Source organism: Mobula hypostoma, chromosome 6 (assembly GCF_963921235.1).
Source record: "Mobula hypostoma chromosome 6, sMobHyp1.1, whole genome shotgun sequence".
NCBI classification, from domain to species: domain Eukaryota; kingdom Metazoa; phylum Chordata; class Chondrichthyes; order Myliobatiformes; family Myliobatidae; genus Mobula; species Mobula hypostoma.
Window position 1 is genome coordinate 115305556 of NC_086102.1, and position 118380 is coordinate 115423935.

Here is a 118380-nt window from a genome sequence, read left to right on the forward strand (position 1 = left end):
TTTAGAAAATAAGGAGGAGAAGATGGTGACACGACACAGCTCCCAGCGGCCACTCCGGTGGTGATGTCTGTTATTTGTCAAGTAGGGTGCCGTGCACAATCCTGATTTGATGGAGACAGACGTGAGAGCACAGAGGAACATCTGGAGAAACTTCTGAAATGCCTTTTTCGCTGCCGCTGCTACTGTGTGGTCTAGAATCTCCAGAGGGGAAGGCCCCGAGTCCTCGGCTTTGCTTGTTGCTCAGCGGCTGGGGCAGGGTCGAAGCGCTCAGCAGAGGATGGTGCTCAGAGAGGTTGTGTCGGAGGGGCTGGTCGGAGGCTCAAAGTTTTCGGATGGACTCGGAGTCCGCTGCGGTCGGGTGCTTCCAGTGGTGCTGCATCAGCAAGTTGGCGGCGCTTGAAGGTTCATGGCAGGGAGAGTTTCTCCCTTCTACCACCTGCATGAGATGATGAGGCTATCGGGACTTTTTTTACCGTGCCCATGGTCTGCTCTTTATCAAATGATGGTATTGCTTTGCACTGTTGTAAGTATATGTTATAATTATGTGGTTTTGTCAGTTTCAGATTTGGTTTGTCCTGTGTTTTCTTGTGATATCATTCTGGAGGAACGTTGTATCATTTTTTAATGCATGCATTTCTAAATGACAATAAACGAGGACTGTGTGTCCTCATAATCTAATCTAATGTCTTGATTTCTTCTACCAAAGTGCATGACCACACATTTCCCTCCATTGCATTCCATCTGCTACTTCTTTACCCATTCCACACCCCCCCCCCAATCTGTCGAAGTCCTTCTGCAGACTTCCTGCTTCCTCAACATTACCTGCCCCTTTACCTATCTCTACATCATTCTCAAACTTGGCCACAAAGCCATTAATTTCATCATCTAAATCATTGACATATAACGTGAAAAGAAGTGGTCCCAACAGCGACGCCTATGGACAGCAACTAGAATAGACCCCTTTTATTCTCACTCTTTGCCTCCTTCTATCCATGCTACTATCTTTCTTGTGATGTCATGAGTTCTTAACCATCTAGCAGCCTCATGTGCTGCACCTTGTCAAAGGCCTTTTCAGAATCCAAGTTAACATAAAAAGGAGAGTCAATGAATGTTGTTATGTCCTCAAAGAATTCTAACAATTGTCAGGTAAGTTTTGCCCCTTGAGAAAACCATGCTGACTTTGGCCTACTTCATGATGTGCCTTCAAGAACCCTGAAATCTCATCCTTAATAATGGACTCCAACTTCTTCCCAACCACTGAATTCAGGCTAACTGGCCTATAATTTTCTTTTTGCCTTCCTCCCTTCTTAAAGGGTGGAGTGACATTTGCAAGTTTCCAGTCCTCCAAAATCATTCCAGAATCTAGTGACGCTTTAAAGATCATTAATAATGCCTCCACATTCTCTTCAGCTACCTTTCAGAATTGTGAGGAGTAGTCTATCTGGACCAGGTGACTTATCTACTTTCAGACCTTTTATCTTTGCAAGCACCCTCTCCTTAGTAATAGCAAATACACTCACTTTTGTCCATCACATTCTTGAATTTCTGGCAAACTGCTGGTATCTTCCACAGTGATGCCAAATAGTTATTGAATTCATCTGCCATTTCTTTGTTCCCAATTACTACCTCTCCAGCATCATTTTCCAGGAGTCCAATAAACTTTTGGTATCCTCTTTTATATTACTGGCTGACTTACGTTCATATTTCATCTTTTCTCTCCTTATGATGTTTTGGTTGCCTTCTGATGTTTTATAAAAGCTTCACAATCCTCTAACTTCCCACTGTTTTTTGCTGTATTATGTTCCCTCTCTTTTGCTTTTAAGCTGTTTTTGACTTTGTCATCACAGTTGCTTCATCCTCCCTTTAGAATATTACCTTTTCTTTGAGATGAATCTATCCTGTACCTTCCAAATTGCTCCCAAAACCTCCAACTATGGCTGTTCTCCCGTCATCTCTTCTGGTGACCATTTCCAACTAATTTTGGTCATTTCCTTTCTCATGCCTCTGTAATCCCCTTTGCTCCATATAATACTGATACATCTGATTTTAGCTTCACTCTCTATCAATCTGCAGGGTGAATTCTGTCACATTATGATCACTAGCCCCTTAGGGTTCCTTTACCTTAAGCTCCCTAATCAAATCCAGTTCATTACTTAATACCCAATCCAGTGAGCAATTAGCTCTTTAGTTTTAGCAACATTGAGGAAGAGGTTGTTGTGACTCCGCTCAACCAGGTGTCCTGGATCTGCTGGCTCATCACAGGCCGTGATTTGAGGAGGAAACGTTGTTGCCAATCCTCACTGGGATCTGCTGATCAGGAAGTCAAGTAACCAACTGCAGAAGGTGGTACCGAAGCCCAGATCTTCAAGCTTGACAATGAGTTCGGAGGAGATAGTTGTGTTGAACGCTGGCCTGAAAGTCACAGGAACCCACACACCAAAAGTTCAGGAACTCTGAACCAAATTTTACCATGGCCGTTGCCAGGAAGCAAAACTTCCAAGAGCTGCTTAGATTAAGTCTGACATCTGAGTCAGGCTTTCTTCCCAGCATGATATCATGAATTAACAGACCACCCAAGTCTTCCTCAGTGATAAATAATTATTAGTTCACCCAACATATGTAGCAAGGAATAAAAAATAAACTTAACCAAAAAAAAATCCACCATTCCAGTAGGACATCCCATTATGAGGGTGAAGCAACCTGGAACCTTTGGGAATCAGATTCAGTTGCAATGACTCAACCAATCAAACCCTTCACAGAGACACAAGAGACAGCAGGCACTGCAATATGGAGAAATAAAGAGAACAAACCACAGGAGGAACTGATGGGTCAGACTCTGTGGAGGGGAAGAAATGGTTAATGTTTTGGTTGGGACTGGAGGAATAGAGGAGTTAGAATAAAGAGAGGAGTAGATGACAGCTGAGATGGGAGATGATGGGCTGCTGCACTAGTTGCTCCTGAGGAAGACTTCCTTACATTGGTGAGAGACCACGGATAGACCAAGTGTGAAAATATTGCAGAGCGCCTTCTCTGCCCATAATGACCATCCTGAGCTTCCATGACTTTTCAGTTCACCCCCACCCCTTGTCCACACTGATTTGTCTGCACTTGCTGCCAGAGTGAAATGGTGAGGCCAAATATAAAATAGATGAAAAACACATCATATTCCATTTTTGTAGCCTGCAACCCAATAGCATGACCACTGAATTTTCCAATTTCATGTCCCCCACTCCTGCTGTTTTCCTTTTCCCAATCCCACCAGTCCAGCAAAGGTCTCTCTCCATTCCTCCCCCACTACCTTCCCATCACCCACTCACACCAATTCTCCCGCTCACCTATCCCACCTGGCTCTATCTGACCTCATCTGTTTCCACCTATCATCTTCCAAGCCTTCTCTCTACCTCTGCCCCTTGGGCTCAATCTGCCTGTGACCTCCTTTCTCACCTGGTTCCAGCTATCATCAGCCTGCCCCAGCCTCACCCTTCCTTCTCAACGCTTTATAGTGCCCATTCCCCCCACCACACACTCAGCCCTGGTGACCATCCCCTTCTCTCCACAGATGCTGCTCAAGTCTCCGCGGGTTTTGTACATAGCAGGTTGCATCTCGACTGAAGAAATAAAGTTCCACCCACAAGACGTCTTCCCCATTACTAATCACGCAGGAAAATGAGCTCAGCAAGCTCTCCGTGCCTCACTATATTCTACGCTTCTTACCCATATTTCTTGTGCTAATTAACTTGAATGATCAGTATTAGCCTAATTCTGCAAAGCTGCATGTGATGGTGTAGAAAACTATCTGACACGGCCTAACATCAATCTCCACATCCCCAGCTTACTGAGGGATGTTGTGTAGGCCTGACTCACATTGCTGATGATCACAGTAAGTGAGGAGGCTGGTTTCAGAATCACAGTTCGATTTGACGAACACTCAGCGCTCTTCATTAACACAAATATTTCAGCGAAGACACAACTGTGCTTGGTCTTCTTCAATCCAAATCTTGCTCACCCCTGCCCCCCCACCACCTCTGCATTGTGTAACAACATTTAGACATGGGTCAGAAGGAAGGTCTCACAGTACAGCATTCTCAAATAAAGAAACTTCTGGCAAATGGCCACCTCTACAATACTGCGACATAATTCTTCTCTCTGTCCAAAGCTGGCAGTTAAATATTGATAAGTAATGAGTTCTCATCCGATTTATTTGTTGATCATTTCAGAGATAGGAGCATCTTCCTGCAAGAAGCTTGGCCTCGAAGTTAGCTGGTCTTAGAGAAGCAGATCTATCAATACAATCAGGAATTGAGTGTGGATGTATGTGGTAGAGGTTACTGCACATGAACTGCATCTTAAATGTGCAACTTTCTTGGGAGGAATCAGCTCAAAGTTTTGCTGGATAATAGAGATAACAATGGACCAGTCTGAGCACGAAGCAATGGATTGCCCAGTTTCATCTTAACTCAGAGGACAAGGGGTATAAATTGTTAACAAAAATGTATTTTAGTTTAATTAATTTATCACAGTACATTACAGTTATTGAGCTGAACATTTGGTTCCATTGTGCAATCTCTACCAGTATAAACCTTAATTGATAAAACTAATGGATTATACTGTTAGATGGACCTCAATGTCTTTGTTTTGTTCCACTTAATAACATTTAGATCTTGACGTGAATTCCAAGTAGACAAGGAAATAAAATGGTGGAACCAACACACTGTTTGATTAGACTCCATGTGCAAATACGTGATTGGTACAAATACTCATAGAAGTCAGCTCATCACAAACTCTATCAATCATGTCTTCTTGCTCGAGGAATTTCATTTTCATCCCTTCCTCTGGAACAGCTGTCCATTTGCTGTGGAGAGAATTGGAAAAAGAAAAGGGTCTTAAGCAATAAACAGATTGGAGAAGAGTCAAAGGATGTCCTGGTATTATATTAATATCAATTGTGTTTCTTCATCCGCTAGAACACCTAACAATGCAGTCAACACTGAACTGATTCCACAACCTGTGGACTTACTTTCCAGGACTCTATAACTCATGCTCTCAGTATTATTTATTTATTATTATTATTTTTAAAATTTGCACAGTTTGTCTTCTTTTGCAAATTGTTTACTTGTCAGTCTCTGTGTGTGTAGATTTTTATCAATACTATTGTATTCCTTTGTTCTACTGTGAATGCGCCAGCAAGTAAATGAATCTCAGAGTAGTATATGGTGACATTACATACGCTGTTAAAAAAATTCACTTTGAATTTTGAATATAGTATCATCAAGATTCAAGACCATCCACTTTTGGCATTAATGCAGTGGGGAAGTAGATATATTTGATCCCTCCAGGGCTCCAGGGAGGAGCAGGGAGGTACTACTGCAGTTGTACAAGGCCTTGGTGAGACCACACCTGGAGTATTGTGTGCAGTTTTGGTCCCCTAATCTGAGGAAAGACATCTTTGCCATAGAGGGAGTACAAAGAAGGTTCACCAGATTGATTCCTGGGATGGCAGGTCTTTCATATGAAGAAAGACTGGATGAACTGGGCTTGTACTCGTTGGAATTTAGAAGATTGAGGGGGGATCTGATTGAAACGTATAAGATCCTAAAGGGATTGGACAGGCTAGATGCGGGAAGATTGTTCCCGATGTTGGGGAGGTCAGAACGAGGGGTCACAGTTTGAGGATAGAGGGGAAGCCTTTTAGGACCGAGATTAGGAAAAACTTCTTCACACAGAGAGTGGTGAATCTGTGGAATTCTCTGCCACAGCAAACTGTTGAGGCCAGTTCATTAGCTATGTTTAAAAGGAAGTTAGATATGGCCCTTGTGGCTACAGGGGTCAGGGGGTATGGAGGGAAGGCTGGGTTCTGAGTTGGATGATCAGCCATGATCATAATAAATGGCGGTGCAGGCTCGAAGGGCCGAATGGCCTACTCCTGCACCTATTTTCTATGTTTCTATGTTTCCAGTAGTCAGTTCCTATTCCCTTTGAATAGTTATGTTCTCAAACTACTGAATCTGTAACACTGACACACCGTAATCTATAGACTAAACAGGGTACGTGTCCTCAATTTATAAATGAATCTTGACTGCTAGTTCTGTTCTCTCGCTGTGGGTGACTTTAGCAATATCTGAAACACTTAGTAACACTTGTACCCTCAGAGGTCCAGACTGCTAATCTCAGCAGAGCCAGGGTAAGTTCTTGCAAAGCGTCCCAGAGTCCATATGGGGAAGATATTTCTGTAGGAGGTATAACTGATTGCGCAGGTCTTATTGAAAACACCGGCAATGTTCTCCTGTGGGAAAATAAAGAACACAAAAACAGGAGAGTCAAAGGGTAAGTTAGTCTCCAAGTCAGAAAATAATTATTTGAAAGGCATGCACCGTCTTATAAATCTGCAGCAAGAATGAAAAACCAACAGGACATATAATTGCAGAGAGGTTTCTGACAAAAATACTGATAATGGGATCTTAATATTCACATATACTTGAGAAAGCAGACAGCTCGAGTTCCAGGACAGCTAGCTGAAGTGTAAATATATCCTGACTGGAAACATCGTGGTCTGATGTGGCAATTGGAATGACAAAGAAGCCGCAGAGAGAGTAGTGGATTCAGCCCAATTCTTCATGGGCACACACTGCACCACCCCACTGTTGGTAGTATCTACCTCATGAAGGTAACATCTATCAAAGACCACCACCACATGGGCAATGCACCTTTTCACAGCTACCACCAGGCAGGAGGTGCAGAAGCCTGAAGTCCCACACCACCAGGTTCAAGAACAGTTACCTCTCTTCAGCCATTCAGCTCTTGAACCGACCTGCACAACCCCAAGCACTACATCAGAATAGCAACACTATCATCCTTCTGATCACCTTGCACTAAAATAGACTTCTTTTAAGAACAAGATCTTCTTTGCAAAGGTTATTTATAGTTTATGCGTGATTTACAATTTCTTGTGAAAGCTGCTTATATGATGCTATGTGCCTGTGGTGCTGCAGCAAATAAGTTACCCATTGCCCCTGTGCATACACGTACTGTACATGTGCGTAGGATAATAAACTTGACTTTGACTTTACACATCTGGACAAACGTGTCTTTGAACCAGAAGAAGTTAAATAGATTAAATAATGAGTAGCGAGCCTGGACTATTTCAACAAGCCAACAGTCAGGGGAACCTAATTAGCAGCGACCATAATAGGACCACAGATAAGCCTCTGGATGGAAGCAAAAATTTACATCAATAAGTGCCTGCACAAAACCTGGATTGGGTGTCAGACTCGAAACAAAAGCTCAGAATATTTTCTGAAAGCTTACTACTGTGGACAAGCAGAAAAATCATTAAGTGGTCATCTTCCCTCAAGTGCCAGAATACCAAGCGGTGAGAGGTAGGTTACTACTCTGCAGAGCTGTATTTAGATCGCCTTGAACCTCAAATTGCCCATCACCTGAAATATCTCTGTCTCACTGCCTCTCTGACCTATTGGTCTGTGACCTTCTGTCCTGTCACACCATCTCGAGGAACAGCATTGCATTTGCCATCTGGGTATCTTGCTGACTGTTGAAAGTTTAATTCTACAACTTCAGGTAACTTGGGTTCACAGTCTGCATTGGTAATCTAACTGTGAAATTACTCAGCTTGTTTGTTTACTCTTTCACAAAGAAGGCAGCGGCAGCGCCCGTACTTTCTTAGAAGTTTGTGCAGATTTGGCACGCCATCTAAAACTTTGACAAATTTCTATAGACGCACAGTGGAGAGTATCCTAACTGGTTGCGTCAGAGCCTGATATGGAAACTCCAATGCTCAGGAACAGAAAGGTCTACAGAAAGTGGGGAGCACAGCCCAGAGCATCACAGGAAAAACTCCCCACCAATGAGCACATTTTCATGGAGCACTGTCGCAAAAAATTAGCATCCATCATCAAGTGCAGCCACCAACTAGGCCAGGCCATCAGAGAACAAAGAACACTACAGCACAAGAACACTTCAGCCCACAAAGTTGGGTTGAACCAATTAAATTAGTAATCAAATGGCCAACTGAACTAATCCTTTCTGCCTACATAATGTCCATTTCCTTCCATTTACCTCACATTCATCTGCCTAGCTAAACACCTCTTAAAAGTCCCCAATGTATCTGCCTCTACCACCAACCCAGACAGCACGTTCCTGGCACCCAGCACTCTGTGTAAAAATACATACACGCCCTCTGCTACTTGACATTTCAACTCTGGGTAAAAACAGACTATCTGCTCTATCCACGCCTCTCATAATTTTATAAACCTCTATCAGATCTCCCCTTAGTCTCCAATGCTCCAAAGAAAGCAACCCAATTGTCCAACCTCTTGTTATACCACATGCCCTCTAATCCAGGGAGCTTCCTGGTAAACCTCTTCTGCACCCTCTCCAAAACCCTGACGTCCTTCCTATAAGGAGGTGACCAGAACTGTCTGCAATACTACAGATGCTGCCTAACTCGAGTTTAATAAAGCTGCAACAGAATTTCTTGACTTTTAAACTCGATGCCTCGACTAATAAAGGCGAGCATGCCATATGCCTTCTTCACCACCCTATCAACCTGTGTAGCCACTTTCAGGGAGGTATGAACTTGGACCCCCAGATCCCTCTGCTCATCAACACTGTTAAGGGTCTTGGCTGTAACAGTGTACTGAATCTTCACATCTGACCTGTGCTGAGCAACAGGCTGGAACGTTCACTGAGATCTCTCACCTCTCACTTTGGCAGTCTGAAGTCCCCATCTGCTTCAAGCAGGCTTCAATTATACTGCTACCCAAGGAGAACATAGTAAGCTGCCTCAGTGACTACAGTCCAGTAGCATTTACATCCACTGTGATGAATTGTTTTGAGAAGTTGGTGATGTAATGTATGAACTCCTGCCTGAGGAGCGACTTGGATCTGCTGCCATTTGCCGACCAGAGCAACAAGTCCACAGCAGATGCCATCTCAGTGGCTCTTCACCCAACCCTGGAACATCTGGACAGCAAAGATGCACACATCAGGATGCTCTTTATCGACTGCCGCTCAGCATTTAACACCATCATCACCTCAAAACTAATCAGTAAGCTCCACAACCATGGCTTCAATACCTCCTTGTGCAACTAGATTCTTGATTTCCTCATTTACAGACCCCAGTCAGTTCAGATTGACAACAGCATCTCCTTCATGGTCTCCATCAGCACAGGTGCGCCACCAGGCCGTGTGCTCAGCTTCCTGCTCTACTTTGCGCTTATGACCGTGAGGCTAAGCACAGCCCCAATGCTATATTCAGTTTTGCATAACAACACCACTTTCGTAGGCCTAATCAAAGGTGGTGATGAATCAGCATATCAGAGAGAGATTGAAAATCTTGCTGAGTGGTGTAATAACAACAACCTCTTACACAATGTCAACAAGACCAAGGAGCTGATTATTGACTTCAGGAAGAGGAAACTAGAGGTCCATGGGCCAGTCCTCATCAGAGAATTGCAGATGGAGAGGGTCAGCAACTTTAAATTCTTTGGTGTTACTATTTCGCAGGACCCGTCCTGGGCCTGGTACGCAAGTGTAATTACGAAGAAAGCACGGCAGTGCCTCTACTTCCTCAGGAGTTTGCGTAGATTTGGCATGACATCTAAAACTTTGCACATGTTCCTGGATTCTGGTTCCTCTTTTTCTCCGGCTTTTGAGCAGTTTGATTCGAGTGACTGACGCGGACTTTAGCGCTTCGGTGAAGGACGGTCCTGCAGCCAACACTGGCTAGCGGTGCGGTACTGAACTAAACTGAACTGAACACTACTCGTTTGATGTTTAATATTGTATATGTTGTTCACTCACTTTTTGCTGCTGTGCAAGTTGTTCTTTATTTTCATTCATTGGTTATTTGATGTTTTCTTTAACTGGTTCCATGGTGTTTCATGACTTCCTGTGGGCTCAGGCTTGTATTCAGTAGATATAGCTTGAAAATAATGTACTTTGAATCTTTGAACTTCTACAGATGTGTAGTGGAGAGTGTATTGACTGGCTGTATCACAGCCTGGTATGGAAACGCCAATGCCTTTGAACGAAAAATCCTACAAAAAGTAGTGGATACAGCCCAGTTCACCACGGGTAAAGCCCTCTCCACTGTGAGGACAACTACATGAAATGTTGTCGCAGGAAAGCAGCATCCATCATCAGGGACCCCCACCACCCAGGAGATGCTCTCTTCTCGTTGCTAACATCAGGAAGAAGGTACAGGAGCCTCAGGACTCACACCACCAGATTCAGGAATAGTTATTACCCCTCAACCATCAGGCTCTTGAACGAAAGGGGATAACTTCACTCGCCCCCATTACTGAACTGTTCTCACAACCTATGGACTCACTTTCAAGGAATCTTTATCTCACGTTCTTGATATTTATTGCTTATTTATTTATTGTTATTACTTCTAACTACTTATTAATTTATTTTAAAGATTGCAGTTTGTCTTCCTTTGCACATTGGTTGTTTCAGTCTTCGTGTGCAGGTTTTCATTGATTTTTACTGTATTTCTTTGTGCTACTGTCCATGCCTGTAAGAAAATGAACCTTAGGATAGAATGTGATGACATATACTTACTTTGAAGCTCATCTTCTTCCCCCCATTTTACCCCATCTCCACTGTACCTGCATTATTCCAACTTCTGATGTGGTCTTTGACCCTGTTTCTCTTCCCACAAATGCTGCCTGACCTGCTGAGTACTTCCAGCATTTTCTGTCAGATTACCAGGATCTGCAGTTATTTTTAAATTTTCCCTTAAGGATGGGCAATAGATATTCATCTTGCCAATGGCATTCAGATCCTGAGCAATAAATATAATGAAAAATGAAATGCGGACTGCTTCCCATATCGCGGCAGAAAGCGATGACAACATTCACGTGCCGGTACGCTCTGGATGAACTGTGAAATGCTGATTGTCCTCAGGTGCCCTCTGACCTGCTGAATTCCTCAAGCAGCTCGTGTGTTGCCACCATCTTGTGCAACCTTTGAAGATCAAGCCCTGAAACTTAACACAAAGCTCAGCTTAGCCAGAGTAGGGGCCTATAGCAGTCATCTCAAAGCAGTAGTGAGACACAAACGTCTCAGCAAATCTTCCCGAATTCACTGTTTGTCTAAGTAAACCAAGATCAGTGTTGTCCGTCAGGCCGACCCCTGCACCGCTTTCCTTTCACTCCGTTAGTTCAGATTGGCAGGTCAAGTCATCCATAGGCCCATCTCTGCTCAAAGTGTAGGTGCACCTGGTGGCTCTGAGAACTTTGAAACATAGACCATTTTCTTCGTTCGAACAACTGTCAACTAAATATAGTTTACCAAAAACCCATTTTTTTTCGGTACTTACAAATCAGAGATTTTCTACAATCTCAATTATATACATTTCCTAATAGTCCTGATAAGAACGTATTAGATAAAATTCTTAATATGAAATCATTTTATATTGGTTCAATATCCAATACTTATGATATGTTGTTGTTGCTGTCTCATTCTGCCCTGCAGAGTTGATGTATGATTAGAATGACAATAAAGTTTTTTGAATCTTTGAATCTTGAATGAGAAATGATTCTTTAGGCAAAATCAAAAATCTTTGGGAACAAGATTTACAGACTTCAATTTCTGAAGAAACTTGGAATGAGATTTTTAAATTGGTTAATACTTCACTGTTATGTGCTCGTCATTCCCTCCTACAATTTAAAGTGGTTCATAGGGCTTATATGACCAACGATAAGTTATCTCGTTTTTATAGGGATATATCTCCCTACTGTGATAGGTGTAACAATGGAGAAGCTTCATTTATTCATATGTTTTGGACGTGCCCAAGTCTTGGAAAATACTGGAAGGAAGTATTCCAGACTTTTTCCGTACTCTTTAAAGTAAATTTTAAGCCTAATCCTTTGACTGCCCTATTTGGTATTGTTGGAAGGAAAGATATCATTTTGAAGACATCTGATCTGCACATTCTGGCCTTTTTCTCTCTTATGGCTAGGAGGGCGCTTTTGTTTAAATGGAAGGATGCTGTTCCGCCTACTCATGCTCAGTGGTTACGGGATGTTACCGCATGCCTAAATTTAGAAAAGATTCGTTGTTCAATTTCTGAATCTAACCAAGATTTTCAAAATTTGTGGGGACCGTTTTTAAATTATTTTCATAATCTTTGACTTCTCGTTAAAGTACAGAAGTTCATTAATAGCATATTTTATTATCTGATAAGGTTTTTTTCCCTCTTTTTTCCGCAAACAGCTTCAACTTTGGTAGTGGGTATAGACTCTTTTTTTATAAAATTGTTTATATTCTAATATACAAATTAATCTAATTTATATGACTATAGAGTAAGGAGTTCATTAATGTGATTCAATATACTGTATCTGGTATTATTATAATTTTTCTTTTGTTTTATAATATGTATTCTCTTGGACTCTATTCTTCTTTATAGAAATCAATAAAAATATTGAAAAAGAGAAAAAAAGGAACGTAGACCATGAGACATTGGATCAGAGTTGGGCCATCCAGCCCATTGAGTCCGCTCCACCATCCTATAACTGCTGATCTATTTTCCCTCTCAACCCCATTCTCCTGCCTTCCCCCCGTAACCTTTGACACCCTGACCAGGAACCCGTCAACCTGCGTTTTAAATAAACCCAATGACTTGGCCTCTACAGCCATCTGTGACAATGAATTCCACAGATTCACCACTCTCTGGCTAAAGAAATTCCTCCTCACCTCTGTTCTAAAGGAACATCCTTCTATTCTGAGGCTGTGTCCTCTGATTCTGGACTCTCTCACTATCGGAAACATCCACTCCATGGCCACTCTACCTCAGTCTCTCAATATTGGGTAGATTTCAAGGAGATCCCCTTTCGTTCCCCTATGCTCCAATGAATAATGTACCATCCTGCTCAACCTGTTAACATGCTCAGTCCCTTCAGCCACAACATCCTCATAAACCCCCACTGCATCCTTTCCAGATTTAAAACACTTTCTACTATTCTGGCTAAAAGATGAGCAATTGCAGAGCCATGAGCCTTACAACAGTAGTAGGGAAGATATTGGAAACATAACTTTGAGGGATCAGATTAATGAGAGCTACAAAAAGCAGGGACTAGTGGGATCTTGCCAGCTTAGCTTTGCCAAGGGAAGATCCTGTGTGACCAATCTGGCCGATTTTTTTGGGTTTATTTAGTACTCAGGACTTCAACTCAACTCACATGGAGATCAGTAAGGCCTTTGACAAGGCCCCACGTGGGAGACCATTCCCAAAGGTTAGCGTAGATTAGAAAAGTATGTGGATCATAAATGTTTAGAGGAATATGGGGCAAACAGGGGCAAAAGGGAATAGCCTGAGTGGGCACCTAGTCCAGTCCCAATAATCCATATGGATTAGTTTGGCCGGAAGGCCTGTTTCTGGGCTGTATCACTCCAAGACTTGATATCTTGGGAAAAAACAGACGCATTCCGAAAATAAGAAATCTCTAAAGAAAATGGGCCAACTTTGTGGGGGGAGAGACTGGGTGGATGTGGGTGCAGCTTGGTACCGTAGCAGATAACACAACGCCTTACAGCACCAAGTGACCCGGGTTAAATTCCCACCCCCACCGTCTGTAAGGGGTTTGTGTGTTCTCCCCGTGACTGTGTAAGTTTCCTCCGGGCGCTCTGGTTTCTTCCCACTTTCCTAAGACACGTGGGTTCGTAGGTCACGTGGGTGTAATTGGGCGGCACGGGCTCGTCGGGCCAGAAGGGCCTGTCACTCTGCTGTGTCCCTAACTAATCTCCGGCAAAGATTTCTGCTTGTTTAAGTGAAGATATAAATAGCAGAGATGTGAAACACGGAGTTAAATGACACGTGACTGGACATACACCCGAAAAAATAAATACATTGTCCCAACTGAAAGTACCTCACCTGAGGCCAATCGCCATTTGGCAACTGTTTCTCCATCAGCAGCTTAACCCCTCGTTCTATTGCTCGTGTGCCGGGGTACCTAGGCAGAGTTGCAGAGGGAAAGTGATCATCAGGAGTCAGCGGGTGATGAAGAGGAGAGAGGAAAACAAAGTTAATGTGGTTACCTCAGAGCCAGAAAGACACAGCCCACACACAAAATCAGAGACTGTACAGCAGCCCTCCAAAAGGCTCATTGTAATTTGTTTTTTTTTGTGTTTCATTGTACTGTTGAGATAAGACAACACAATTCACAACATTTTAGTGAAATTAAACCTGATTCTGATTCTGCACTGCTGTGGTTCTGGTAATGCAATGGGAAACCACTGCACATGCCACAGGAAAAAATCTTGATGCAGTAATTAAAATAACTTCAAAGCAAAATCAGTCTATTCTTAAAGTATATATATTTTCTTTTGAATTGAATTTTTGAAGGGCTAATCATAAACAACTGACAGCCAACCTCTGCCCCTCTGCCCCTCAACACAGGTGCTCTTCAGGGCTGTGTACTAAGCCCCCTCCTTTACTCTCTGTATACCCATGACCATGTCGCCACCCACAGCTCCAAACTGCTAATTAAATTTGCTGACAATACTACACTGATTGGTCTAATCTCAAATAATAATGAGGCAGCCTACAGAGAAGAAGTCATCACCCTGACACAGTGGTGTCAAGAAAGCAACCTCTCCCTCAATGTCACAAGAACAAAGGAGCTGGTTGTGGACTACAGGACGAATGGAGACCGGTTCACCCCTATTGACATCTATGGATCTGGGTTTGAGAGGGTGAGCAGCTTTAAGATCCTCGGCATGAACATCACCAAGGATCTCACGTGGTCTGTGTGGTGAAAAAAGCACAACAGTGCCTCTTTCACCTCAGACGGTTGAAGAAGTTTGGTATGGGCCCCCAAATCCTAAGAACTTCCTATAGGGGCACAATTGAGAACATCTTGACTGGCTGCATCACTGCCTGGTATGGGAACTGTACCTCCCTCAATCACAGGACTCTGCAGAGAGTGGTGCGGACAGCCTGGCACATCCGTAGATGTGAACTTCTCATGATTCAAGACATTTACAAAGACAGGTGTGCAAGAAGGGCCCGAAGGATCATTGGGGACCAAGTCACCCCAACCACAAACTGTTCCAGCTGCTACCATCCGGGAAATGGTACCACAGCATAAAAGCCAGGACCAACAGGCTCCGGTACAGCTTCTTCCAGCAGACCATCGGACTGATTAATTCATGCTGACACAACTGTATTTCTATGTTATATTGACTATCCTGTTGTACGTAATATTTATTATAAATTGCTATAAATTGCACATTTAGACAGATGTAATGAAGATTTTTACTCATGTATATGAAGGATGTAAGTAATAAAGTCAATTCAATTCAATGTTCAAAAGACAAATTGTACAAAAACAATAAATAATAACTTAAATAGCTACTGATAAATGTGGTCACACATAATATTAGGGGCACTTAAGAAACTCTTAGATAGGCGTATGGATGATAGAAATAATGGGAGGGTTACTTAGGAGGGAAGGGTTGGACTGATTTTAGAGTAAGTTAAAAGATAAGCAAAATATTGTGGGCCGAATAGCCTGTAGTGTAATGTACTGTTCTGCATTCTATATAATAAATACAAAGATCAGAGTATTTAACAAGATACATATCTTAAATGTGCAGGTCATCTGAATTTGAACTCAAGTCCTAAGAGACTTTGAGCAAAGACTCTGCAATCGCACTGCAACAGGACTGCGATCTCACCAGCATTTCAAAACTAGTGGCCATTACACCCACTGCTTCGCTGAGTGGCTGCACAGGCCATTCATACTTAAGCAATCCATCAGCTGGTCTGCAAGAGCTCATGGTCCTTCTCATTGTAAATGGTTTTGTAATAAATAATGTGAAACTAAAAATATGACATACAAATGGAGACACGAGAGATTGCGGATGTTGGAAATCTGGGGAAACGGAAAAACAGCCAGAGGAGTTCAGCAGGTTACGACAGCATCTTGTGGAGGGAAATGGTCGGTTAACGTCTCAGGTTGAGACTTTTCTGCTGGACAGGAAAGGGAGGGTAGATAGCCCGTATAGGAACGACGGCTGGAGATGGGAAAGGGGGGATGGGAACGACGGCTGGAGCTAGGAGAGGGGGGTGGGAACGACGGCTGGAGCTGGGAGAGGGGGGTGGGAACGACGGCTGGAGCTGGGAGAGGGGGGTGGGAATGACGGCTGGAGCTGGGGGGGGTGGGAACAACGGCTGGATCTGGGAGAGGGGGGTGGGAACAATGACTGGAGCTGGGAGACTGGGGTGGGAACGACAGCTGGAGCTGGGAGAGGGGGGTGGGGACGACGGCTGGAGGGTGGGGTGGGGACTGGGAGGGGGTGTGGGAACGACGGCTGGAGCTGGGAGGGGGGGTGGGGACGGCAGGAGATGGGAGAGGGCGTGTGGGAACGACGGCAGGAGCTGGGAGAGGGGGGTGGGGACGACGGCTGGAGGGTGGGGTGGGGACTGGGAGGGGGTGTGGGAACGACGGCTGGAGCTGGGAGGGGGGGTGGGGACGGCAGGAGATGGGAGAGGGCGTGTGGGAACGACCGCAGGAGCTGGGAGAGGGTGAGTGGGAACAACAGAGGGATGATGATGATGGAGCTGCTTTAAATGTATTTTATTTCAAGCCACAACTTCTGATGGAGAGAACAAGCTCAGCTGGGCTTTCCTACTTTCAAAGTAATTCATTTCATAATTAAAAAGCCATTGCTCAGAATGTTCGACATTTCGAGAAAATAAAACTTAACAGTAAGAACTGTGACATTGGACCCCGTCTCACCTGGCTGCCATCAGACCTAACACGGCCCAACAGGTGTTATGGACTTGCGACCTCGCGCTCTGCATGTACTTTCTTTGCTCGCAGGACTCAAAGTCTTCACCCCAGCCCCCGTCCTCCATCTGCTTGGACAGAAGGAATTCACAGGCTCGGGTCACAGCTCTACAGGCGGCCCTTGGTCAGAAAGGAAACACAAAGTAAGGAATACCCTACAGGATTGGAAGCAGGGTCACATGGGACAGCACCTCAACGATATGGATTCAAAGGTTAAAATCACAGACCTACAAAACTCACAATACCACATTTTGTTCATAAAATATTCTCCTACTTATCCAGCAAAGCCATAGGTACACCAAATGTCTCTCTCTTTATGAGTGTAGCCAAGATTCAGTCAATAAATATTTCTTAGTCTACAGGACATACATACATACATACATACATACATACATACATACATACATACATACATACATACATACATACATACATACATACATACATACATACATTTATTTAGTTAGTTAGTTAGTTAGTTAGTTAGTTAGTTAGTTAGTTAGTTAGTTAGTTAGTAAGTAAGTAATTCAACACAAAAAAACTCTGGTTAGACCACAGTTGGAATATTGTGTTCGGTTCTGGTCACCTCATTATAAGAATCATGCGGAAGCTAAAGAGAGGGCACAGAGGAGAATTACCAGGATGCTGCCTGACGAGGAGGCATGTCTAATGAAGATACAGTAGGTTGAGTGAGCTAGGGCTTTTCTCTTTGGAGGAGAGGATGAGATGTGACTCGACAGAGGTGAACAAGCTGATAAGAGGCACAGATAGAGTGAATAGCCTGACTTTATCCCAGGACAAAAATGGCTAATACAAGGGGGATAAAGTTAAGGTGACCGGAGGATCATGTAGGGGGACGTCACAGGGAAGTTCCTTGCACAGAGAGTGGTGGGTGCATAGAACACCCTGCCAGGGTGGTGGTACAAGTAGATATATTGGGGTGGTTAAGAAACTCTTAGATGGGCACAAGGATGATCTAAAAATGGAGGGCTATGTAGCAGGGACGGGTTAGGTTGATCTTCGAGTAGGTTAAATGTTGGACCAACATCGTGGGCCTTAAGTTCAAATTAAAGTAAATTTATTATCGAAGTACATATATACTACCCTGAGAATCATCTTGTAGGAATCACAGCGAATACTGAGAAACAAACAGAATCAATGAAAAGCTGCTCACAAACTCCGACAGACACTGTACAAAAGACAACAAATTGTGTAAATACAAAATAGAAAAAAGAATAAATAAATAACCTACTTTCAGGGACTCTATAACCCATATTCTCAATGAGAATGTGAGTTATAGTGTCGTTAAAACCAGTTATTTATGTATTATTTATTCGTTTTTGTGTTTGCACAATTGGTTGTCTTTTACACATTGTCCATCTTTGTGTATCTATATTGAGAACATGAGTTTTAGAGTTCTTAAAAGTGAGTCCATAGGTTGTGGAATCAATTGGGTGTTGAAGTGAGTGAAGTTATCCACACTGGTTTAGGAACCTGATTGTTGAAGGACAATAACTGTTCCTGAATCTGACAGCATGGGACCCGAGGCTCCTGTACCTCCTTCCCAACAGCAGCAGTGAGAAGAGAGCATGGCCTTAATGGTGGGGATCCTTGACTCAGATTCTAACAAGAAAAATCAACTCACCCTTTCTGGTACGTGTAACCCATGCAGGCAAAGGCCTCCAGGGCAAACCATGTCCCATAGGTGAAGCACACTCCCCAGCTCCTGTGGAAAGAAAGGCAGGTTTTATTTCTGCAGCACATGAGAACTTTCAGGAGGCCCTAAAGCAGTCGACAGCCATCTTCGCACTTGTGGAGTCCCAGCCAATGAAGAAAACTCTAGCTGCCAGTAAGGCCCCTCGTGCAACAATGAAAGAAACAAACAGATTCAGAAAGTGAACATATTTACTCCCTCCCCCTCCTGTCTTCTCCTATCATTTTAGATCTCCCCCTTCCCCCCCCCACTTCAAATCTCTTACTAACTCTTCCTTCAGTTAGTCCTGACGAAGGGTCTTGGCCCGAAACGTCGACTGTACCTCCTCCTAGAGATGTTGCCTGGCCTGCTGCGTTCACCAGCAACTTTGATGTGTGTTGCTTGAATTTCCAGCATCTGCAGAATTCCTGTCGTTTGCATGTTTAGAAACTGTAAGTTTGTCATGACAATCTCTGACAATTCCTCCGTTCTCAGGGTAGACAGGATCTCATTTAAAGTCTCAGCTGAAACATGTCCACAGTGCAAATCTCACCTTATCTAAGGAAGAATGTTCTGGCACTGGATAAGGTCCAGGGAAGTTTCACGATAACCATCCCGGGAATGGAAAGGTTAACATATCAGGTGTGTTTGATGGCGCTGGAGCTGTACTTGGTGGAGTTTAGAAAAATAAGGGGGATCTCATTGAATGGTCTAAATAGAGTGGATGCGGGGAGGACGTTTCCTCTCTTGGGGGATTTTGGAGCATGGAGTCAGCCTCAATAGATGAGCAGGAATTTCTTTAGCCAGAGGGTGGTGAATCTCTGAAATCCATTGCCTCAGATGGCGTGAAGGCCAAGTCATTCGATATATTTAAGGTGGAGGTTGATAGGTTCTTGATTAGCAAGGGTGTCAAAGGTTACGGGGAGAAGACAGGAGATTGGGGTTGAGAGGGACAATAAATCAGCTATAACAGAATGGCAGAGCAGACCCAATGGGCTGAAACGCCTAATTCTGCTCCTATGTCTAATGCTGCACTGCTGGGTAAAATTCGGGACAGATAACACCCACCATTTTGGTGCTGCCAGTGCTATTTTGACAGATGTGAAACCACCTGCAATGATATTTTTTCACCATAAGCATTGCCAGAGTTTAAGCCAAATTATACCGGTTCTGGACAGCACGTGACATGCAGGAACACCTCACTGCATTCACAATATTCATTTCCCATCAGTGAGAGGTGGTTTGCTTGACAACCAGTCTGAGCATTTTACCCTTGCATCCAGCCTACAGCGTGCAATGGCACTGCAGGATTTCAGCACAGCTTCGGTATCAGTCTACCCCTTCAGCACCTGACAACACGTCAGGCTGCAACAATCAACCGTGCAAAGGACAAGCAGGAGCCAGCTATTTGTTCCCTTGTGCCCGCTCTGCCATTCAACGAGGTTATGTTTGAATTATTTACCTCAGCCTCACTTGTCCTGCACTAATTTCATATCCTTTGATTTCCTTCCCATCCAAAAATCTGACAACCTGCGTGTGGAAATTACCCAGGCTCCTCTTGGAAGACTCACTTCCCGCTGGGGGTGGGGGTGGGGAAGATCTCTTTATCAGCAGAAGTGCTGGATGCGAGTTCAGGGTGACATTTAAGAGAGGTTTGGATAGGTACATGAATGAGAGATCATCCTCGAAGGGAGGCTGTGGTCCAGATGGGACCGGCAGGCTAGCACGGACCAGATGGGCCAAGGGCCTGTTTTAGTGCCGCAGTACTCACCCTTCCCATGATCCATCTGTGTTCTGCATTCTCCGACAGTACTCAAGACCCCTTTCCAGCGTGTCTCTGGAAGGAGAAGATTAATCCATTCAGTCTCATTGCTGCACTTTGTAAAAGATCTGTGATGCAGGGGGCCATCTTGTGATTGCTGGTGTCTAATATACTCACTGGATTTCACTTGCTCGGTGGTGTGGAAACTTCTTTTGGAAATGATTTAGTGCCTGCATTACTGCAGATGTGCATTCAACATAGGTGTAGTCAATCATTATATCTCCTGCAGAGAGGAAAATGAATACTGAGTCATGGAGACCGTCACTTTTGGGCAGCAAAAGCCACGATTAGGTCAGGCACTTAAGGTGAGACGGAAAAGATTTATTAGGAACCCGTGGGGCAACTTTTTTTGTACCCAGAGAGCAGTCAGTGTATCAAATGAGCTGCCAGAGGAAGTGGTTGAGGCAGATAAATTAACAACGTTTCAAAGATACACGGACAAAAGTATGGATAGGAAAGGTTCAGAGGGATATGGACCAAACACAGGCAAATGGGATGAGCTCAGATGAGAATTTTGGTTAGCATGGATCAGATTGGCCGAAGGGCCAGTTTCTGAGCTGCATTATTATGTCTGACTTCAAAGAACAAATTTATTTCAAAAAATAAATCTCTATTTATTACGACACAAACTTGAGATAATCAACAAGTTATCAAGCAAGTGCAAAGTTTGAACCCACCACTAAGCTCGATGAGAACCTTGACGTAATGGGAAATCAACAGCAAAGAACAGCTAGCAACATCAGGACTTTGCGCTCAACTTGGCCTCCTCTACACTAGGAAGCCAAACACAAGACACCTCAATTGTGAAACACACACCAAGTGCTGGAGGAACTCTGCAGGTCAGGCAGCATCTACAGAGAGGAATACAGTCAACATTTCGGGCCGAGACCTTTCCTCAGGACACCTCAATTGTGGAAAACGTCTATCTAATCTCCAGGGTGACCCTGAGCATCGAGCTGCCCATGTCAGAGTTTAAAGTAAATTTATTATCAAAGTACATTTATGTCACCATAGACAACCCTAAGATTCATTTTCTTGCGGGCATACTCAATAAATCCAATAATAGAATCAATGAAGCACTGCACCAACGTGGGCGTTCAACTATTGTGCAAAAGACAACAAACTGTGAAAATACAAACAGAAATAAATAACGATAATAAATAAGAAATAAATAAAGAGAATGAGATGAAGGGTCCTTGAAAGTGAGTCCGTAAGTTATGAGAACATTTTTTACTGATGGGGCAAGTGAAGTTGAGTGAAGTTACCCCTTTTGGTTCAGGAGCCTGATGGTTGAGGGGTAATAATTGTTCCTGAACCTGGTGGTGCGAGTCCTGAGGCTCCGGTACCTTTGTTCTGATGGCAGCAGTGAGAAGAGACCATGTCCTGGGTGGTGGGGATCTCTGATGATGGATGCTGCTTTCCTATGAGAGTGCTCCATGTAGATGTGCTCAATGGTGGGGAGGGCTTTACCTGTGACAGGCTGTATCCTCTACTTATCTACATCTCAGACTGGCTCTGACTGGACTTCTAGTTTCCTCCTCCTGAAGTCAATAACCAGCTCCTTGGCCTTGCTGACATTGAGTAAGAGGTTGTTGTTATGGCACCACTCAGCTAGATTTTCAGTCTCCCTCCTATATGCTGGTTCATCACCACCTTTTATTCGGCCCATGACAGTGGTGTCATCAGAAAACTTGAATATGGCATTGGAGCTGTGCTTAGCCACACAGTCATAAGTGTAAGGCGAGTAGAACAGAGGGCTATGCTTTGTGGTGAACCTGTACTGATGCAGATTGTGAAGGAACATTTTTGCTAATCCAAACTGACTGGGATATCAAGTGAGGATATCAAGGATCCAATTCCTCGTGAGAATATTGAGGCCAAGCTTATAGATGAGTTCTGAGGGGTTGATGGTATTGAATGTCCAGCTGTAGTTGATAAAGAGCATCCTGATATATGAGTCTTTGCTGTCCAGATGTTCCAGGGTTGAGTGAAGACCCAGTGAGATGGTGTCTGCTGTGGACCTGTTGCTCCGGTCGGCAAATTGGAGCAGATCCAAGTCACTTCTCAGGCAGGAGTTGATATGTTTCATCACCAACCTCTCAAATCACTTCACCATTGTGGGTGTAAGTGCTACTGGACGATAGTCATTGTGGCAGGTTACCACGTTCTTCTTTGGCACCGGTTTAATTGAAGTCCTCACAACCCAGCTGTTTCCTTGTTCATCTCACCACCAATCACCTTGCTCCAATAAAACACAAGGGGTTCTGTGATGATAACCTCGCACTATGGCTTCCGCTGTTTAATCATCATTTCAGAAAACCTTCCAGAAGAACACAAGAAACAGGAGCAGAATTCAGGACCGAAGATGGTTTATTGTCATTCTTCGGTACACAAGTGTGAAGGAGAATGAAATGATTGTTACTCCGAATCCAATGCAGCATTAAAAACATAAGCATAAAGAACACAATAAAAAAAGATTTTAAAAAACACAATAAATAACATGATTAAAGTCTCCTGCAATTATGAAGAGATTGTCTGGTGCTTGGTTTGTAGAAGCTGATGATGTTGTAAAGTTCAACCAGTGTGTCCCTGGTGTTAGGTCTGGGGTGGGGTGGGGATGTAGTTAGCGGTGATGAACACAGAAGTAAATTCCCTAAGCAGGCAATGTGGCCGGCATTCAACTGCACGCTGTCCCACTGCCACACAACAGAGACTGCCCAGAACAGAAAAATGTAAATCTTGTTGATGAACCAATAACCGTTTACAGAATAGTAATTCTGACAGGTTCCACCAGCCATCCAGTCTCGATTGAGAAGTGTCCTGTAAATAAACAGGTAGAACTGTACAAATTACCTGCTAAAAGTTTAACGATCAAAGTTCATCTGGAAATTTCACAGAAGGCTACCGCTGTTTCTGCATTACCTCACCCAAACATTTGATAATCACACACAGCTGGAATGTGGTAGATGTGGAAGGACATGCTGGAAGAAAGTAGATCTCCTGAGTTTACTGTTTTATCTGCTGCTTAGGGAATGGTACAATACTGAGCAGTAGATCAGCCTGACAGTCCCCCCAGAGTCAGGGCATCTCCACTTTCATTGTAAAGGCATAAAACATCAGGTTAAATGCATTTACACTGAGGACATCAAAAGATTCATTAAAGTAAGTAAAGGCATGCGTTAGTCTTGAGAGACCATGGATCTACGCCTGGAAAGTCTTCACTCTCCAGGCCACCGGCCTGGGCAAGGTTGTATGGAAGACCAGCAGTTGCCCATGCTGCAAGTCTCCCCTCTCCACGACACCAGTGTTGTGCAAGGGAAGGGCATTAGGACCCACACAGCTTGGCACCAGTGTCGTCGCACAGCACTGTGTGATTAAGTGCCTTGCTCAAGGACACAACACGTTGCCTCGACTGGGGCTCGAACTCACGACCTTCAGAGGGCTTAACCACTTGGCCACGTGCCCACACATAAAAGATTCATTACCCTTGGACAGTAACATAATTGGGAGAAATGTACATAATTCACAATCACCAACGCTGAGTTGGGGTTTCGCTGGTCTCATTTGATGACGTTGTTACATAAGAGTTCTTAACACACTTCGGTATTTATGTTTTAGGTTTTGGAGTTCAATAAAATGTGTTACTGGTTTCATTAAACATAAAACGGCTCACTTCGTTTTATTTGCAAAAACCTACATTGGTGATCCTGATGCTCTAGAATGATTCCAGAGTTACTGAACATGTTGGCCAACGCAGTTGCTTTGAAACTGCCAGAACTTTGGGAGCAAAATGCCGTCGCTTGGTTCGTACAAGCTGAGGCCCAGTTGGCTCTGCGAGAAACCACCATCGACAACATCAAATTCAGCATTTCCACGGCTGCCAGAGTGGTGAGTCTGTCTGAACACGATAAATACTGATCGCTAAAAGCTCACCTTTCGCAGACTTTTGGACTATCAGAGTCTGAGCGCGCCAAACAGTTGTTCTCCTTGCCTGGTCTCAGAGGTGCTAAGCCATCGGAGCTAATGGGCTACATGCTGTCTCTCCTGGGAAATCACCATCCTTGTTTTATTTAAAGAACTCCTCATGTAGCAAATGCCTGATCAAGTTCGCATAGACCTCACTAATGCACCATGAAGGACTATAGGGAACTTGCCAATATGGCCGACAGTCTGCACTCAGCCAGGCAGTGATGCATCATTCCTCCTCCTTTCTCTTCTTCAATGAGCCTGGTCAGCAAGGCCCCCAACATAAGGACACCCGTGGCTGCAAAACAGACAATGCCAGGTCTGCCTTTTTACTACAGTGGCTCTGGTAGGAATGCAAAGAATTGCTGACCGCCTTGCAGCTTTGACAGTGCCAGCACATCAGAACATCAGAGGTCTGTGAATACCATGGGTCGTCTACAGTTCATTACGGACACCCTTTCAGGGCGATGCTTCCCGTGTGACACGGGTGTTCAAGTGAGTGTGCTGCCAGCATCGCCTGTCGATGAGAGGGCACAGCGACGAAACCTCGCCGGGGGCCCCCAGCGGCAGCAGGACCCAGACCTACGGGACATGACAGGTCACACTCCGCTTCAGTGGGCGACATTACACACGGGACTTCATCCTGGCCAAAGTGGCTAGACCTCTGCTCAGTGAAGATTTCCTGTGTGCCCAAGGCCTGTTAGTTGATCTTAAGAACTGCTGACTTGTGGATGTTAAGGACGTTGGATTGTTACCCTGCTCCCTTGGTATGTTCCCCGACTGCTGGGCCAATTTCCAGACCTCACCAAGCCCACGCTCTCCACTACAGTCCAAAATATGGTGTCGAGCACCACATTTCTACAACTGGCCCGCCAGTCCACGCCCACGCATGTAGACTGGACCCAGAGCTGGCAATCACGAAGGCTATTTGCCAACATGGAAAGACTCAGCATTGTACGCCAGTCGAATAGCCCTGGGTTCACCCTTCATATGGTCCCTAAGTGTGATGTTGGTTACTGCTCATGTGGTGATTACTGACGCCTTAACGAGGCCACCACCCCAGCACCACACATTCAAGACATTTCTGCACGTTTGGCCGGAAAGTTAATTTTTTTCCCCCAAAGTTGATCTAGTTAGGGGCTACCATCAGGTGCCTGTGTGCTCGAAGGACATTCCCAAAACAGCTGTAATAACTCTGCTCCACCTCTGAGTCTCAGCACATGCCGTTTGGACCGAAAAATGCAGCACAGACTTTCCAATGGCTGATGGACTTCGTATTAAAAGACCTAAGATTTTCTCTTTGTTTACCTGAATGACATACTTGTCGCTAGCGCTCCCAGATCTGAAGACATATCTCATCTCCGCACACTTTTCAAGTACTTGAGCCGACATGGTCAACCCTGCTAAATGCCAGTTTGGGTTGTCAACCATTGACTTTCTCAGCCATCACAGGTGTGAAACGCCTCCCATCAAAAGTAGCCACGATTATGGATTTCCCACCACCCCGCACTATGAAAAACTACAGGAGTTTTTAGGTATGGTACATTTCTATCACCCCTTCATTCCACGAGCTGCTGAACTATGCTCCCCCTGTCTAAAGGCAATACCCCTAATCAAGTACTTGACTGGTCAGCTGACATGGTGGTACCAAACGAGCTCTTTCTAATGCGACCCTACTGGTCCCAACACACCTACAGCCATTACTACTGACGTCTCAGAGTACGCTAGGTGCTGTGCATGAGGTGCATGAGGTGCGTGGCAGCCGCTGGCCTTCTTTGGCCAGAAGCTCCGCCCCCTGAAAGGAAGTACGGCACATTTGGCCATGACCTTCTTGTTCTCTATCTGGCTGTCCGCTATTTTCGTTTTCTTCCAGAGGGTTGTTGCCATTTCTCAGCGTTCATTGACCACAAACCCCTCACGCACAAGATGGCCAAAATATCAGACCCTTGGCCTGCACGGCAGCAACACCCCTAGCCTACATATCTGAGTTCACAACGGGTATACAACCTATCAAGGGAAAAATTAATGCCGTGGCTGATTGCCTCTCATAACAGCCATTGAGGCCATACACAAGATACTGACCCAGAGGTCCAGGCTTACCGAACAGCAGCCACAGGCCTGCAGTTGGCTGACATTAAGTTCGGGGAAGCTTAGGTTTCTCTCCTGCGCAATGTCTCAATCGGTTGCCCTTTCCCATTGTGCCCGCAGACTGAAGACAGACTGTTTTTGACTCCATACATTGCTGTCGCATCCAGGCCAAAAGGCCTCACAGAAGCTGGTTGTGCTAAAGTTTGTGTGGCAAGGTCTCAGAAAAGACGTGCTCGATTGGACTGCAGCCTGCAAGGAGCGCCAGCAGGAAAAAATTAACTGTCACGTTCAGGTGCCAGTGACACCTTTTGAAGTCCCTGAGTGATGATTTGACCATGTCAATGTGACCATGTGGGTCCTCTTCCCCCCCTCCCTCCACTGTTTCACATACCTCCTTACTAAAGATTTAAAAAACAAAGGAGAGCCAGAAGGGGCCATAAGAAGGCCTTGGCAAGTAGGATTAAAGAAAACCCCAAGGTATTCGACAAGTATGTGAAGAACGAGAAGATAAGACATGAGCGAATAGGACCAATCAAGTGTGACAGTGGAAAAGTGTGTATGGAACCAGAGGAGATAGCAGAGGTAGTTAATGAATACTTTGCTTTACTACGGAAAAGGACCTTGGCGATTGTAGGGATGACTTACAGCAGACTGAAAAGCTTCAGCATATAGACATTAAGAAAGAGGATGTACTGGAGCTTTTGGAAAGCATCAAGTTGGATAAGTCACCGGGATCGGACAAGATGTACCCCAGGCTACTGTGGGAAGTGAGGGAGGAGATTGCTGAGCCTCTGGCAATGATCTTTGCATCATCAATGAGGACGAGAGAGGTTCCGGAGGATTGGAGGGCTGCAGATGTTGTTCCTTTATTCAAGAAAGGGAGTAGAGATAGCCCAGGAAATTATAGACCAGTGAGTCTTACCTCAGTGGTTGGTAAAGATCCTGAGAGGCAGGATTTATGAACATTTGGAGAGGAATAATATAATTAGGAATAGTTAGCATGTCTTTGTCAAAGGCAGGTCGTGCCCTACGAGCCTGATTGAATTTTTTGAGGATGTGACTAAACACATTGATGAAGGTAGAGCAGTAGATTTAGTGTACAGGAATTTCAGCAAAGCATTTGATAAGGTACCCCATGCAAGGCTTATTGAGAAAGTAAGGAGGCATGGGATCCATGGGTACCTTGCTTTGTGGATCCAGAACTGGCTTGCCCACAGGAGGCAAACAGTGGTTGTAGATGGGTCATATATGCACAGAGGTAGGTGATCAGTGGTGTGCCTCCGGGATCTGTTCTGGGACACCTACTCTTCGTGATTTTTATAAGTGACCTAGATGAGGAAGTGGAGGGATGGGTTAGGAAGTTTGCTGATGCAACAAAGGTTGGGGGTGTTGTGGATGGTGTGTAGGGCTGTCAGAGGTTACAGCGGGACACTGATAGGATGCAAAAATGGGCTGAGAAGTGGCAAATGGAGTTCAACCCAGATAAGTGTGAGGTGGTTCATTTTGGAAGGTCAAATATGATGATAGAATATAATATTAATGGTAAGACTCTTGGCAGTGTGGAGGATCAGAGGGATCTTAGGGTCCAAGTCCATAGGACACTCAAAGCTGCTGTGCAGGTTGAATCTGTGGTTAAGAAGGCATATTGTGCATTGGCCTTCATCAACTGTGGGATTGAGTTTAAAGCCCAGAGATAATGTTATAGCTTTATAGGACCTTGGTCAGATCCCACTTGGAGTACTGTGCTCCTTTCTGGTCACCTCATTACAGGAAGGATGTGGAAACTATAGAAAGGGTGCAGAGGAGATTTACAAGGATGCTGGCTGGAATGGGGAGCATGCCTTTTGAGAATTGGTTGAGTGAACTCAGCCTTTTCTCCTTGGAGTGCCGGAGAATGAGAGGTGACCTGATAGAGGTGTACAAGATGATGAGAGGCATTGATTGTGTGGATAGTCAGAGGCTTTTTCCCCAGGGCTGAAATAGCTAACACAAGAGGGCACAGTTTTAAGGTGCTTGGAAGTAGGTACAGAGATGTCAGGGGTAAGTTTTTTATGCAGGGAGTGGTGAGTGCGTGGAATGGGCTGCCGGTGACGGTGGCGGAGGCGGAGGCGGATACGATAGGGTCTTTTAAGAGACTCCTGGATAGGTACATGGAGCTCAGAAAAATAGAGGGCTATGGGTAACCCTAGGTAATTTCTAAAGGAAGTACATGTTCGACACAGCATCGTGGGCCAAAGGGCCTGTATTGTGCTGTAGGGTTTCTGTGTTGCTATGTTTCAGTCTGATTAGCGATTGTCAGCATGGCTGTGTGAGGGACAGGTCTTCCTTAACGAGCCTGAAGAACAAATTGAAGGTCAAGCAGCAGATGTGGTGGATATGGATTTTAGGAAGGAGTTTGACAAGGTTCCCCATGGTAGGCTCATTCAGACAGTCAAGAGGCATGAGATCCAGGGAAACGTGGCTGCATGGATTCAGAACTTGCTTGTCCACAGAAGGAAGAGGGTAGTAGTAGATGGAGTGTATTCTGTTTGGAGGCTAGTGACCAGTGGTGTTCCATGGGGATCTCTTGTGGGACCCCTGTAAGTTAGTACAGAGTAGTAGGTGTGTGGAATGTTCTGTCAATCATAGTGGCAGTTATAGAGGCATACAGGTTAGGGATATTTAAAAGACTCTTAAGATAGACACATGGATGAAAGAAAAATGGAGGATGGGTATGTGAGAGGGAAGGGTTAAACTGAATTTAGAATAGGTTAAAAAGTTCAAAAAACAACCTAACAAATCATACCAAATAACACATAAAACCGAAAATAAGTAACACTAACATATAGAAAAAGCAGGTCACCCGGTTACCTTTGTCCTAGACCTTGGGTGTAACTACCTCCCTGCATCGTCTGTCGGTCAGCCCCTCAGCATCATGAATAATCCGGAGTTCATTGGTTCCACTTCTAGCACGGTCTGTAAGAAGCTGAAGCTGGATGCACCTAGTCCAGGTGAAGTTGTCGGGAGGTCTACCTGCTTTCCCACATCCAACAAAAGGCTCTACCCTGCCTGGCATCCCCCAGTATGCACTAATGCACTATGAAAGAAAGAAAGAAAAAAATCTACCCACAGCTTCCGCACCCGCCCTCCCCACCGCCGAAGCCTCCACGAGCCAAAGACTGAACTCCCTGCTCCAACATTGGCCCACTCACACAATGACCACTCCGATTACACCTAACTTTTGTTTGGTCTTTACCAGGTACCTAATCATGCACACTCCACTGTCCTAATGATGTGGTGCACAGAGCTTCTTAAATTTCCCTGATGTATCTGCCTCTACCATCAATCCTGACAGGCTATTCCATGGATCCACTGCTATCTCTGTAAAGAACTGAGCTCTGTCATCCTCCCTATACTTTCCTCCATTTAGCTTGCCTGCGCTTGCCTCGTATTGTCCAAACCTTTCCTATCCATGTGACTTTAATTGTTACTGTTGTACCAGGCTCAACTACTTGATTTCCATAATCTAACCTGTGCAGGTTTAAGATCCTGACCCAGTCACATGCAGATGCAATGATTTTATTCAAGTCAGATTCTGCAGAGGTTGGGGATCAACAGTAACACACACAAAATGCTGGAGAAACTCAGCAGGTGATGAAGGTCTCAGCCCGAAACGTCGACCGTTTATTCCTCTCCATAGATGCTGATTTCCTCCAGCATTTAGTGTGTGTTGTAATGATTATATTTGTTCTGCTGTGAATCAGTGTTAAACCTGATAAGTGGAAAGTGAGCCAGTTGGAACACCGGAATATCACGTGGGTGATTCAGTCTAGTGACCCGTCACCAAGGTGACTGAGTGACATAACCTCCGTGTTAAGAATTTTCAGTTAATTGTTATTTAGTCCAATTGCAATCTTCACTCATTGGCCACCATATTAGGTACCTCTTGTACTTAATAAAGTGGCCACTGAGTGCATGCTCATGGTCTTCTACTACTGTAGCCCATCCACTTCAAGATTCAAAGTGTTGTGTGTTCAGAGATGCTCTTTTGAACACCACTGCTATAACGCACAGTTATTTGAATTACTCTCGCCTTCCTGTTAACTTGAATCGCTGCTCACTAGATGTTTTTTGTGTGCAACACCATTCTCTGCAAACTCTAGAGAAAGTTGTGCATGAAAATCCCAGGAGATCAACAGTTCCTCAAACCACCCAGTCTGGCACCAACGTTCATTCCATGATCAGTCACTTAGATCACATTTCTTCCCCATTCTGATGTTTGGGCTGAACAACAACTGAATAACTAGAACATGTCTGCATGCTTTTATGCATTGAGTTGCTGCCACGTAATTGGCTGATTAGATTAACCAGCAAGAGTACAGGTGTACTTAATAAAGTGGCCACTGAGAGTAGTTGTGGAAACACACAGCATAGAATTTAGGAAAGTGACATGTTTTGCTATCGTTGTTGTTGCTTGTGTTGCTCTGCTAAACATTGTGTGCTCTCTATATTGGTCCTGGGATGTGTAGCAACATTTGCGGGCTGCCCCCAGCACAACCTTTTGTGTGTTGGTAGTTATTACAGCAATACATTTCACTACAGGTTTCGAGCTGTACGTGATAACTGAATCTGAATCTGAAAGCACATGGGCTGGTGGTTTCACTGGTTGCAGTAAATTCACCCTGAAGGTAGGGCTGCGTAGTACAATCTGGAGTCAGTTCATGGGGATGTGGGAAATTGAATAGGATCACTGGAGGTGAGTTTATGTTGGTCATAAAGTTATAGAGTAAGAACAGTGGCGAGGTCCTGCGAAGTGAGTTCAGGGAATTAGGTGCTAAGTTAAATGACAGAAACTCCGGGGTTGTGATCTCAGGATTTCTATCTGTGCCACATGCTAGTGAGGCCAGAAATAGGAGGATAATACAGTTTAACACATGGCAAAGGAGACTAATACCTTTGCAGTAGGATTTGCTCGTGCTGCACAAGCAAAGGAGTGGGGGGGGGGGTTAAACTAGAGTTGCAGGGGGGTTGGGATCCTAACAACAGGAGCAGATAGTGGAGTAGTTGTGAGGAAAGTTGTTGTTAAGTCAGGAATCAAAAGATTGAGCATGGTGGGACTAATGTTCTGAGCTGTGTATATTTCATTGCAAGTATTATAGGAAAGGTGGGTAAACCTAGGGCATGGATCAGCATATGGAACTATGACGTTGCAGCCATAAGTGAGATTTGGTTGTGGGGGAGCAGGACTGGCAGCTCAATGTTACAGGGTTCCATTGTTTTAGACATGAGAGAGTGGGAGGGGTGGTGTTACTAGTCAAGGAAATTGTCATGGCAGTGCTGAAACAGGATGACTGGAGGCTCCTCCACTGAGGCTATATGGAATTAGAAAGGGATGACCATGTTAATGGGATTATATTAAACTACCAATAGTCTGTGGGATTTAGAGAAGCAAATTTGTAGATAGATTGCAGACTGCTGTAAGATACACAAGGTTGTGATAGTAGATGATTCTAAATTTCCATATATTGAGTGGGACTCCCATACTGTAAAAGGACTAGATGGGATAGAGTTTGTCAAATGTGTTCAGTAAGGTTTCTTTATCCAATACTGGACTGGATCTCCGATTAGGGAATGAGACAGGGAAAGGTGACAGAAGTTTGTGTAGTGATCATCTAGTGATCATAATGTCTTTAGTTTCAAGGCGATTTATGGAAAACAATAGGTCTGTTCCTTGGGTTGAAATCCTAAAACAGAGAAAGGCCAGACTTGTTGGTATCAGAAATGATCTGGCAGGTGTGGATTGGGACAGGTTGTTTTCCGGCAAAGTTGTACTTGGATGCCTTCAAAAGTGAAATTTTGTGAGTGCAGAGTTTGTATGTTCCTGTCAGAGTAAACGGTGGCAAGAGTAACAGGTTTAGGTTTAAGTCCTGACGAAGGGTCTCGGCCTGAAACGTCGACTGCGCCTCTTCCTATAGATGCTGCCTGGCCTGCTGCGTTCACCAGCAACTTTGATGTATGTTGCTTGAATTTCCAGCATCTGCAGAATTCCTGTTGTTTAGGTTTAGGGACTCTTGGTTTTTCAGAGATATTGAACCCTTGTTAAGAAGAAGAAGGAGCTGCACAGAAAGTACAGGCAGGAAGGAACAAATGAAGTACTTGAAGAGTATAAGAAATGCAAGGGAACACCAAATAAAGAAATCAGGAGGGCTAAAAGGTTGCATGAGGTTGCTCTAGCAGACCAGGTGAAGGAGAATACCAAGGGCTTCTACAGATATATTAAGAGCAAAAGGATAGCAAGGGACAAAATTGGTCCTCTGAAAGATCAGAGCGGTAATCCATACATGGAGCCAAGAGACTCGGGAGATGGACGTAGAGTCTGTATAAGTGAGACAAAGCAGCCATGAGATCATGGACTGTACACAGATTACAGAGGAGGTGGTGTTTGCTGCCTTTAAGCTAATTTACCCACCCTAATTTGGGTGGATAAAACCCCAGGGCTTGACGAGGTGTACCCTCAGACCTAGTGGGAGGCAAGCGCAGAAATTGCCGGGGCCCTTGCAGAGATATTTAAATCCTTAGAAACAGGTGTGATACCGTAGGATTGAAGGATAGCTAAAGTTGTTCCGTTGTTTAAGAAAGGATTTAAAAATGAGCCAGGAAATTACAGGCCCATTACTCAGACATCAGTAATGGACAAGCTTTTGGAAGGTATTCTAAGGGACCGGATATATAAGTATTTGGATAGACAGGGTCTGATTAGGGGTAGTCAATATGACTTTGTGCATACACAAAATACTCTGCAGATGCTGGGGTCAAAGCAACACTCACAACACACTGGAGGAACTCAGCAGGTCAGGCAGCATCCGTGGAAACGATCAGTCAACGTTTCGGGCCGGAACTCTTCGTCAGGACGAAGAAGGAAGGGGCAGAGGCCCTATAAAGAAGGTGGGGGAGGGTGGGAAGGAGAAGGCTGGTAGGTTCCAGGTGAAAAACCAGTAAGGGGAAAGATAAAGGGGTGGGGGAGGGGAATCAGGGAGGGGATAGGCAGGAAAGGTGAAGAAGGAATAGGGGAAAACACAATGCGTAGTAGAAGGAGGCGGAACCATGAGGGAGGTGATAGGCAGCTGGGGGAGGGGGCAGAGTGAAATAGGGATAGGGAAAGGGAGAGGGAGGGAATTACCGGAAGTTGGAGAATTCTATGTTCATACCAAGGGGCTGGAGACTACCCAGACGGTATATGAGGTGTTGCTCCTCCAACCTGGTACCTACCAGCCTTCTCCTTCCCACCCTCCCCCCACCTTCTTTATAGGGCCTCTGTCCCTTCCCTCTTCAGTCCTGACGAAGGATTCCGGCCCAAAATGTTGACTGACCATTTCCATGGATGCTGCCTGACCTGCTGAGTTCCTCCAGCGTGTTGTGACTTTGTGCATAGTAGGTTGTGTCTAACAAATCTTAAGAGTTTTTCAAGGAAGTTACCAGGAAAGCTGATGAATGCAAGGGAGCGGATACTGTCTATGAGGTCTTTGACAAGGCTCAGCATAGGAGGTTGGCCAGGCAGGTTCAGTTACTTGGCATTCAGGATGAGGTAGTAAACCGGATTAAGCAATGGCTTTGCGGGAGAAGCCAGGGAGCAGTAGCAGACGGTTAGATCTCTGACTGGAGGCCTGTGACTAGCGGTGTGCCGCGGGGATCGGAGCCGGGTCTGTCATTGTTTGTCATCTATATCAACGCAATGGGTAGTAATGTGGTTAACTGGATCAGCAATTTGCGGATGACACCAAGATTGGGAGGTATAGTGTACGGCAAGGAAGACTATCAAAGCTTGCAGCTTGATCTGGATCAGCTGGAAAAATGGGTGGAAAAATGGGCTGAAAAATGGCAGATAGAATTTAATGCAGATAAGCGTGAGGTGTTGCACTTTGTTATGACAAACCAGGGTTAAGCCTGACAAAGTGATCATAGGATACTGAGGAGTGCAGTAGAACACAGGGATCTGGGAATACAGATCCACAATTCTTTGAAAATGATGTCACAAGTAGAAAGGGCTGTAAAGAGAGCTTTTGGCACATTGGCCTTCATAAATCAAAGTATTGAGTACAGAAGTTGGAATGTTACACTGAAGTTGTAGAAGACTTTGGTGGGGCATAATTTGGAATATCGTGTGCAGTTCTGGTCACCTATCTACAAGATATCAATCAGACTGAAGTTCAAAAAAAATTTTGAAATGATCAGTCAACGTTACCTCTACTGTAAAGATGAAGCCACACTCCACACTCAGGTTGGAGGAACAACACCTTATATTCCATCTGGGTAGCCTCCAACCTGATGGCATGAACATCGACTTCTCTAACTTCCGCTAATGCCCCACCTCCCCCTCGTACCCCATCCGTTATTTATGTACACATATTCTTTCTCTCACTCTCCTTTTTCTCCTTCTGTCCCTCTCACTATACCCCTTGCCCATACTCTGGGCTTTTCCCTCCCTCCCCCTTTTCTTTCTTTCTCCCTGGGCCTCCAGTCCCATGATCCTCTCATATCCCTTTTGCCTATCACCTGTCCAGCTCTTGGCTCCATCCCTCCCCCTCCTGTCTTCTCCTATCATTTTGGATCTCCCCCTCCCCCTCCCACTTTCAAATCTCTTACTAGCTCTTTCTTCAGTTAGTCTTGATGAAGGGTCTCGGCCTGAAACGTTGACTGTACCTCTTCCTAGAGTTGCTGCCTGGCCTGCTGCGTTCACCAGCAACTTTGATGCGTGTTGCTTGAATTTCCAGCATCTGCAGAATTCCTCGTGTTTGCATTCAAAAAAATTTACAGGGATTTGGCTGGGACTTGAGAGCCTGAGTTACAGGGAAAGGCTGAATAGGTTAGGATTTTATTCCCTGGACCGTAGGAGAACGAGGGGAGATTTGATAGAGGTATACAAATTATGAGCGGTATAGATAGGGTAAATGCAAGCTGGCTTTTTCCACTGAGGTTGGGTAACACTAGAAATACAGGCCATGCGTTAGGAGAGAAAAGGGAAATGTTTAAGGGAAACATGAGGGGGAGTTTCCTCACACAGAGTATGGTGAGAGTGTGGAATGGGCTGCCAGTGGAAGAGGAGGATGCAGGTTTGATTGCAACATTTAAGAGAAGTTTGGGTAAGCACACGGATGGAAGGGGTATGTAGGGCTATGACTGAAGTGTTGGTCAATGGGATTAGGTAGAATAATAGTTTGGGCTGAAGGGCCTGTTTCTGTGCTGTAAGGCTGTAGGACTCTGTTTAAGAGGGCTCTGAGGAGGTGGTTGATACAGATACATTAGCAATATATGGACTAGTACGTAGACAGGAAAGGTTCAGAGGGGCATAGACAAAGTGCTAGAGGAACTCAGCAGGTCAGGCAGCAGCTACGGAGGGAAAATAACAGCCGACGTTTTGGGGGGAGACCCACCATCAGGTTTAGAGGCACATGTGCTAAACATGGGCAAACGGACTCTTAGATTGGCATCTTGGTTAACGTGGGTCAGATGGGCTGAAGGGTGATTTAAAGCTTAAACCGTAGAACTCCAGCAAGATTTACATCTTTAATCTGAAGGCTTTTTGAAGAGAATAAGCTTTATTTTACATACACAATTTCTAATAAATAGTTTTGGCCTAAAATGTTGACTCCTTTTTCTTCTCCACAGATGCTGTATTGCTCCAGGATTTTGTGTGTGTTACTCGTCTGTTCTTTCTCTGTGGTGCAATGGCCAGGGTGAAAATGAAGAAATACCATTTGTAGTAGAAAGCAGAAGCCCAAAGAAAAGCTTACCGAAAACCTCTGATGGGTTCAGGAGCTCCAGGAGTCGTCCTCCGCGCTTCCTCTCGTAGGTGGCGAACCCTCCATCCGGGTTTCTCATGCTGAGTAGCTGCAACGGGACGGGAGGGTTCAGGTGACACACAAGGAACTGCAGACACTGGAGAGACTCAGCAGATCAGACAGCATGTGCAGAGGGAAGCGGGCAGCTGGCATTTCAGGTCACGCCACCTCGCTCAAGTCAAGGTGAACGCCCATTTTCTTCCAGAACCAGGACTGCTCCCGAACCCGCTGAGTTCCTTCTCCATCTTCTTTACTGAATTCGGTTTATTCTGGGTCCTTTTGGGCCACTGGCAGAAGCAGCAAGGTAGGATGTGAAACAATACCATCCAGAAAGTGTCTGGTCTGGTATTCGGGGGGGGGGTGGGGGGGGCGTGCGCTACTGCACAGGGTCGAAAGAAGCTGCAGAAGGTTGTAAATCTAGTCAGCTCCATCTTGGGCACTCGCCTACAAAGTACCCAGGACATCTTTAGGGAGTGGTCTCAGAAAGACAGTGCCCGTTATTAAGGACCTCTAGCACCCAGGGCATGCCCTTTTCTCACTGTTACCATCAGGTAGGAGGTACAGAAGCCTGAAGGCACACACTCAGTGATACAGGAACAGCCTCTTCCCCTCTGTCATCTGATTCCTAAATGGACATTGAACCCTTGAATACTACTACTGCACTTTTTAAATATATCTGATTTCTATTTTTGCATGATTTTTAATCTATTCAATATACATATACTGACTTACTGATGTAATTGATTGATCGATTTTTTTCTCTTCTTCTATATTATGTATTGCACTGATCTGCTGCTGTTAAGTTAACAAATTTCATGACAGATGCCGGTGATAATAAACCTGATTCTGATAATCAGAGAGGCTTGCGAAAATAAATCCAATCATTTCTTCCAACGAGGAAGCTGGACTGATAGTCGACGGACTGAAGTTGCAAGGGCTGATGGGAAGCAACTGCAGAACAAAGTGGACCAGCTTGGCAGACAGAGACATGGACCCAGTGAGCCGAGCCGAGCCAAGCCGAGCAGTCTCTTTCTATTCAGTGGAGCTCTACGATTCTCTGACTGGGTGTCATCCGCAGCTTACCACATTGACAGCGTCAAACAGTCGCTCCTCAGAGATATGCTCCGTTATGAAGGGGCACTGTTCCTGCAGCAGCATTATTGACTTCAAGCCTTCCGCCGTGCAGTCGGCCACGATCCAGCCACAGTCGCGGGTACTGAACGAGAAGCCACCCTGCAACGTATAGCACAGGTAAAGTTACAGTGAGGGAGGACTGCCCAACGCAAAGAGCAGACAGGAGAGGGAAGAGGGAGGGTGAGGCTGAGCTGAACTGCCACAGGAAGAAATCCACTCCAGTGACCAGGGATATTAATCCATTTGTTTTATCCTCCCAATCAGAAAACAGACCCTTGTCCCTTGACCTTTGCTCCCACTTGTCAACAAATTGGAAGGGGGCATCATAATGTTTCCTCTAAGTGTTTCATCATCATCAGGTGCCGTGCCCAGTTTGAGCTTTGACTGCCATGGCCCACACACTCCTGTTTTGGGTCAAGTGGATCAATTCATTGGTATTCATTTCCAGTTCTCTGGCTGCTGTCTCCATCATCATTTGTCTTTGTCTTCCTCTTGCTTTCTTCCCTTCAATCTTTCCCATAATTACCGTGCATTCTAACTCCTCTTTCCTAATCACATGTCCAATGAAGTTATGATCTCATACATTATTTCTCTTTTTGTGTTTGCTCTGTTCATGACATCCTGATTAGATATTCATTTTGTCCATGATATTCTTTCCATCCTCCTCAAAAACCACATCTCTGCTGCTTCAATTCATTTCCTCATGTTACTAGATATTGTCCAACATTCTGAGCCATATAACATAACTGGATAAACGTAACATTTCAGTACTCTGAGGCGGGTTGTCATGCCTACTTTAGTATTGGTCAGTATACTCTTCATTCTAGTAAAGATGTCTTTTGCCATTCCTATTCTTCTTTTGATGTCCATGTCACACCTGCCATCTGATGTCACCCAGCTTCCCAAGTAGCAAAAGTTCTGTACTTGTTTTATGTCTTCCCTGTTCATTCTCAGCCTGCAGATAGGATTCTCCTTTTTTTTGGATATCACCATACATTCTGTCTTTTTGCAATTGTTTACCCTTACTTTTGCTGGTAATCTCTTCTGAAATGGACATGTACATAGATATTGCTCCATCCCTACTAGTTTTGGTATGTGTTCACGGTGGAGGCGGACACAGTAGGGTAGCAGTTGGCATAATGGTTTACAGTGCCAGTGAAACAGGTTCATTTCCCACCAGTGCCTGTAAGGAGTTTGTATGTCCTTCCCGTGACTGCCTGGGTGCTCCAGTTTCCTTGCACGTTCCAAAGACGTACGGGGTTAATAGGTCACATGGCTGGAATTGGACGGTGCGGGGTTAATAGGTCACATGGCTGGAAATGGACGGCACAGGGTTAATAGGTCACATGGCTGGAATTGGACAGCGCGGGGTTAATAGGTCACATGGCTGTAATTGGACGGCACGGGCTTGCTGGGCCGGAAGGGCCAGTTACTATGCTGTAAATGTCTAAATGTAATGCGGATTCCAAAGTCTGTCCAAGCTACCTTCTTCAGTCCAAGCTCCTGTTCCCAAAGCCCTTTGACATCTTCTCCAGCACCCTGGGGCAACAGCCCCTTGCTCTTTGGCTGCAGATATGCTATCTGGCCAGACTACCTAAAATCTGCTCCAAGCATCACAACTAACATTTCCCTCTGTAAATCCTCAGTATTCGTTATTCTGGAATCCGTCATAATTCCACTTTGCTCAATCTGAGCACTCCTCTCCTGCTGACATCCGAGTTCTATGATAGATCAGTAGAGTGCAGGAACATGAGCTTTGACCGACCACGTCTGTAACGAACACGGTACCAAAATACACTAAATCTCTTCTGCCTGGCTGTGATTCGTGCCCTCTATTTCATGCGTATTCAATGGGCCCTCTTGAACAACACAATCGTAAGATCTGCTTCCACCACCACTACCCCTGGCAGTTTGTTCCAGACACTATCTCTCTCCCCGTGTTAAAGCGAAAACTAGCTCTGCGCGTTTCCTTTCAACTTTCCCCCTCGCCCCTGAAATATACATCCTTTCATTTTAGACATTTCTACCTTGGGGAAAATTTTAACTGCCTCTCATAATTTAGTTTAAAAACTTCCCTCAGCCTATGCCACTCCAGAAAAAAAACAATCAAAACTTGTCCAATCTCTCCTTAACTCACACCCTCTACACTAGACAGCATCCTGGTAAACCCCATTGGCTGCATCTCCGTAGCCACCACATCCTTCCTGACGATAGAAACTAATGAACCTCTGCTTCCAGAGTTCAGCTTGCTGTATCCCCTCACATCTCCTACAGAGAACCATCACGTCATTTCACATTCCCAGCAGACCCAGCGGCATCCCCTCATATCTCCTACAGAGAACCATCACGTCATTTCGCATTCCCAGCAGACCCAGCGGCATCCCCTCACATCTCCTAGAGAACCATCACATTATTTCACATTCCCAGCAGACCCAGCTGTATCCCCTCACATCTCCTACAGAGAACCATCACATTATTTCACATTCCCAGCAGACCCAGCTGTATCCCCTCACATCTCCTACAGAGAACCATCACGTCATTTCACATTCCCAGCAGACCCAGTGGCATCCCCTCATATCTCCTACAGAGAACCATCACGTCATTTCACATTCCCAGCAGACCCAGCGGCATCCCCTCACATCTCCTACAGAGAACCATCACATTATTTCACATTCCCAGCAGACCCAGCTGTATCCCCCACATCTCCTACAGAGAACCATCACATTATTTCACATTCCCAGCAGACCCAGCTGTATCCCCTCACATCTCCTACAGAGAACCATCATGTTATTTCACATTCCCAGCAGATCCAGCTGTATCCCCTCACATCTCCTACAGAGAACCATCATGTTATTTCACATTTCCAGCAGACCCAGCTGTATCCCCTCACATCTCCTACAGAGAACCATCACGTCATTGCACATTCCCAGCAGACCCAGCTGTATCCCCTCACATCTCCTACAGAGAACCATCACATTATTTCACATTTCCAGCAGACCCGGCTGTATCCCCTCACATCTCCTACAGAGAACCATCACATTATTTCACATTCCCAGCAGACCCAGCTGTATCCCCTCACATCTCCTACAGAGAACCATCACATTATTTCACATTTCCAGCAGACCCAGCTGTATCCCCTCACATCTCCTACAGAGGACCATCATGTTATTTCACATTTCCAGCAGACCCAGCTGTATCCCCTCACATCTCCTACAGAGATCCATCACATCATTTCACATTCCCAGCAGACCCAGCTGTATCCCCTCACATCTCCTACAGCGAACCATCACGTCATTTCACATTCCCAGCAGACCCAGCTGTATCCCCCACATCTCCTACAGCGAACCATCACATTATTTCACACTCCCAGCAGACCCAGCTGTATCCCCTCACATCTCCTACAGAGAACCATCACGTCATTTCACATTCCCAGCAGACCCAGCTGTATCCCCTCACATCTCCTACAGAGAACTACCACGTTCTTTCACATTCCCAGCAGGTCTCAGTACCTTCCTGGATGAGATCTCACCAACCACACGACACCCTCTCCTCAGCTCCACATCTCACGATGTGGTCAGCCCTTTCTTCACACTGCACTCTTAAAATATTAACCTTTTCCTTAAAGACTCATGTTCTGGCTATCCCCCATCATTTTGGACGTAGGCTGCAGCTTGATGGCTTCACCATTCTTCACAAAGACAGTGCAGCTCAGTCTTTTCAAGGCAGAGCTGGACTGTGCTTTATAATTAACTCATCGTGGTTCACAGACCTGGCTGTTGTGTCTCAGTCCTGCTCACCCGACCAGGGACATTTTGCAGTCAAATGTCATCTTTTTATCCGCTGAGGGAGTCTTTGGCCGTCATCCCGGTAGTGGTGTACATCCACCTCAGGCCAGTATCAAGCAGGCATTGGAGGAGCTGAACAACGTAATCAGCAAGCCACCCCACTGCCACACTTTGGAAAGTCCAATCACTTGGCTGTACTTCTACTTCCAGCCTACAGGCAGAGACCAAGGAACACAGCACCAGTGGTGAAGACAAAGAAGGTACGGCCAAGAGAGGCAGAGGAGCACTTACCGGGCTGCTTTGAGTGGGTGGACTGGACAATATTCAGAGATTCATCTTTGAGTCTGAATGACTATTCCAGCTGTCACCAACTTCATCAAAACCTGTGTGCATGAGTGTGTAACTTCAAGAACAAAACCAAATCAAAAGCCACTGACGAACCAGGAGATTCTAAGTCTGCTGAGGGCTAGATCTGGTAATCCAGAACTACACAAGAAGTCCAGGTATGACCTACAGAATGCTATCTTAACAGCAGAAAAAAAGCCCAATTCTGATTGAGGTCAGAGATGCACGTCAACTCTGGCAGGGTTTGCAGGTTGTTACTTCCTACAAAGCAACGGCTAACATCATGAACGGCTGTGATGTTTCACTCCCACATAAGCTCGATGCCTTTTATGTACACTTTGAAAGGGAGAATAAAACTATATCTCTGCAAATCCCTGCAGCATCTGGTGATCTTGTGATTTCTGTCTCAGAGGCTGACGTCAGAACATCTCCCAATAGGGTGAACCCTCTCAGGGCATTAGGCTTGGTGGTGTTCGGAAAACCTGTGCCAACCTACCGGCAGGATTCACATTGTTCAATCTCTCACTGCTGCAGCCGGAGGTTCCCACCTGCTTCAAGAGGGTGACAGTCATACCAGTGCCCAAGAAGAACAGGGCGAGATGCCTCAATGACTATTGCCCAATGGCACTCACATCTACTGTGATGAAGTGCTTTGAGAGGTTGGTCATGGCCAGAATCAACTCCAGCCTAAGCAAGGACCTGGATCTGCTGCAATTTGCCGATCACCACAGTAGGTTTACAGTGGATGCAATCTCACTGGCTCTCCACCTGGCCTTGGATCACCTGGACAATAGTAACACTTACCATTGATAGCATCATCATACCCTGAGTTCTCATCAAGCTCCAAAACCTGGACCTCTGTATCTCCCTCTCCAGTTGGATCCTCAACTTCTTCACCAGGAGACAACAATCTGTGTGAATTGGATATAACATCTCCACCTCCCTGATAATCAACACTGGCGCACCTCGAACACTGCTCTCCTCTCTACACCCACGGCTGTGTGGCGAGGCACAGTTCAAGTGCCATCTATAAATTTGCCAATGACACAACTGTTATTGGCAGAATTTCAGATGGTGACGAGGAGGCGTACAGGGGCAAAATGGATTGGCTGGTTGATGTCACCAGTAAGACCAAGGAATTGATTATGGACTTCAGGGAAGGTAAGTCGAAGGAATACATACCAGTCCTCATCGAGGGATCAGAAGTGGAAAGAGTGAGCAGTTTCAAGTTCCTGGACATCAACAGCTCTGAGGATCTATACTGGGCCCAACATATTGATGCAACTATAAAGAAGGCACAACAGCGGCTATATTTCATTAGGAGTTTGAAGAGACTTGGTGTGACACCACAGACTCTTAAATTTCTACAGATGTAGAGTGGAGAGCATTCTAACTGGTTGCTTCACCGTCTGGAATGGAGGGGCCACTGCACTGGATGGGGAAAAAGCTGCAGAATACTGTAAACTCAGTCAGCTCTGTCGCGGTGTCCCAGCGTCCAGGACACCTCCAAAAGGCAATGTCTCACAAAGATGGCACCTCCTTCGCTCAGGTCATGCCCTCTCATTTCTCCCATCAAGGTGGTACAGGAGCCTAGAGAGACAAACTCAATTCTTCCTCAGTATTTTCTTCCTCTCTTTTTGCACAATTTATTTAATCTTCTTACATATACTTCTTGTAATTTATAGTTTTAATTATTATGTATCGCAAGGAGCCAAACCACAGATCTAAATACTAATTTCTCTTCACTCCTTGCCTGACTCTACGATGCCTTCAGCCAGTACTCTGACAGCCTTATCCACCAGCACTGACTGGCACACAGTTCTACACCACTTGATATGCCTTTGGGCCGATACATCCTATGTCCCACTGAACGCTTCCTACAGTGTGGCAACCAGAACGGCAAACATGATTTCAAATTGTGACTTAAATAGAGTTTTGTACAACTTCCCAGTTTTTTTTTTATATACTTAATGCCCTGACTGATGAAGGTAAGCTTACTGCACACCTATCCGCTTATCTGGCCACTTTCAGGGAGCAAGGGACGTGCACTGGAAGACCCGTCTGTGCATTAGGGTACTTAAGAGTCCTGTCTTGGATTGAATACTTTCATCAACCAGGTGACCTCAATATGCAACACCTCCTCACATTTGTCTGGATTAAGCTCCATCTGCCATTTCCCTTTCTACATTTCCAACAGGTCTAGAATAGTACCATTCAGGAACAGGTCCGTTGGCCCACACTGTTGTGCCAAAGCAGATAAATTAGTAATCAAATGGCCAATTCAATAGGCAAGTGTTTGGCTCGCTGCTCACGAGGTTTACTCGTCTCTACACTGAACTGAGGCTGTGGCCTGCAACTAACGGGCTCCTGGACCAGCTGCAGTGATAAACTGGCTTCGGACTCACTTTCGTGAACTTGAGTTCTGAATGTTACTTGCTTACTTTTATTGTTTGCACGATTTGTCTTTTTCCCCCCTGCACATTGGGTCTTTTTTATTGGGTTCTATTGGTTTTCTTTGTTTTGCTGGGGGCTAAGAGGATGCAGGGCGACTTGGATAGGTTAGGTGAGTGGGCAAATTCATGGCAGATGCAATTTAATGTGGATAAATGTGAAGTTATCCACTTTGGTGGCAAAAACAGGTAAACAGATTATTATCTGAATGGTGGCCGATTAGGAAAAGGGGAGGTGCAACGAGACCTGGGTGTCATTATACACCAGTCATTGAAAGTGGGCATGCAGGTACAGCAGGCGGTGAAAAAGGCGAATGGTATGCTGGCATTTATAGCGAGAGGATTCGAGTACAGGAGCAGGGAGGTACTACTGCAGTTGTACAAGGCCTTGGTGAAACCACACCTGGAGTATTGTGTGCAGTTTTGGTCCCCTAATCTGAGGAAAGACATCCTTGCCATAGAGGGAGTACAAAGAAGGTTCACCAGATTGATTCCTGGGATGGCAGGACTTTCATATGATGAAAGACTGGATGAACTAGGCTTATACTCGTTGGAATTTAGAAGATGGAGGGGGGGATCTGATTGAAACGTATAAAATCCTAAAGGGATTGGACAGGCTAGATGCAGGAAGATTGTTCCCAATGTTGGGAAAGTCCAGAACAAGGGGTCACAGTTTGAGGATAAAGGGGAAGCCTTTTAGGACCAAGATTAGGAAAAACTTCTTCACACAGAGAGTGGTGAATCTGTGGAATTCTCTGCCACAGGAAACAGTTGAGGCCAGTTCATTGGCTATATTTAAGAGGGAGTTAGATATGGCCCTTGTGGCTAAAGGGATCAGGAGGTATGGAGGGAAGGCGGTACAGGGTTCTGAGTTGGATGATCAGCCATGATCATACTGAATGGTGGTGCAGGCTCGAAGGGCCGAATGGCCTACTCCTGCACCTATTTTCTATGTTTCTATGTTTTGTGACTACCTGCGAAGAGGTGAATCTCAGGGTTGTATATGTAGTATACATACTTTGATAATAAATGTACTCTGAACTTTGAAATAGCCAACTAAATTAACCCCTCTGCCTCCACAATGTCCATATCCCTCACATGCATGTGCCTATCTAAATGTCTTTTAAAAGTCTCTAAAGCACCAGCCTCTACCACCATCCCAGGCAGTGCATTCCAGACACCCCCAATCTCCCTCACATCTCCTTTAAAATTACTTCCTCTCACCTTAATGCATGCCCTCCAGGAGACAGGATCTATATCCAGTCGCATCCTTTGACAACCTTCCTCACTCCCCACAACTCCAGCAATTCTCATGTCATCTGCAAACTTCCTCTTAATTCCCATTCAAAAATCACAAGGACGAACGGAGACGTAAGGAAGGTGCAGGTGCTGGGACCGGAGCAGCAACCAATCTGCTGGAGGAACGCAGCACTTTGAGTAGCATCGTACGTTCTCCCTGTGAGATTCCTTTGGCTTCTCCGGTTTCCCCTATGTTCCAAAGGCGTTCAGTTGGGGTTAGAGAGTTGCTGGAGCCGGAAGTGTGGAGACAACTGCAGACCGCCCCCAGCACAATCCTCGGACTGTGTTGGCTGTACATTTCGATGTACACGTGACAAATAAAGCTCATCTTTTTCCTTTTCTTTTTTCTTTATCTCTATACCCGTCCAAATGAAACTGTACCCACGTCTACCACTTCCTCTGGCAGCTAATTCTATATACAAAGTTAACAAATTTCATGACATATGCCAGTGACATTAAACCTGATTCTGATTCCCACCACCTACATGAGGGGAAAAATTGTCCTTTTAAATCTCTGCCCTCTAGTGTCGGACTCCTATCCTGAGAAAAAGACTGATGATCCCCCTGAACTACAGCCCTGATTGATTGTACAAACCTCTGCAAGTTCACTAATTCCTCAAGAATCTTGCCCAGTAAGGGAAGACTTGATATAGGCCCGTAGTTATCCAGTACTATCACGGTTTAGCTTTTTAAGTAGGCGTTTGACAACCACAATTTTGAAAGCATCTGGAAAAACGCCAACTTCAAAGGGAGAGTTAATCATTTTTCTAGCAGAATTGAAAATGCTATTATAACAGTTCTTACAAAGTGTCATAGCGATAGGGATGAAATTGCAAGTAGATGGTTTACCTTTTGTTACAATCTTACAGAGTTCTGAATCAGAAATACTTGTTAAATTTGAAATAGTTGCTGTCTTTTTACTAAGTTGGCTGTAGAGGTTACCAATATCTGTAGCTAAACTCTCCTTAATGGAAGTAATTTTCTTAATAAGAAATACTGCGAATGGTTGGGGCACATTCAACAGTCGGTTTATAGTTGAGAACAATATTCTCGAATCATCGCTATTCTCTGTAATAATCTTGGGAAAATGGGCTCTTTTTGCCGAGCATATAGCAGCATGAAAGGAGGCAACTTCTTCCTCAGACATATTATAGTGTCCGAGTCTACTAAGCAAGTGGTGCTGCTGGAGCTGACAGTCCCACGGGATGATAGCTTGGAACAGGCCTTTGAAAGGAAGCTCTCCAAGTGCGCAGGACTGGTCAGCAACTGTCAGCAGGCTGGATGGAGAGCGAGGTGTCTCCCAGTGGAGGTTGGTCGTAGGGGATTCGTAGCCCGTTCCTTAGTTAGAGCATTCAGCAATTTGGGCATCCAGGGAGAGAGGAAGAGGAGAGCCATCCGCAGTACCACCGATGCGGCAGAGAGGGCCTCAAGATGGCTGTGGCTCAAAAGAGGGGAGCCATGGATTCATAAGTAGCTAGCCATCTGGACACAAGCTGGGGTCTGATCAGCCCCGGCTGGGTCACCTGGAGGAGGTTGTATGATGTTGAAAGACCCGAAACACTCGATGATTCCAGGAACATCACTGAAGATGCGTCCAGAAGCATCAAAAGATGTATGTACACAGCAGTGGTTGATTTCTAGCCCAGTTTTCCCTCCATTTTCTCTCTGCTACTCTGCACAATCTCTTGACCTCTCGGACAGAATTGTTTAACCATGGCAACGAGTTACCAATTGATTTCTTTTTAACCATAAGTGAGGCCGCTGTGTCAAATTATTGTTGAAAGAATAAATCATTTCATTTACTGAGCAGTTTAGGTCACATGGGCCAGATAAACTAGCCAGCTCAGAGAATTTTAAATTGCGTGGGAGCATTAAAAAATGCTTTTTAAACTATAATTTCTTTTGTGGTCTTGGTAACAGGCAGGAGGACATCAAACTGTACAGAAAAATGATCAGAGATGGTGTTATCAGACAGAGAGTCATTGATAATATTTAACCCTTTTGCCATTACTAAGTCAATGAATTGCAAGTCAATGGGTGGGTTCAGTGACCTGCTTGGTATGTAGACTGCCTAGTAAGATCATGAATTCAATTGCCCGAGTTCACATTTCAGCGATCATTAATAAGAAAATTGAAACCACCAGCAATGACAATCCTGTCACCGTTCAATATAATGGAATCATTATCTGCAATATAATGGAGATGAAGAATTCTGAGAATCCCGAGGGAAAGCAGACATTGGATTAGGGTGATAAGCAATAACATCAAGCACAGGGTCCATCCCACTGATTTTAAACACGTGTAACTCAGAACTTTAATAATTGTTAATAGACAGTAGATTGCCCCTGAAGTGCTTTTTTTGAACACAGTGGCAAGCCTGCCGCCTCAGTAACTGGGCCTTGGCACAGTCACAGTCCCTGTGAATCTTCTCTGCACCCTCTGTGGAAGCTGCAGTAAGTTAAGGGTTAATGTGATGTCCAGGGGAGGATAGTTTAGCAATGGTGTGCAGACAACCCAGGGGAGAGAGGCCTCTGAAGTGAGACTTTGATGAAGGTGGCTTCCATTCTGCACAGCAGGAGACTGGAGCCACTGGGCTTACTGAGATAAGATAAGGTTTGAAGGAACACACACCAACAAGGGAACAAGTATCATTGGTTGCTTGCAGTTTCTACTGACTTTCAACACTTGCATTGCAAGGTAGATCTTGCAAGTAAGGAATTTGAACATACCAGTTGTTCAATATTCGTAACTGCTGGTCAGTTTTGTATGAAAATAGTATTTTTCTGTTCTGACTTCAGGACAGAGTGGTGACAGGGCCTGTGCTCTTCTCCTTGTAAATAAGGTGTGTTTGAGGAACGAGGGTGAGTTTTCAGAGTCCAGTTAATTGGTGACGGCCCCTCTAGCATAATCACATCTTTCCTATATTACAGTGACCAGAAATGCTCACACACTCCAGGTGAAGTCTTCCCAACATCTTGTACCACTGTTACATAACATCCCAATTTGTACTCAGCCACCTGAGCAATGACAGAGGGGAAATTTTGTTTCTGGCTCTGTCCCCACGCTGTGACTTGGCCGACTTCCCCAAACTACTGCACGGGCCACTGCTTCACTCCCCACTCACACTTGTGCCTTCCCCTCCCATCTCTGCACAGCTCTGCCTCCGTCATCTGCCTGTGTGGGTTCAAGCCGTGGATAAATGGATGATCCTGTAAGCTCACGGTCAGGTCCAAAGATAGTGCTTGGGCTCTTGATCAACCCTCAGTTAGCAGAGCTCTGCTGCTAACTCCAGCAAGCCCTCAAACCTCCCGCCCCCCGTCAGTCTCCAGCTCTCCTCAACAAAAGCATTTGGACAATTCCTTACACAAACGTCTGGCACAATTCAAGTTGTTCCCTGCCTCTGGTACTCTGCCTGCTAAGAGAGAAAGTGTACAATACTCTGAAGGCAAAGGAGAATGCAACAATGCAATACAGGCCATTCAGCCCACAATGTTGTGCTGACCTTTTAACCTAGTCTGAGATCAATCTAACCTTTTCCTCCTATATAACCCTCTGTTTTTCCATCAGTCACATGCCTGTCTCAATACCTCCAGTGTATCAGCCCCTGCCACCAGTCTGGGCAGGGCATTCCACGCTCCCACCACTCTCTGTATAAAAAAGCATAACTTTGAAGGCAAACTACGAGGGGTGATTGATAAGTTCGTGGCCTAGGGTAGAAGGAGTCAATTTTAGAAAACTTAGCGCATTTATTTTTCAATGTAGTCCCCTTCTACATTTACACACTTAGTCCAGCGGTCGTGGAGCATACGGATCTTGGACCTGCAGAAAGTGTCCACAGCAGGGGTGATTGATAAATTTGTGGTCTAAAGTAGAAGGAGATGAGTTATTAACTTCAAACTTTCTGCAAAATCACTCAAAGTGTTGAATTGCATGTGCATGTAACAAGAGCCATATAACTCATCTCCTTCTACCCTAGGCCACGAACTTATCAATCACCCCTGCTGCGGACTCTTTCTGCAGGTCCAGGATCCGTATGCTCCATGACCGCTGGACTAAGTGTGTAAATGTAGGAGGGGACTATATTGAAAAATAAACGTGCTAGGTTTTCTAAAATTGACGCCTTCTACTTTAGGCCATGAACTTATCAATCACCCCTTGTAATATAAGCCACAAGACATAGAAGCAGAATTCAGCCATTTGGCCCATGGAATTTGCTCTTCCATTTCATCACGACTGATTTATCATCCTGCTCAACCCCACTCTTCTGCTTTCTCCCTGTAACTTTTGATGCCCTGACTGATCAAGAATATCAACCTTGGCTTTAAATATACCCAATGACTTGGCCTCCAAAGTTGTGTGTGGCAATGAATTCCACCCTCTGGCTAAAGAAACCCCACATCATATTTGTTCTGAAGGGACTTCCTTGTATTCTGAGGCTGTGCCCTCTGGTCCTAGCTCCCTCACTATAGGAATCATCCTCTCCACGTCCACTCTATCTGTTATTCATGGCAACTTTACAGCACGAGGGGTACTGGGAGAAGAAGGAACACATGCACTGGGAAGTGGAGGCAAGTTACCTTGTTCATCTGACGGTAATACTTGTCATAATCAGGAGGATTGTCTCGGACCTGAAAAGATTAGAACAGTAAATTTAGACTTCTTAAAAAGGAAGAATCAACTCAGAAACTCACAATTCACATTTTCATTTCTACGCAGCCAGATAAGGCAGGACAGCAGGAGGGAAGGAATCCTGGAAATTTATCCCAGAGGTGGAAGGGATCAAGTGATCAGGCGGAGGGAGAAGATCAGGAAGGCTGTGAGAACTAGGCTAGGAGAGGGTTTAGAAATTGGGTCCTACAGAAAACATCCTATCTGGATGTATCATGGCTTTATATGGCAACTGGTCTTGCCTGAGACCCCAAGAAACTGCAGAGAGTTGTGGACACAGCTCAGCACATCACAGAAACCAGCCTCCCCTCCACGGCCTCTGATAATAAATTTACTTTGAAATTTGAAATGTAGGCAAAGTATGTATATGTCACCATATACCTACCCTGATTCATTTTCTTGCAGGCATTCACAGTAAAACAAAGAAATACAATAGAATCAATGAGAATTTGTTAACAATCAAAGATCTCCTCTTTTTCATCTATTCCGTGGTACTAGGCAGGGTTGTCCTCTTAGTCTACTACTATTTGATATTGCTTTGGAACCGCTAGCTATTGCAATTCATGACTCCCCTAATATACTTGGCATTACCCGTGGAAATGAGACTCACAAACTATCACACATCCTGACAGCTTTGTGGTGATTGCTGGGGACTTTAACCACACCTGCTTAAAGACTGTGTTCCCCAAATTCCGGCTATATGTGGATTTCAAACCCAGGGGAGACAACACACTGGACTTGGTCTATACCAACACACCACAGGCATACAAAGCAGCCCCCTGCCCCCATCTTGGCCACTCTGACCACATATCTGTCATGCTAACACCAGCATATAAACCACTGCTTAAACGTGTGACAGCACAGCAGAGAAAAGAGAGATAAGGGTCTGGCCAAAAGGAGCAGCCTCAGCACTACAAGACTGTTTTTTGCACACAGACTGGAACATATTCAAAACAGCAGCCTCCTATGACGACCATACAGACATTGAGGAGTATGCAGAGGCAGTAATCAGCTACATAGCCAAATGCATGGAGGATGTCACTGTGATGAAACCTTCACCGCACGTGGTTATAAAAAGCCATGGATGACAACAGAGGTGCGTTCACTACTGCAGGCCCGTGACACAGCCTACAGATCGGGGGACAGGAGTGTGCCTCGCTCAGCCAGGTCTGCACTTTCACTGGGGATCAGGAAAGTGAAAAGGGCCTACGCGGGCAAAATACATGGACACTTCTGTGACACAGGTGACACCAGACGGATGTGGCAGGGAATTAAAGCTCTGACAGACTACAAGATCAGGCAGAAAACTGATGACAGCGACACCTCTCTACCAGACAGGCTTAACAATTTCTTTGCACACTTCAAAGCATCAAACACAACAGCAAGGGGGAGAGCCAGTCCCTTTTTGCCATCTGACCAGCCGGCTCCAATCATTGATCCAGAGCAAACACGGAGGACCCTCGCCAGGGTCAACCCATGAAAAGCAGGAGGTCCCGACAACATCCCTGGACATGTGCTCAAGGAATGTGCTGATGTATTAGCAGATGTCCTGACGGATATTTTCAACATCTCCCTTAGTCAAGCTATTGTCCCCAGATGCTTCAAAACCTTCACAATCATCCCTGTAGCAAAGAAATCAGTTGTAGCCTGTCTGAATGATTACCGTCCCGTTGCCCTGACCCCCATAGTGATGAAATGTTTTGAACGGCTTGTCAAGCCTCATATCACAGCCAGCCTCCCCTCATCGCTGGATCCTCTACAGTTTGCTTATCGTCCAAATCGCTCTACGGAGGACACAATATCCACCACACGGCCCACAGTTCTCTCTCACTTGGACAACAAAGACACTTATGCCAGAATCCTGTACATTGATTTCAGTTCAGCGTTCAACACCATCATCCCGCACAGACTAGTGGAGAAACTGTCGCTGCTTGGCCTTAGCACTGCCATGTGTCGCTGGATTCTGGATTTCTTGACAGAGAGACCACAGTCAGTCCGTGTTGGCAGGAACATCTCTGACTCCATCACACTGAGCACTGGATCCCCACAAGGCTGTGTGCTTAGCCCATTGCTGTTTACACTGCTAACACATGACTGTGCAGCCAGATTCAAGGAGAACCTGATCATTAAATTTGCGGATGATACCACAGTGTGGGGCTCATCAGCAAAAATGATGAAACTATGTACAAGGAGGAGGTCAAACACCTAGAGAGCTGGTGCAGGGATAACAACTTGATGCTTAATGTCACCAAAACCAACGAGATGACCGTCAATTTCAGGCGGTCTCAGCCTGAGCACATACCCCTCAGCATCAGCGGCTCCACAGTGGAGAGAGTGGAAAACATCAAGTTCCTTGGGGTGCAGATCTCGGACAATCTCACCTGGTCCAGTAACACCACTGGGATTGTGAAACGGGCCCAGCAGAGGAAGCTTAAACAAGCATCACTCCCCACTAACATCTTAACTACATTCTACAGAGGCGTGGTTGAGAGTGTGCTGACCTTTTGCATCACAACCTGATACTCCAGCTGCAGTGCTGTCGACAAAAAAGCCTTGCAGAGGGTGGTTAGGGGAACAGAGAAGGTTATTGGGGTCTCCCTACCTTCTGTCCGAGACCTCTTTCAGAGTCAATGCCTCCAGAAGACACGGTACATCATTAAAGACCCCTCACACCCTCTCCATGAACTGTTTGTTCTTCTGCCATCAGGCAAACGTTACAGGAGCATCAAAACTAAAACCACAAGGCTACTAAATAGCTTCCTCCCACAGGCCGTCAGACTGCTAAATAGCTGCTCTACCTGACTCTGCTTTGGACACTTTTAACTTGCACTGGACACTTATAACTGATTTAACTGACATGTGGCTGTTGTGTTTTACTATTTATTGTTATGTTTATTATTTAGTGTTGCGTTTGTTATGTTGTGATTGAACTGCCCCGAGGAACGCTGTCTCATTCTGCCCTGCAGAGCTGATGTACGGTTAGAATGACAATAAAGTTTTTTGAATCTTTGAATCTATATGCAGATGATTTACTATTTTATATTTCTAAGCGAGGAAAATCTATTCCAGCAGTATTAACTTTGCTTGCTCAGTTTAGTAGTTTTTCTGGTTATAAACTGAACCTAGGTAAGAGTGAACTTTTCCCATTAAATATGCAGGTTCCCATTTATAGAAATTCTCCATTTAGAGTGACTACTGACTATTTTACTCATTCAGGAGTTAAAATTACTAAGAGACAGAAGGATCTATTCAATTTCAACCTTTTACCGTTAACTAATCAGGTTAAACAACTGATTACTAAGTGGTCCCCATTGTCTCTATCATTGATTGGCCAAATCAATGCTATTAAAATGATTATTTTACCTAAATTTTTATATTTATTTCAAACAATACCAATTTTTATTCCTAAATCTTTTTTTGATACTATTGATTCTAAAATTTCCTCGTATATAGCAAAACAAAAATCCCAGATTACGTAAAAAATATTTACAGAAATCAAAGAAAGAGGGTGGTTTGGCATTGCCTAACCTAAGACTTTATTATTGGGCAATTAATATTCGATATTTAATATTTTGGACACAAGATTGGAATATAACTCCAAGCCCACATTGGGTAAACCTTGAAGGCCACTCTGTACAAGGGTTCTCTTTAGCTTCCATTTTAGGAACTTCACTTCCTTTTGTACTATCTAAATTGAATAAACAAATGTTTAACCCTACAGTTAAACATAAATTGCGAATATGGTTTCAATTTCGTAAATGTTTTGGCTTGAATGAATTTATGTTATCAAGTCCTATTATATCTGATTTCTTTTTTCAACCCTCGGTTTTGGACCAAGCCTTTTTGATATGGAAAACGAAAGGTATAACATGTTTTCGTGACTTATTTCTGGATAATTGTTTTATGTCTTTTGAGCAGTTATCTAAGAAATTTGATTTGCCTAGATCCCTTTTTTTTAAAGAAACTTACAAATAAGAAATTTTTAAAATACTACGTTGCCTACCTTTCGGACTTCATATCCTACTGATATCACTGATAAAATTTTAGGTTTAAATCCTTTTCAGAAGGGATTAATAGCAGTTATCCATGATATAATTATGAAATTACAGCCAGGTATATCTGATAAAATTAAAAATGAATGGGAAAGGGAACTTCAACTTCGTCTACCTATAGAGAAATGGGATAAAAATTTTCAATTAGTTAGTACTTCCTCTATATGTGCTAAACATACATTAATACAATTTAAAGTAGTGCACAGAGCCCATACGTCTAAAGATAAATTAGCCCGTTTTTATTCCCATATAAACCCTATTTGCGATAGATGTCACTCTAAGGTGGCTTCTCGTTTTGGTCCTGTCCTCTCTTGGAAAAATATTGGAAAGATATTTTTGATATTCTCCCAACAGTTCTATGTTTTGCTTTACAACCCCATCCTTTTCCAGCAATTTTTGGATTGCCAATGGTAGAACATAGATCTTTGTCTTCTTCAGCCTGTCGGATGATAGCATTTGTTACCTTAACGGCCAGAAGGTCTATTTTATTGAACTGGAAAGAAACCAATCCTCCTACTACATTCCAATGCTTTTCCCAAACTATATTAAGTTTAAATTTAGAAAAAATTAGAAGTGATATTTTTGATCCTTTGGTTAAATTTGAAGAAACTTGGAAACCTTTTATGCAACATTTTCATATGATGTAATTTGACCGTTCCGAATCTTCTTTATTAACTTAAAATATATGAATAGAGGAGTGGAGTTGACAACATTACTGAATGTGTCCGATTCAAGATATTGGTCTAGCCTGTTTTGTTCTGGGTTTTTTTTAAGGGGGTTTAGTATTTCGTTTTTTTTTTCTTTTGGGGGTTTTTCTTTGTTTATATATTCTTTTTCCTTTTTATTTCTTTTTTCTCTTTATGACTAATTTCATTATGAGTTTGGAAGTCTATTATACCTATGTTACTTAAAATCTTTTTTGTATATGTTTATTAAGATTCCAATCTCTTTGTATGAACATTGTTATTGTGTTTATAATTTTGAAAGTTAATGATTTAAAAAGAAAAGAGAATTTGCACACCCCAAGACTGACACCAAAGTGCAAGTGACAAGCTGTGCAAACACACACACACACACACACACACACACACGCACACACACACAGAAATAAATAAATAATACTGAGAACATGAGTTGTAGAGTCCTTGAAAGTAATCCATAGATTGTGGAATCAGTTCGAAGTTTCTCCTCTGCCTTGGAAAAGCAGCTAACGTGATTGAAGATCCCACCCACCCCAGGCACTCCCTTTACGAAAGCCTGAAAGCATGTGCACCAGATTCAAGGACAGCTTCTATCCCAGTGTTACTAGACGACTGAAAGGTCCCCTTGTCAGACTTCACAATCTGCTGGAGGAGTTCAGGTCAGGCAGCATCTGTAGAGAGGAATAAGTCGACGTTTCAGGCTGAGACCCTTGATCAGGCCTGACCTGCTGAGTTCCTTCAGCATTTTGGGGGTATTGCGCTGGAGATCCAGCATCTGCAGAGTCTGGTGTTTAATGTCCTCACTACCTACCTTGTATGGTGTTGCTGCTTTCCTGCACTGCTCTTTCCCTGTAGCGTTAACACCTTAGATTACATTAGATTAGATTCAACTTTATTGTCATTGTGCCGAGTACAGATACAAAGCCAATAAAATGCAATTAGCATCTAACCAGAAGTGCAAAAGAATAGTATTATTTACAAAATAACTGCAAATTTAATCTGCAATGTTATTGCCTTCCCTTGTGCTACCTCAAAGCACATGATGAAAAGATCTGTACAGATGGTATGGAAGTCAGTTTTTCCACTTTGCCTCAGGATATGTGACAATACTAAATCAATTTACACAGAGCTTGAAACAGGGCATTGTGGGGAGGGGTGGGGGATTCAAGAGTTGCAGGTGACTCACGTGTTGGAGAGATTGAAGCTGTTTTGGAAAGACAGGAATGGGGTTGAAATCTCTGTGACCTCGCCCAGTAAAAAGTGGTACAATGTTATTATTAATATTTAATTTACTTAGAGACACAGCACAGTAACAGGCTGTTTCAGCCCATGAACATCCATCCTATCACATCCATGTGACCGATTAATCTACTAACTTTGGAAGGTGGGAGGATACCAGAGCAAACCCACGTAGTCATGGGCAGAATGTATAAACTCTTCACAAACAGTGGCGGGAATCGAACCTGGGTCGTTGGTGGGGTAATCACTTTGCGCGAACCACTACACCACTGTGTCACTCCAAAACTGGCATATCACAAAAATCACGTGGAAGCAATTGCCAGTCTGAGCACCCACTCGGAGATGCAGCAAGATCAAGTGATACAAAAGCTCAGAGCAGTACAGAGGGTATAATGGGGTAGCGGAGGTATAATTTGTCCATCAATGCTGATCACCCCATCCTTGACCAAGCTGTTCCACCGTGAACACGATCTGTTATGAGTCAACATGATGCTTTCAGATCAGTTCATGCATAGCACATACCTCTGCCGCACTGCTCAGCTGTGTTTCTGGGGTACAGGGGCTAGCAACCCTTGTGCCTGTTCTCTGAGCAGCAGTGAACCATCTGACTGGCCTATCAGAATTCTCTTTGGGAACTAGTGACTTGATCAGCATTTCTGATCTGGCTATTGTTCACGATTGCACTTAATATAAAAAAAAGAGGATGTGGAGGACATGAATAAATTGGCCACGATGGAAAAGTCTCCAGAAAGGCCTTCCAGGAGAGTGCCAGGCTGGAAAGACATGTCTGAGTTCTCACACTCCATGAACCTCCTGCTTTTGACAATGGGACCTTAGATCTAGAACAGGCACGTACATTGGTGGGGGCGGTGGGGGGTGGTGGTGAAGAGAAGGGGGCTGACCGATGCATTATCTGATGCCCAAAGGAAAATCCACAGAGTCAAAGCATCTTTGTGGCTCATGACGAATATGAGGATGGCCCGGAACTGGAAAGATCATCGAAGTGGTCAACTTAACCGAGGGCCAGCATTTCTAACCCACTTCAGAGTCTCTTCTCTGGGATTTGAGCAAGTGTCTGGTTGCCCCGTTACTGGAGGCTTTGGTGTGGATATGGAAGAGGTTTACCAGGATACTCCTATGGAGAGGAACAGTCGACGTTTTGGGCCGAGATGGTTCAGCATTTTGTGTGCGTTACTCTAGATTTCCAGAATCTGCAGAATCTCTTGTTTACCGGGATGCTGCCTGGTTTAAAGAGCACGTGCTATACAGAGTGGTTGGACGGACTTCAACTGTTTTCTTTGAAGTGAAGGAGTCCGAGGAGAGGACTGTAGGTTTATAAAATGAGAGGCACAGATTGATTAGGCAGCCAGTATCTCTCTCCCCAGAGTAGAAATATCAAGTTCTAGTGGGCATGCATGTAAGGTGAGGGATCCCAGTTTGAGGGAGATGTGTGAGGCAGTTTTATATACTTTAAAAGGGAGTGGCAGGTGTGTGGAACGCATGGCCAGGGGTGGTGTCATAGAACTCTACAGCACAGAAACAGGCCCTTCAGCCCATCTGGTCTGTGCTGACCTATTACTCTGCTTAGTCCCATCGATCTACACCTGGACCATAGCCCTCCCATCCTCCCATCCATGAGCTTATCCAAATTTCTCTTAAATGTTGAAATCGAGCTCGCGTTCACCTCTTCTGCTGGCAGCTCGCTCCACACTCTGAGTGAACAAGATCCCCCTCATGTTCCCGTTAAGTATTTCACCTTTCACCCTTAGCCCATGACCTCTAGTTCTAGTCTCACCCAACTTCGGCTGAAAAAGCTTGCTTTCAGATAGGGTACCTTATCTATACCAACCATAATTTTAAATACCTCTATCAAATTTCACTTCTTTCTCCTTGGTGGAGAAAGCAAATGCGATGGATTCTCAGATCAGTTAATCAGTTCGGCACAATATCACAGGCTGAAGGGCTGTTCCTGTGTTATACTACACTCTAAACAGCAAGAACTGACACTGCAATGTAATACTAAAGCTGAAGTAAGAATAGGAGATGTTGAAAACTCTACAGTCATGTACTGTGTGGAAAAAGAAACAAGATATTTCACATCAAATGCACTTCAGGCCGCTTTCCATTCTGGTTTCCAGCACTATTTTGGATTTGACTTCCAGTACTTGCAATGTTTTTGATTTTAATACTCAGACTGGTGTTAAACTAGTGGTTAATATGCCTGGTTGGATGGGTTTAACAGTAAAAATTGCACAGCTTTTAAAGAAATCCCTCAATAATTTGCAGTTGTATAAACATGGTCATCTTCCACTCAGTCACAAAAATATATTACTGATAGAACTTTTGTAGGACTCCACTATCCCCCTACATCCATTCTCAAGGACTCCCACCATCCAGGCCACGCTCTCTTCTCACTGCTGCCATCGAGGAGGTGGGACAGGAGCCTCAGGTCCCACACCACCAGGTTCAGAAACAGTTACCACCCTCAACCATCAGGCTCCTGAACCAAAGTGGATAACCTCATCCACCTCAACACAAAACTGATTCCCACAACCTATGGACTCACTTCAGAGACTCGACAACTCCTGTTCTCTGTATTAATTAGCTGTTTGTTTATTCATTCATTTTCAGTTTATCCTTTTGACCACTGGTTGTTTATCGGACTTGGTGTGCAGCTTCTCATGGATTCTACTGTATTTCTTTATTCTAAGTAAATGCCTGCAAGAAAATGAATCTCAAGGTGGTATATGGTGACATATATGTACTTAGATAATAAATTTACTTTGAACTACAGAGGAATGACAACTTTTGAAGAAGCAATTGAAACATTTTGGGCCATCCTAACAATACATTAGTCATTAGTAATTGGACAGATTTACTAGAATGTTACCTGGGTTTCATCTCCTAAGTCACAGAGAAAGGTTGAACAAGTTGGGTCTTTATTCTTTGGAGCATAGAAGGCTGAGGGGGAACTTGATAGAGGTATTTAAAATTATGAGGGGGATAGATAGAGTTGATGTGGATAGGCTTTTTCCATTGAGAGTGAGGGAGATTCAAACAAGAGGACATGAGTTGAGAGTTAAAAAGTTTAGGGGTAACATGAGGGGGAACTTTACTCAAAGAGTGGTTGCCGTGTGGAATGAGCTTCCAGCAGAAGTGGTTGAGGCAGGTTCGATGTTGTCGTTTAAAGTTAAATTGGATAGGTATATGGACAGGAAAGGAATGAAGGGTTATGGGCTGAGTGCAGGTCGGTGGGACTAGGTGAGAGTAAGAGTTCGGCATGGACTAGAAGGGTCAAGATGGCCTGTTTCCGTGCTGTAATTGTTATATGGTTATATGACATTCTCTGAACAGTGGCATAAACATTAATTCTGTTTCTCTCCCCACAGATGCCATCTGACTTGTTGAGTCTATACAATACAGGTTTCCCCGCCATCTGAAGGTAGAGTGTTCCTATGAAACGGTTCGTAAGCCAGAATGTCGTAAAGTGAAGAAGCAATTACCATTTATTTATATGGGAAAATTATGTGAGCGTTTGCAGACCCAAAAATAACCTACCAAATCATGCCAAATAAAACATAAAACCTAAAATAACAGTAACATATAGTAAAAGCAGGAATGATATGATGAATACACAGCCTATATAAAGTAGAAATACTTTTCCACAATCATTGCCTGCACTGTTGTCCGTAGCGAAAATCACACGCAAGCGCTCTTGGCAGAGACACTCTCTCCAGTAACCTTTAAGCTACGAAGCTGCCAAATTATACCAAATAACACGTAAAAATACACAGCCTATATAAAGTAGAAATAATGTATGTACAGTGTAGTATCACTTACGGGAATTGGGAAGACAGCGCAGAGCACACTGATGATGGTGTGTTAGGCTGAGTCGTCGGAGGTTGGGGTGGTGCAGTGGCCCCCACCCTCCAGGCCGCCGACTGATACATTGCTGCAAAGCACGCAGGAGTCCAGCGGTACCCAGGAGGCACACAGCACATCTTTAAGAAAAAAGCCAAAATAAACATGCTAATTAATTAGGTGCCACCCGGCACGTAATTGTTGGCACAGATCAGAGGCGATTGCATCGCCTCTGATCTAGGCCGGCAATTACGTGTCGGGCGGCACCTAATTAATTAGCATGTTTATTTTGGTTTTTTTCTTAAAGATGTGCTGTGTGTCTCCCAGCTACCGCTGCATTCTCCGCAAATCGGGATCTGTCCGTGGCCTGGGGGCTGGAGTGGTGGGACACTGGGGTGTCATCTCATCGTTGTCTGTTTCCATTAGGGCAGTCAGCTCACCTTCTCCTATGACTGCCTGCCTCGATGTCGAAGGTCGAGGTTCGTCGTCTGTTGTGGCTGATGTAGAAGGCTTGCTTGACTGCGGAGCTGCAGGCATTTTTCTATCATACAGTTCTTTGTAAGCACTCAAACCATCTTGCAAATATGCCCTAAACCGACGTACCCTTTCAAAATTAAAGTCATACTTTATCATTGCAGCGAAAATCTCACGCAGCTGCTTCACGTTCAGTTCCTGGACAACTTCACTACTGCATTCGGTTTTGATTGTTATCCTTTCCTCTTCCAATTGCATCAGCTCTTCATCTATCAGTTCTTGGTCATGGGATGCCAAAACCTCTTCAACATCATCTTCATCAACTTCCACAAGCCAAACTCACTTTGTCCTTGCTTCGTTCACCACGATCAAAATGCTTAATTATGTCTAGTTTTACGCTAAGTGTAACACCCTTACGAGCTCTTTCAGGCTTTTCCGATACCTTAGATCTCATCTCGCTAACGGCTGCTCACAGGCTCGTGTTTAAGCAATGCCGGCGAGAATGCCATTCCGAATCCGAGGGAGAGCAGCTGCTCGGGGTGCGCATTGATTTTTCTCGTAACAGTGAAAACACCTTCTGTTAGCGAAAACAGGGAACTGATGTAGATCTTTCGTAACAGTTCGAAAAGTGGGAGACACCTGTATTCTGTTTCCATTTCAGATTTCCAGTACTAGCATTACTTCATGCCTTTATTGGAATCTCACTGAATACAAAAGTGATTCGTATCACCGGCGCCACGATCGCATAGCAGCTCGCACAACGCTACTACAGCTCGGGGCATCAGAGTTCAGAGTTCAATTCCGGCATTGTCTGGAAGGCGTTCACACGCTCTCCTCATGACTGTGTGGATTTCCTCCGGGTGCTCCGGTTTCCTCCCACAGTCGTACCGGTCAGTAGGTTAGTTGGTCACACGGGTGCAATTGGGCAGTGGGGCTTATTTTCCTGTGATTAGGCTAGGGTTAAATAGGTGGGTTGCTGGGCGGTGTGGCCTGTTTGGCTAGTAGGGCCTATTCCGCCCTGCATCTCTAAATAAAATAAAATAAAATAAAGCATCAGGTCACAATATCCACTTGAAAGAATGCAGCATCCATCGTTGAAGACCGTGGTCATCTGGGACATACCCTCTTTGTATTTCTACAGCAGGGGAGGGGGTAACGGAGTCTAAGGACCCACACTGAGCTCCTTCTCTGCCATCGGATTTCAGAAGGGACAATGAACCCATCAACACTGCTTCGTTATTTACTTTTGAACTGTTAATTTACTTTTGTAACTGAGTAATTTTTATCTCTTGGTGCCACAAAGCAACAAATTTCATAACATGTCGGTGATAATAAACCCGATTCTGATTCTGTAGCAAATGACTGGTTACCTGTAGATGGAATGTAACAATAGTTATTTTACCCTCAGCATCGGACGTTACCTGCGTGACTTCGAAGTAGGCGTGGGCCTGTTTAAGGCAGTCAGTGAATGCTGGGATATTCTGGGCACCTGCCTGCATCAAAGAAAACATCAGAAGTTATCAAATCACATGCAGAACTAAAAAAAACTACATGTATATAGCAGTGTGAAGTTGGCCCAGTTAAATCTATTTCCTATTTGTCACTTTCTGGGTCTTCATCTATTTTTGCATTCTACCTAATCGATCACAATGTGAATTGGCAGTGGGATATACAGATGCCAAATCCATTACTAAGCTCAGTTTTTGGATCTTCAGCCTTCAGACATCTGAAAGATTTTAGTAAAAGCTCAGGGTTTCATTCAAGGCTTCTTTATTAGCGAATTTGTGATTTTCCAAAGGAAGGGATAAAAACATCAAGAGTACATGACTGCACCCAACTGTATTCCATGATTATCCTATTGGATAACTAATCCAGAAACCCCCAAGCCTGGAAAGGAGCACGCAGAATTCTGACTCAGTCCATTGTTAGAACACACAACGACGTAGGCTGTCATTCAGCATTAGATTTTGATCATCCCAAAATGAGTTGGGGTCAGAGGGCAAAATGTAAAAATCCCAAGCCTAATCTGCCCATGTTCAGGTTAGGCAGACGTACGGGACAGAAGGTGGGCAACAAATCAGATTATTTTTATTTGTCAAAGGTACATCTATAAATGACACGAATTGTTTGCGTCAGATCGAATTGTCGGGAACTTTGCTAGGCAACCCACAAGTATCGCCAAGCCTCCAGTACCAACATGGGATGGCCACAACTCACTAAGCCTAACCCGTAAGTCTTTGAGGTGTGGGAGGAAACGGGGGCACACAGAGAAGACCCACGCAGTCCCGGAGAGAACACGCAAATCCCCTGGCAGGCAGTGGCAGGAATCAAACCCCACTCGTCTGATCACTGGGGCTGTAAGGCGAAGCGATAGCCACTATGTTACTGTGCACCGTCAGTGCCGAGAGGCGCAGAAATGATGTGACCATTTAATCACGGTTAAATAGTCCTCTCATTTAGCCTGCATCATTGGGTTTAGTAGTAACTGACTGCACTTTCCAGTGCTCAACAAACTCACTTTCAAGGAGTCTTCCTTCATCTTAGGTTCTCAACATTATTTATTAATTATTTATTCCTTTTTATATTTCTGTAGTTTGTTGTCTTTTGCACAATGGTTGAACACTCAAGTTGGTGAGGTCTTTCCTTGATTCTTTTATGGTTATTATACTATTATGGCTTTATTGAGTATGCCTGCAAGAAACTTAATCTCTGGACTGGACAAAGTGGCATATATATACACTTTGATCATAAATTTACTTTGAACATCATTTAAAGATAGGTGAGCACAGATTCAGGGAGGGATTTCTTTTTCAGCAGCACAGAACAAGCCCAGCCGACATTCCTCCCACAGTTGGATATCAGAGCATTTCGTTCCCACCCCTCCTTCCCCCGAGGATCGAATTCCCAGGCCCAATTTGCAAGTTGTGGTGAATCAGCTCAGTTGACCCGGCCTCCACACCAGGAGAGCTGGGGAGGATTTACGGAATGGATGTAGGAATCCCAGGCTAAATGACTGGTCTTTCCTTGTGATAACTGGTTCATTTGAAGAGTAGCTTTTGAAACCTGGTGCTAATGGTTACAGTTCTACAGACATTGGTTAGGCCTCACTGGGTTAATGGCCGACACTGTAGGAGGGATGTGGTCAGAGAGTGAGGCTCGTCACAGGAACGGGCCCTTTGTTCCACTGAATTCTACACGAACCACCAACCACCCAATTACACTAATCCTACATCAACACCACATTTCTCTTAACAATTGCCCCCCTGAGGTCCTACCCCTCCCCTACATTGCAGGCAATTTTCAACCCGCACATCTTTGGGGATGTGAGATGAACCAGGGCACCCAGGTGGGATGTTGGGGCACCCACATGGTCACAGGGAGAATGTGTGAGCTCCTCACAGACAAGACCCAAAGGTGGGATTGGACTCTGGACGGATTGAGTCTCCAGTCTCCCGACTCCACAAGGCAGTGGCACCAGCTGAACCACCGAGGTCCCATTTGAAGTCGAGGCTCCTGCTACCCATTGGGTGGATTCTCTTTGTCCTCAGATTTCCTCTAATCCCTTTCAGCAATTAATTTCAATCTATGTTCCCTCATTATCAACTGGTTTCTTCTGCCTTTTCACTTCATTATTTTATACATCTCACCAAGTCTGCGTTTGGCCTCCGTTCTCCAAAGTAAACAATTCCAGTCACAACAGGCTCTCTGCACACCCATAACTCCTCAGCCCTGTTGGACATCACAGCGCCGCATAACCCCGCCGCATCACAGTGCCCTCTACCCCCACCGCGTCACAGTGCCCTGTACCCCCACCGCGTCACAGCGCCCTCTACCCCCACCGCGTCACAGCGCCCTCTACCCCCGCCGTGTCACAGCGCCCTCTACCCCCACCGCGTCACAGCGCCCTGTACCCCCGCCGCGTCACAGTGCCCTCTACCCCCTGCCGCGTCACAGTGCCCTCTACCCCCGCCGCGTCACAGCGCCCTCTACCCCCACCGCGTCACAGTGCCCTGTACCCCCGCCACGTCACAGTGCCCTCTACCCCCACGACGTCATTGTGCTCTATACCTCCATAACATCATGCTCCAAAACCTGTTTGTCCTGGATGACAATTTTGGCAGCACACTCACCCAGGTCACAGTGTTCGATGATCTGTGGTAACGAAGGTTACTCACCTCAAGAAAGGCCTGGATGGCGAATGCTGTATCCCATAACTGAGATCCATTGGTACCCTACGCAGAGAAACAGGTTTCAGTGTGAGTCTGAGAGTGCTCGGTGCCCACCCACTGACAGCCTGATGGTGATCTCTTGCTCAAACTGGGCAACGATCCAAAATTACAAATGTTTAGAAGAAGCAGATACCATTTAGGTATCCAGTTACTGCTGCACAGTAATCAAACCCAGGGAAGTGGTAAAGTGGTTGAGGCTTTATAAGGCATTGATCAGTCTGCACTTAGAGTATTGTGAGCAGTTCTGGGCACGTTATGTGCTGGCTTTGGAAAGTGTCCAGAGGAGGCTCACAAAAATTATCCTGGGAGTGAAAGGGTTAACATACAGGCAGTGCTTGACGGCTCTGGGCCTGTACTCACTGGTATTTAGAAGGATTGGTGGGAGGGGGATCTCATTCAAACCTATCAAGTATTGAAAGACCAGATAAAGTGGACACGGAGAGAATGTCTTCAATAGCGGGAGAGTCCAAGACCAGAGGGCACAACCTCAGAATACAAGGACATCCCCTTAGAACAGAGATAAGGAGGAACTTCTTTAGTTAGAGGGTGGTGAATCTGTGGAATTCATTGCTACAGACAGCTGTGGAGGCCAAATCATTCGGTATATTTAAAGCAGAGGTTGACAGGTTTTTGATTAGTCAGGGTGGCAAGGTTATAAGGAGAAGGCTGCAGAATGGGGTTGAGGGGGATAATAAATCAGCCATGATAGAAAGGCAGAGCAGACTCGATGGGCCAAATAGCCTGATTCTGCTCTTATGTTAACCAACTTGGTTATGACCCAATTAAACCCAGTGAGGGAACATTGTTTCCGCTCCAGTTTCATCAGCCTACAAGCTGGTGCTCTTGGCCATCGCCCTTGGTGCATTCCTGATGGGCAGAGACTATGAAGCATGATCTATGTCTGGTGGCAAGACAACAGCAACTGAAAATACGGAGCTGGAATTAGACTGGGGCAGAGCTCAGAACAACAAGAGGCATAAAGCATCGAGGGCAGTTGTATACAAGTCCCCAGACATTTATAGTGCAGTGAGACATGTCCAAATAGGGGAATCAGATACACAAGAGAGTCTGTAGATGCTGGAAATCCAGAGTAACACACACAAAATGATGGCGGAACTCAGCAGGCCAGGCAGCATCTATGGAGAGGAATAAAGAGTCAACATCTCTGGCAGACACCCTTTGTCAGGATTGGAAAGGAAGGGGGTAAGAACCAGAATAAGAAGGTGGGGGGGGGTCGAGGAGAAAATAAAATATAATGTGATACTCTATTGCAAGCATAGCACTGTGAGTGTAAATAGCTCTGCGATTGTCAAAACATTTTACATGAGGACCAAACTATTGACACATATGGAGATTGGAGCTTCATTTTGACGTTCAGATGGCAAAAGAGTAACGCACTGTGACACCAGTCATTGGTAAATGCAGTACCAATTTCACTTGTTCTTTCTTTCCAACCGATCGGAACAGTTCCCAGAATATCCACAGGGCATTTTGAGGAGATCACAAATGGTAACCACGTTCATAATGATGCACCGATGAATATGATCAAAAGAAAATAATTCTTTACCTGCATCTTCAGTCCATCAAGGCCAAGCCTGTCAATTGAATTTGAAGCCGGAATTAACAAGATGTTGTTGGGATGTTTGGGGAAGTCCCTCATCATCTACATTGCCTGCCCCTCACTCCAAACTTACCATGTTAAGACCATAAGGCATAGGAGCAGAATTAGGCCATTCAGCCCATCAAGTCTGCTCTGCTATTCCATCATAGCTGATTTATTATCCCTCTCAACCCCATTCTCCCGCTTTCTCCTCCGTAACCTTTGACACCCTGACTGATCAAGAACCTACCAACTTCTGCATTAAATATACTCAAGGTTTTTCCTCCGCACCTGTCTGTGGCAATGAACTCCACTGATTCACCATTATCTGGCTAAATAAATTCCTCCTCCTTCTCTCTCGTTCTCAAGGGTCGCCCTTGTATTCTGAGGTTGTGCCCTCTGGTCCTTGACTCCCCCATACAGAAGAAACATCCTCTCCCATCCACTCCATGTAGGTCTTTCAATATTCAATAGGTTTCAGTGGGATCTCCCCCATTCTTCCAAACTCCGGCGAGTGCAGGCCCAGAGCCATCGAACGTTCTTCATCTGCTAACCCTTTCTTAACCCCAACACATCACTGACAGAGTCAGAGAGTTATACGTTATGGAAACAGACCCCTCTCCAGGTGTGCAGTGGAGATCATCCTAACGTTCTGTGTCACTGTGTGGTACTGAAGCTGCACTGCAGTGGACAGGAGGGCTTTACAACGAGTAATTAAAATTGCCCAACGCATCACCGGCACCAGCCACCCGCCATCAAGGACACATATACCGAAAGGTGCCAGTAAAAGGTCAGCAATATCGTGAAGGATCCCACCCACCCTGCTCATGGACTGTTTGTCCCACTCCCATCAGGGAAGAGCCTACGGACCATCCACGCCAGGACCACTAAACTCAAACACAGTTACTTCCCCCAAGCCGTCAGGCTGATCAACACCTTCACCTATTAACACACCTACCACCACTACATACACATCAGCTAGTATCATTTTATCTACAGCACATAACAATCAGTCTCTGTATATAACAGTTACCTGAACATTACGTTTTATAGGATTACTTTTATATTTTTATTTATTGTATTTTATGCTTTTTGTATCTTATTTGTGCTGTCGGATCCAGAACAACAATCATTTTGTTCTCCTTTACACTCCTGTTCTGAAAAGTGACAATAAACAATTTTGATTTTTAAATCTGCATGCCAAATGGGATTCCTGTCTAAACTAATCCCATTTGCCTGCATTTGGCCCATAACCCTTTTGACCTTTCCCATCCATGTAAATGTTGTTAATATACCTGCTTTAAGCACTACCTCAGGCAGCTCATTCCTGCAGACCAGCTGCTGGGTGATAAAGTTACCGCTCTGGTTCAGATGAAATCTCTCCACCTTTCACCTTAAATATGATTCTCCAACCCTCGGAAACAGCCTGTGTGCAGCAACCTTGTTCACTGACTGTTTTCACAATTAGTAAGCAAATTAATTATTAGTGATAAGTAATGCTGAGGCTTTATAAAGCATTGGTCAGACTGAATTTAGAGTATTGTGAGCAGTTTTGGCCCCTTGTCTAAGAAAAGATGTGCTGGCATTGGAGAGAGTCCAGAAGAGGTTCACAAGAATGATCTCAGGAATGACAGGGTTAGTGTATGAGGAGCATTTGATGGATCTGGGCCTGTACTCACTGGTGTTTAGAAGATAAAGGGGGATCTCATTGAAAACCTATTGAGTAATGAAAAGGCTAGACAGAGTGGACGTGGAGAGGATGATTCCCGTAGTGGGCGAGTCTAGGACCAGAGGGCACAGCCTCAGAATACAAGGACATTCCTTTAGAACAGAGATGAGGAGGAATTTCTTTAGCTAGAGGTTGGTGAATCCGTGGAATTCATTGCTACAGATGGCTGTGGAGGTCGTCACTGGGTATATTTAAGGGAGAGGTTGATAGATTCATGATTAAAAAGGGTGTCAAAGGTTACAGGGAGAAGGCAGGAGAATGGGATTGAGAGAGATAATGAATTAGCCATGGGAACATGGAGCAGACTCGTTTTTCTCTTCCCACCTCTTATGGCAAGCAAATTATCTCTGTTGTGCATCTTTTCCCATTCAGACCTTAGCATCTCAGCATTGGCAGGGAATGAAATCACTGACACAGAGAGATGCAAGACACTATGCAGGGCACCTACCCACTGGCATGATCCCCAGCACCTGTAGATATTTGACCTATGAATTAGTTTCCAGCTTTGGCCGGTGTTGCAATGCAAGAGAGAGACTGGTGGAGAAGTTCCCTCGATGTACCTCATTGCAATAAATGATACCATGATGGTATTTCATTCGGTCACTCGACAGTTCCAATAACCACCAAGCCGACACTCTCGGCTGGTTTCTGAGCAGCTCAGCACAGGGCAATGGTGCTGCACAGCTGAACTCTACTAGATTTTGTGTATTGCACTGTATAAAACAAGAAACTTCACCACATACGTCAGTGACAGTACACCTGATTCTGATCCTGAGTGGGGTGAATGCCCAGCCAGTTAAACACTGATGTCTTCTGAGAGAGGAGAGGACACTGTCAAAGCTGAGAAGCTTATAAGCACGAAGAAAGCCCACATCTGCTGGGCTAATCTACTGAGCTGTACAAGACTCTGCTAAGACCACATGGAGTATTGGGTTCAGTTCTGGTTGGCTCATTGTCAGAAGGATGTGGAAGCTTTAGAGAGGGTGCAGAGGCAACACTCACCAGGATGCTGCCTGGATTAGAGAGCGTGTCTTACGAGGGCAGGGTAGGCAAGCTGGGGCTTTTTGCTTTGGAGCGAAGGAGGATGAGAGGTGATTTGAGAGAGGTGTACATGATAACAGGTGTAGATAGGGTGGACTGTCCGCACTTTTCTCCCAGGGTGGCAATACCTAACATGGGAGGGCATAATTTGAAGGTGATCAGAGGACAGGGGGAGGTCAGGGGTAGATTTTTAACACAGGGAGTGATGGGTGCATGGAACATGCCACCAGGGGTGGTGGTAGAGGCAGGTAGATTAGGGGTATTTAAGAAATTCTTAGATCAGCAGATGGATGATAGAAAATGGAGGGCTTCTGTGTGTGAGGGGGAAGGGTTAGATTGATCTTCCAGTAGGTTAAAAGGCCGGTACAACATCATGGGCCAAAGGGTCTCTACCGTGCCCTTGTGTTCGTTGTTCCGTATTCAGAACAACGGGTGCTGAAGGAAGGTTTAATTGAGATGAATAAAATGATAAGGGGGTATGGACGGAGTGAATAGGAAGGGCAGGGCAACCCGTTACTCGTGGTTGTGGGGGGAGGGTTGAAGTTATTTTGCGAAACGTCTCACCACATCAAAGTTGAGTTTATTGCCATGTGCACAGATACAAGCGTGCACAGGTGCGGATGAAAACTTACTTGTAGCAGCATCACAGCCACATAGCATCACATGAGCAGCAATTAAAATGTACCCAGATATACACTTGGAGCCTAATCTCAGAAACAATGTTTGTTTAGTTGGCAAGGTTGCAATGGATTCTAAGATTTATCTTCTTGCATCAAGTTATTGCTTAATATACGAGCATACAGCATTTGAAGTTGCAGTGCACGCCGAGCTTTGGCAACTAGCCTGCAGACATTTCATCACCAGTCAAGGTGACATCCTCAGTGCACAGTTGTTGGTGTCTCTCATGGGCCCCCCCTTCACTTGCCTCAGTCCTGATTTGCTAGCCCTTCAGCCGACCTTTGGGATTGGCTCTTATGGATTCGTAGATGGTGTCCATTTTGATACGTTTGTTTATGGAGTTATCAGAAGAGAACCACGCTTCTAAAGATCCTCGTGTCTGCTTGGCGTTTACCTGCGCCAGATCCTCCGCGGTGTCCTTCTCGGTCTTCGTGTACCAAGGTCAGCGACAGTGGATCATGTCTCCATACCACCAGTTTTGTTCCCGTAAACCAGCTGAGCGTTTACGTCCTGTCTGGCCATCGTAGTTCTTGCTGCATTCTCCACATGAACCTGTATACCATACTCTCCTGTAGCGGGGACAGGGCTTATTCTGATTGTCGAAAGTCACTTTGGCTAACTTAGAAATTGCAGCTGCTTTTCCCATTGGTTAACTGCCTGGTGTCAGGGTTCAATTTTTTTTAATATAGGCATCCATTAGTCTCATGAGACCACAGATTTGTGCGTTGGGGCACAGGGCGCAGGCCTGGGCAAGGTTATATGGAGGGACTGGTAGCTGCCCATGCTGCAAGTCTCCCCTCTCCACGCCACTGATGCTGTCCAAGGGAAAGGCATTAGGACCCATACAGCTTGGCACTGCTGTCGTTGCAGAGCAATGTGTGATTAAGTGCCTTGCTCAAGGACACAACACGCTGCCTCGGCTGAGGCTCAGATTGCTAGACGAACGCCTTAACCACTTGGCCATGCACCAACACAAATATCAGTTTCAAATATCCTGAGTATGTAGAGAGCATGTGTGGGTGGGAGAAATGAACTGTTTTTTCAGTTCCGTACGAAGGTCTGAAGAATACAGCCTGTGCTTTGTGTTTTGTTTTCTAATCTGTTACTTTGCTTCTTGTGTCCGTATAGTCAGTTACCTGATTTGTTTTCTTAATCTGTTACATATTTATTGTCTTAATCTGTTACTTTGTTACTTGTTTCCTCATGAAATTGGTTTTAAGGATGACTCATTTCATAGTGGCCATATGAAATCTGAGAAGTTTCGTAGAAATTTGGGTAACTTTATTCCAGATACAAGGTGCCCACACTGCAGAGGGAATTGAATATTTGGTTGAATACTCAATTCTAGTAGTTTTGTTGCTTTTGTGTTTTCTAAATACCCAGTGACTAATCAGCAGCAAGTGCATTTGTGTTACAGAATGGCAAAGTGGTGGATGCTGACTTGTGGTGGGAGATCTTGTGATACCTTCCTGGGGATGGCATTTCAATTTGCACACTGGACCAACGGGTCAGACTGCTGAATTTGAGGACTCCTTGCTACATCACAGAAGGGGTGCCACTGACAGTGATCCCTTTGACGACAAAGAAAAGGCTGATGGGAGAGATCACCTGGCTTCTCGGGTTTTGGCTTTCTGTTTTGGGAGAGCGAGGAGGGAGTAGTCCATTTCAGCCAACCTTAACCCAAAGTATGGTAACAGCCTAAAGGGACTTGAGCCTCACTAGCCCTGCTGGAGGAAGTGCTTTAAGGGCTGTTATTTCCCTATGTATCATTTATATAACTGGAATGTCCTGACTCTTAAAGGGATTTCTCCACCTGACAGAGTGTTGGTGTGGGTGGTATGTTGGGTACTGGTACAAGGTGCAAGGTGGATGGCCAGCGTGAGCAGGAACAGTATCCTGGGATGGCTGTGTCTGTACCAAATGGTGCTGTGAAGCTGGGCACTTGCTGGAAGCTGGATGACACTTACTGAATATGCAGTCCCTAAGCCCACCCGTGGTTCCCACAGGGTGGTGCAGTTGATATATGGTGCATATTTATGCCAACCCAGTGCCCTGGATGAGCACCTTGTCCCTGCTGGTTGGTAATAGGGCAATTACAAAGGAAGAATGTTTTAAATGATAGCCATTCTCTGCATGGTGTGGCCAGGTTGTCCCGGGAACTGATTTCGATGACCTGCCCATGGAGGAAGGAGGCACTTGTACTGTAATTGGTCACCTACATCTCGGACGAGTCAGGTAATGCCACTCACCTGGTTGATCACATCCTGAGAGGCAGTGTGTAACATGAAGTGAAAGGGGGGCGCAGGTCACACCAGGGTGGGGCTGGGGGCCTTTTGGGGCGCAGGGGGCTGGTGGACTACTGTAGTACACTGGGAGGTGACTACTTGGTTTACTGTACTGGGCATTGTACTTCTATGTTTTATATGTAACTTAAGGAGTTTGTGAGAGTCATACTAGTTTGAGGAAGGTTCATCACATTCGCAACTTTCGAGGGGTGGAGTGCCTTATTCTTATTGTCGAAAGTTGCTTTGTCCTGTTTTGAAACTGCAGGTGCTTTTCCCATTGGTTAACTGTCTGGTATCCAGTTTCAAATATCCCGGGTATATAGACAGCACGCGTTGGAGGTTCTGTCTCTCTTCCTTTGTTTAAGGCAAGTGGTGCACATGACCATCGGGAAGGTATGCTCTGCACATGCTTTTAGCGAAGTCTGTTTGTTGAGCGTATATTGGCTGAATATTCAGTTTTGTAGATTCTGTAACTTGGGGAACGTGAATGTTTGGTCAAATTTTTACTGTTTGTTAATAAATGATTAACATACCTATTCGCAGAGAGTGCTTTCTGTATCACTTGCTAGACCCGCAAAACCTGATTCAACACGACACACATTGCTCTTGTCAGCTGTCTTTACTGATACCTTGAGGCAAGCTTCCTTAAGGTTGCTGTTGGTTTGTGAGCGATTGCGATGTCGACAAAAGCCTATATCAACACGAGCACCTCCAGGGAGAAACACCAACAACTGCGCAGTGAGGGTGTCACCCTAAATGGTGATGAAACGTCTGCAAAAACTCATTGCCAAGTTCGGCGAACACCGCAACACCAAACGTCTCAACCCAAGCTCCCCACATTCACCACTGTTATCCAGCACGCTACAACAACAGTGCTCTGTGGCTGCGGTGCTGCTGTAAGTAAGCTTTTCACCGCCTCTTGTACTTGTGCATATGATAATAAACTTGACTTTGACTTTGGTGTCTGAATACAACAGCATCTGCCTTCGTTTCAGATCTTTTCTCAGCCTTACCTCACCTGTAAAGAAGTGCGTAAGAAGCTAAACAGTAGTTTAATATGCAAAAGTAACACAATTATTTTCTTTTGGAGTAATATTCTGGTGGAAGCAATCCAAATAAACCTACCTCTTAACAATGAAAACAATGCGATACCAAAGAAAGGATAAAGATCTTTACAATCACTGGCAAAAAACTCAGAAAGTCAGAGTTGCCTATTCTGTGAATGTCAAAGCCTCCAATTCTCCGAACAACCCTCTTACAATCTTTCAGTCCTTGTGGATTCATTGGTAGTAAAATAACTGGACCCAGAACACACGCATATTCACAACTCAATCGCCCTTTGTTGTACTTGTGCACAAGGAGAACAGCGTGGCCCATCACACACACTGTCCTGAAGCCAGGAGAGTAAATGCAAGTTTTATACAGAATCGGCTTATCAGTTGCAGATATTGACCACTTGGTAAATTTTTGTACCTTTGAATTCCTTACTTGCAAGATCAATTGCCTTTCACATAGAGGTGTTAGAAGTCAATAGAAACTACAAGCTGACAAGTTACTAAAGTAATTGTCCCTTACGTGCTGAGCGTTATTTCATATCCTTCCTCATATTCCTATCTCATCTGTCTCTGGCACCCCCTACTGTGTAAAGGCAAGCTACTGTATGTTCTTTGAGGTCAATTACACACTGCCACAGTCATTGTCTGCAGTAAGCAAGGCTGTCTCCAGTGGTCCCATTTCAAAGAACTCTCTTGACTACAAGTGCCCCAGGCTATCCTTGCCTGGATACTGTCTTTAACCCTTGCTTTACCACAACTTCTACATATGCCTTTTAATTGTCTAGCTAAAAACTAACTGAAAGAACTCATCAAATGCCCTTAAAACACGCTGGAGGAACTCAGCAGGTCGGGCAGCATCCGTGGAAACGATCAGTCAACATTTCGGGCCAGAACCCTTCGTCAGGACTCAACACCAAAGAAGTCCTGACGAAGGGTTCCGGCCCGAAACGCATGTTGTGAGTGTTGCTTTGACCCCAGCATCTGCAGAGTATTTTGTGTCATCAATGCCCTTAATGTTTTTAAACAAGTCAGGGGTAACAGTATTAGAACATAGAACACTACAGGCCCTTTGGACAAACAATATGTGCCAACCTTTTAACCTACTGATCAACCTAATCATGACTGATTAGTATGATAAACCTAACCGTGCCCTCCTCCGTAACACTCCATTTTCTATCATTCATGTGCCCATCACAGAGTTTCTTAATGTGCCTAATATATCTACCTCTACCACCATCTCTGGCAGGGCACTCCATGCATCCACCACCCTCTGTGTAAAGAACTTAATTCTGTAATCCCCCCAAACTTTCCTCCAACCACCTTAAAATTATGCCCCTCATATTAGCTACTTCTGCCTGGGGAAAATGTCTCTGGCTAGCCGTTCAATCTATGCCTCTTTTCACCTTGTATACCTCTGTCAGACACCTTTCATCCTCCTTCGCTCCAGAGAAAATCCCAGCTCACAGAACTCATCTTCACGAGACATGCCCTATAGTCCAGGCAGCATCCTGGTGAATCTCCTCTGCACCCTCTCTAAAGCTCCCACATCCTTTCTATAACGAAGCAACCAGAACTGAGCACAACATTGCAAGTGAGGTCTATCCAGGGCTTTACAGAGCTGAAACATTATCTCATGGCTCTTGAATCTCCCACCTAATGAAGGTCAACACACCATACACTTTCTGAACAACCCTATCAACTTGTGCGGCAACCTTGCAGGATTTATGGACGTGCACCCTAAGTTCCCTCGGTTCCTCCTCACTGCTAAGAATCCTGCCATTCCCTCTGTATTCTGCCTTTGAACTTGACCTTCCAAAATGAATCGCTTCACACTTTTCTGGGTTGAACTCCATCTGTCACCTTGAATAGGCATGACACTAACGAATATCTTGGGTCAAGCAAAACACGTCAACAAGCAGATTACTGGTTGTTAGGTACGTCTCCACCCCATTCTCACTTCAAGCCTAGCTGTTACTCTCACCCCAAAGTAATCTCAAGAGACGACTTACCAAAGATAGTCTGGGATACGAGAAACGTGTTCCAGGAAAGCAGGAGACTCAGGACCCTCCACATGCCAGCGAACTAACATATTGATTGTTTTGGAGATCTGGAGGACAGACATAGTCATTAATAATCTGAAGCATAAAGGATGTCATTCAAAGTGACCCTGTCCAAGTGGCCTCCTCTGTAGCAAGGACAACTGAGTACAGTGACTGTCACCATCTTACCACCACTTCCAAGAAGGGAAATTCCCGTGTCATGAGTGCACAGTGTGCAAAGAGTAATCCATGTTCAGTTTACCCAAATGGATGTGTTGTATTTTTTAAACATGTTTTCCTCGTCCTTGCTGCCAAAGCCTACACCCGTAGGGTTGATTTGCTCTCTGTGAATCAGAATGAAATTTTTACACGGGTATCAATACCAGAGAGTATGCCAAATCTGGTTACAGTGGATGTCAGCTTATTAGGTTCCTCTCTGGTTCGCCTCATCTCTCAGACTTTGGGGAGGAGTTGAACAAATGCTCAAGCTAGAAATTACTCACAGACATCTGCAAGTTAAAACACCACAGGTGCAATTTCTGCATTAAGTATATAAAAAGTAGCCTATGAATAGTGGTGGATACAGCCCAGTTTATCACAGGCAAAGCCATAAGACCATGAGACATAGAGGCAGAACTAGGCCATTTGGCCCATGGAGCCTGCTCTGCCATTCAATCATGGCTGATCCTTTTTTTTCTCTTCTTCGATCCCATTTTCCAGCCTTCTCCCCGTAACCTTTGATGCCATGTCCAATCAAGAACCTATCAATCTCTGCTTTAAATACACCCAATGACCTGGCCTCCACAGTTGCATGTGGCAACAAATTCCACAAATTCACCACCCTCTGGCTAAAGAAATTTCTCCCCACTATTGAGAACATCTACCACAGGAAAGCAGCATTCATCATCAGGGACCCCCACCATCCAGGCCATGCTCTCTTCTCACTGTTGCCATCAGAAAGGAGGTCCAGGAGCTTCAGGTCCCACACCACCAGGTTCAGGAACAGTTATTATCCATCAATCATCCGGCTCCTGAACCTGCGTGGATAACTTCACTCACTTCAACTCCAAACTGATTCCACAAGCAATCGACTCATTTTCAAGGACCCATGTTCTCAGCATTATTTACTTATTAATTGCCTGGATTGGGGAGCATGTCTTATGAGAATACGTTGAGTGAACTCAGCCTTTCCTCCTTGGAGTGACGGAGGAAGAGAGGTAACTTGATAGAGGTCTATAAGATGATGAGAGGCATTGATCGTGTGGATAGTCAGAGGCTTTTCCCAGGGCTGAAATGGCTAACACAAGAGGGCACAGTCTTAAGGTGCTTGGAAGTAGGTACAGAGGGGATGTCAGGGGTAGGTTTTTTTTATGCAGAGCGTGGTGAGTGCGTGGAATGGGCTGCCAGCGATGCTGGTGGAGGCGGATACGATAGGGTCTTTTAAAGAGACTCCTGGATAGGTACACGGAACTTAGAAAAATAGAGCGCTATGGGTAACCTTAGGTAATTTCTATAGTGAGGACATTTCGGCACAGCTTTGTGGGCCAAAAGGCCTATATTGTGCTGTAGGCTTCCTAAGTTCTATGCTCTATTATTATGTATTTACACAGTTTGTGTGTAGTTTTCCATTGATTCTATTCCCTTTCTTTGTTCTACTGTGAATGCCTGCAAGAATCTCAAAGAAGGTATATGTGGTGACTTTGCTGATAAATTTACTTTGATCTATGCACAATTGCTTCGAAATTAAAAGAAAAGCACATTACTACCTCTGCGGAAAGGCCTGGGACCAACGAATGAGATTCAGAGGCATTAAAGAATATAGCTTCAGAATGCCGGCAAACAATCGCACACTCCAGCTTACAAGATGCTTGCAAATGAGCAGCAGAGTCCCTGTGTTCATTGAAGTTGAAGGAATATTTCTCTTCCATAATAAACATAGCTTTACTTGCCACATGTGCAGTGAAATGCATCCTTTGTGTCATATCAAGTCAGCAAGGATTGTAACACATACTAAATGTGGCGGGAGGAGAAGATGGCGGCGCGATGCAGCGCGCACAGCTCTCCGGTGAGATGATATCGTATTTGTAAGTAGGATGCTGTGCACAATTCTGATTTGATGGAGACAGACATGAGAAGCAGAGGAACATCTGGAGAAATTTCTGAAACGCCGGTTCGCTGCCACTGCTACTGTGTGATCGAGAACCTCCGGAGGGAAGGCCCCAAAATCCCCGGCTTTGCCTGCTGCTGGCGACCAGGGCTGGGGTCAAAGCATTCGGCAGAGATGGTGCTCAGTACTCGGTGTCGGAGGGCTAATCGGAGGTCGAAGTTTTCGGACGACTCAGAGTCGGACTGTGGTCGGGCATGGCAGGGAGAGTTTTCTTCCTTCTCCCGTCTGCGTGAGATGTGGGACATTCGAGAGACTTTGAACTTTTTTACTGTGCTCATGGCCTGTTCTTCATCAAGTTATGGAACTTTTGCACTGTTGTAACTATATGTCATAATTATGTGGTTTTTGTTAGTTTTTTCAGACTTGATCTGTCCTGTGTTTCTGTGATATCAGACCGGAGGAATATTGCATCATTTCTTAACGCATGCATTACTAAATAACAATAAAAGAGGACTGCGTGTCCTCATAATCTAATAATCTAATCTAAATACTGGAGGAACTCAGTACATCAGGTAGTGAATAAACAGTTGATATTTTGGTCCAAAACCTTTCATCAGTACATTCCTCAGGCGAGGATAACACTTGGGGAAACATAGCATGCTCACAACTCACTAACCCTAACTATACGTCCTTGGACTGTGGGAGGAAACTGGAGCACCCGGAAGAAATCCATGTGGTCACGCGGAGAATGTGCAAACTCCTGACAGACAATGGCGGGAATCGAACCCCAATCAGTGAACATTGGCCCTGTAATAGTGCCACACTAACTACTACGCTACAATGCCTCCCCATCAACTTAGTGAAAAGATTTCCCCAATTTCATTCAAATATATCAAGTTTCAGTATTTAGCTGAAGTAACTTATTCACATTATTTAGTAACACGGCCACACAGATTGTTAAATTTAAGAAGTAAATATGCTGTAAATATGTTCTGAGCAGACTGATAAAATTAGGTTGCCATCCAAGATTACAACCACCTGTTACAAATTACAAACTTATATTAAAAATTACAGAGCTAATGATTTCAAGAGCAACTAAACACATTTTGTTAAACATTGCCGTACCTTAGTGAATAGGTAACTAAAGATTTTCAATATATTGTGAACATTAATTCTTAGTGTTTACCACTTAGTATAATTCCTTTACTCCTAAAGTCTGTTATTTCTAACGCCATGGATCCTACATACCATCAAACAGCTTTAAATACTAACGAGAGGCACAAACTGGGGGACAGCAACAAGCTAAGAGGCTGACCAGTCAAAGCTGAGGTATGCAGAAATTTCATCTCTCGGGGTAATTAATCGCTCAGTGGTGTTAGAGGGCAGATTGCTGCAGATATTTAAGACGGAGACAGATAAACATTTGAATGATTGAGGGATTAAGGGTTATGGGGAACTGGCTCAAGAGAGGCAGAGGCCCTCGTGGATCAGAAGTGATCCTATTGAATAGTGGGGAAGGCTTGCAGGGCCTGGTAGCCTGCTCCTGCTTGTGTCCGTTACTTGCAATTTGCACATTCTCCCACAGTCCTTTTAGCTTGCTTACACAGAAAACAAACATTGCAAAACTGTATCTACAAAATGTCTACTTAGCACTGACAGGGTCCAAAGGTGCATACAGTCACCGATACACTAGATAGAGGTATACACGATGACAAGAGGCATTGTTTAAGAGTGGACAGCCAAAGACATTTACCCAGGGCAGAAGTGGCTAATACGAGGGGGCACAATTTTAAGGTGATTGGAGGAAAGTATGGGGGGTGGGGGGGCGGTTGTCAGCAGTAGGTTCTTCACAAAGAGCGTGGTGGGTGGGTGGGTGCCTGGAACATCCTGCCAGGGGTTGTGGTAAAAGCAGATATATTAGTGCATTTAAAAAACTTAGATAGGCACATAGACAAAGGAAGAATGGAGGACTATGTGGGAAGGAAAGGTAGATTGATCTTACAGCAGGTTAAAGGGTCAGCACAACATTGTGGGCCGAAGGGCCTGTACTGTGATGTAATATTCCATGTTCTATGATAATAGAGCACTTGTCTGTGCGAGGAGTGGCGCCCCGCGCAGCCTTTCAAACTGCGCCTTGTAAGGCAAGAAAATGCCCGACGCAGGCCTCTTCGGTCTGAGTCGACGTCATCATCATTATGATAATATGTGCGCCAAACAAGTATTTTGAGTTGACACATACCGGCCCAATGCTAATGCACTTTGTGAACCTGTCGTCAGCCATGATGTGGTCGTAGAGCTCTGACACTGCCCGTTTCCTCAGGCTTGCGCTGTGGTATTCCTCGTACACATTGAGCAAAACTGCAAAAAAAAAAGAGCCCGAATTTAGCAGCACGTCACACACTAAATGACTGGATGGAGGATTATCTTCACCTGTCACATGTACAGTATCTCGAAACGAACACTCAACTGCGCCATTTGCATCTTTGCTTGCGATGGACTGGAGGGGGGGGCAGGTCACAACTGCCGCTGCGTTTCCGGCGCCCGCGCAGCGTGCCCACACCATAACCGGATGTCTTGGATGGCCTACTCCTGTCTTATGATCTCAGGGTCTTTGGAATGTGGGAGGAAACTGGAGCACCCAGAGGAAACCCACGCGGTGACGGCGAGAATGTACAAATCCCCTGCCGTCAGCAGCGGAATCAGAGATCGCCGGCGGAATCAAAGCGCTACGCAAACACTGCTGCGATGAACTCATGTCCGTGTTTATCCATGGTAGAATACGCTGTATGGTGGAGGAGGAAGTGAGAAGGAACCGAGGAACATCAGCCTACTGCCTGTTTTTAGCAGAGCTTCGACATTGACTTTTCAATTACAGGTAACACTCTCCCCACCATGGAGCGCTTCTACAAGGGATTCAGTCTCAAGCATCCATCACCATCCAGTGGCTGCTGCCACTGGGGAGGAGGTACAGGAGCCTTCGGTTCCACACCAGGAACCGTTATTACCCCTCAACCATCCGGCTCCTGATCCAGTGTGGATAACCTCACTCACCTCAACTCCGAGCTGACTGCACAGCCTGTGAACTCACTCTCAGGGACTCTACAACTCAAGTTCTCACTGTTTATTTACTATTTGTGTTTGTATTTGCACAGGGTGGTCTTTGTTTACACGTTGATTGTTGGTCAGTCTTTGTGTGGAAGGAATTTGCACGTTCTCCACATAACCATGTGGGATTTCTCTGGGTGCTCCAGTTTCCTCCCACATTCCAAAGACCCTGAGATCATAAGACAGGAGTAGGCCATTCAGCCCATCCAGTCTTCTCCACTCCCCTCACCTCTGTACTAAAGGATTATCCTTGTATCCTGAGGCTGTTCCTGCGGTTCTAAATTCCCCCACTATAGGAAACATCTTCTCCACAACCACTCTATCTAGGACTTTCAATATTCCATAGGTTTCAATGAGATCCTTCTAAACTCCAGCGAGTAAAGGCCCACATGCACGGGTTAGTAGGTTAATTGGTTACATGGGTGTAATTGGGCAACGCAGGCTCATTGAGCCAGAAGGGCCTGTTACCGTGCTGTGTCTCATAGGTAAAAACAATAAAATAAAGTGAAAGCCAGTATTCAGTTAGCTCTTTAGATAACTCAGCCCCTGGGTGTTGTTAAACAGCCTCGAGTCATAACGACTGGGTTCTGTTTCTGATCAATAATCATCAGAGGCCAAGCTCCTGAAACACGTCTCCAGGACATTACCTCACCTTAGAAGGAAAAGAGAGATCAGAACAGAGTACCTTTTCATAGAGAATGTTAAAAACAAAAATTGAACATTGACCGTGTTACCTAAAAACAAAGGTATGTTCAAACACATCCACACTGGAAAACTGAAGGAATTCTCCATACCGTATGCCGCAGTGAGGAGCTTGCTGTGAGGTGTGTAAAGGTCACAGGCCGCCACGTTGTTTCGCTGGCCAGGCCAGTCAATGGTCTCATAATCCTCAATGTAGAGCTCCTGCAGTAACACAAGATCGAATTTTTCAGTGGTTTGATGTCCTCCTCAGGGTCAATAGAGTCATAGCACACTTCAGCGCAGTAAACAGGCCCTTTGGCCCACTTAGACCGTGCCAAACTTTTATTCTGCCTCTTACCCTGAAATAGCCCCACCGTCCATGTACTTCTCTTAAATGCAAAAATCAAACCTGTATCCACCACTTCCACTGGCAGCTCGTTCCATACTCTCACTACCTCCGAGTGAAGAAGTTCCCCCTCAGGTTCCCTTTAAATATTTCACCTTTTACCCTTAACCCATGACCTCTAGTGTTGATCAACCTCAGTGGTAAAAGTCTGCTTGCATTTGCCCTATCTATACACCTCATAATTTTGTAAACCTCTGTCAAATCTCCCTTCATTCTCCCTTGCACCAGGGGATAAAGCCTTGACCTGTCCCTGTAACTCAAGTCCCAGTGTAAAAGTTTCTGTGAATTAGAGTCAGCAATGAAACAACAATCCGCAATGACAAAGACGACACGTCAGTGGTTCTACTGCATTAGGAGCTTGAGGACATTCTGTATGTCACAAAAGACACTTGCAAATTTCTACAGTTGTACGGAAGAGAGCATTGTGACTCTGCATCACAGCTTAGTATGGAGCTTCCAATGTGCAGGACTGCAAGAGGTCACAAAGCGTCGCAGACTCAGCACGTTCCGTCATGGGCATAAGCCCACCGTCCAGGCCACACTCCCTTCTCACTGCTGCCATCGGGAAGGAGGTACAGGAGCCTTAGGTCCCACTCCACCAGGTTCAGGAACAGTTATTACTCCTCAACCATCAGGCTCCTGAACCAGTGTGGATAACTTCACTCACCTCAACACTGAACTGATTCCACAACCTACAGACTCACTTTCAACAACTCATGCTCTCAGTAATATTTAATTTCCTATGTATTAATTTTTTTTGCATTTGCATAGTTGGTCTCCGTCCGCACATTGGTTATTTGTCAGTCTTAGTTTGTGTGTCGTTTTTTATTGATTCTATTGTATTTCTTTACACTACTATGAATGCCCACAATAAAATGAATCCCAGTGACATGGTGACGTATAAATACTCTGATAACAAATTGACTTTGAACTTTGAACCCTGCCCGCCATCGAGGCCACTTTCAAGAGGCAGATCCATCACTCAGAACCCTCAGCATCCTGGACTTGCCCTCTTCCCGTTACTACCATCGGGGAGGAGGTAAAGGAGCTTGAAGACCCAAACTCAGTGATTCAGGAACAACTTCTTCCCCTCCGCTGTTAGACTGCTGAATGGTGGCTGTTCCTTGCTTTTTTGCACAATTCATTTATCTTTGCGATTTACAGTAATTTTATGTTTTCACACTGTAGACAAGTCACCTAACTTCACGTCACCTATGTCAGGGATAATAAATCTGATTCTGATGACTGTCATTGCGAAAAACAACAAGAGATCAGAGGGATCTTGGGGTCAGAGTCCATAGGATGCTCAAAGCAACTGCGCAGGTTGACTCTGTGGTTAAGAAAGCATACGGTGTATTGGCCTTCATCAATCGTGGACTTGAATTTAGGAGCCGAGAGATAATGTTACAGTTATATAGGACCCTGGTCAGACTACACTTGGAGTACTGTGCTCAGTTCTAGTCGCCTCACTACAGGAAGGATGTGGAAACCATAGAGAGGGTACAGAGGAGATTTACCAGGGTGTTGTCTGGATTGGGGAGCATGCCTTATGAAAACAGGTTGAGTGAACTCGGCCTTTTCTCCTTGGAGCGATGGAGGATGAGAGGTGACCTGATAGAGGTGTATAAGATGATGAGAGGCATTGATCGTGTGGATAGTCAGAGGCTTTTTCCCAGGGCTGAAATGGTTGCTACAAGAGGACACAGGTTTAAGGTGCTGGGGAGTAGATACAGAGATGTCAGGGGTAAGTTTTTTACTCCAGAGAATGGTGAGTGTGTGGAATGGGCTGCCGGCAATGGTGGTGGAGGCGGATACGGATACCATAGGGTCTTTTAAGAGACTTTTGGATAAGTACATGGAGCTTAGAAAAATAGAGGGCTATGGGTAAGCCTAGTAATTTCTAAGGTAAGGACACATTTGACACTGCTCTGTGGGCCGAAGGGCCTGTATCGTGCTGTAGGTTTTCTATGTTTCTAGATAAAGTATAAAGTATGTGTCTAGATAAAGTATAAAGTATGTTTCTAGATAACTTAGCCAGAAGCACTCTCAAGAATGGAACTAAACTCCATCTACTGTAGGGCTCGACTTTTCACAAGTTCCCATGCGTAGATGCCAGAAGCACTCAGAAGGCTGGACAGCATTGGCACAAAAAGACAGAATTGTCAGTTCTGAACTGGGTGTTTGGGGTATATTGCATGCATCTCACTGAGAGAGCGAACTCGAACACGGAACTGTCAAAAGGAAAGCTTGTGCCTGGTACAATATTCAACTCAATACATTCCGCAAATACACTACCTTCAGAAGTTAATGTTTAGGTTGGCATCGCTGCTTTTGACACTGAGCTTCCAGCCGAACCTTCACAACTCCTGACACTTTAGTGAGTTACTCCTGTCCAGTTTAACCAGAGTTGCTCCAGTTTAAATGTTAAACTCAAGATGCGGAACTCGTTCAATAAAAAACACAAATATTAACCCTCCGCACTTGGGGGGGAGGGGCGCTGTAGGCATCTGACAGTACCTGGCGCAGGCTGAGGATCAGCTCGTCCTCCTGTGCTGTGAGACGCTTGGCATAGCAGTAGCTCATGGGGAGGTAGACTTGTCGACAGTGACACCACAAGGTGGAGGGGTGAGCCGGCACCCATCGAGGGAAAAGCCTAAAACACACACAGGCAGGTAGAAGTAAAGCATTTTAAACACCTGTGTAAAACACAAGGCCTTAATACACTGGAGCAGAATTAAGCCATTCAGCCCATTGAGTCTGCTCCATCATGGCTGATTTATTATCCCTCTCTCCTGCTTTCTCCCTAGGTGCCTTTACGAATCAAGACCCTATCAACCTCTGCTTTAAATATATGCAATGTCTTGGCCTCCACAGCCCTCTGTGGCAAAGAATTCCACACATTCACCCCCATTAATAGGTGACCCTTCAAGAATCACTTGACTCAGGAATGATTCCGGAGGAACGGAAGATTGAAAACATCACTCCACTCTTTCAGGGAAGAATGAAAATTACAGGCCAGTTAGGCTGACCTCGTAAGTCCAATATTAAAGATGAGGTTTCAGAGAACATGGAGGCACATGTTAAAATGGGCCAAAGTCAGCATAGAAACCCTGCTTGATAAATCTGTTGGAATTTCTTGAAGAAATAACAAGCAGGATAGATAAAGGAGAGTCAGTAGGTGTTGCTTATTTGGATGATCAGAAGGCCGTTGACAAGGTGCTGCACATGAGGCTACTAAACAAGATAACAGCTCATGGTATTACTGGAAAGGTACCAGCATGGATAGAAGATTGGCTGACTGGCAGAAGGGAAAGAGTGGGAACCTTTTCTGGTTGGCTGCAGGAGGCTAGTTGTGTTCCACAGGGTTCAAGTTGGGGCCACTTCTCTACACGTTTTATATCAATGATTTGGATGATGGAATTGATAGCTTTGGGCCAAGTTTGCAGATGCTGAACGATAGGTGAACGTTGAACGATAGGAGAAGGGCAGGTAGTGTTGAGGAAGCAGGGGGTTTGCAAAAGGACTCAGACAGATTGGGAGAATGGGCAAAGGAGTGGGAGGGGGGATTGTTGCTCGCTGCTTACACGCGGGAGGGGGGAGCGGGGGGGTACTTTGGGGTCCTCACGTTTAACTGTCGTTCGTTCTTGGGGCACTTCTCTGTTTTCGTGAGTGTTTTACAAAGAAAAAGCATTTCAGGATGTATATTGTATACAGTTCTGACATTAAATTGAAGCTTTGAACCTTTGAGATGGAATACAGTGTAGGGAAGTGTATGGTCGTGCACTTTGGCAAAAGGAATAATGGCATGGACTATTTTCTAAACGGGGAAAAAAATTCAGAAATCATCAGTGCAATGAGACTTGAGAGTCCTTGTGCAGTATTCCGTAAAGATCGCTCACAACACGCTGGAGGAACTCAGCAGGTCGGGCAGCATCCGTGGAAACGATCAGTCAACACCCTCCAGCGTGTTGTGAGTGTTGCTTTGAACCCAGCGTCAGCAGAGTATTTTGTGTTTCCGTAAAGATCATCTTGCAGGTTGACTCAGTGGAGAGGAAGGCAAATGCAATGTTAGCATTCATTTCAAAAGGATTAGTATATTAAAAGCTGGGATGTAATTCTGGGGTTTTATAAGGTATCTGTCAGACCGCCCTTGGAGTATTGTGAGCAGTTTTATGCCCCTTATCCAAGAAAGGATGTGCTGGCATTGGAGAGAGTTAGAACTGTTCTGGGAATGAAAGGGTTAACGTGCGAGGAGCACTTAATGGCTCTGGGCCTGTACTCACTGGAGTTAAGGAGGATAAAGGGGTACCTCATTGAAACCCATTGAATACTGAAAGGCCTGATAGAGTGGACATGAAGATATTTCCTGTAGTGGGTGAGTCTAGGACCCGAGGGCAGAGGCTCAGACTAGGAAGGCAGGCATGAGGAGGAATTACTAGAGACAAACAATGGTGAATCTGTGGAATTCATTGTCACAGATGTCTGTCGAGTCCAAGTCATGGGATATACTTAAAGCAGATGTTGATAGGTACAACGCACACAATGCTGGAGGAACTCAGCAGGCCAGGCAGCATCTATGAAAAAAAAGCAGAGTCGATGTCTTGAGCCAAAACCCTTCAGCAGGTCCTGCCCTGCTGAGCTGTCCCAGCATTTTGTGTAGGCTGCTTGGCTTTCCGGCATCTACAGATTTTCCCTTCTTTGTGATTGGAGGTTGATAGGTTTTTCGATTAGTAAGGATGAGAAGGCAGGGGGAATGGGGTTGAGAGGGTTAACAAATGGCAGAATGGCCTAATTCTGCTCTCCTGTCTTATGGTCTTGTAGCTCACTAAAATAACCAACTGGTGATTGAATCTGATGAATGTATCCATTTGAATTTTTTGTATCTTCCTAACTTCAGATTGCCTCCTCTGCTTTATCAATACAGGTTTCAGCATGCACTCAGTAGCAACAATTTGTATCTGCACATCCTCCTTAACGCAGCAAGATTTCCCAGGATCATTCAGAGGAACATCAGAACTTAAGGAAGTGTCAGGGAGGGCCACAAAAGCTTGGTCTACGAGGCACACAAACAAAATCAAGAGAAGCCGAGGTTTATGGAGAGGGAACCCTCAAGCTCTTAGGGAGCTGAAGACCGGTGGTGGAATGATCAAGTCAGGCTAAAACAAAGAGCTAGGTAAGTGTGGGTATCAGATGGCTGCATCAGATTGCAGAGTGGAGGTACCAGGGAGGGGATTTGAAAATGTGATGAATTTTAAAATAATGGACATTTCTGAAACAAATGCAAAACTGTGTGAGTTAGTATGTGGACAGAGCTTTAAAAGACTTTAATTGAAATATAATCGGTGTGCAAGGGAGGGATTAAAGAAATAGCCTCGATAGACTTCTTGTTTTGACCAAGTTTGTTATATAATAAAAATGACAAAAGGCACTCCTTTTTCATTTTACACTAACTATGCTTCCTGAGCCCACAAACTTGAAGCATTCAGTGTCTGTTACAGGACTCACCACATCTCTGGAAACAGTGTGTTCATCCCCTCCCAGCTGTAGACATTAAGGATAGCTAACCAGAATTTGCCCCAAGATGGAATTCCAACTGCACCACCTGAAACCAGAGGAAGATGATTCGAGAATGAGTTTCACACTGTCCACAAAAATTCCCAATGACAGACAATAACTTAAAAATACTCCTGACAGGAACGAGCAGTGCACTGCATTCTTAAAAAGTGAATGCACTGGAACGTCAGAAATGGAGTCTGAGGGAATTAAGAATACCCAACTCTGAAGTAATAAGTTTGAAGTTTATAACAAAGTGAATTTTATAAAATGTTTAACCACCGCGACAAAGGCAGCAGTGATGACACACAGCATTTCACAATACACCACAGAATAGGCCCTTCATCCACATTCATCAGGAGTTTGGCCAGCTGCCTACCATTTGATTTCATTTGGGCAATCTCCCTCCAAACCAGGGGTTCCCAACCTGGGTCCATGGACGTCCCGGTTAATGGTAAGGCTCCATGGCATAAAAAAATTGGGTATCTCTGCTCTACATCTTTCCTGTCACAAGCCTGCCTAAGTGCCCGTTATAAACACTGTAATTATACCTGCCTCTAGCACTTCCTCTGGCAGCTCATTCAGTGTACCCATACCATCCGTGTGGAAAACGTTGCCTCTCAAAGTAAGTTTATTATCAAGGTACATCTATGTCACCATATACAACCCTGAGATTCATTTTGTTGCAGGCATACTAGTAAACCAAGATACATAATAGCACAGTGGTGTTAAGAAAACAACCTCTCCCTCAATGTCGCAACAACCGAGGAGCTGGTTGTGGACTACAGGAGGAATGGAGACAGGCTAGCCCCTATTGACATCAGTGGATCTGGGGTTGAGAGGGTGAACAACTTTAAGTTCCTCGGCATAAACATCACTGAAAACCTCGTGTGGTCTGTACATACTGGCTGTGTGGTGAAAAAGGCATAACAGCACCTCTTTCACCTCAGATGGTTGAAGAAGTTTGGTATGGGCCCCCAATTCCTAAGGACTTTCTACAGGGCACAATTGAGAGCATCCTGACTGGTTGCATCACTGTCTGGTATGGGAACTGTACTTCCCTCAATCGCAGGACTCTGCAGAGAGTGGTGCGGACAGCCCAGCGCATCTGTAGATGTTAGCTTCCCACTATTCAGGACATTTACAAAGACAGGTGTGTAAAAAAGGCCCTGAAGGATCATTAAGGACCCGAGTCACCCCAACCGCAAACTGTTCCAGCTGCTACCATCCAGGAAATGGTACCACAGCATAAAAACCGATACCAACAGGCTCCGGGACAGCTTCTTCCACCAGGATATCAATTGTATTTCTATGCTATATTGACTGTCCTGTTGTACATACTATTTATTACAAATTAATATAAATTGCACGTTGCATGTTTAGACAGAGACGTAACGTAAAGATTTTTACTCCTCATGTCCAGGGTGTAAGAAATAAAGTCAATTTAATTCACTGAAAGTCGGCACCAAACATGATGGCCATCCAATGTGAAAAAGATAACAAGCTATACTAATAAAACATTTAAAAACATAAATATCGAGAACACAAGATAGGAGTCCTTGAAAGTGAGTCCATGGGTTGTGGGAACAGTTCAGTGATGGGGTGAGTGAAGTTATCCCCAATGGTTCAAGAGCCTGATGGTTGAGGGGTAATAACTGTTCCTGAACCTGGAAGTATGTGTCCTGAGGCTCCTGTACCTTTTTCCTGATGACAGCAGAGAGAAGAGAACATGGCCTGAATGGTGGATGTCCTTGACTGCTTTACTGTGACAGCTCTCCACATAGATGAGCCCAGTGGTGCGGAGGGCTTCACCTGTGATGGACTGGGCCACATCCACTACTTTTCGTAGGCTTCGCCATTCAAGGGCATTGGTGTACCATACCAAGTTGTGATGCAACCGGTCAGTATACTCTCCACCACACATCTACACAAGCTTGTCAAAGTTTGAGATGTCATGCTGAAACTTTGCAGAATTCTGAGGAAGTAGAGGTGTTGCCCAGCTTTCATTGTAATTGAATTTACTGTCTCTGCCCAGGACAAATGCTCTGAGTTGATAACACCGAGGAATTTAAAGTTTCTGACTCTCTCCGCCTCTGATCCCCTGATGAGGACTGGCTCATGGGCCTCCGGCTTCCTGCTCCTGAAGTCAGTACTCAGCTCCTTGGTCGGTCTTGCTGACAATGAGTGAGAGGTCATCGTTATGGCACCACTCAGCCAGTTTTCAATCTCCCTCCTACACACCGACTCATCACCTCCTTTGATTCGGCTAACGACAGTGGTGTCATCAACGAACTTAAACACGGCACTGGAGCTGGGCTTAGCCTCACAGTCATAAGTACAAGGTGAGTGGAACAGGGGACTATCTGCCTTGTGGTGACGGAGAATCCCCTCTCACCTAAAGTTCAATGCCATCTAGTTTCATGGATTCCCCTATCCTGGGAATAAGACTGACCATTCACCCTACCTATGTCCCTCATGGCGAAGGTCATGATTTTATACAACACTATAAAGTCACTGCTCGGCCTCCTTTGCTCCAGGAAGTATGTCCACTACCCTGGCCTCATTGAACCTCTTCGAAAAGCTCAACCAGATCCCCGAGACAAGTGCAACCAGAGGGGAAAGAACTGATTAGATGCCCAGATCCAACAGCAAAGCAGCTGAGAGTGCCATGTTCATACCATCGAGCAGGATCACCTTCCAGGAGTAATTAGGAGCACCAGAACATATTGATGCAGTTCTACACTGTTGCTGTAGGGAGCTCCCTCACATCAGTCATTACAGTCTGGCTTGGTGCAACATCTCACAATATACGCAAACCACAGTGAACTGTCAGAACTGTAGAGAAAGCCATTGGCTGCAGTTTACCGTCATCGCAGGACCTGTACGTGTCCAGGACTAGGAAGCAAGCAGGAAAAAAGACTACCTACCTTGCCAGCTGCCTTTTCCAAGAACTCCTTTCTGGAGTGCTATAGGGCTATTGAAACAAAACTTTACCACACCTTTAAAGTTTCTTCCTCCTGTCAGTTAATCTGATCAACCATTTTAGTTAGCCACCCCACCCCCTCTATATTACTTCAGTCACTGCACTGTACTGGAAACACTTTAACCCACTCTATAGAATGCTGTTTAATTGTAAATATGAGATGGCATTTACATGTTTATGCAGATTTTATACCATATCTGTGCTTTAACCTTTAACTTTATTTTTATATAATTTTCTATGCTTATAATCTGTCGAATGTCATTTTTTGCAGTATGTCACTCTAACTTGAGCCCAACACATACACACACACAGATGCAATCACGAAGAAGCCACGTCAGAGGCTCGATTCCGTGAGGAGCTTGAGGAGATCTGGTACGTCAGCAAATTTCTGTAATTGCAGAGAGTATTATTACAGGTTACATCCCAGCCGGGCACGGAGGCTCCAATGCACGGGATTGCAAAGGGGCTGCTTAGGGTTGTAGACTCAACAGATCCATCACAGCTACAACCCTCCCCACCACTGAGGACACCTTCAAGACGCAATGGCTCTAGACAGCTGCAGACATGACATGTCCTTTTCTCGCCCCTCACTCACTATATGTGGAGGGGGCACAGGAGTCTAAAGGCCCACAACAGCTTCTTCCCCTCTGCCAGCAGATTACTGAGTAGCTCATGAGCCCATGACTCATTATTCTACTCTTTACTTATTTTGGAGTTTGTAGTAGTTTTATGTCTTTGCAATGTATTGCGGCCACAAAATCTCAAATTTCACATCTTTTAACTCTGTGATAATAAACTTAATTCTGAGGCAGCTGCATGTCCCCCCCACCCCACCCAAAAAAAAAGTTCCTTGCAAGCTGCTCTTCATCATTTAGAACCCAACCTTTAGTATGAAGGTTATTTCTCGCTCGGACCAGATCAGCGTCGTCTGGATCAACGCCCAGGATTCGCAGGGCTGTGTAATTCAAAGCTGTTCCAAATACTGTCGACTTGTCTTCCACGTGTCTGAGGTACAAATCAGAACACAACTCATATTTGTAACTGGATTCAGCTGCACTAGCCAAGAGCATCAGAACTTTCTTTTTAAATCTTTTTATTAAATAAGTATACAAAAAGGTAAGCCATATAGACATTAATACATTGTTAGAATATAATAAAATTACAGAAGATATTAATACAAAAAAAAACTACAAACAATGTAATTTAAACATAACATACCAAGGTAACATAATAGTATACTAATTTTATATATATATATATATCAATGGAGAAAAAGAAACCCCCCCCCCCAAAAAAACCCACCGTGCAACTAACTAAAAGCAACGCAAAGCAATGGGCTAACTTGAAACCAAACAGAGTTAAACTTAAAATCACGTCCTCAATCCCGACCTCCATTAAAAACAGTGAAAAAAACAAGAAGGGTATATATTACATTAAATGAAAATATTGAATAAAAGATCTCCAAGTCTGTTCAAATTTAAATGAGGAGTCATAAAGATTGCTTCTAATTTTCTCCAAATTCAAGCATAATATCGTCTGAGAAAACCAAAAAAAGGTAGTTGGAGCATTAAGCTCTTTCCAATGTTGTAAGATACATCTTTTCGCCATTAAAGTAAGAAATGCAATCATTCTACGGGCTGAAGGGGAGAGATTACTGGAAATTTTAGGTAGTCCAAAGATAGCAGTAATAGGGTGAGGAGAGATATCTATATTCAATACCTTGGAGATAATATTAAAAATGTCTCTCCAAAAAGTTTCCAAAGTAGGGCAAGACCAAAACATATGAGTTAAAGAGGCTATCTGCCCCGGACATCTATCACAAAAAGGATTAATATGAGAATAAAAGCGCGCTAACTTATCTTTGGACATATGTGCTCTATGAACAACTTTAAATTGAATTAGGGAATGTTTAGCACAGATAGAGGAAGTATTGACTAATTGTAAAATCTGCCCCCAGTCATCCACAGAAATGGTAAACCCCAATTCCTGTTCCCAATCTACGAGCATCAGAACTATGGACCAATGAGACTAACGTCAGAGACGGGAAAGTTGATGGAGAGACTGGATATATTTGTACCTTGAAAAGCAGGGACAGATTAGTGATAATTAGCACGACTTTGTGTGTGGTAGATTATGTCACACAAATTTAATTGAGCCCACTGAACTAGTGTGATATTGATGTTAAGGATACTATCAGAACGAGCTATTCAAGTGCAAAAAGATTTGGTTGTTTGTTTTATTGACTACACAAAAGCATTTGATAAAGTGAAGCGCAATAAGTTATTTGAAATATTACAGAAAACTCTAGACCTATATTCAAAAGACCTCCACCCAATCAGAAATCTGTACTGGAAACAAACTGCTGCTGTAAGAATAGATGGAGAAGTGAGTCAGTTTACAAAAGTCAAGAGAGGCGTTAGACAAGGTTGTGTTTTCTCCCTGATTTGTTTAATGTGTACGGTGAAACAGTATTACAAAAAATAAGAGACACCTTGGGAATCAAAGTTGGCGGTGAAAACATCAATAATTTCAGATATGCAGATGACACTGTGTTAATTGCAAGAACGGAGGAAGAACTACAAAACTTAATTGATATAATTGTTGAAGGAAGTGCAAAAATGAGTCTACCTATCAATTGCAAAGAGACAATGTATGGTGATATCCAAAAAGAAGGAGAATCCTATCTACAGGCTGAGAATAAACGGGGAAGACATAAAACAATTACAGAACTTTTGCTACTTAGGAAGCTGGGTGACATCAGATGGCAGGTGTGACATGGACATCAAAAGAAGAATAGGGATGGCAAAAGACACCTTTACGAGAATGAAGAGTATACTGACCAACACTAAACTAGGCATGACAACCCGCCTCAGAGTACTGAAATATTACGTTTATCCAGTTACGTTATATGGCTCAGAATGTTGGACAATATCTAGTAACATGAGGGAGTGAATTGAAGCAACAGAGATGTGGTTTTTGAGGAGGATGCAAAGAATGTCATGGACGAAACGAATATCTAACGAGGATGCCATGAACAGAGCAAGCACAAAAAGAGAAATAATGTATGAGATCATGAAAAGGCAACCTAACTTCATTGGACATGTGATTAGGAAAGAGGAGTTAGAATGCACGGTAATTATGGGAAAGATTGAAGGGAAGAAAGCAAGAGGAAGGCAAAGACAAATGATGGAGACAGCAGCCAGAGAACTGGAAACGAATACCAATGAATTGATCCACTTGACCCGAAACAGGAGCGTGTGGGCCATGGCAGTCAAAGCTCAAACTGGGCATGGCAGCTGAAGATGATGTTGATTGAGCTAGTGACCAAAAGGATCAATGAGGGTAGGTTAGTAGATGTTATCTATGTGGATAGGTCAGTCCAGAAGTTTAGAACACATGGGATCCAGAGTGAGCTAGCCATCTAAATTCAAAATTGGCTTGCTAGTGAGACTCAGAGGGTGGTAGTGGTGGGTTGTGGTTCAGATCGGAGGCCTGTAACCTGCGGCGTGCTACAGGGATCAGTGCTGGGTCCTTTATTGTTTGTCATATATACTGATGATTTGAACAAGAATGTAGGTGACATGATAAGTAAGTTTGCATATTACACTAATATTTGGTGGAACAGTGGACAGTGAGGTGGTTTGTCTAAGGTTACAAGAGGATCCAGATCAACTGGAAAAGTGGACAGGGGAATGGCTGATGGAATTTAACTCAGGCGCATGTGAAGTGATGAATTTTGGGAACTTCAACTAGGGAAGGACGGGGAGTGTTGCTGAACTGACAGGCCTAGGGATACAAGTACATAGCTCCCTGCAGTGGTGAGACAAGTAGACAGAGTGGTGAAGGTATGTGCCATGCTTGCCTTTGTTGGCTAAGGCACTGAGTACATCATGTTGGTGAGAGTGCACTTGGAATATCGTGTTCATCTCCGGTCACAATGCTTCAGGAAAGATGCGATAAAGCTGGAGGACACACTAAAGCTTCAAAGGAGCTTTGCCTGGACTGGAAGGCTGGAGTTTATAGGAGTCTGGGGCTGCTTTCCTCACTAGAGTGAGAAGTATATAATATTACAGTTCTGTTCCCCAGAGTAGGGAAGTCAAAGGATTCAAGATTGTTTGCTGTCATTCTTCAGTACACAGGAATAAAAGAAAACAAAATGATTGTTACTTCAGATCTTCTTCAGCACAAAAAACACAATAGGTTTAAAGATTAGTTTATATACAATGGCTTAAAACTAGAGGGATTAAGCTTAAAGTGAGAGGAGAAAGATTTAAGGAGATCTGGGGGACAACCTTCTCCCACACAGTGAGTGCATGGTGGGTATGTAGAACAATCTGCCAGAGGAGGTGGTGGATGAGGGTATAATTACAACTTTGATATAACATTTGGACAGGTTTACAGATACAGGCCGAAATCGGGTGAATGGGATTAGCTACAATGGGCACCTTGGCCAGCATGGATGAGATGGGCCAAAAGGCCTGTGCCATATAACTTCATGGAACTATAGAGGTGCTGGCCTGTTGCCATAAATCTTTTTGGATGAAACCAGCACCCTGCATTTAAAACAAAGGTAAGATAGACACAATTTTTTTAATTCTGTTTTGGGAAAGCAGGTATTGCTAGACATTCTAGTATTTCTCAGTTGGAATTGCCCCCCTGAACAGAGCCTGCCTACTTCTAAGTCACATCAGGCAAATCGCTTTCCCTGCAGTGAGCTAGAAGGCCAGAGGGATTTTTAACTGCAATCTAGTCGTTTTTCTCAATCACCATCAAAGTTAATTGCCTCATTATAGAAAAGGCATGGAAGTTTTAGAGAGGGTGCAGGGGAGATCGACCAGGATGCTGCCTGGACTACAGGGCATGTCTTTTGAAGATAGGTTGAGCGAGCCAGGGCTTTTCTCTTTGGGGTAGAGTAGGATGAGAGGTGACTTGGTAGAGGTGTACAAGGTGGTAACAGGCATAGATTGAGTTGGTAGCCAGAGTTTTTCCAGGATGGAAGGGAGCATTGTTTTAAGATGATTGGAGGGAAGTACAGGGAGGATTTCAGAGGCAAGTTCTTTACAAAGAGAGTGGTGGGTTCATGGAATGCCTGCTAGGGGTGTTGGTAGAGGCAGATACATTTGGGGCATTTAAAAAACTCTTAGGTAGGAACATGGATGATAGAAAAATAGAGGGTTATGTGGGAGGAAAGGGTTAGACTGATCTTAGAGTAGGTTAAAAATGTTCAAAGTTCGAAGTAAATATATTATCAAAGTATATCATTGTCAACATGTACTATCCTCAGATTCAATTTCCTTGCAGGCATTCACAGGAGAACAAAGAAATACAAAAGAATCAATGAAAAACTGTACACAAAGACTGACAACTAATGTGCAGAAGAAGACAAACAGTGCAAATAAAAAAAATAAATAAGTAAAGATATATTAGGGAGATTTAAAAAAGCCTTAGTTAAGAACGTGGATGATAGAAAAATGAAGGATTACATAAGAGGGAAGGGTTAAATTGAAATAGGGTAGGTTGAAAGGTCATCACAACATTGTGGGCTGAAGGGCCTGTGCTCAGAGCCTCTTTAATTGAAAAGTGAGAGACTATTAACTGCCGCAATGGGATCAGAACCAAAGACAGAACTGCTGGAAATGCTCAGTAGATCAGGCAGCATGTGTTGAAAGAGAACTTTAGAAAAGCAGAGGTTTTGGCCCTCTTGAAGTTTCAAGTTTCAAAGTGCATTTATTATCAAAAAATGTATAAATGCTACAACTTTGAGGTTTTTTTGCTTACAGGCAGTCTTAAATCAAGGAACCCAAAAGAACCCAATTTAAATAAACAAAACCAACCCCCAGTGCCCACAGAGAAAGAGAAAAAACACAAAATAAATCATATGAACAACAGAAGCAGGCAACAGCAACAGCATTGAGCCAAATTGAGTCCTTCGATCCAAATCCCTGGAGCGGCCTGGAGTAGGCCCAAAGCCTCGGTATCAGTTCATCATATTAGTGGGACACGTCGCTGCAAAGTTCACAGACACAGACATCCCACCTCTCCCGGAAGTTCCGGGAGTTTCCCGCATATTAATACTGGCTCCCTGATGCCCGCAAATTATATATAATGTCCCAGAAATTGATTTTTTTTGAGAGTGCGCGAGAGAGAGCGAGAGCAAGAAAGCAAGTGCAAGAGAGCGAGTGCGAGTGACCGCGAGAGAGAGAGAGAGAGAGAGAGAGAGAGAGAGCAAGAGCGAGAGTGAGAGTGTTCCAGAAAAAGAAAATATAAAACATACGTCACCCCAGACTACACTAAAGTGTACCCCTGCCTAATAGGGGTCAAAATAATGATAGTGTTGCTCGTTGCACTGTTTGCAACAGTGACTTTTCTATTGCCCATGGTGGGTTAAGACTGTAAAAGACGTGTTGAGGTGAGTTTAACAGGTGTCATTCGTTCATTAGCATAGCTAACGTTATTTATACTAGCTGGTTGGCTGCTAAGGAGCTACTCTATTGCAGACATCTCACCTCTCCCGGAAGTTCTGGGAGTCTCCCACAAATTGATGGTGCTACCTCCCTGAAATGAGTTTTTGCAGGTTGGGATGTCTGACAGACACGAAGCACAGCAGCCAGGGGCAGTCTCACAGCCTTAGTGTCGTGGAGAGAGGAGCCCCCAGACCATCTGGGCCAGTGTCAACCTCGCTCTAGGACCCAGACCCCGACACCGCTGAATCGCCCCGGGCCTAGATTTCACTGCCGAAGGAGCCATTCTCAATCTCCGCAAATCGACTCAGCAATTTTAAGTGTGAAAGCATATTTACGTAGACAAATCCTGGGGACCTGACACTCCTGCGCACGTAACCTTTGTTGCTGCATAGCTGGAATTTTCTTTTATATAATGTTATTATAAAGAGCCACACAGTTTTCAGGCCGTGTAAAAATTTCCTGCTCAGAGAAAAGGTTGGTCCGGACAGTTGTTAAAAAAAATTTAGAGGGAAAGGTGGCCATTGTCATGCTTTGGTGGTGAATTCATATTGATGCAATTACAACAAAGGCATACCAGGAGCTACTGTATATTTCATTAATTTAACTCACACTGAACTGCTGCCGCAAAACAATAAATTTCATGATATGTGTCACTGATATTAAACCCGATTCTGATTATTCAAGCGAGACTGCTGTGACTTGTCAGGGGACGCAGGCAGGTGAGCCTAACATCAATGCTGGGAAAATTAGCAGTGGGGACTGTGAAAGAGAGGATTTACCTGAACCTGGAAACGACTGATTGGTACTTACAGTCCCCAGCCTCCATCCGGGAGCTGTACCGAGCGTAGGTACCGGACCATCTCCTTCCTCTGGAAGTCTGAGAGAGGGATCTTTGCCACATGGCATGTAATTAGGAGACCTAAAAGATCAATGGAAACCTCAAGTGTCTTGAAATCATTTCCCAACATGACACTTCGCTGTCTTTGGCCCTAAAATTAAAGGTGCCTGCCCACTATTATCATGAGCTGCTCCCGAGCCTTCTGAAATTCCTGACTCAGCACCTACAAGTCACTGGCATTGAAATATCTGACTCAGAAGTTAAAGTCACAAGTCATTGGCACCCCCTGATTTTCCCCAGAGGAAATGGCTACATTTTTTATTGTATGTTATTGAGAGATACGCACAGTAACAGGCCCAATGAGCCAATGCCACCCAGTGGTGGGGGTTGCACCATAAGACAAAGGAGTAGAATTAGGTCATTTGCCCCATTTTATCTGCTCTGCCATTCCATCAAACTCAACTTGGAAAGGTATGACAGCTCTCTCAGCCTTCGTTCTTCGCACAGGACATTTAAAAAAAAAACACAAAGGTATGAAACCCAAGCCTGAACATTTATGCAACACACACAAAATGCTGGTGAACGCAGCAGGCCAAGCAGCATCTATAGGAAGAAGCACAGTCGACATTTCGGGTCGAGACCCTTCGTCAGGACTAACTGAAGGAAGAGTTGGTAAGAGATTTGAAAGTGGGAGAGGGAGGGGGAGATCCAAAATGATAGGAGAAGACAGAGGGGGAGGGATGGAGCCAAGAGCTGGAAAGTTGATTGGCAAAAGGGATGTGAGAGGATCATGGGACAGGAGGTCCGGGGAGAAAGGGGGAGAGGAGCACCAGAGGAAGATATAGTGAGAGGGACAGAGGGAGAAAAAAAGAGAAAGAAAGGGGAAAAAATAAAAAAATAAAAATAAATAGATAAGAGATGGGGTAAGAAGGGGAGGACAGGCATTAGCGGAAGTTAGAGAAGTCAATGTTCATGCCATCAGGTTGGAGGCTACCCAAACGGAATATAATGTGTTGTTCCTCCAACCTGAACATTTACTTTCCTCTACTCTTACAAAGAAGGACATCAAAGGATATAGGGGGAAGACAGGAGATTGGGGTTGAAAGGGAAAATAAACCAGCCATGATCAAATGCTGGAGCAGACTCGAAGGGCCAAATGCTTTAATTCTGCTCCTGGGCCTTCTGGTCTTAACCAGCCTTGGAGTTCCTGTGCTGAAGGAAACACTGCATCTAGTGAAGCTCCCTCCTCAGATCGCCTGGGAAGCCGCACTAGCGCAGACTGCCTGAACGTGGTTTCAGTCAGACTGAGAGCACAGGCTCTCGGATCAAGGGTTACAGAGGGGCCAGCCCAACATGACAACCGAAGTGTTGTGTGGGTCTGAGCTTCAGCCTACAGCTAGAATGCTCACCCCTGGACTAAGCAAATGGTGTCTGCCCACCGCAGGAGACAGCAAGCAGCCGATGGCAAGAGAAGGGTTCTGGGTGGGGGTTGGAGTAGGGAATCCGAAAGGGAACAGCTGCGGAGCTGGGACGGAGCGAGGGACAGAAGGCCCAAGTCTGCCTGCTCATGGATGGGCACCACGGTTAGCGTGACGCTATTGCAGCTCGGCGCGTTCCCGAGTTTGGGGTTCAATTCCGGTGCCGTTCCGTAAGGAGTCACTGTACGTCCTCCCTGTGGAATGCGTGGGTTTCCCCCGGGTCCTCCGGTTTTCCTCTCACAGTCCAAAGACGCACTGGGCAGGTTAATTGGTCATTGTAAATTGTCCCGTGATTAGGTTAGGGCCTGCTCCACGCTGTATTGCTAAATAAAAATAAATAAATAAATCCCCGCAACATAGCCTGGTCCAATAGGTACATTTGATGTCAGAGAAATGTATACAATATACATCCTGAAATTCTTTTTCTTCACAAACATTCACGAAAACAGAGGAGTGCCCCTGTTTGGGATTGCTGCTGTGGAAAGCTGCAGCAAGCTAAGGGTTAATGAAATGTCCAGGCGAGAATAGTTTACACATAGTGTACAGGCAACCCAGGCAAGAGAGGCCTTTGAAGTGAGACGAACGATGGACCCAGCTGCCCTTCTCACAGCAGGGAACCAGAGCCATTCGACTTGCTGAGGAAAGGTAAGGATGTAACGGAAGGATTGAAGGAACACACCAATTAGGAACAATTACTCTACCAATGTCAAGGTCTCATTGGTTATCAGCTTGTCATTTCAGCTCATTTCCTGTATCGTGAATGGCAACTGATCTTGCCAGTAAGGAATTCAAACATACACAGTTTGCCAAGTGGTCAAACAGCATTTCTCTGTTCAGATTTCAGAACAGTGGGGTGACGGGGGCCGTGCTGTTCTCCTAGAGCACAAGAAAATAAAGTGTGATTGAGGAACGAGGGCGAGTTTTCAGAGTCCAGTTGATCAGCGATGATACCGCCACTGAGCACGGAACCGAGACCTCACTCATTCTGTGGTAAGTGGTACGTAATGGACACCCTGTGTCAGATGAAACTTCAGACTGGAGAAATAAGTCAGCTGACACTAAACCCTGCACTCAATCTGTCCATTCTCCAGTTTGTTGTTAGATCTCTTCATAACAGGACATAGAACATTATACTACAGCCCATGATGTCGTGCTGACATTTTAACCTACTCTAAAATCAACCTCACCCTTCCCTCCTGCATAGCCCTCCAGCTTTCTATCACCCTTGTGTCTATCTATGAGTTTCTTAAATGCCCCTAATGTATCTACCTCTACCACTACCACTGACCCACCACTTTCTGTGTAAAAAACACTTACCTCTGACATTCTCCCCACTCACAGTACCTTCCTCCAATCACTTTAAAATCACGCCCTCTGGTATTAGTCATTTCTGACCTGGGAAAAAGCCTTCAGCTATACACTCAATCTCATCGCTTCCATCAAGTCACCTCTCATCCCCATATTCATTTTGATGCAGTTATTCCTCAAACATCTTCTCTGGGCTAGAGGGAATCAGAACGCAGGCTTGAAGAAAGAAGGTCTAACCCCAGTCTAGTTTCAGAGTTCCTCTGACGAACCTGGTAGAAGGAAGAGTGGTCCACCATAGTCTCCGGCCCAATGTCCGTCCTCCGCCTGCAGTTTTGCATAAAACTGCATCCCGTGCAGAGCTGCCTCTTGTGGTGTCCCAGCATGCCCCAAATCGCAGGCATACTTACTCTGGAACAGAAAGACACAGCCCGAATTAAATTTATTTCAATATTTCATTTTGGTTCCACACCAGAAATTGTGTCAGCTATGCCCATGACCAAAATTGAATATATTATTTTGATTTTTTAATGTTTAAAGAATAGAAATGACTAGTTCATAACCCAGATTTCGATAAGGGGCATGCTTAGTTATCAGGAATCTGGAATTAGAAAATAATTTTCAGTAACACAAGAGATTCTGCTGATACAGGAAATCTTGAGTAACACACACAAATTGGGGGAGGAACACAGCCGGTCCAGGTAGCATCGCTGGAGGGGAATACACCATTGACGTTTAAAGTCAAAACCTTTCTTCAGGAATTTTCAGTATCTATATATAGTTTTCTTTTAAAGATTATTTCGGTCTGCAGAACAGTGTTTGTAAGTAGCCCAGCAGAGATCTCCATACCCACTGTATGTTGACTGGGCGTTTGAAGGACAGAGCCATTGATCTTCTGAGGGCACTCCTGCGAGGAACAGAGAGGTGGGAAGAAAACAAAGGGAAAATCACAAGCGCCTCCTGCAGACCCATGTCGGGTTTTTTGCTGACCATTTCCTATTGGCTTCTTCAGCAAGTAAAGACATCACAGCCAAAAGCCCTCCCCATCTCTGAGCACATCAACAAGCAGCATTGCCACAAGATTAGCAGCATCCATCATCATCCAGGCCATGCCTTCGTCTCGCTGCTGCCATCAGGAAGCAGGTACAGGAGCCGTAGGTCCCACACCACCAGGTTCAGGAACAGCAATTACCCTTCAACCATCAGGCTGCTGAAGCAGTGTGGATAACTTCCCTCAACTGATTCCTCAACCTGTAGATTCACAACTCATGCTCTCAGTATTATTTATTTATTTGCACAGTATGTCTTTTTTTTTGCACATTGGTTGTTTATGAGTCTTTGTGTGTAATTTTACTTGTATAAAATAGATTGAATTCTATTTTAGAACACAATTCTATTGCAGATTGAATGTTGTATTTCTCTGTTTTACTGTGAATACCTGTAAGAAAACAAATCTCAGGGTTGTATATGGTGACATGCATGTACTTTGATAATAAATTTATTTTGAACTTTGAGAAAAGTGGGAAGAGCAAAAAGTTACAGATTTCATGGTATGAGTTACCAACTGCACTGACAAAGCCAGGCTGACCATCAGTTAAATTTTGCCAATATCCATCCAATCTAACTTGATCACTTTGCACTAACTATATTTTGTGTTCCAGTTGTGCTCTTTGTTAAAATTGTGCTTCATTGACAGTGAATTTATGTTTTTCTTGTGAGAGGTGCTTCTGCGTGATGTATATGCCTGTGATGGCTCTGCAAGTAACTTTTTCCATCGTGCCTGTGCTTACGTGTACTGAGTGTGGCCACACTCAGATTGGAGGAACAACACCTTACATTCCATCCGAGTAGCCTCCAACCTGATGGCATGAATATTGACTTCTCTAACTTCCGTTAATGCCCCTCCTCCCCTTCACACCCCATCCCTTATTTATTTATTTATTTATTTATCTCTCTCTCTCTCTCCCCCCCCTTTTTTTTCTCTCTCTTTTTTTCTCCCTCTGTCCCTCTCACTATAACTCCTTGCCTGATCTCCACCCTCCGGGCTCCCCTCCCCCCTTCTCTCTCTCCCCAGGCTTCCCGTCGCATGATCCTCTCCCTTCTCCAGTCTGGTATCCCTTTTGCCAATCAACTTTCCAGCTCTTAGATCCACCCCTCCCCTCCTGTCTTCTATCATTTCCGATCTCCCTCTCCCCCTCTCAAATCTCTTCTTTCAGTTAGTCCTGACGAAGGGTCCTGGCCCAAAACATCGACTGCACCTCTTCCTAGAGATGCTGCCTGGCCTACTGCGTTCACCAGCAACTTTTATGTGTGTTGCTTGAATTTCCAGCATCTGCAGATTTCCTCGCGTCTACCGAGAGGAATAAATGGTCCAGGTTTCAGGCTGAGACCCTTCATCAGGACTGGAAAGGAAGTGGGAAGAAGCCAGAATAAGAAGTCGCTTTCCAGTCCCGGTGAAGGCCCAAACTATCGACTGGTTATTGCTCTCCAGAGATGCTACCTGATCAGCCGAGTCCCTCCAGCTCACTGCACTCTGCATTTCCAGCAACTGCAGAATTCGTTGTCATACAACTGCCCACCGTCTCCTGCTGTCTACTGCCACCTGCTGGCGAGGTGAAGGATGCCAAGAGATGCTCAAGGTTTTGAGGGGTGGGTGGAAAGACGCAAGTTTTGGTTCTCGTGGAAGGGGTCAGAAACACAGGAAGAAGACGGAAGAGCCAGCCCTTGGAGCTCCCGCTGCACAGTGGGATACACAAGACTGGAGGGGTGATTCGATTGGAAATGTCTAATGTCTCTTTCCAGGGGTTGGGGAAAATAAAACTGCAGGGCATAGGTTTAAGACGCTAAGGCAAAGATTTAAGGGGGACCCGAGTGGCATGTTCTTCTACACAGCAGGTAGTGAGTATGTACAACAAGGTGCAAAGTGCTAGAAGTGGGTGCGATTATAACGTTTAAATGATATTTGGACAGGTAGGTGCGTTCAGAGGGGCACGAGTCAAACGCAGGTAGATGGAACAAGCTTCGGTGAGCACTGGACCAGGTAAGTTACAGGGTCTGATTGGGGCTGTGTGACTCTACAGCAGTCCGCCATTCTGTGGACAAGTAGTCCTGGGTCACGTAGAGTAAAATGTACCTCAAATAAAACCAGTCAATATCCTCGTCTTGTATGCTACTCCAGTACAGCTGCTCCCTTTAGGAGAGATTAGGACCCAGTACGGAACATTAGAGTAAACAGGCACAGAAACAAGTGGCAAAAAGGGACAAGATGGGATGGTGCTGGAGGTTAACAGGGTGAATGCAAAACAGCCCAAGGGAGGTAAAGGCAGAACGCATAGCATGGGAGGTTGAGAGCTACGGGCAGGTCACCTTCATACAAAGAGGCTTGCCTCAAAGAGGTGAAGCACTTGGGGAGAACACTGCCTCTGTTCAAAAATAATGGGGAAGGACAAAATAGAGGTGGAAGCAGATATAACAAAGCAACTGTCATAAAACCAGAGAGGGACAACGTTCATGCCTCTTTCATCAGAATTAGAGATCAGAGGACTGAGGCACTGCACAGTAAACAAGAGACCAGCAGCCAGAAGGTGGGGGGGGTGGGGGGGGGAGACAGAGAGACACATGGAGAGAGACAGGAGCAACACTGCAGATGACTTAGAACCTTGATCTGAAATTCAAAGAACATTTGAGAAGGTGCAAGACAGTCTATCTCAGGAAAGGGATATCTGAAACAGAATTACTTAAGGAAAACAGAACAGCAAGCTAGGGTAAATGCATTGGTTCAAAGATCAAAGTAAGTTTACCAAAGTATCCCAGCTTGAGATTAATTTTCTTGCAGGCAGCCATGGGAAAATAAAGAAATACAGTAGAATCCATGGAAACACAGATGTAGCAAAGGCAGAGTCCCTGAACGTGAGCTTACAAGCTGTGGATTCCACTCAGTGCTGGGGGCGAATGAAGCTACCCATGCTGATCCAGGAGCCCGATGGCTGTAGGGCAACAGCGTCCCTGAAGCTGGTGATGGAGAATACAGAACAGGCCGAGTGCAGCAAGAGCAGAAACTGCTGGAAACCCTTAACAAATCAGACAGCATCCGTGGAAAGAGAAACAAGACAATATTCCAGAAATGGCCTTCAATATCAGAGATTTTTTCCAGAGGTTGCTGTAGGATGTCAACCTACCAACATCAAACCACCCTTCCTTCGAGTCAGCTCTGTATTCAGGTATAAATTCTCCGTGTTAGGCTCACTACTCCTGACATACATAATAATCTGAATTAAAGCAGAGATGGAATAATTACAATATTTACCAAAAAAAGGAACAGAATAGAAACCAATGAGTACAATAAAGACAAGCTGGTGAAATTGCACAGAAACATGAAGGCTGCAATTTAATGAAAAAGAACAAAGTTACACTTTACTATTAAGAACAAATTATAAAAGGACATTTTTTAAAGGGACTCAGGAACAAGGGCTGAGGGTAAATGGAAGCAGGTGGGATCAGTTCAAAGGTTCGAAGTAAACTTACTATCTAAGTATGCATGTGTCACCATTTACTGCCCTGGGATTCATTCAGGTTGGGGAGGGGGAAAAAAGCAATGGGGGGGGGGGGTTCCTACCTTTATTAAAGAGAAATAGGGCACAACAGTAAAAAGTGAGGTGAAAGTTTTATAAATACCGCTCAGACTGAATGCTTAAGCTACCTTTGGAGCTGGCCTTGGAGATCGCAGAGAAAGTGACTGGAACTTTGTTACGGGTGGGAGTTACGTGAGCCTGCAGAAGCCAGGCCTCATCACCTCACTGCCAAGGAAGCTTAAATGAAGATAACAATTTTAAGGTATCTGGCAATAAAAACCAGAACACTGCCGGAAAACATTCCATAAGACCATAAGACATAGAAGCAGAATTAGGCCATTTGGTCCATCAAGTCTGATCCCACCATTCCATCATGGCTGATTTATTATCCCACAAATCTATTCTGTTATCTTCTCCCTGTTATATATGGCATCTGTTAGCCTTGTGAGACCATGGATTTGTGCCTGGAAAGTCTTCACTCTCCAGGGCGCAGGCCTGGGCAAGGTTGTATGGAAGACCAGCAGTTGCCCATACTGCAAGTCTCCCCTCTCCACGACACCAATGTTGTCCAAGGGAAGGGCATTAGGACCCATACAGCTTGGCACCAGTGTCGTCGCAAAGCAATGTGTGATTAAGTGCCTTGCTCAAGGACACAGCAGGTTCCCTGGGCTGGGGCTCGAACTCTTGACCTTCAGATCGCTAGTCCAATGTCTTAACCACTTGGCCATGTGCCCACACACATTATCTATGACACTCTTACTAATCAAGAATCTATTAAATTCCACTTTAAACATACCCAATGACTTGGCCTCCTCAGCCGTCTGTGGCAATGAATTCCACAGATTAAGCTCCCTCTGGCTAAAGAAATTCCTCCTAATCTCTGTTCTAAAGGGAAACCCCTATATTCTGAGGATGCGTCTTCTGGTCCTGGACTCCCCCACTACAGGAAACATTCTCTTCACGTCTACTCTATCTAGGCTTTCCAATGGTCGATGGGCTTCTCAAGTCTTCTAGCTTGTGATCTAAAGTGCAGTGAGTGAAAGGATAAGAAATGGTGGTGTACATTATCTCCACACGACAACTCAATCAGTGTAAAGTCATTGAGCTTTGGGAAACAGGGTGACTACAATCCACTGAACATCCTTATAGAACTGAATCCTGTGGGATGGACCAAATTGCTCAGATACCAGTGTGAGACTACCTCAAGACAAAGGAAGTCTCGTTGAAGGATCCTGAAAAACAAGGAGCTTAAATATTCTAGCTTCTGCCCCATTCCTTTCCTGTCCTGATGAAGGGTCTTAGCCCAAGATGTCGACTGTTTATCCCCCTCCATAGATGCTGCCTGACCTGCTGAGTCTGTGTGCATTGCTGAAGACTTCCAGTTTCTGCAGAATCTCATGTTTAAGGAAAGGACAGTCACAAGACTGCTCTTTCAGCTCTGTGAAGTTGGCTGCACATGCTTCTTTGAAAGTGGAAGATGTGTACGTACAGTATCGAGACCCAGTGAATGCCGTTCCAGCAATGTCTGCGGCCGACTTTCTGCCTCTCTGTAGTCAACGTAACTCCAGGTCTGTCTGCCCTCAACGTTACTGAGTCGCCACTGCGTCAGGTCTGTAGCTGGTTCCGTTTTATAGGGACCACCTCTTCGGCGCAGACACCTACAACCGGGATGAAAGACGTCACACAAAGGTAAATATTTTTTTTAAAAAGCTGCCAAAGTTGGAACTAATCAGCAGATCAGGCCACATCTGTGTGGAAAAGTACTGTGCCAACGACTTGGGTCAAAGTGGATGAAGGCTCTTCCTGGCACAGATACCTACTTCTCTGAAAGTGGAGATAGAGACAGAGTGGCGTTTGACACGCACCCTTTCATTGATCACTGGGCACCACCACGACACTCACATCAGCCACGCCGCTCCACATCCCCCCATACCCCTGCCACTTTACGCTTAAACTCCACACCTCTGACCCACACTGACACAGTCACTGTCCTACTGTGATTTCATATGCCCTCTGCTACCTTGTCACTATCATCTCCTATCAGTCACCTTATGTACAGATGATCTCGTACTGAGCGTCACTCTACGTACAGACCATCAGTCCACGTATAGAAGCTAATCTAATGTATATATGGCCACATTCAAACAATACTTGTACATTGTGTTTCTTAGCATTTATATTTATGTTTATTGTTTTTTTTATGCTGCATTGGATTCAGAGCAACAATCATTTCATTCTCCTTCACTCTCGTACACAATAAACAATCCAGAACCTTGAGTACATAGATGGACATTCATCGTACACCTCTGCAATGTGTTGGTGAGGGCACACTTGGAGTATCGTGTGGGTCACCCAAGTATAGAAAGGATGTCAATAAACAGGAGGGGGTGCAGGAAGGATTCACGAGGATGTTACTGGGACTGGGGGACTTGAGTTATACAGACAGGCTGGATACACTGGGGCTTTCTTTTTCCTGGAACACAGATGGGTGGCTTTTTAGGAGGTTTATATAAATCCTGAGGGTCATAAATAAGGTAAATGGTCACAGTTTTTTTCCCCCAGGGTAGGGAAGTACGAAACTAGAGGGCATAGATTTAAATAAAGTGAGAGGGGACAGATTTAAAAGGAGCCCAAGGGACAACTTTACTCCTACTCAGAGGAAGTGGTAGAGGCAAGAACAACAGCAACATTTAAAAGACAATCAGACAGATAGGAAAAGTTTAGAGACATATGACCAAACTCAGGCAAATGGGACTACCACAGGTAGACAAATTGTTTGGAACGGACAAGCTGGGCCAAAGGAATGTTTCCGTGATCTAATATTCTACCTAGAACTTCTAAACTATCTAGGGAAAAAGTGGCAAACCTTTCTGAGACCTTGCGCCCAAAGTGTCGATAATCTTCTAAAAGCTTCTCTTGCACGTCACTGTAATTTTGAGCAGCTTATCATTGATTAATGAATCAGTAACAATAATTAAGGATGATTTTATGGAAAAGGAATGAGCCCTGTTGCATATTTATGTGGATTCACTGTTTTAGTCTTAATAAAAGTAAAACCACGATAGCAGTCAATCAATGCCATCACATCTCAGGGCGTGGCAGTTCGGAGTTCAATTCTTGTGTCGTCTGGAAGGAGTTGGTATGTTCTCCCTGTGAATGTGTGGGTTTCCTCCAGGTGCTTCAATTTCCCCCCACATTCCAAAGGCAGCTGAATTGGTCATTATAAATTGTCCTGTGTTTAGGCGAGGGTTAACGGGTGGATTTCTGGTGATGTGGCTCATTGGGCCGGAAGACCCTGTTCCACAGTGAATCTCTAAATAAGGTACACAGAACAGAGGCAGATTGGAATAAATGAAACAGTTTGTGACACTCGTTCAAAAATTATTAATATTAATCTTTTAAAAAGACAATAGAAAAATAACCCCATCTCTAAACAGTCCTATTATTGTACCTCATATAAAATAAATGCCAATGTGAAATTAAAATCTTTGGTACAAATTCACAAAAGATCAAGAAAAGGAACATAAAGACACTTCAATCTCAGTGAGACTTCTGTTGCTGCATCGATGATAAATATTTTATATCGTCTTCTATTTGGATGCCTTGAGAGTTATGCACAGAGCACTCGTTGAAGAATCAGACCCAGGTTAAATATCAACAGGATATGTCATGAAATTTACTGTTTTGTAGTGCAGTACATTATAATACATAATAATAAAACACTATCAATTACTATTATATATATAATAAATTATAATACAATATAAAATAATATACAAATTTAATTTGTGCAAAGAGAGTACAAAAATAGTGAGGTTGTGTTCATGGTCTCGGCCCAAAACATTGACTGTTCATTCATTTCCACAGATGCTGCCTGAGCAGCTGAGTTCCTCCAGCATTTTGTGTCTGCTGCTTGGATTTCCACATCTGCAGATTTTCACATGTTTGAGTTAATGTCTCGCTCATGGTCCATTCAGCAATCTGTTGAGGAGGGGAAGAAGCTGCCCCTAAAACATGGAGTGTGTGTCTTCAGCTTCCTTCACCGGCCCCTTGTCGGTAGCAATAAGAGGGCATGTCCTAGAAGATGGGGGTCCTCAATGATGGATGCTGCCTTTTCCAGGCTTCTTGCTTTGAAGGAGTCCTTGATGCTGGGGAGGCTAGTGCCCATGATGGAGTTTGCAATTTTCTGCAGCGTTTTTCAATCCTGTGCAGTGGCCCTTCCATACCGGGCAGCAACACAACCAGTTAGAATGCTCTCTGCAGGACATCTGTAGAAATTTGCAAGTCCCTCGTGTCATCCCAGGTCTCTTCAAACTCCTAATGAAATATAGTAGCTATTGAGCCTTCTTTGTAATTGCATCAGTACGCTGGGCCCAGAATAAATCTTCAGAGATGTTGAGACCCAGGAACTTGAAACTGCTCACTTCTGATCTCTCGATGAGGACTGGGGTGTGCTCCCTCGACTTCCCCTTCTGAAAGTCCACCATCAATTCCTCAGTCTTACTGACGTTGAGTGCAAAGCTGTTGCTCTGACACCACTCAACCAGCTGATCTCACTTCTGTTTGTCTCCTCGTCACCATCTGAAATTCTGCCAGCAATACTTGTGTCATCAGCAAATTTATAGATGGTGTTTGAGCTGTGCCTAGCCACACAGTTGAGGGTGTAGAGAGAGTAGAGCAGTGGGCAAAGCACACACCCTTAGGTGCACCAGCGTTGATTGAAGGAGACGTTACTTCCAATCCGTACAGACTGTGGCCTCCCAATGAGGAACTCAGGAATGCAGTTGCAGAGGGACGGACAGAGGCCCAGGTTTTGGAGCTTGTTGATTGGTGCTGAGGATATGATGGTGTTGAATGCTGAGCTGTAATTAACGAACAGCAGCCTGACATTCAAAGTATAATCCACAAACAAGAGAAAATCTGCAGCTGCTGGAAATCCGAGCAACACACACAAAATGCTGGAGGAACTCAGCAGGCCAGGCAGCATCTATGGAAAAAAGCACAGTCGAATTTTTGGGCCGAAACATCGACTATGCTTTTTTCTACAGATGCTGCCTGGGCTGCTGAGTTCTTCCAGCATTTTGTGTGTGTTGCTCAAAGTATAATTTATTATCAGAGTACATACATGCCACCACATAAAACCCTGAGATTCTTTTTCCTGCGGGCATACTTAGCAAATCTATGGAACAGTCACTGTCAACAGGATCAATAAACAACAAACAGTGCAAATGCAACTATAAATAAATAGCAATAAATAGCAAGAGCATGAAATAACAAGAGTCCTTAAAGTGAGACCATTGGTTGTAGGAACACCAGAAATAGAATGAGTGTAACTATCCCCTTTTTGTTCAAAAGCCTGATGGTTGAGGGGTAGTAACTGTTCTTGAACCTGGTGGTGCGAGTCCTGAGGCACCTGTACCCTCTACCTGATGGCAGCAGTGAGAGAAGAGCATAGCCTGGGTGGTGAGGTTCTTTGATAAAGGATGCTACTTTTCTATAGTAACATTTCATGTAGATGTACTCAATGGTTGGAAGGGTTTTACCCGTGATGTACTGAGCTAAATCCACTACCTTTTGTAGGATTTTCTGCTCAAAGGCATTGGCGTTTCCATACCAGGCCGTAATGCAGCCAGTCAGCACACTTTCCACCACACGTATACAGACGTTTGTCAAGGTTTTCGATGGCATGCCAAGCCTCCGCACTCTCCTGAGGAAGTAGAGGTGCTGTTGTGCTTTCTTTGCAATTATATTTATATGATGGGTCCAGGACAGGTCCTCTGAGATGGTGACACCCAGGAATTTAAAGTTACTGACCCTTTCCACCTCCGATCCTCCGATGATTACTGGCTCATGGACCTCTGGTTTCACTCTCCTGAAGTCTACAATCAGTTCCTTGGTCTTATTGACATTGAGTGAGAGGTTGTTGTCATTACACCACTCAGCCAAGTTTTCAGTCTCTCTCCTGCATGCTGATTCATCACCCCCTCTGATACCCTAGGGGGCACACGGCCTAGAAGGCACAGCTTAAGGTGCTTGGAAATAGGTACAGAGGAGATGTCAGGGGTAAGTTTGTTTATGCAGGGAGTGGTGAGTGCGTGGAATGGGCTACCAGCGACGGTGGTGGAGACGGATACGATAGGGTCTTTTAAGAGGCTCCTGGATAGGTACATGGAGCTTAGAAAAATAGAGGGCTATGGGTAACCCTAGGTAATTTCTAAGATAAGGACATGCTTGGCACAGCTTTGTGGGTTGAAGGGCCTGTATTGTGCTGTAGGTTTTCTGTGTTTCTATGATATGGCCCACAACAGTGGTGTCATCAGCAAACTAGTAGATGGTGTTGGACCTGTACTTAGCCACACAGACATAGGTGTTAAGCCAGTAGAGCAGAAACTGAGTACACATCCCTGCGGTGCCCCTGTGCTGATAGAGATTGTGGAGGAGATGTTTTTGCCAATCTGAACTGACTGCAGTCTGCAAGTGAGGAAATCCAGGATCCAATTGTCAATGGTGTATTGAGGCCCAGGTCTTGGAGATTACTGATTAGTTTTGAGGGGATGATGGTTCAACAGCAACCTCTCAAAACACTTCATCACTGTGGATGGGTCTTCAGGCAGGTTACCATGTTCTTCTTGGGCACCAGTATGACTGAAGCCTGCTTGAAGTAGATGCAAGAGGAGACCACACCTGGAGTACTATGTAGATCTCTGGTCTCCACACTATAAAGCGGGTGAGGTAACACAGAAGAGATATACTCAGATATTGCTTCAAATGTCGGGCTGTAGTTTTAGAACACAAAGTAATCTGCAGATGCTGTAAATGATCAAAGCAACACTTTCAGTAGGGCTGTAGTTTTAGAACAAGATTGGATTGGCTAGGTTTAGTCTCACTGACGTATAGGAGGCTAAGGTTCTAAAACTGGAGGGCATGGGTAGTTTAAAGTTCAAACACCTATTATATACTGTATGTATATCCTCTATTACCCTGAGATTCATTTTCTTGCAGTCATTTACAGTGAACAAAGAAATACAACAGAATCAATGAAAAACTGCACACAAAGTCTGACAAAGAATCAATGTGCAAAATACAGACTGATAACTGCAAGTTGCCCATGCTGGTTCAAAAGCCTGATGGTTGAAGGGCGTTCATGAACCAGGTGACGTGGGTCCTAAGGCTTCTGTACCTCCTGCCCAATGGCAGCAGTGAGAAAAGAACACGGCCTGGATGGCGGGTCCTTGATGATGGATGCTGCTTTCTTACGGTAGTGCTCCTTGCAAACAGGGCAGGCAATTCCAGAACTAGGAGAGGAGAAGGTTAAAGGAAACACAAGGGGCAAGTTGTTTACACCCAATGCTGTGAATATCTGGAACAAACTGCCAGGCCGGGTTGTAAAGGCAGATACAATTAGCGCTGAAAGGGCACAACAGTGGTGTAGCTCATCGCCAATGATGATGAGACAGTCCACAGGGAGGAGGTGGACAAGGCATGCAGCCAGGCAAATAAACTCCTCCACAATGTCAACAAGACAAAGGACATGGTTATTGAATTTAGGATAATTCTGACCACTCAGAGCCCAACCCCCTCCCCCCACACACAAGCGATACAGCAATGGAAACGGCAACCAGCTTCAGACTCCTGGGAGTGAAGATCTTGCACAACCTGTCATGGTCTCAGCACACATTCTATACAATAAGGAAAGCTTGCCAATGCCTCTACTTTCTGAGCTGGACTCTGCACATCTATACTCACATCACTGCACAGATGTGCAGTACAGAACCTCCTGACGAGCTGTGTCAGTGCACGGTACGGACACTGCACTGCGGCAGACAGGCCAGCTCTGCAATGGGCGGTACAATTTAACCAGTTTCCCCCGGGATCAATAAAGTATGACTATGACTATGTACAAACTGCCCAGCGCATCTCAGGCACCAGCCTACTTGCCATCAAGGACGTATACACAGAAAGGTGGCATCAAGAAGGATCACACCCATCCTGTTTGTCCGACTTCCATTAGGGAGGAGACGACACAGCATCCATGCCAAGGCCACCAGACTCAAAAACTGCTACTTTCCACAATCAGTAAGGCCGATCAACATCTCCACCCACCACTCCACCGCTACCTGTCAGCCACCTGACGTACGGACACTCCTTTGCCTTATGTCACTTTATGGACATACAATCTATGTATACAAGCCATCTTGTGTATTTATATTTATTGTTTCTTTTAATTATTGTGTTCTTTATCTTATTGTGTTTTTTTGTGCTGCATCGGATCAAAAGTAACAATTATTTCGTTCTCCTTTACCCCTGTGTACTGGAAATGGCATCAAACAAGCTTGAATCTTACATCTGGACACGTGCTTGGGTAGAGAAAGCAAAAAGAGATTCAGGACAGTGTGGCGAATGGAATTAGCACAGGTTGACCTTCACTAATCCGACTACCTGTAATCCGGCCCCTTCGATACTCCAGCACTGATTATACCTAAAGTGACCCTTCTGTAATTCGGCATTTTCACTAATCCGGCACTCCTCAGGTCCTAGTGGTGCCGGATTAGTGAAGGTCAACCTGTATCGCAGTCCATTTGGATAGGATGCACTGAAAGACCTGTTTCTCTGCTGTTGGGTTCAATAAATTTTCCGGTGGCTCCTTATCAAGGCCTTCTGCAAGTGTAAGTGCAGCACAATGAACAGATTCAACCTCACCCAAACCACTAACAGATTATTAAATGTGTCCTCCCATCCTAAATCCACATTGACTCGGACACTCCAATCACCAAGATCATAAAGAGCACTTTGAAATAATTTCCATTATTTTGTTCAGCACTATTGGTAATGTTCTTGAATCTCTGATATTTTGGAAGACATGGACTAGTGCATCCATTTGCTCCATCACCACCGTTGTCAAAACCTCAAATGCAGATAACACCTTCCAGCCCAATTAATTTCTCCACTGGAGCAGATGTTCTTATGCTAATTTCTTTTTGCTCCTCAACTGTTCTAGACTCGTTCTCCAACATTTCCAGTAGCTTCGATTTCAAAGACAACAGTCCTAGAGCAATATAGGATAGGCCCTTTGGCCATCTAGTCCATGCTAAACCATTATTCTGCCTAATTCCTCCGACCTGAACCCAGACAAGAGAGCACAAAATATTTTGATTTCTCTATTTCCTTGTTCCTCAAAATAGTGTTCTTTGCCTCAGACTGTTCGGCACCCACATTAATATCTACAGAATGTTGTAATCTATGTATATAATATTCCATGAGGTTATTCTCATATTGAACTCTCCCTTTTAATTAACAATTCCTGGCTGTCCCATTGTTGAACTCTGCAAATTTCCCACAACTGAAGCTCAGCGTGTGAAATCACATTCCAGTTGCTCAGAGATTTAGTTGTACCTCACCTAAAGAAATCTGAGCCATATTGACAGTGTGGATAGAAATTAGTCTGTAGGTTGTGGAATTCAGGATTAATTCCTCTCATCTCTTTGTATCAGGGGTTATTTTGGCCTTCTAAATCTATGCAGGCATTCAGGAGAATCTCATCTCATCCCTGGCCCAGTCATTTCTCCATAACCTATTCTCCATTAATATCAGGACCAGCCTAATTTTTTTGACAATAAAAAACATTAAATTGCAATAAAACTATGCAGAACTTTCAGAGCAGAATGCAAATTGTCTAATTAGCTCCCCAGCTCTTGTATAATTTCCCATAATTTTCTCCAAGTCTTTATCCAACTATTTTGAAACACCAATTAAATCTGAGACCAGGAGTAGTGAATCATTCAGACCTTGTGTTTGCTTCACCATACATTAAGATCATGGCTGACCCAGTTCTTGGCTTCCACCTTCACCCTCTTCACACACCCCCTCGAGGCCCTCCTAGTTCAACTTTGTGCGTGGTAGGTTGTGCCTAACCAATCTTATAGAGTATTTCAAGGATTTTACCAGAATAGGTGATAAAGGCAAGGAAGTGGATGTTGTCTACATGGACTTTAGCAAGGCATTTGACAAGGTCCCGCATGGAAGGTTGGTCAAGAAGATTCAGTTGCTCGACATTCAAGATGATGTAGTAAATTGGATTAGACATTGGCTTTATGGGAGAAGCCAGAGAGTGGTAGTGGATGGTCACCTCTCTGACTGGAGGCCTGTGACCAGTGGAGTGCCGCAGGGATTGGCGCTGGGTCCATTGTTGTTTGTCATCTATAATCAGTGACTTGGATGATAATGTGGATAGCTGGATCAGCAAATCTGTGGATGATACCAAGACTGGGGGCAGTACTGGAAAATGAAGACGACTATCAGAGCTGGCAGCAGGATCTAGACCAGGTGGGAAAAAATGGGCTGAAAAATGGCAGATGGAATTTAATGCAGAGAAGCGTGAGGTGTTGCATTTTGGTAGGCAAGCCTTACGCGGTGAATGGCCGGGCACTGAAAGTGCAGTAGGACAAAGGGGTCTGGGAATACAGGTACATAATTCATTGTCAGTGGCTTCACAGGTAGATAGGGTCATAAAGAAACCTTTCGGCACAAGTATTGAGTACAGGAGATGGGATGTTATGTTGAAGTTGTACAAGATGTTGGTGAGGCCTAATTTGAGTTATTGTGTGCAGTTTTGGTCACCTACCTACAGGAAAAATGTAAATAAGGTTGAAGAAAAAAGGAGAAAATTTACAAGGATGTTTCTGGAACTGGAGGACATGAGTTATAAAGAAAGATTGAATAGGTTAGGACCTCATCCCCTCGAATGTAGAAGATTGATGGGAGATTTGATAGAGGTATACAAAATTATGAGGAGTATAAACAGGGTAAATGCAAGCAGGCTTTTTCCACTGAGTTCGGGTGGAAGTGCAACTGGAGGTCATGGGTTACGAGTGAAAGCTGAAAAGTTTAAAGGGAACATGAGGGGAAACTTCTTCACTCAGAGGGTCATGAGAGTGTGGAATGAGCTGCCAGCACAAGTGGTGCACGCCAGCTCGATTTCAACGTTTAACAGAAGTTTGGATCGGCACATGAATGGGAGGGGTTTGGAGGGTTATGGTCCTGCTGCAGGTCGATGGACAGTTTAAATGGTTTGGCATGGACTAAATGAGCCAAAAGGCCCGTTTCTGTACTGTACTTTTCTATGACTGTTAGTCAATCTCCACCTTACATATATTCAAAGACACCTTCACCACAGTTTGCTGGCAATAGGAGTTGCAGAAATTCACAATCAGGACAGATGGACTTTCTTCTCACCTCCATCTTAAACAGGGAGGCAGAATTCTGAAATTATGCTTCGTAGCTCTGGATACCACCCTTTCCAAACATCTTCTCATCATTTACCCCGTCAGTTCCCTTCAAAACCCATTGGTCTAAACTCCAACAAATAGTTGGCACAATTTCCCTCATACGTCAACCTCTTCAACCCAGGAATTAATCTAGTATTAATGACGAGGAAGTGTACAGGAGCAAACCAGATATGTTGATCAATAACAACTTTGCACTCAACATCAGCAGGACCAAAGAACTGATTGTGGACTTCAAGAAGGGGAAGTGGGAAGAACACGCGCCAGTCCTCGTTGAGGGGTCAAGCAATGGAAAGGCTGAACAGCTCCTGGGAGCCAACATCACATCTTAAAGCATCTATCCTGGGACCAACATGCAATCATGATAAAGGCACACCAGCGGCTAAACTTCATTAAGAAACTGAGGAGATCTGATATGTCACCACCAAGACTAGCAAATTTCTACAGATGTTCCATGGAATTGCATCACTTTCTGGTGAGGAGGGGCCAATGCACAGGGATAGGGAAAAGCTGCAGAGGATTGCTTGAATTTCCAGCATCTGCAGATTTCCTCGAGTTAGAGGATTGTAAACTCAGCCAGCTTTATCACAGGCACTAGCCTCCCCAGCATCAAAAGACCATGCCCCAGGAAGGCAGCATCCCTTATGAAGGACCCGCACCATCTGGTACATGCCCTCTTCTCATTTCTGCCATCAGGGAGGAGGTTCAAGAGCCTCAGGATCCACAGTCAACGTCTTCCCCTTGGACATCAGATTTCTGAGCAGGCAATGATCTTATGAACATTATTCCTCTTTTACTCTCAAGCAACACACATCAAAGTTGCTGGTGAACACAGCAGGCCAGGCAGCATCTCTAGGAAGAGGTACAGTCGACGTTTCAGGCCGAGACCCCTCGTCAGGACTAACTGAAGGAAGAGTTAGTAAGAGATTTGAAAGTGGGAGGGGGAGGGGGAGATCCAAAATGATAGGAGAAGACAGGAGGGGGAGGGATGGAGTCAAGAGCTGGACAGGTGATTGGCAAAAGGAATATGAGAGGATCATGGGACAGGAGGCCTAGGGAGAAAGAAAAGGGCGGGGGGTGGGGAACCCAGAGGATGGGCAAGGGGTATAGTCAGAGGGACAGAGGGAGAAAAAGGAGAGAGAGAGAAAGAATGTGTGTATATAAATAAATAAGGGATGGGGTACGAGGGGGAGGTGGGGCATTAGCGGAAGTTTACTCTTTTATTCTATTTAGTTTATTGTGATTTATAGTAATTACGTATCCCTGCGCTCTGCTTATTTCAGTGACCCGATTCTGATAGTCGTAAACCTTCCCTGCACCCCTCCAGTGCACGTACCTCTTTCCTTTGGTACATACATTTGTTAACTCAGCAGCAGCAATTCAATGCAATACACAATATAGAAGAAAAAAATAATAAATAAGTAAATCAACTACAATACACATATATTGAATAGATTAAAATCGTGCAAAAACAGAAATAATATATATTTTCCACCAGCCTTCCTCCCTGCATTAACGCACTGTGATACCCGGACCCCTGTTTAGGCAATGATATCGGACTCTCCATGTTTAATACACAAAGTCTTCTCTCTCCGGGAGCTCTGACTCTACTTCGCCAAGCACCTCAGCCCCAGCCCTGCTGTCGGGGGCAGGGCAATGGGGGAAAGGCGAGCAGGTAAGGGGATGGAGAGGTGATCCCGCCCGAGCCAAGAGGTCAGAGGACAAGGGCGGAGCAGGGAGATTGAATATAACCATATAACAATTACAGCACGGAAACAGGCCATCTCGGCCCTTCTAGTCCGTGCCGAACTCTTACCCTATCCTATTCCCACCGACCTTCACTCAGCCCATAACTCTCCATTCCTTTCCTGTCCATATATCCAATGTAACTTTAAACGACAACATCGAATGAGCTGTGCGGAAAGCTGATAATCGGCAGATATGCCAACGAGACACCGGTCGTGGACGTCTCGAAACTCACCCTCGTTCCCCGGTCGCCATCGTCTTGCGCTTCCAACAAAAGGAGCAAACATGCGATGGATCAGCTGACCATGAGCCGAGGCGCAAGGACCAATCGAATAGCCGAGCTAGCGAAACCTTGCGAAATGTCAGCCAATTGCTGAAAAGTAGGAGCGTCAGCTCATGGCGACCAATCAAAAAGGGAAGTAAGCATTCTCTGGGCGGTTGTCATCCTATCACGAAGACGTTGGTGGGACAGGAGGCACCAATGATTAAAACGGGATTTCGGATCGTCGCCTCCGGGAGGGCAGGCCGTGAACAGAATTTGCTGATCAGAATTGCATGGCGGTCTCGTTTCACCACAATGCACTGCGTACAAGAAAGAGCTCTATCTCCGCTCTACCCATCCATCAGCGTCTGGCTGAAAACTTGTTTTCTCTCTATCCCAGGCCTGAAACATCTGTTGTCCCATTTCCCTCCATGATTCTAACTCCATGAGTTCTTTCAGCAGTTTGCTTTTTTTTTGCTCCCGATTCCATCATACGCAGTGTCATGTCTCAAAATCGAAATCGTGTTTATCTTCATACCCAAGTACACGAATGCACAGGTGCAATGAAAACTTGAAATCGCATTGGAGTCACAGCATTCACAAGAAAAATATTAATTACCATAAATTATGCAAGAAAGAAAACAAATGGAACCCCCAAAAAGTTCTTTTATAGTGCAAAGTAGCCACAGCATAGGTAGAAATTAGAATTAGGAATTTCTTTAGCCTGAGATGGT

General features: G+C 44.7%; 1 protein-coding gene and 1 long non-coding RNA gene across 4 annotated transcripts; one reads left to right on the plus strand and one right to left on the minus strand.

Annotated features, from left to right (window-relative positions):
- Positions 1-4458: 4458 nt before the first annotated feature.
- On the minus strand, positions 4459-117677 carry lss (lanosterol synthase (2,3-oxidosqualene-lanosterol cyclase)). 2 transcript variants are annotated; one of them, XM_063051516.1, is made up of 23 exons: positions 117620-117677; positions 105846-106014; positions 100058-100196; positions 96975-97083; positions 90584-90705; positions 86670-86766; positions 83682-83817; positions 80872-80980; positions 79212-79330; positions 74836-74933; positions 66006-66033; positions 64385-64441; positions 61631-61702; positions 49792-49842; positions 37285-37434; positions 36154-36250; positions 20447-20552; positions 20279-20344; positions 18460-18540; positions 16764-16934; positions 13895-13973; positions 6144-6283; positions 4459-4852 (listed from the first exon to the last, which is right to left on the minus strand). In XM_063051516.1, the coding sequence occupies exons 1-22, from the start codon at positions 117637-117639 to the stop codon at positions 6146-6148; spliced, it is 2214 nt and encodes a 737-aa protein (XP_062907586.1). In that variant the 5' UTR covers positions 117640-117677; the 3' UTR covers positions 4459-4852; positions 6144-6145. The 2 variants fall into 2 exon arrangements, with proteins under 2 accessions (XP_062907586.1, XP_062907587.1); XM_063051517.1 differs by lacking the exon at positions 117620-117677 and adding an exon at positions 112103-112197.
- On the plus strand, positions 78174-99342 carry LOC134348328 (uncharacterized). Of its 2 annotated transcripts, none has more exons than XR_010018393.1 (4): positions 78174-78301; positions 86089-86337; positions 89972-90072; positions 99318-99342. It is a non-coding gene; the product is annotated as an uncharacterized LOC134348328 (long non-coding RNA). The 2 variants fall into 2 exon arrangements; XR_010018394.1 differs by lacking the exon at positions 99318-99342 and adding an exon at positions 94094-94884.
- Positions 117678-118380: the final 703 nt, after the last annotated feature.

Bases quoted from the DNA above. Each gene is read 5' to 3' on its own strand.
- lss (XM_063051516.1), bottom strand. From the start codon at position 117,639: ATGGCGACCGGGGAACGAGG. The intron at 100,197-105,845 runs GTACGTACACAT...TTTCTGTTCCAG, and splicing joins ATTCACTGGGTCTCGATACT to AGTAAGTATGCCTGCGATTT. The intron at 79,331-80,871 runs GTATGGAGAATT...TTTTTTTTGCAG, and splicing joins GCTCCTCACTGCGGCATACG to TTTTGCTCAATGTGTACGAG.